Source organism: Serinus canaria, chromosome 3 (assembly GCF_022539315.1).
Source record: "Serinus canaria isolate serCan28SL12 chromosome 3, serCan2020, whole genome shotgun sequence".
Lineage (NCBI taxonomy): Eukaryota > Metazoa > Chordata > Aves > Passeriformes > Fringillidae > Serinus > Serinus canaria.
The window spans coordinates 7,391,974-7,536,152 of NC_066316.1; the positions used below are offsets into that span (position 1 = coordinate 7,391,974).

The window sequence follows — 144,179 nt, forward strand, 5'->3', positions numbered from 1 at the left end:
AACTCAGTGATCACCTACAGCAACCAGAGTGTGGTATGGAAGCAAACTGCAGCATTAAGGAATGATGGATTTCACAGAGCCTCAAGGGAGCAGGTGCTGAGCAAGTGAGATAAGCACAGCCTGGGACAGGGGCAGGTCGAGTGCTAAAGTACAGCACAAACACAAGGGTGAGGTGGGTTAGAGGCAGACAGCAGAGCCCGAACACAGCACTGAGTGACTCAGCTGCAGCTACACTGCCACAAATTAATTTTCCTAGCGAGGAAGTGAACTACTATGGAAGAAATCTACAATTAACAATCAAGAAATTAACATCCAAGTCAGTCATATAAGTGAAGTTAGGGAAACTAAGAACTATTCATTCCAGTTATTTATTGTTTATTGAATTGAAAGAAAGGGAATACAAACATTTCTGTTAAGTGCTGTGCACTGACATGGAAAAAGTGTATTTTTTTTTAAAAAAATCCTAATAAAAACAAATCAGAAGTTAATGTAGTTCCAATTGAACAATTTTTAAAGATATGTTTAAAATACTACACATTTATAAAATAAAAAAGTTAAAACGGTGTTCTGTAAATAATTAGTAAAACAAGTGAAAATAAATACGAGACCCAAAGTTCTTATGTTTTTAATGTAATATAGCAAAGAAATTTTTAACTACTTAATAATATCTGAGAGTAACAAAAATCCAGAAAGTTTAAGAACGCAATCCTTTGAAACATTTAATATCAGTCCATAGCAAATAGTCATTACATACCAAAAGCTCTAAGTGTTAACTAGTTCCACCACAACTCCATATAAATCTTGACAATTTAGAAATCTTGAGATCAACAATAAAGTTCTTTTCTTGATCTCTACAGCTTGGTTTGTAAGTACATACATGCTTTGAGGATCCATTTTGTCCCATATGTTTTCAAGGAGCCAATAACTTTTTCCATCTGTGCCTAAAAATGTTAAGTTTCAAATCTAGCACATATACCCTAAGAATGAAAAATGTTTATGAAAAAAGATGGGGCACAATGAATTTCAAATTTATAAAAATATACTGATATTAACCAAAACCTTCTGGTCAAAGGACACTTCACATACACACGACTTAAAGTATGCAATAAAACATGACAAGTACCTAGAACATTTGGTTCTCTGTCTGTTTGTGGAACACATGCACACACACACTCACACCAGATGGGAGGAACACTCTCACAGATGTTTGACTGAATCCAGATTATCTGGATGAATAGACAGAAAACTTGGCTACAGTTTATTTCAACTAGAGGCAGCTACTGCAGCAGTAGTTCAACACTGCACACTTCAATTAAGTCCACCCTGTTTAAAAAAAGTGTCATAGTTAATGATTTTGCTTTCTAGACATCGTTAAAAGTAGCAGTTTTCAAAAATCAAGTATGGCAGCTGAAAATGGACTCAAGCCAATGTGGAAAAGACAGGAGGAGGGCAAAAGGAGGATTAGCCATTTATGGGATGGGTGTTCCTCTTAATAGTCGTCTCAAAAAAAATTAGATACAAGTGGATTTTGTAGCTAAAAATACGGACAAACTATTGAAAGTGCATTTTTCCTCCTCCCCCTTGAGTTACAGTAGTTTGTTTGTTGGTCAGTAAATCCTGCTTCTTATGTCCATTATTTTTTCTCTACCTCCCTCCCCATTTGGATCTACAACATATCCCCTCGAGCTACAGCTAATTGTACGAGTCCTGGCTTCCTGCTAAGGAAGCCTCACAACTGATTTTGGGTGGGAGTATCACTTAGCAGTGTAAAAATACACAACTAGACACCAACTCCCAACAGCAGACAGTTTTATTAAACATTACCTGGTTGAAGCCAAGTTGAGAAGTAACTGGCAAGATCTGGGCAGATTTCTAGCTTGCATCTTTGCTCCAATCATAAAGAGAAGTTAACTTTAAAGTTGGAGAACTTCAGAAGAGACAGAGGGAATTTAAAAACAAAAGGTGTCATTTCCCCCACTTCCCTCCCCTCCAAAACATGAACAGAGCTACCATTTTCCCTTTTGTGTTCCATTGTGCCTTGAAAATTACTTACCTGAACAGCTAAAGAACATTCAGATAATAAAATGCTTCAGCATTTTTATTTTTGAGATCTGCCTTGATAATAACCTGGGGCTACTGTGAATATCTGAAGCCAACAGGTGACCAGAGAAAGTTACAAAATGAGTACACACTTAACAGTATTTTCTTCTCTAAAACCATGGGCCTGCTGACTGGAAATACAGTAATTTATTGTGGGTGTGTACTTGTTCCAGCCTTACACTCCAGCCTATGAACATTTTTAAGCACATGGAAATTAATGTGTTGCAAATGAGCAAACTAATTTGGGTTTTCCCCTCCCCCCACCCCACCCCAGTCTCATTTTATCGTCTGTGCACAAAAAGTATTGGTACTTTTCAATCCACATAGTGTTGGAAAGAATTTAGGTTGGTCTTTCATCTCCAGGTTGGGATGGCACTCATTGCTACATCTCTAATGGCAGCTGCTGTGGGACTGAGTAGTGTGACAAAATGCAGATGACTCTCACCTTTCTGTCCTGCCTGCTCAAGGCCCTGAGGTGCCAACAGGCTGGCACTGGGACACTCTGGAAGCAGTGCCACCTGCTTGGAGCTTGTCTTTACATGGCATGGCTGCACCAGGACACTAAGGGAGAGAGGTCCCACACGTGCTGCTCCCTAACTCAGCTTCTAAACACCTCAGAGAGACAAACCAAGGCCAGAAGAGAGGGGCAGTGGTTTTGCAGAGGTCCTACATTTAAATTCCTAACTGCACTGCTGTGGAAAGCAGGCATCAGCCCACACCTTCCCCCAGCTGCACCAGGGAAGGAGTCTCTGGTTACTTATGGCCACCACACTGGAAATGCCTGAAGTGCATACAACACTTTAAATCTACACTTGAGATTCGATCCAGCCTTCACCACCTGCCTCAAGTTCCCACTTTATTTCCATGAGTACATAGTGATAGATCACTGCATGGGACATTAAGAGACATCAAAAGATTCTTCTCCTTACTCTCCCTAAACAATGTTTGGCTTGAAAACCTAAGTTCCAGAGTAAGACAATACTAGAGTAACTTCCAAAGATTCACATGCTGGCATTGCTTATGAACTGTACCATGTTTTGAACATGTAAGACATTTTACAATTTACTGTTTACAATTTAGGTAATTCATTTCTCCTTAAACCCCAAGGTTTAGCTTACTCAAATGAGTACCAAAAAAGAGTGACCATGAGAACTTGTCTGTTTTCCTGCAACATTAAGGCCACAGGCCTGACTCATCTTGCACTTTCTGAACTAGGAAGGGAAATAAAAGCTTCCTCCAGAACTGACTAAAGGAAGAAGGAACTGATGTATTACCTTAAGTTTATACACGTATTCTCAGTGCTGTGAAACAGTAATTGCTATCAAAGCATTCACCTCAGTTTTAAGGCTGAACATTAAGTTCCTACCTGGTTTTGGAGGTATTAGAAGACTCACATGTCAGATTTGGGGCTGGTTTCAACCACAGTATCAGAATCTTAACTCATGCTTAACTTGGCACACAAGGCAAGACAAACACACACCACTGGATGGCTGGAATCTAAAACAAAACAAAGAAAAGTCTAACCTGCTAACCTTTGTTTTCCTGGGAAACAGCACACTCCCATTCAGAGTGGCTACGCCTCTCTTCCCAGGAATTCCAGCAAACCTTCCCCCACCCTTCTTCCACACGTGACTAATAAGGACACTAAATCATTATCTCATGAAAGGATGAAGTCCAAACTTCTGCTCACAGGACTCTGGTGGCATGCCCTTCCCTGCTCCTTCTTTACTTTGCAGCAGCACCAACACTACCTTTCCACCCAAGGTGGCAAAAGGGAATCCAGTGCCATCCCATAATGGATTTGTGTGTAGTGCAGAAGCACAGAGATGCCAGGCCATCTGTTTATGTCAAAAAGAATAAATATTTAAACTATAAATGTTTGCTTTTTCTTAATATGGGACATTAGTGGAACTACTCCTAGATGTGTCAAGATGTTCACAGCACCAGCTTGCAACAAGGTCTGGGAGAGGCATTTAAATCTGCAAACTTAAAAGTATATTCTCAAGAACAATATCTGTCCCCCCCTGTTTATCAAATAAAGAAAAAATTTCCATCATAATACAAGTGTTTAATTATGATTTGTACGTAAATTACTTATACAAAGTGTTGACTTTGTGAAGAAAGGACTCTTTCAACACATTCTTCCCTCAAAGTGTAGTCTACCTTTTACACCAGCATTGTTGCATATATTTCTGTAATTAAAAAAACCAAAAGACTTCTTCTTGTTTCAGCTCTTAGACTGGTGGTGCAGTCTGAATGCTTTTTTCTCCTAGCTAATACAGTTTAACTGTTAAGATGGACAGTGAATTCATCCATCTGAAACAAGCTTTACTGCCTACATCAATCTCATTCCAGCCACTGCTTCTGATTGGGTCTCAGGCCACTCCAGAAAAGCATCAGTGATACCATGTTTCACAACACTTCTTGCATTGTTTTAATTCCAAATGTATACAAATGAAGTCATTTTAATCCTATAAATAATTTATTTTTAAAAAATTGTGCTGTTAACCCCTTTGCAGGGCAACGAGCTATGTGAAAAGTACAAAACTTTTTGTCAAATGTGATACTGAGAGTGCTTTTGACATAGTTCATTGGTTTATCCTCTCAATTGATAGATATACTGCGCAACGGGCAAGGCTAGAATCCATGAACCAAGCTGCAAAGATCTCAAGCTAAGTAAGGCGGAGAGAGACTTGAGAAACAAGAGAAGGAAATACTTTCCTATCCAATGTATACTCTTCAGACTAAAGCACTCTTTCTATCAAGCCTTCTAAACTGTTAAATAAAGTGTTCCAAACAAGCATTTAAACTTCATTACACAGAAGAGCAACAAGAACAGTAGCCTGCCAGACAAAAAGGCAGGAGGGAAAAATATATATACTGAGTTCAATGGTTAGCCTGAATGTAGCACAGTTCTTCACAACCGATGGGGGGGTAATTTCAACACGGTGTCCAACAAAGTTCTAAAGACGTGCTTCATCTCGACTGGTTACTATGAAGCAAAGGTGGTAAATGTTTGGCCCCAATTGGGCTTCAGAAATGGTTCTTTTTTCATGACGAGCATGTCTGTCCAGCTATCAATCATGTTTGTTTGCACCAAATCCCAAGCCATTTAAAATACGACTAATTAAGTTAAACTGAAGTCGTCTGCTCCAAATTCGCCATCAACTATCCATGCTACTGCATTCCTCTGAGCAAAAACAAAAACACAGAGAGAGAAAGAAATCACAGCTTGAAGATCTTAGCAACAGTTCATATTTCTATCATAAGGTAATTAATACAGTCTATTTACATACATTTTAACTGAACATGCACTAGTTAATGGATCTTATACTGTAGCTAAATTCCATGCTTAAAATTACTTATTTTAGATAAAATTATTCAGAACAATCTAGAAATTATTTTAGCATGTTAGGTGTGGGTACTCAAAAAGCATCTGGCCCAGAAAGACATAACACACATTGACATACAAGTTCATGGGGAGTGTGCTAATGACAGAGCTGTCTTATCACCCATTTAGGATTCCTAAGTGGTTAGGTATTATTCGTGCACCTATACCTCTTGTGAAAGCACTGCTGTGAGAAATCCATTTGTGGTTGGTTCGGTTTTGATGGCACTTACTAAGAAAGAGTGAGCAAGCAGCTCACTGGAGAAAACCAAACAACAAAAGCCACGAGTAAAACCAGCTGGAGGACAGGCTCTGACTCCTTATGGGGGCATTCCAGGTCTTACAGATTAGCCAGGCTGGTCCACCTAGTCCAAGACTAGAAGCACATGTATCAAAGCACTGGAGCAGGGAGAAGAGGTAATTCTTCCTCCTAACATCCTTCCAACTTTCAGCCAAGGGACATTCTGAACTAGAGGTGTTTACTTATCTACCAGCACTTAATGGATTTCTCTTTGATTACTTTGCCCAGGTTCCCCTTGGCGTCACATCCATGAGGTTCTGTGGCAATAGGATATACCATATATCATTTTATTGTCTCCTGTAAATTCTTATTGCAAGGCTGAATACGTAATGACAGAAGCATAAAAAGCACATAACAACTCCCCAGCTGTCATCTCCTTAATAATCTGGGAGAGGCAAGAAGGGCTGGGAACACCTAGGTGCATTTTGGCAGCAAAAAAATGAGCATTCCCTCTCCCTCTCCCCCGGACACATGTGGTTACTGATGGTTAGTAAGGATACAATTTTGTACAGGTTCTCTAGGGTAAAACTTCACACTCACTCTAGACATTGGAAATTCCTTTTGTAGCCATCACAATACCATCACTCAATTTGCAGTGCGGTTAGAATGGACTGTTTAAATTTTAATAACATTGTACATTACTAAACCTAAGCAGTGAAAGCAAGGTTTTTATGGAGTCTGCATAAATAAGTTAATATAACCCTAAGGTCTTAGTGACACCACAGTTTTCTACAGGGCCATGTCAGAACAATGCTGGAAATACCATCTGTGTCTTTATCATTCCACAAAACGAGTAACTCAGATAAAACCACCAATCATACACTAGAAAAAAACAAACCAAAGCAGTGACTAATTTTTCAGTAAGGCCTTTTCTGTAGATTTTTTTTTTTACCTTCAATATCCTGGTTGTCTACGAAAGGTGCTGGTCCCCATATCCTAACGGTGCCATCGTCGGAGGCGCTGGCCATCATGGCCGGGAGCTGCGGGTTCCAGCTGACGCAGTTCACCGTGCGCGTGTGCCCCGTCAGCTCCGCGATGGGCAGCTCGCTGCGCTTGTGCCAGATGTACACCTTGTGATCTGAGCCAAACACAGGGAAAGCAGCCTGAGCAGCACTGCCCTGCACACATCCACCTGTGGGGCTGACAGCACTCTCACACCTGCTCCCATTAAAACTCGAGTCTCCAGTGGGGAACAGCACTAACAAAATTGTTCTTTTCAAAGCGATCAAAAGAACGCAGGCAAAGCTCTTCCATTAACACCTGCAAGTCTACTACACTTGGTGTTTGAAGAAAAATGTTTGACTGTAATGCAAATAAGTCAACACAAGGGTAAAAAGAGAAACTAAACTGCTCTTTAATTACAGGTATGGAGTTGTAATCTTATTCAAAAGGAGGACTTGCAGATATTTTTTTTCTCCCCCTCAAATAATTGTATTTGCAAATTAGTAAATGCATTATAAAGTCATGAGTACTAAGAATAATTATAACCACCTCCTTGTGATGAGTAGCAGATAAGATCACAGCTCTATAGTTTATGAAAAACATCTTAATACTAAAAACCTGTAACACTCCAGAGAAAGTGCCAACAGAGCAAATGAGGGAGGGCTAAAGCTTAATGGCTCCAACTGGGAGCTATTACTATCTTTGACAACCATTTACTGTGTGGTATTTAGAGATATCAATTTGTACATATTGAAGTAGATGCAAATAAACCCTGCACATCCTATTTTATGATGGGAAGCTTTTAATTACTTTTAGCAACATAGTAGAAATAGAATAGGCAACTGGTTAGACACTCTACTGCACTGTTTAGAGAAGAGTCATTCTTTATAACAAACCACATTTAAGACTAAATGGTTATTCTTAAATAACCACTTAAGAATAACCATTCTTAAAGAGGAGGGGGGGGGTTTCCCAGCTGTAGACCAGCAGCCTGTAACAAGTCTGTGGGTTTACCTGTCCAGGATTGTTTGTGGAATACTCCAAACAGAGTTACATAAACTGGATAAGTATGTACTGCTAGAATTACACAAAAGCCTAGTATTGGGGTCTAGCAACCAAATGAAAGGATTTTGATCTATTTGAAAAGCTTTCACATAGATGCCACTGAAGGCTCAGCAAACAAACCAATCTTCCTCTATTCCTCCTCCCAGCCCCTTTTAAAACAACCTTGCTCTCTGATCTTCCTGCTAGAAAAGCCTCAAAGTTTTTTCCTACGTGGTAACTCCCTTGCCCTGTGCTGAACCAGCTCATTTGAGGTACCACCTTCACAGGTGCTTGTGCTGATGCAAATGTCCTGGCTGTGCTTCCATTCCACTTAGGATGTCAAGGGCACTGCACATCCATGCCATTCACCAAACAACACAATTCACACACTAGACACACAAGCCTCTGCTCTGTCAGGTAACCAAAGCCTTAAGACAAACCAGTACTTTGGTCTGGAAAAAACAAGATAGCTACGTTAAGGCAGCAGTCAATTCCTCTCTGAGACAGAGAACTCTATTTTCTTCCTTTGGATGCAATTGCCAGGAACACCCCTACCTAGCCTGACAAGATGTTTTAAGAAGTTATGACAACGTTATCAACCACTTTTTAAAGCCAACTATGAGAATGTAACCTGTTATTATTGTTCGCTTTTCTTTTAAAAATAGTCTCAGTAGGCACACTTGCACAAAGGCAACAGCTTCAGACAGTTCAAACCTAAGAACCCCTTACCTCCAGTTTCAACTACAGTGGTTTTTAAACAAGGAAAGTCAATAAACTGGGGGGCAAAAATGACTGGTACACTACAGTATCTACACCTGCACACAGTTATGGCTAAATCCTGAACTTTCAGGCACTCAGGTCTCACACAAAGAAGCTTGTCCAGCCATGGAAAAAGGTTCATTCTCACTGGACTGGAGGAGCTGTCCTTCAGTCATCTTCCACTGGATATAGTCAGAGAGTGAAACTTGATTTTATGTTAGATCTGTTTCATATTTTCCAAAAGCAGAGTAGGAAATGCCTTGGCCAACCTTGTTTCCTAAGAACTGTGAGTTACACAGTGCTCACAGTAATTTGTTTACATATTAGAAGTGTAATTCTTAGCCCTGCATGAGCTTGAATTCAAAGTGACCTCCATGGCAGATGATGGCACTACACCAGTGACAAAACCAAACCAATTCAACACATAAGCTTTTAACAAATTTCTACTCTTGCCACAGACAACTGAATAAAAACATACTTCAAAGCCTTTAATCACCAAGAAACTCTATCAGACTACGTCAACAACTGCCTAATTTGAGACTACCCTCTCTGTATTTTAAATGATTCTATGGAAATTAAAATAACCTCACCACACCTGTACCTTCAACAGGCAAATGAAGCTGTTACTCCCCAGAAGTACATTTTATTCCAACCAGAAGTCTAAATACCACACCACAAAAAAAAATCCTCAAGAACACCCCACCCACTTCTAATTAAAACTGTGCAGATGCTTTTGCTGTAGAGGAGGAACACAAAAGAGTCATTAATGTGTTCTACCTCTGCCATCCTCTCAGAAGATTCTGTCTGCCAGCCCACAATTACTTCTTGAAGTATGCCACAATCTCAGCAAGCCTCAAATTTATTTCATGAGCTACTTGGTTTGCTTTTATAATGTTGTTGTTAGCAACTGTCATCTCTAAGATGAAGGTATAGGAAGGATACAGTGTTCCAGTTTTCTGCACAAAGGAGAATGGCGTTACCTTCACTGCCACTCGCAATGAAATCTTCATTATGACCTCCAAAACACGAGTGAATTGTGTAAAATCCTTGTGTAACACCTTGATACTTTCTCACTAAAACTCTGTCTTGTAAGTCCCATAAGTGAACTCCCTGGAAGTAAGAAATTTAAAGAATGTTACTTTATCATTAGGTATTATTAATGGCATTCTTCTGAACAATGGAAAAATTAGACATGGAAGTGCATCACTTTAGAGCCAACTTTGATACTGTTAGTGGGTGAAGAGAATAAAGATGTATCAAATTACTAAACTCAACTTTCACTGTAGGTCCCCTACCACTCTGAAAGCTTTATTTTTACCCAAGGTTTCAAAAGCATAAATAGATAAATAAAATCTGTGTCCCCAGATGTGTAAAGTGCCACAGTTCTTGCTGTATCTGCCTTCTCAATACAACAGCCAGAAAATAACATTTAATAGTACCTATTTCCCAATATGAAACTCTTGACTATAAATCAGTCAAAAAAAAAAAAAAAAAAACCAGGTCTCAAGAATAAGATTGCCTTCTTGTCAGAGAATTAATGCCATGCTGTATTTATGAACATTAAGGCCTTCATATTACACAATACACAACTAGTTAATATCAAGCATTCCAACTCACATCTAAATATTTAAAAACAGGTAGCACTTGCAAGCAGATTTATTTCCATTTCCTTTCAACATCCCCAACTCACCTGAGTTGCTACATTTAACAAAGCTAAACGGCCATTTTTTGAAATAGTAAACGACATAATAGGGTGATCCTCTTGTACTCTGAAATGATAACACATGAGAGTCAAGATAAGCAGATAATGATGCAACACCAAGACAACAGGCATGTCCTGTCTCTGCAGTATGATCAGGGAAAAACAGTTCCAAATCTGAAATAAGGTATGACTCTATAAACCAGCATAAGCCAGGTCTGCAATACTTCTTTATAGTTAGGCCAAACAGCAAGACCAAAAGGGACTTCAGAACTCAACTCCTAAATTCAAGGCAGAATCTACTAAAATAGGTCAGGAATTGAGAGGACAAGTACTTGTGATGACAGAAATGCCAAAACATCCACCAGAAAACTACTCCAGTGCTCAGGAAGTTATTTCTAATAGCTGATCTAATGCTGCTTGCTGAAACTTGCTCACTAATTCTTGTCCCATCTTTTAATATTCAGAACATTTAACAACCTGTTTCCTATCCTGCCCCCCACACCCTTCCTCAATTTTCCTCTGTCACTAGGAAGCAGGAATTCAGAAGCAAACAAAGAGGCAGTTACATGTTCCTGTCTGTGAGATCCTCGAAGTTATAACCCCGAATTCGCTGGTGTGTGTCCGATGCTAGAACAGTTTTCCCATCACTCAAGCACCAAAGGCATTGTACTCTCACCCCTTCCCAGGAGTCAAGGAGATTACCATCTAAATCCTGAGCAGAAGGAAAAAAACAACAAACATTCAACCATTAGTCTCAGGATTTTGAGGAGATGTGACACAAGTAAAAATGTTTTTCCCTTTCTATTCAGACAACTGCTACAGAAAGAAACCTTACCCTTTACAAGGTAGGACCTAATGAATTAGGAGTTGGTTGTCCTAACCAAGGGCTTTTGTAGGAATTCATTCTGGAGAGCAGAGAATCCCTTCTGTCACTTACTTTCTCATGCCACCTGCACCCCATCACTGGGCTGACCTTCACAGTGAGGTCTGCATACCACATTATTATTCTGGGAACCAGTTGAAAAAATAATCAAGAATGTGGTGAAACTGTGGACCACGACCCCAAACCAGCACTAGTCAAGTAATGAGGGTTTCACATTTGTTTTCACTAAGCAAAGACAGCATGCAAAAGCTAAGAAAGATGTAGTTAAAATTCTGTGGAATAAAAACACTTGTGGACAAAGTTACTGCTTCTTATTAGTGTTTTTTTTCTGAAGCAGCTAAGAAAAAAAATTCCAGACCACAAACCCTCATTGAGGCAGGTCAAAGATGCTCAAACCCTTCAAAGTGCTCCATACAGAAGTGCTGCTGAAATATCTGCAATAATGTATTGCTTCTTTGAATTGCAAAGGATCAGAAACTTTAGTGTACACATATACAAACCCCCAAAAAGCACCAACCAAGCTTTTCATTCCTTGCTTTGCTTTCAAAGGGGCAGATGCAGAGAACTTACACACTGGTAGAACTGTCCACGCTGCCCTCCCGTTACAAAGCGCTTCCCGTCAGGATTCCAGGCCACACTTGTTAAACTGTCTTCATGAGACTGGCTCATCTTTGTCCTCAGCTCCCCAGTCTGGAAAATAAACAAAGGCAGCAGGGCCTTACACCAGAATCCTTTCCTAAAAAGGCACTGGTAATTTTATCTGATATCAATAGTTTGGAGGAGCATATATTTCAACAGGTTTATTAAAAAGCAACAAGTATTTATGAATAATGCAATGAAAAGGCAGAACTACTGTAGCATAGCCACTCGACTTTATTTGGGACAGTTTCTTTTGTCTCTCAAATCAAGAGAGATAGAATAGTTGGTGTGTCAAACAACTAAAAGATTTTGAGTGGAATGAAATCACATGAACAAGCCAAGAGAGAGACCAGCAGTATCAAATGAAGAAAACTCAAAACACTGAAAGAAAGGAGGCAGGGAGAGACCAGAAGAAAAGAGGTGACAAAATATATTTTAGCAAGAAGTTAGGAATATCACAGTAGTTAGAATGTTTTCCTCCTTGAGCTGAAGCTCTCCATGCCAAAATTTAGCTTTCATGCCTAGTGTATAAAGTCACAGTTTCACAAGACAAAGCACCAATGAGTGGCATTGTCAGCAGTGCTCCTCACTGAGCCAATTTAGTCAATTAAACAGAAAAAAAGTGTTCCAAGGGAGAAGAAAGGAAACATTTTTGTTTTAGGAAACTACATCAGTTCAGAGTCCAAGGCAGCACAAGGAAGTCTATACAGCTCTCAGCTGAGGCAAGGGAAGCTTTTATATCAACTCAAGTGCCCATAAAATTCAACAGCAGAAAGTGATTTTCAAATTCATGGAGGGAATGGCAAAATGCCCAAGTGCCTGATGGAAAAATGAAGTTCTGAAATCATAAATTGAAGCCTCTTTCACTGACATCACTGGGAGGTTACGTGAAGCGGAACAGTTTGCATTTTTTACTTTCCCTACTTGTTAAAATCATCAATGAGCAACTGCTTCCTTTCAATGATACTTCTGCCCTCTGCTTCTCTTGATGCATTTGCTGTCCTTCTCTTCAAGAGCTCTGACATCCTATGCATTTATGCCATCCCTCCTCAGAAATGATAGCAACCACCCACACAAGAATTGCTGCACAATCCCAGACACTTAGACCTGAACTCCAATTTCAGTTCTGTCCAAAGTGCAAAGAGCATTTGCAGGCTGCCATAATTATTTTTTCAAACTGAGAGGAAGGCAGCGAGATCAGCATCTCTTCTTTACACTCCCACCTCGGCACAAGCCTGCAGCGATTCCTTCTTTCAGGAAAGAATTTAGATATTGAAACAAAAGCAGCAGGCTGACCACAAAGTTTTGTTTTTCACTCTTAGCAACCACTTACTTGTACATTCCAGAGCCAAAGCTCAGAACAATCATCTGGGCCACAGGCAACAAGGTAGTTGTCATCTGGACTCCAGGCAATGTAGGAGACCCCGTACGCGTGACCTTCTAACGTCTTAAGGAGTTTTAGCTGGTGAGTGTCCTGGAACAAGAGAGGTGTTCTTGAGACACTGCAAATGAACTCCCACCACATTTCACACTTCCACAGCATCCATCCACAGCATGAGAGCTTTGACAGTTTACAGGGCCAGAAAATGAAAGCTCCTGACTTCAACCTTCAAAACAAGAACACTCATAGGTATTTTTGTTCCAATGTCCTCTGATTCTGAACACAAAACTCAAGAAACACCACTGAGTACAAAGTTTTACATTACATTACACTTGCCTTAGTACAGAAGATTTCTGCAGCATCAAGTTTTTCTACCTCTACTGGAATAGGAAAGCACTATCATCTGTATTAAGTTCCTTTCTTAAAAGTAAAGACATGTTGGAAACCTGTTCTGGTTAAACAGAGAACCAAAATCTTCACAGCTGCTGACAAGGGAAAACCTTGAAGTGCCAATATTTTTATAAACTTGCATCTATCTTGTGTGTGCTGCTCAAGGAAGGAGATTTACAGAAAGATATTTTTAAAATCTTTCTTGAGAGGTGTTCTTATTTCAGAAGCATTGCCTACAGCAAGCTGTTTTCTGCCAGATTTAGTGAATGAAGCATACTTGGCACATGCAGCCTCTTGTATCATCTCTATATTACAACTGTTTCACTGCTGCCTCCTCAGAGGAACTTGACTTTTCAAGAAGCTTGTAAAAATAAATAGTACAGCTAGATACTGTGAAACAACCCCACACTGGTTTCCTAAATACAGAAACATGCTTCAGTACAGTATTAGCACTGATTCTTGGTAACAGCATATACACAAGTAGAACAGAGCTTGTTAAAATGCTGACAAAATTATTTTGAAGCCTCTTGGAGAGGGCAATCAAATGGTCCTCCCTCTACCCACCCTCCCCCATTTTTTTCCATGCATGGCAGATGCTTACATCTCCACTTTTTATTTTCAAAAAGCGTGACTAATTTGAAAATCTAGCTTGATTTCTCTAATTGTCCCTTCTTTCTTTTTTTCAGTATTAATCAAGAGAGCACTTCTTGATTCTGAAGAGAAAGACCAGAGGAAGAGTGACACACAGGATTGTTTCCTGGGATCAGCTGTGAGGGATTTGGTGACTCTCAGCCAGCCTGCAGCACTGGGGGTTCTGCTGGCTGGAAAAAGTAAATTCCTCAAAAGAAAGTGAACTAAGAATAATCTTCAGAGTGCAGAGAACAGGGACAAATGAATGGACCTCCTCAAGACCCCTTTTCCATTCTAATCATTATTCCTGGACTGCATTGGACACTGCTGTGTCTATAGCTAAAGTGATTCCCAAGGAAACTGAGTCATGTCAGACATCATCTCACATCCTGGAGCTTGTCTGGAACAGATATTTTTTTTTTTTACAGCAGGATTAAAGTAGCCTGTCACTTCAGCATATTTGAAACTCATGAGGAACAAGATACATAAGATACTCCTCTTCTAATGATAGCACTCTGGGGCTGTTACTATCTTCCATACTGCTCTCATACTTCCCCCCAAATACCATAAAGCTGCTATACCATGCTCTAAAACAGCAGACAGTGGTATTTCAGGCAAACATCCCCAAATGTAGTCAACCTGCCTCCCACCCACCACCAAAAGAAATCTCAGCACTTCTATCCCTTACATACAGCTTTCCAAATTTTTGTTGGGTATGACAAGCAACTATTCAGGCATCAACTCAAGTCTGCAGTAGCTGAGCTCCTTGGCTGAAACACTAAAAACCTGTCAACAGTTTTCAGAAAATGCAGAAGGGATTTTTTTTAAGGAGTCTGTTAAAGGAGAACTCTTAACAAAGAAGATGCATGTTAGACAAGGTGATGCACAGTGTGCTCATCCTTTGTGCTCCACAGGGATTCTGCCACACTTCCTGACAGTCAAATAATGCATCCCACACAAACCTAGACAACTCAAGACACTATTTAATGCTGCTGAGCCTTTCAGAACTTTGAAATTAGCACATGGAAATGACAACAGAAGCATAGGTTAAGACAGTCTAGACGTGGCTGGGTCTTAGAAAAGAGTAAGAAATTCAAGGTATGAAAGTAAGAAAACACATTGGAGCAGTGTCCTTAAACTTTAAGAGGGGCAATGAAGAAAGAAAGGGAGAAATGAAGGATTACCACCCATGTGAAGTGTGTGTGGAAAAATCAAACACTGGTCATTTAAAACAGGGCTCTCCCACCACTTGCCCAGACATTGCTGGATGTTTGTTTCCATGTAGTTTATGCAAACAGAGAAATTCTGTACATCTAAAGCCTTGAAAATCAGATTACATTTATGGGTCAAAAGACCTTGTCAACTGCTACAGGAACTGTGAAAAGCATGTTCTGGCAAAAATGAAAGTGAATCACTTGATGTGGCCTAATGCTATTTAAGTATCCACCTGCTTGAAAGCATTGCAATTTTTTTTAAAGCACTCAAAAAAGGAGACAATAAAACTCCACAAACCCACTTTCCCACTAACAATTTTTTAGAGATTTTTTATACTTTGGCAACCCTTGGTCAAAAGGCTTAGTATAAACACTCACAAAACATTTATGTGGCTTTACTAAGCAGCTATTAGCTAACAATTCACTTCAAGATGTACTAATCAAGACATCTGGTATTAAAAACCATCAATTAGAAGAAAGATGTGCATCTACAGTCAACTGACAAGTTAACAGCAAAAAATGTTTCAACCTTAATTCACCTAAATTACTCTGTTAAAAAAAATTACAAAACAAAAACAAAACCAACAAACAAACACAGATTATTTCCAAACTAAATACAGGAGCCAGCTTTGCTGCTATGCAGCTCTTGGCCCAGAGCACACAGTCAGACACAGGCCCAGTCAGACACAAACCACAACAGTGTTATGCCTGGAAAAGCCATGGTGCCTACTGTTACTTCTGGGGCTACATAATATTTATGCACATGGAACAGGGTTTTCAAGTCCTCCCATCGTTTTAACAGGAAAAAGGACTCAGATTATACGGCTTCCTAACCTGAAGTGAAAGACAAGAAACTCAGATTCAAACCCCACCAAACACCAGTATGGAACTGCAGAATCCTTTCATTTTCCATCTCACATATCAGCCTGCAGCAGTGTGGTTAAAAAACCTTAAGGATCTTATTTCTGATAGAGTTTCACAAGCACTAGCAACTTCAAATGCTGTGTGTATATGTTCAAGTTTATTCCCAGTCTTCAACTATTATGAAATATATGGACATACTTTCATAATCACTTCTACAAGTCAAAACAGGCTTAGATTCACCAATCAATCTCTTTATTTCTATACCAATAGATATGTGTAGGAAAGATGTATGAAATATCCTACTGCTACGAGATTTGCAAGACTTACATCCAAGGAACGGGATGTAACAGGGCTACAGTACATGTCAGCCTGTCCTACAAAAATCCCACCATCCTAGCAGGAGAAAGCTGAAAGGAAAGGGCAAGACAAGTTCATTCCATTTTCACACTTACTGGATCAACCTGCCATATAATAACAGTTGTGTCCTTAGATCCTGTTGCTAATTTAGTGCCGTCGTTGGAGAATTTACAGAACCACACTTCGTTACAGTGCTCCGTTAGGATCTGCTGGGTATAGCATGGGAACTGTTTCCTGGGAAAACAAAGAGATGCAGTCACACATTCAGAAAAATCTTACTGCTTTCTTATAAGTCAAGCTATTAAAAAAACCCACTCAAACAAAAACCTTATTTAAGTGCAAGGCCAGACAACTTAGAAACCCCCTCTATTAACAGCTGCTTCAAGTAAGTACAGAATGAAGTGTCTTACCTGGCAACAAGCTCACACCATTAAGTCATCATAATTAACCATAAGAACATAGAACTGCTCTTATTCACCTACATCATTTGTTATTCTTTCATGTAACTTGGAATTAAACTGACCTCATCAGGAGTGTAACAGTTTATTACAATATCATTTTCTACTGTATGGAAAATACTATAGTATAGGTCTCTTTGAACCATAGGTGCAAGGTTTTTACTCATGAGGTTTTTGTAGGTATCTAACTCACTTAGCTACATCTTGCTAAGAAATTATTCTTACATAGAACTTCCTTTTGCTGATTGTGACCTTGCAATAAACTAGATGTTTCTTTGCCTTTGTTTTGTCATTTTTCACCTTTGCAGGATACCACATACAATATCTAAGCATAACTAGCAAGATACCATTGAGCTCTCAGCTTGAACAGTTCTCCCTCACAAAATCTAAACTATTTCGTAAAATGCTGAGTTTATCAAACAAAATATTACATGATAAACTACTGAATAAGATCCAAACATTCCTCTAGAACCAATATTTAATATTCTAGTTACACACAAAAAAAAAGCTAACAGTCAAATTATTAAGTTAGGTGAGAACTGGAGACAAGTTTTATTTGATTTAAATCGTGCCTACAAGCTCTCAAATAGGAATTTCAGAGCTAAGATAAAATAAATGTAGGCTTTTACGGCAGATGTCTTCATTTTGAAATAATGCTGCAAGAGGTACAAGTTCATTGTTCAGATGCATTAAAAGATAATCTCTAACCACAGACACATTTTCAACTGCAGGGATGCTGAAGTAGTTTAGTCTTAAGCTGAGTTTTTACAGCACCCAGTGCAAGAGGGCAACACAACTCTGATGGGACACAGTGACACTATGGGAGTGATGGTGCCCTCGAATGTACAGTTGTATTTATCACTGCAGATTAATTGGCTAAAAAAAGCAATCAAAAAACAACAAAAACACATCACAATCCACCCACCAAAAGTCAAACAAGCCCCCCAATTAATTTACGCAGAAAACTTACTTCCTACACATTAATGTTTATAAATACAGTTTGGTAGCAGCCAGGCTGACAGACATTTAAAAACTACTTCTTCACTGAAGCTAGAAAAAGTTCTGCTTCACAAAATGTCTGTACCCTCCCAGTGCATTTCTTTTTATTAGAAGAGGCTTCCTAGCCTGTGCTTCAAGGCTTTCAAGCAGCACTGAACAACCATATAGTACATATATATATATATATATATATATATATATATATATTTGGCTTCCTTGGATATGTCAGTACTTGTTTACAGAGAAACACAAGTGTGTTCTGCTCCTGCTTTCAGCTGACCAGGAACTACCTGGTTGCCCCTGGAAGAACACTGAACCCAAGGTAAAAAAAGCCCCACCCATTAAAGAAGACTCTGTTTCCCTTTAAGTCTAGAGGGAAGCAGGCAAGCCCTTACACAGAGATGTGCACCTACAGGAGCAGTGTTTCATTATTATTTAGCCATATTGTTATAAATTAATGTTTTTGCTCTGAGCAGTAACTTGCCCTAGGAGGTAAGGCTGCATCCATAATTCACACGAAGTACAAGGGGCATGCTGTGTCCCAGGAAAGTCTTTTCATCTCATTTCATTTCAAAATAATTCTCTATGGAACAACAGCTCTTCCATCTTAAAGCTTAAGAAAAGCAGCCAAGGTTTTGTAGACACGAAAAGCAAGCAGGATAACGGTGGAGCACACCATTTTTACCTTCAGATCCTAGAAGGGGTGACACACAGCTATTAGGGCTGCTGCAGACACATCCCAATACTGAATTATGCTGCTCACAACCCAGTTGGATCAAAGTGCCCCCACAAAAAGTCCTCTTCACTTAACTAGTGAAACAGAACTCAGCAAGTTTGACTTCCCAGATAGCAAAGCCACATTAAATAGCCTGGCTGTGGAAGCAAATAGCAGCAGTCTTGAAACAAGAAACCAGAACCAGTTGTCTTAACAGCTTCTGGCAATTACAGCTTCTGGTTTTGGCAATTACATATTACTGAAGCTCAAAGCTTTTTCTTCATCTTTTTAAAAGAGTTTCATTACAAATTGTTCTGTTCAGCACAAAGCACCTGAATTATGTCATTCACTTACTGAGATAAAGCATCTAATAAAGTTTACTGTTGTTGTATTTACACAAGTTCAAAATTATAGAATAAAACACTAAATAGCTACCTTTTTATTCCCTGTACATACAATGAAAGACTTATTCCTCAACAAACAAAAAAAGCAAATGAACAAAAAAACCCCAACACACCCAACTAGGCTGAAGGTTCTCAAAACAAAAAGCCATCATCCCCAAGAGTACCAATTCTCTATATCAAAATCTATGGCACAATAACATGAAACCCTTCACTCCCAGTAGTGCCCTCACTCATATCTCCCACTCTTATCAAGAGAGTTTTATAGTTGAAAATCATTTTGCCTCTTAGTGCAATTCAAGCATGCTTAACCAAAACATAGCCACAAGTCCAAAAGGGATTAGTTCCAACTAAAAATGGGAAAGTTATCAGTGTTGCATCAATTAAGCAGCACAGGACTTGAACTAAGCTTTTAGACTACTGTTACTTCTGTCACCATCAAAATTTGGCTTCTGATGTCTAACTCTTCTCACTATGCCCAAGCATGGCAGCAGTACAGCACACCACAAACTGGAGCCAGACCCCTGCAACAGGCAGCTTCTAGAGGATGAGGACAGAATGGAAGCCTTTCTTTTAAATGGATTTTTTGGTACTTTTTTGGTTGGGGTTCTTGTTATTACAGTAGCCATGAGTATCTATGTATATACACAGCAAATATGCAAATTTAGGAAGTACTACTTTAGCCAAAAAAAAAAAAAAAAAGAACCTTACAAAACAAAAACCCAAACTATGGCCAAACTTATGTCAGCAAATAGATTCTGGTGGGGGAAATTCAAACTCAGATTTGTTGCATATAGTATCTTTTCTATCTGGCTCTCTGTAGCCTGGCTTCAGTAAATCAAGCTCTTCACATGATCTGGAACGCTCCTTGGGATTTGATTAGTAATATCAAACCTGTTGCACAACAGCCAATACTACTCAAGGACTTGCTTAAAGGTTAAATCTCTTCTAGCTAGCCTGATTTTAAGACTCACTTCTGAAGGAGGGAAACCACAATACCAGTACATGATCATTTCCAATAGCTCTTAAAATGGGCAACATTCAAATGTTTGCACAGACATATACAACTGCTGAAACAATGCAATGCAGCAAAATTGTAGGCTAAAAGACTACTTAAATATATTAAGTGCCAAAGACACTTAATTTTCAAACCTTAAGATGGCTACAGCAAAGTACTATGGAAGTCTGCATCTTTAAAAACTGACTCCAAGTAACCCAAGAATGCAAATCAAAGCATCTGAGTTCAGAAAATTTCTATAAGCAAGTTTATCATTAACTTCCTCAGATGAGCTAACCTTCACTGAAAACAATTCCCCTGAAAGCCCAAGTGTTAGCCTGTTACATGGACAAATATATAAGGATATCCCATACAGCCCTTATTCCCTTAATTCACCATGCACAGCACAGCAGTTTTCCATAAAAGCTACACTGAGTTTTAGGTCCTTAGCCAAGTTTTGCTGGATGAGGAAAAACTGCTCAAGTCAGCCATTTGTTAAAAACAAACATCTTCCTGTTTCATGTCTATTAAGAGTATTGCATTTTGAAGGTTCAGAAGCTGCCTCCATTTTGTCACCAAAAAAAAAAGTTATCCAGACAGTCTAAAGAGCCAATACAAAGGATACAAAGGTATAAGAGACACTCAATTCTTACTACCTTACAAATCTGAGAAAATAGTTCTTTTTAATATTCATGTTAATATATTATGTAACTCAAAAATCTACTGTACATTTCTCCTCTGTCTTAACCTTTGTGTCTAAAAGCACTTATGTCCACTCCTAAAGTTACAGCAGAAAGCTGAGTTGTTAGAAGTATGGTTCAGCAGGCTTCCTACAATCCAGTAACCTTGAAGACAGAGTCTGGGTAAGGAACACACCACTGAATTTCTCTGTGTGAAAAAACACAGCAATCCTGTGTTGATGAATAAATAGACTGGAAACAAGTGGCTATGGATTAGCATAGCAGTATCATCTTTTTACACCAATCTGATTAAAATTTTTAACCTTCAGTCTGATGCCATAGCCTCACATCCAGCTACCAAAATCTCCTCTACTGCTCACCTCCACTGCTCATTTAGCGAAACTGCTTTTTCCCAGTAAAATCCTGTTAAACCAGCTCAGAACATTTCTCATGTTTCTGACAATCAGATTATTTTAAAAGACCAAGAAAAGACTGTCCATCTCAGGAGTCTGGGAGGTTTCTTACCTACTACAAACGTGATCTATTAGCAGCGAGACAGAATCTAGATTGCTGTCTAGTTTGGTGTTGTGATATAGGCACCGGTCCCGTTGGAGTTCCACTGCCTGGCGCAGCAGGTTCTGTAAACGCCTCGGAGGAAGCATCACTGATGGGGGCAGGTAGGCTTCAGAGGAGTTAGGAAGAAAAAATAAATAAATGAAGTATAAAGGACTTCTCAAAAGCAAGTTATAAGTAAGAGCATACTTTGATTTGAGTGGTTTTGGAAGAAACCTTAGTAAATAACAGCATGCAGCTTGTTGAATTTGAATGTACAGCTATACACCTGGAATTAGAAGCATGAACTTCTGGGAAGCAGAGCTGTATGCAAGGTATTTGTTGTTGTAGAGTGCATTGTCCTGGCCAACAAGCACCATTTACAGAAGCTAACTCAAACCTCAGTATTTTACAAAATCTACAATGTTGTGTAACAACACCATCAGCTGGGTTCCTTTAAGGAATTCTCTATCAGCACTATGAAAATAAAGAATACCATGGGTTTATAACTTTGGTCCAGAGTATTACAACAGCAACAAGAGAGAGGAGAAACCACAATTCAGAGCAAAGTATGAGACCACTATCAACCAGTATCACTACAGGTTATAGGCCACACTTAGTTTCCACCACTCACTGTGGCAGGCATTTATAACACACACACCCCCCTCCCTAAACCACACATTTAATCACCAAGGTGTATCACTACTGCATGCAGCAGAGCTAAGAACAGTTCTTATTACAAACAGTTTATCAGAGACAGCAAAAGCTGAAGTACAGAAGATCAAAGGGTAAATAAACCTAAAGGTATCCCCGTGAACCAAGATATACAAAAAAAACAACCAACCAGCAAACACAGTCAATTCCCTGGGATGCGTAAGTTATACTGGATTTAACAGAGATGAGAAGAAATTCTAAACACTAGAACATCTTACTCTGGAGTTTGTCCAAAAGTTTAGATCTGGAAGCTGTTCCTTTCCCTTCCCACTCAGCTTTTGCACGCAAGTCTTCTGCATGGCTACACATCAGGTACCTGTTTCAAAAGGGCACATATACCAACAGACCAAGGCTTTTTGGAATCATTCTTTTCACTTTTAAGCATGATACAGATCATAACATTTTTAATGAACTGGGAACAGGTAAGTTAAGCTTGAGATCAACAGGGAAAAAGGCAGGGAACTATTTCACACAAACACACGTCTTCTGAACAAATGCCTGCAAACTGCCCATACAAAAACAAAACAAAACACAAACAATTTTAGGATGGTAGAAATGTCTTATTTTCATCTAATAACAAACCAGATTATACTCATTTAAATTTTAAGGTAACTGGCTAACAATTCTCAAGACAGAAAACTATACATATCTATTAATTTGGGTTCTAGTAGTATTAAAGTAAATCATCATCAGGTTGTTTTCAAGCATCTGAACAAAATACTGTCTACTGAACAGCATTCTTCACTCAGCATTTTATCACATCTCAGTACCGCTTCTTATCTACCAGGATAGTAGCTTTAATACAGCTTGAGTCTTCACAACATCAGCTATCAAAAGCTACAGAATTCCTTAAAAAACATCTCTGCAAGAGCTCTCAAAGTGCAAACACTTACCCACTGAGGACATGAATGCGTTCTGTGTTATATTTCAGAGGCGTCAGTTCACAGCGTAGAACCTGAAGTGCCTCCAGGACCTTGCCATCCTCCAGGTATTCCAGGTACTTCTGCTGCAGCAGCAAAAACTTCATCCTCTGACATGACAGAAAGCAGCAGTCAGGGGAAAAAGGTTGACTGAAGTTTCAGAAAACGTTTGAGCCTAAACAGAACAGTAGAAACCATTCTACTATGCCCTTCAGAAAGACAGCTCTAAGTAATGTTTCATTACTCAATTTCTTTTGCTGGCTTTTCAACAACATTGCAGCAATTAAGCTATCCATGAATTTCTTCCCTGCCTGATGGGGCTCCAAGTAGTTCCTATCTCATTCCTCAGATCTCCCCTGCAATTGTTCCCATTTTCAGCTGCTCTCTCTTTAGTCATCATCCTTCAAACCCTGCATTACTCAGGTTTTCCAGTGAAACATTCTATCAAGAAAAGGGCCCCAAATCAGCTATTCACATATTTAAGACTGCATGACAGCACAGAACACAACAGGGCAACTCATCAAGTTCTAACACTGCTTACATAGGTGTTGACATAAATTGTTTGCATAGATGCATAACATATAACAGCAACAAACTGACATTGCCTGAGGTTTTGGGGTTTTTCTGTAGTTCCATGTTTACTTGTTTTCCTTGGGTGTTGTTTTCAGGATGACAGAAAAAAACCCAGTTTCCTATATTTAGGAGTCACTTCAACACTCTAAATTAAGTGCTGTTATTGCATAGTGCTCCTTTCACTTTTACAGTTTTTGGTTGTTTTCTTAAAAAAAATAATCAAGCCTACTATTGTAACAAATATCTGTGGGTAAAAAAAACATAGGCATTAAGTTACTATATTAGAATTTTTAACAGTAACGTAGTACAAACACAGTTTGGTTGTTTCTGGATGAAATCAAGCATCTTGTGTTTGTATACATTCTTTACCGCTACCAGAAATTACAGGTTTAGTCCACAAAACTCACCAGGTTGAAAAGGAAAATGAGGAAAATGTTCATGCTTAGACAAACTAGTAAGACATAGACTGGAGATAAAGTGTAGTAAACTACATTTGCTTTCCTAATGAATACACCACCAGTTCAATCACCAGTTTCCTTTGCTTTCATCAGACCTTAGGCACCTCACTATTTTCATGCTCATATTTGGTCAATGTTTACTTAGTTTCAAACACACTGCCAGCCTCCTTAAGTAGAAGGATAATTGGGAAGTTTAACATGTTCCTGTCCTATTAAAGCTCACATGAAAGCTTAAGTCTCACTAGATGTTAAATTCAAAGTTAAAACAAAGCATTTTCATTTCCAGAGACACTCAGTTCTTCAAAAGAATGAAGTTTCCACATACAGTGCTATTAACTTACCACACAGCTTTGTGAAGCATAAAACATGACACAGTAAAGATGATTTATGTTCAAACTTGTCTGTAGTGCTCTGCTGTCCTGTATCTGACAGGCAAACCTGTATTGCACTCCCAATCCAGCTCTTTAGTTTATTTGAATTTGGAATTATTAGACCATTACTGTACAGTTCTTCCAGGTGAGACAACTTTTTTCGATGTTCTGACATGTGAAAAACCAAATGAAAGATATCCCAATTATTTACAAGCCCAGTGGCTGGCTCCATGCAGTAGGCCAGCAGACCCCACGCTGTTTGCTTATATACCAGCAGCAGGAGGGATAAGAACTTCCTCCACCAGCTGTGCACATGCTCTCCAGGATCCATGGAAATGCCCAGGTAGCAGACACACACTATATTTCACTGCTTTTGGTCACCTCACACTGATGATCACCACCAGATCAAAAACAGGCTGATATTTATTTGTAATAAAAACTGTAATTCCTCCCTATCTTCCTTCTCCATCCACTGTGTATAATACTGAATTTATATCATATTTCCATTAAATGTGATAACCTACCTTTTCACCCTCCTTACTTTCAGGACTTGGAACATAATTTTCATTTTGTTAGAGGAAAAAGTAAAAAGAACAGAAAAACCCTCTAATATGGGTTTTATAACATCAGTCTCAGCAATTCCATGGAAGCATTACAGGAATACTTCCACTCAGAATGCTGTAGCCAAAAAGGTGTAATTTCAGTTCTAGGCTAGAAAGTGTAGCTTAAAAAAAAACCAAAAACAAAAGAGGCCATCAGTGCTATATGTGACTTAGGCATATTAGGAATATAAAGGCCCCCAGAAAAACAAAGTATTATACATTTCATGCAGCAATCTAGTGTTCCCATAACGGAGAATCAGAATAAGAGATAAGCAACTTGGAACAGTAACTTATCAACAGCAGAGGGCAGGGACTAAAGTCTTGATGAGGAAATTAAATTGAATTACTAAGCTATTTTGGTAAATGCTCCAAAACTTGCCCTACAGCATACTCAAACAATGGCATGAATTTCCTTAAGGCAAGAGTCACACTCCAGTAATATTACATTGCAGGTCATCTTTTAATATTGGGACACTCACTGTCTCCTTCTTCTTATTTTTGTGCAATTAGCGACTTTGCTGGCAAATAAATCTCTCTCAACTCCTTTACACCCTCCTAATAGTACTTCTAATTTCTTGCAACACCACCTTCTACAAAATCCGAGACCATTTTGGGTACACCATCTCTTTTAGAGCCCAAACAACCTCTTCTAGAAGGAATGAGAACTGTTTAAAATATTGACAACTGGAAAGCAAAAGCACAAACTCTGCTGATTAAGTAGCTTATTCTTTCTTCACGTTTTTTAGCTGCTTTACAAAGAAGGGAAATCAAAATGACCATAATGAAAACATACCAAAGTAACACAAGTACCTGGGATTTGTTATCATCTCAGTGTTTGCAAAGGAAATTCAACTTCATTACACTCATGACTGCTGAACACTTTAAAATTCAGACACCACCACTGCTTAGCTTATAGCCAAGATTCCTCACCCTGATGAACCCCTGGAAAAGTCCACTCCAAGTGTCATCACTGCAGTCTGGCTGGTTTTTTTCAGTTATTATACCTCATCCTGTCTCTCACCTCTACAGAAAGGATGAGGATAAAGTGCATTACTTTGTTGTTTCTACAAGCTATTATTTAAGTGTAAATTGAACTCTGATTACCCTGGGGCAAAACTAAGAGTTAACAGATTTGCAGGGTTTTCTTTGTTTGTTTCAATGTATGCACTACTAGCATTTTTCTTTCTTCAAACCACAGCCTTGGGTTACTAACATGAATGCTTAGTACTGTACTCCTTCCTTGTCCTGTTAGTAGGAAAGCCCCTTCCAGAATCCTAAATTCTAGGAAGTCTGGCAGGTACCATAACTCCCCATCACTACATACCCAAAGGTGAAAACCTCAGCAAACAAAGCTGTGAAAGGAACAGGACAAACATACTGCCACGGGCAAGAAATTGGGCCATTCTGATCAGTAGCTGTAACCAGCAGTGAATCTTCAGAAAAAATGCAAAATAAACTAAGCTTATATCTAGATTTTGGTGTAATTTTCAACCTGTGTATCTTAACAAGCTCCACAACAGTTTTAGTAATGTACTAGGAGTCCAAAATAAGTAAACATTGCTGAAACAACTGCTCTTTGAAATTAAATAGGTAACTAAAATACATGGTGAAATTATCAGCAGATGTTTCAAAACAAACTCAACACAGTAGCTATCTACTTACAGCCTGCAGAACTAAGCCCTCAGTTTTCTTTATCCTGTAGTTTTTTACTGTGACAGTTTTGTAAAACACTGATGAAAGCATTTAAAAACAATCAAAAACTTAAATGCCCTGATACGTAAAAGGCAGAAAACATTGTGCTCTACAGAATTCAGCAAGGAATTTAATGAGGCTTCAACCATACCAAGTCCTACCAAACAGGGAGTAATTAACTCCAGTAGGGAACTGCCCTTGATGCTGGTAGCAAGAGGGACACCATGCAGGCAGGTGGAGCACTTTACTCAAATGATAATATTTAACTCACTTTTTAGATTGTATTGCTTGCTGCAGGCTGTATACCTCTGGAATAAATAAAAAGAACAATCTGAAGGTATTTTCTAGATGATTGTAGAGGAATAATCCCAAAGTTTCTTCCTAGGTGCAATTAAGTACCCAAGACAGATGCCATCACATGCTTGAGTAGCCCCAAAGTAAGCCAAACTGCAGGCTGGCTTGAAGTTGTTTTCTTACTGTTACTGAAGCAAAAACATCATGCTTGATTCAATTATAAAGTTTTCCTACAGATTTTCTAAGACAGCTGTATCTTACATACTGGAAAAGCAAACATGACTAATCACATACTGTACAGCACTCAGCTGTGTTAACACAAATAGAAATAGCAAACTGTCCTGTGTGCTGCCACACCCTCCTCCCCCCATAGCAACACACTGCATCAAAGCTTTAAAAATTGACATCAGCCCCTTCATATTTAGTGTTTTCACCTGTAGAACTTAAAGCACTTTGGAAAAATCAGGAAATTAAACACAAGTAGGATTTTTTGAACACATATCCATCTCCCTTCACTGACCAGGCATTTCAAGAGCAACTATGTATCCTGGTTATTTTGTCCAGGTCATATTAACTGTAAGGAAAAAAAAAAAAAAAAAAAAAAAACCAAAACCAAAACAAATCCACCCAAACCACAAACCAAAAACAAACCACAGAACACACACCCTACTTAGTTAAATACTCTCTGTGTCATCTAAATTTTTAGGTACCCATTCTTCTTGTATGCACACATTTTTAAAACCATCTAGTCACATAGTGTGAGTCACAAGTCAGGAAACTCAAAATCCAATTTTCTATTTTTAAAGAGCTACCTGCAGCAGCACCTTGCTTGGACTTGTCCTGATCAAGACATTTATCACCTTCATTAGCTCTGACTTTACTGCAGTGGGGAATACTTACAGAGAACAAAGTATCCCTCCTTACCTGTAATGACCTTTCTACCTTCCCAGCACTAATACCCACCCAGAACCACAACCATGTGTATAAAAGCTGGACAGGGAGGGAGGAGGAGACTTCATGCACACAAGTTCAACTTATCCTTGCAAATAATGCTGTCTTGCACATGTAAGATATTCAAAATTGTTACCTGTTTCAAATTATATCAAGTTAATATAAAGGAGATCAACTTTAAAAAGAAAACAGTTAATATTGGTTCAGGTAAAGTTCAGCCTAAACCAAGTGTTTTTACTGCACCAAGCTTTGTGGAACCAGTTAAGATATCAATATTGGAGAATGCTCTTGGAGCCCTTTAGAACAACAGAAGGAAAACATTCTTCTTTCTCAAATTGAGGTCTCCAAAGAGTACAATGTTGATAACTCAATTAAATCTCTTGACTCACTAACATGTAAAACATTTTAATACTACAGACAAACTTTGTAACTTCAGAAGTCAAAAACATGAGAAAATTTGTGTCAAATGACCACTCACATTCCAACATAGCAGTTCCATACTTTCAGCCTGCACAAACTGTTGAAAGCTGCACGCAAAATTCTCAACTCCTTCAGGTCTTTGACAAAAGAGAAAGTGAACTACTGGTCGGTCTAAATAAGAGGTGCTAAGCTTTGACCAGATTAATAGAACCAAATGTAAACTTCTGTCAAGTATCCTCTGATGTTTTGTTAAACATCTGTTTTCCCTACTTCATTTCCTGTTCTCTCTTTCTCTCCCTCCCCCACCAGACAGGAAATTGTCTTGACAACAAATGAATCAGCTAGAAGTGGAACTAAGCAGCCATCAGCTGATTCCTCATTGTTTACAGTCACAGACACTTCAAAAAGCCTTGATACTGTTTGCTTCCTAAGTGACCATAGCTGGTGTAACTTCATCTCATTAAAACAAACGTTTTACAACAAGAGAACAAACTCTTTGAAGAGCCAAGTGATGATTTATATCTTGAGATTCAAAAATCAAAACAAGAAACACTTTACCCAAAGCAACTGAAATCCATAACAACACATATTGTAGTGTCAAGTCACAGGATCCACCAACCTTCTATTTCTAGGTTTATCTTTTTTTTAAAAAAAAGCCACCCAGAGAGAAAAAGCTCTAAATAAAATCCCAAACAGCAATACAAATGCATTTGCTCTTTAAAAGCCATCTGGAAAAGCAATAGTATTGTTCATGGTCTATAGCAGCCTCTATATTCTTGTAACGTGCTATGACAATGCCAACTCCACATTAGTATTAGTGCATTTTATTTCTAAACTTCTCTTCCCTCAAGAAAACCTAACTCCTATAAACACAGAGATTGTGAGAAGTATTTCAAGGTTGAAATTAGTATTCAACATAGGCAGTTTCTACAGAAACTGACCTATTTTAGGACTGTGACAGGATTTATATTTTATCAGTTAGGTACATATAATAGAGTTTTAACATTCAGCACACCAAATCTTAGCCTCAATACTTTTGGGCTGCCTAACTCACATTCTACAACAGAATAAAAAAAAGTTCAGCTTAGTATGACGTTTGAGATAGCATGCAAGCAGCTTAAAGTAAACAAAAAAGAGAAAACAAGAACTATGGACAACCAACTCCATAGTGAAAGATTACACCACTACAATTAGCCCAACTACACAGCTCTGAAAGAGTTCAAGTGTGCCTCTTACCACAATTGCATGCGGAGAATGCACTAAGGCCTTAAGTTCATTCAGGTCGTTCTCAGCCTGCAGAAATCGGCATAAGAGAAAAAAAAGTATATAAGGAGGATGAATTTTGAATTCTCTCACAGATACTATAAATTTCAACAGTGGTTAATACAGTCCTATAAGCCCTACGTTACCTTATCCCATTCTCCTTCCATGACATGATTGCGGAATTTGGTAGCTGAAGGATGTTCTAAACGACATCCTGACTCTTGCATGAGGAGATCAACAGTCTGGCTGCAGGAGAGATACAGTGTAAAAAAACCCGACCAGTTTCACCCTCACAAATACACCGCCTGCTATGATAACAGTTTACCATAAAGTAACTTTAATTAAACAAGAATACGATGACCAGATTCAGATGCTTGTTCAAAAAGGTGATCTCAGTTGCCTGAGACATGTAAAAAGCTACCTCTACCTAAAGCAAGGTGTCAAGAAGCTTGAAAGCTTTGCTGAAGTACCATAAAGTATGTGACTTACCAGCCACCACAAACAGCCAGCCCTGCACAGAAGATAAACTTCATGAAGGAAGATACAGTCTAGAAAGCTGTTAGCTACTGGCTGCCATCCCCTGCCCCCTCCCTACCTCCCCCCTAAAAGAACAAGGAGAGCAACAACATCTGTACAGGCCTAATTTTTTCTTCTTCATCACTTCTTAAAAGACTGGCTCCTTAAAAAAAAATAAACAAACTCAGGAACCTGTAGCCCTCCCCCTTTTATACTAAAAATAGCTTATTTACTGTGGTGTCATCTATGAATAGTCACGAGTTGTCTGCTGCTGTAAACTTGCCTCTTGTGTCAGAGGCAATTTATTTTATGGAATATGTTCTTTATAGCTGACCCATTCTGCAGTGTTTTGAAGACTTCTTTTGTAGCTACATAAGCACTTCGTAGGACTTCTCTACCCTCCTTCCAAAAATGATGACATACTGGCTAGCTTTAGCTTTACTCACAAAGCACTATGATTAAACACTTAAGACTTCCCCTATTCCACTGGGAAATATTTTCTCTATTCTGATTTTAAGGAAGGGCCAACATTCTCATTTCTTGTTTACAAGTAAGATTATTAGCAAAAACACGTGTCCAGCACAAATCTAGAGAGGCCTTCACCATTTAGAGGGCCAAAGGTTTCCAGAGTGAAACCAATCGGCCTGCTCAAGTGGCAGTTTACTTTGTGTCGCTTCCTCCGAGCTGACAAGCCAAATCTTGGAGCTCATCTGCGAAAAGCCGCCCCCCCCACGCCCAGCTGCGGGCTCCATTATGTTTACCAAATAACTTCTCCCCCACTAACACATTTGTATTGATCTACCCTTATCGGTGTGCAACCCGACTTCCATATTGCCATCCCTGGCAGGGGAAGCTCCTGTCCTGTCCCTTCGCTAGACACCGGCTCGGGCTTGGAAAACACAGCTCCGGCTCCATTTTTCCGGGAGCGGGCCTGCCCCACCGCCGGACACTGCTCTCCCCTCGCCGGAGACCACCGGGCTGCGACGGGGCAGTTTTGCCCTTCAAACCCCCCCACCCCGAGCCGGGGGTCCCTTCCTCTCCCCTCCTCCCCGCTTCGGGCTGCCCATCCTCCACGGGGACCCCACGCCGGACCCTCCCCGCGGTCGGAGCGGAGGGCGGCGGGGCGCGTGTGCGGGGCTACCCCGGCCCCGGGGGGGACCCTCCAGTCAGGGCGCCGCAGGAAACGAAGGAAGGAAGGAGCCCGTCCCCCGCCTCAGCCGCGCTGCCCGTCGCCCACCGCGGCCACTTACTTGAGCCCCAGCCCGTGGAGATGCTGCCCGATCAGCCGGATCACGTCCTCGTCGGACTGCGAGAGCCGCTTCTTCTTCTTCAGGGCGCTGCCGCCGCCGCCCCCCAGTTCGGCGGCGGCCGGGCCGGGCCCCCCGGCGGCGGGCACCCCGTTGTTGACGCCGAGCCCACCGGGGCTGCCGCCGCCGGGGCCGCCGCTGTTGGCCGAGGGCAGCAGCCCGTTGGCGTGGGCCAGCTGGTCACCGGCGGCCGTGCCCGCCGAGGCCTCGCCGTTCTGGGCGCCCAGGCAGCCCAGCTCGGGGCCCTGCGGCGGCGGCTGCTGCTGCTGCTGGCCCCCTCCCGCCCCGTTGGCCTGCATGGCGCTGCTGGCGATGCCGCCGCTGCTGCTACTGCCTCTGAGCGGGGCGGCGGCGGGGGCGAGCCCGGCGGGCACCGAGGGGGACTGGGACGAGGTGAGGCCTGCTCTGCCCGCGGAAGCCCCGGGCTCTCCTGCTCCCTCCGCCGCCGCCGGGGAGGCCCGGGCTTTCTTCCGCGGGGGCGGGGAGGCTCCGCCGGTGTCCGAGTCGGAGGAGGAGGAAGCGGAGGCCAGAGTTTCCTCGCCGAGAGCGGCCGTGGTGGGAAGCCGGGGGGGCGAGGAGGGGGAGGCGGCGGGGGCGAGGGGAGGCGGAGCGGGGCCCTACGCCCGCCGGGGGTCCCGGAGGCAGCGCCGCCGCCCGCTCGGGGCTCCCTCTGGCGATGGCGGCCGCCGCTGCCCTGAGCCCCCGCCCGGCAGCCCCAGGCGCCCGGCCCGCTCCGCTCGCTGCCCGCCGGGTTTGTCTCCTCTCAGCCCAGCTGCACCTAATGGAGTCCGGGCCGGGACGTCACAGGAAATTCCTGCACTGCCCCCTACACACACTTCCGCCGCCCGGGGCCGCGGTGGGCACGGCCCCACGGCTGCCGGGGGGCGGCGGCGGGGCGGCCCCCGGCGGGGACGGGGACGCCCCAACGGCACCGCCCGGGTCGCCGCCCGCCCGCGCGGGGTCCCGCGGCGCCTCGGGGGCCGTGGGCGTCGTGCCCGAGGGGCTGCCGGGGGTCCCGGGCATGTGCCCGGTGTGTGCCCTGGGAGAGGGGCGAGGGTGGTCCCGCATGAGGTGCGGTGGGCCGCCCCGACGTGTCCCGGTGGGACCGGCCGTCCCTGTGACACCGTGGAGGTGACCGGGTAATTTCCGGCCTCAGGTGGTTTCCTGATGTAATTTGTTTAGGGAGAAATGGGTGCAAACTGAAAGAGGGGGAAATTAGGTTGGGTGCGTGGAAGAAATGCTTTTATGTGAGAGTGTTGAGACACTGGGACGGGTTGCCCAGGGAGGTTTGGATGCCCCAGCCCTGGTGGTGTTCAAAGGCAGGTTGGATGGGACTTTGAGCAAGCTGGTCTAGTGGAAGGTGTCCCAGCCCAAAGGGATGGTCTTTAAGGTCACTTCCAACCTTGATCCTATGATTCTGCATTTGGGGGTTTGTAAAAAAGAAAAATACTTCATCGCATCCTGGTGTTGCTCAGGTTGGTGAAACCTACTGGAAGGTTTCAGACCTGCTGACGGTCTTGTCACTGCATGTGTTGGCGCGGAAAAAGGGGGGAAATGGCAGTTTTGCTGGATCTTGCAGGAATGTTGACAGTTGGGGCACGTTTGTCAGGACAGGCTGTCAGAAGACAGTGGGAATTTTAAGGGTATCCATCTCTGCCCTGTGGTCTCTCTCTCTGCTAACACTCCTGTGTGGTGGAAGGCAAACACAAATCCTGAGCCAGGCCACTGGTCAAAAGTCATGAGATGAGTGAAATCTTGGTCTTTAAAAATAGCATCTTGAAATAATATGTTTTATGTTATTTGGTTTAGAGCCTAGAATTTTTATCTTTGGTATGCTTGAACTTCTCTCCAAAACCCAAAGGGAAATAACAAAACTCTTTTTTCCTTATTGAAAGCTGAGGTTAATATCTAAATATCTTCCCCTTCAGAAGCTGAGGTTTTAGGAGTACTGGCTTGGTTAAACTAGTGAGTTTGAGCAACAGTGCTTTGTTTTGAGTGGAACTTTGAAAAAGTCCAGCTGGGGGAAACCAAAGGCTCAAGACCAGTGGAGAACTCCATGGAGGGACAAAATGCATGAAAGGAAGGAGATGAGACTCCATGAAGTCTCATCTCCAGAGAAGGAGATGAGACCTCATAAAGGCCTGGCCAGCTGAAGTAGATACCTTGGCCCTGTTTAGAGGCAGCAGAAGATATTTGGCTGATAACAGCTAAAACACACTTACATCAGAGGGAGGGGTTGGAAAGGGCTTTGTCCCTGATCTCTGCCCAGGTGTGGCTATAGGGTTAAATTCAACATCAGTCTTCCAGAGAGGGGAATGTTGATTTTGTGTTTTTAGCTCACCAACCATTGCTGGAGAACACAAGGCTTGTGTTTTAGTCACTTCACTGCTGTATATACTCTCATTTCCATTGTTGTGTGTTTTCAGCATTCTTGAGTTCTTTCTTGGTCTTCTCCAGATGCCATCACTGCATCCATAATTCAAAGACTTAGGTAAAGATGGCAGGAACAATTGCAGAGAGCAGCACAGACCCTGTGAAGGCACCTAAAAGTGAACTTTAAAGATCAAGACTAGGTTTTCAGTAAGGCAAAGTTGCTCATCATTCTTTCCTGCCCTGTGCCTCACTGTCCAGGGGAAGTGGATGGTAAAAACCCTTCCCCACTGTCTGCTCCTGTTGTCCTTTGTCATGCTTTATCAGTTTTTCATCAGCTAAGCCCTGATTTGGATCTGATTCTATTCTGCAGCCAGATGAGAGAGGGCAGATTTAATAATCCAAATAAGTGTGCAGCTTTTTGAGCAATTAGAGAATCAACTGTTAAATACAAAACACATCTGTCTCACTTGTGACAGATGACTCTATTACAATAACAGAAGTATGAGTTCATCCTATTCAGGCATCTTTAAAGTTTCCCAAAAGTAGAGAATTAATGCGCCGATTCAACTATAAAAAATGACAAACCTATAAACAGCCAGAAGATGAATTTTGAAGAGAAATTTTGGCAACCTTAAATACAGTTGTAGTACCAGCCACGTTATTGAAGCAGAGTTGCAATACGTAACTGTGCAGAATATGTACAATTCTGACTATATTGTAATTCAGACAACTTCAGACAAGTTCCACATCTTTAATAGAGAAAATGTTGCAGAAATACTTCTTATGTATTGTGATACTTAGATACTAGAGAGCAATCATTCCCTGTCAAAAACTGCAAATGAAATTACCAATGTAGAATATTTTGAACTAGTGTTACTGTTAAGTGTAAGAAACCCATATTGGGACATTCTAGACTAAATACAGATGCTTGAGAAGCAAGAAACACTTCCATTTTCTGGATCTGAAAAGTCAGAAAAAACAATCCTTGAATTTATTGTTTATGAGCTGGCTAGAACTAATAAACTTTGGCTAATTTAGGTCTTTTCTTTTTTAACTTTTTTTTTCCCCACCATTTTGTTTTAGAGGAGGATGGAGCACATAATCCAGATCTGAATAATAGGAAGGAACTCTCATTAAGGGCCTGGGTTATTTGATAATAACCATGTGAGGCTGCTTGGGCAGAGCTGTAATACTACAAAATATTAGAGAAAATCCTCGAGAGATGGATCAGCAGTCAAAGCTGAATGCTGAAGGTAATTAATTGTTCGATTCCCTATCAGGTGTGTATACTTTCCCTTTTCCTCTGCATCAAATTTGTGGTTGCTGGAAACAAACCAACTAACACAAAGAACAAAGGAAGAAAGAATAATTTAGAACAATCACATTTTCCACAGTACCAGCTAAATAAATGCTCGAACAGGCACCTGGATGTGCTTGCCACTTCCAAAAAATGAGATAAGGATGAAAGATAAGCACTTTCCTTAAACAGCATTTTTAGAAATCACTCAGCAGATAGTAAGCAAATTACACTGGTGTGAGATTCTTCATCACTTCATGCAGAGGAGGATGGTCAGTATTTTAGTAGAAGAGTGGAATATGGAAAGCCAAAACCTGGCTGGAGTTGCAACTGAAGGATGTGAAGGGCAATAGAAAGAGCTTCTACAGGTGATTTGGCAGCAAAAGGAAGACAAGGAAATATGTGGGCCTGCTGCAGGACTGGGTGATTAAACTGGCCATAAAGGTCAAGGAAAAAGAAGGGACCTCTTTCATCTTGGACTTTGCTGGGAAAAAACCCATTCCTATCTCCCAAGCTCCTGTGGCTGGTAGCAGGGTTTGGGCAGAGGAGGGAAACTCCCCACAGAAAGTCCACTCTGTCAAAGTGGGCATATACAAGTCCACTGGGCCACATGACACTTACTTGAGTGTTGAGGGAGCTCACCAGTTTTATTTTGTGCTCACAACCTGTGACATTGGAAAGTCCATGGCATTTAAAGACTGCGGGTGACTGAACAAAGGCTAAAGTTACACATTTAAGTTCAGTTGTGTCTGACCCAGTGTCACTGACTTTGGGCTTAGTGAGCACAGGGAAAGCAGAGGATGTCATTCAAGCTTGTTTTTATGAGGGCTTTTGGTGGATTTCCTCAATAACCTTATAACTGGGGAGATGTGGGTGAGGTGGGCAGACCCTGTGTGTGAAAAACTGGCTGTAGCCCCAGGCTTGAAGGTTGTGTGTCAATGGTTTGAATGTCTTGTCTGCTGCCCCATTAGGAGGGGTCAGGGATCAGTGCTGGAGCGAGTCTTGTTTGACAAGGTCACCACGCAGGGGGTGGTACAGAGTGCACCCTCAGCAAGTTTTCAGCTGCTCCCCTTGCCAAGCTGGGGAGATCAGCTGGTACACAGGAGGCCATCAGTCAGAGCAGGCTTGCCAAGCTGCAGGAGTGGGCCAGTAAGAACCTCTTGTTGGTCAACAGAGACAAGGGCAAAGTCCTGAATGTGGGACAGGCTATAGGATGCTACAGCTGGCTTGGAAGTAGCCCAACAGAAAAGGGCCTGGCCATCCTGGTGGACAAAAGAAGTTCCTTGTGGGATTCCAACACCTGCAGAGCTGCATTCTCCTTATAGCCAGCAGGTTTGAGCTCTGAGTCCAGCACTGGTGAGGCCACACTGGGTACACACTCGTTTGGGAGCAGCCAGTTCAGCAGAGGCTGCTGAGGCTGTAAGGGGCTGAAGCACATGCTGTGTGAGGAAGTGGGTTTGGCCACAGCAGGATCTAATTACAATGTGCACCTTCCCAAAGAGAATTATAAGGAAGATGGCACAAGGCTTTTCTCTGAGATAGTCGCCAACAGGATGAGAGATAAAAGTGAGAAGCTGCACCCAGAGATATTCCAATTGTGTGTAAGAAAACGAAAGTTCAAAGTGAGAATGGTCAAGTAGCAGAGCATTTTCCCTGAGTGGCTGTGGATTTTCCATCCTTGGAAACAAAACGAGACAGGAAAAGACTTTGAGCAACCTAGTTTATCTTTGAAGATAGCCGTGGAGAGAGCAGAAGGTTGAACCAGTGACCTTCAAAATATCTTGCCCAACTTTCATTTTGCTGTGATTATAAATATACTTTCTACAAGACTATCCTTGTGTTGGTGGGGAACAGTATTGGTGACTGGATAATTGTCATGTCTCAGTGGTTACTGATATTATATCCCAAAGCTTCAGTACAGCCATCCTGTTGCTTTGTAGCTGAGCTTGCATAGTGAGGATAAAGGCAGTAGTGCTATCGTTGCAACCTAATTAAATATTAGGTAATCACACAGTGTCTTCTGTCCACCAAATTCATGTGCATACACTGATGTTGACCTCTGCACTCTCCTGGGTAAGCACAGCGTGCTGTGGCCACAAAAATAAATGTCAGAAAGTGCCAGGGATCCCATGTGGTACAGAACGTTCTGTTTAATACAGGGTGTGTCGTATCTTTACATGGTCAGTGCAATTTCTCGTAGGAAGAGCATACCTGGCATGGATTCCCCTGTATTTCCATTGCCACCGGTGTCTTTTCTGGATGTGCAGGATGCATTGGGAGAGCTCAGACTTCTCTGTAAGGACAGATAAAATGTGTATGTGCAAGGGGTGTGCTGCCAGGTTGGTACTTACTGTGCAACTTCTCTGAGCAAGACAATATTGCATATGCTGTGAATCTGACATGTCAGACTTGCTTTGCATGGATTTATCTGTCTGGGACTATTCTAGATATCACCTGCAAAATCTGTCTATGTATCCTGTGATGTATCAGGCATTTTCAGATCTATTTAGAAGTCAGGTGTGGCCAGGATTTGAAAAGACAGTAGGCCACTGTGTCAGTGCTGCAGTGGATTGCACTGGACAGAATAACAGCGTGCTTGGATTTTTCTTTTTTTTCCCTCCACATCTTGATAGATGCAAATGCTCGCTCTAACACTTATGAAACCCCCTTCTGACCACTGTCTACAGCAGGAGCTGGCAGATATTCCACAGAAAAGCTAATCACTGATTTTATTCCATGGAGGATTCCAAGCTTCTTGTTTCTTGTGATCTGTGTTCCTTATTATCAGTGTGTTGATTTCATGTCCAGGTCTCAAATAGGTTTTTAGTGTTTTTATGTGAGATTAGATTTGTCCTGCTGTTGTTGCAGTTATTTTACTTTTCCTACTTGAGGGCTGCTCCCCTGCCTTTTATTTTGTGCTGGCTCTCAAGGCAATTGTTATTTCAGGTTTGTTAATTGTGTCTGCCAACTCCCACATAGCTCCTAGAGCCTAACCCTGAGTGGGGTGGCACACCACCTTCTATTGCCTATCCTTGGAATTAGGACCTGTCTCTCCCAGAATGACATGTACACTTGGCCTTTCACTAGGCAGCTGCAATGAGCTCTCACACCTGGAACCAAACATTCAAGACCAGGCATGTAGGCTGTAGTATCTCATATCCACTCTGGAATGGGCAGAGGGGAAACTCTTACGTAATCACCAGAAGATTACATCTTAACATTAGGCTTGTGAATAGCTCCTTGGAGCCCGGGGATTAGTTACTGATTTTTTCCCCTTCTTAATCAGAAATATATGGTGTTCCAAGTCTGAGTTTAAAAAAGCAAGTGAACCAGACCCTCCTTACCCTGGGCAACAGATTAAAGGCAAGTGTCACAAGAATGTCATTTAAGTGCCCCATATTTTAAGGGAAATCATTACTTTTTCTTGTAACTGTACCTTTACCTAAAATACAACTTCCTGTACAAGCTCCTCCTCCCTTGTTGGTGCATAGTATTTACATCAGAAATAAAGAGCCACAAAATTAGAGAAAAGATTCATTTGTGTGGCTCCACACATTTATGTAGTAAAAAATCTTTACCACTTCATCTAATGTTTTCTGGTACATCAGCTCTGGCTCTTACTCTCAGACTTAGGACCTCAGAAAGTTTCAAATACCTACTCTGATAAAGAACCCAAGGCACCAACACTAGTCCAGCACAAAAATACTTTTTCTGCATTCTTGAAAGAGGGTGTTGTTCCAGAACTAGGCTGGCCTGAGATGAAGGAGTGGGCAAGAGCATTGCATGGTACTGAGGACTGATCCCTCAGGCTTTCAGGAGGATGCTCATGCAAGACACAAGTTCTGTGTGAGGCTAACACCAGGCAGTAAGAGGTTAAACACATTTGAACCAATAACTTTTAAACATTACATTTTAATTTCCAGAAGAGTTTCTTCAGATCCTTTTCCAAAGGCTCTTAGGATCAGAGAGTTCAGGATTTTTGTCTTTGACTAATGTATTTGGGTCTTTTGTACTAAACCAACCTGATTTCTCCAGTTGAAAGTGTAACATTCACCAATTTTTCTATATCACTTGGGGTTTTTCTGAAGAGGGTACAATCTGTGGAATGTAGGCAGAGATGGTTTTTTACTGAGACGTATTTGGAGCAACTAATATACCTTATTTGAATCTTTGCCTCATAAATGATATAATAATTTCAAATACATGCAGATTAAACCTTTATGCTTTTGTGGCTTCTCTCTTAAAGAAGAGTGCCAAGAGGGTTTCTGAAGCATGGTGTGGTAGGTAGGATTTACTGACATGCATTTGGCTGCATTACTCATCATCAGTTGGACTAATGGGCAGGACACCCTAGATATTGTCATTCCTATTTTTATCCAGCAGGACATGTTGACACAATAGACACAATTCCATCTGTAGAATTTCTGAGGCAGTTCCTCATTTTCTATAAATACCAACACCTTTTTTGTCAGTAACTCTGATTTAATAGCGCTTCTTCGGAGCACCATGTCTGAGAGAGGAGTGTGTCCTGCTGGATACTGCCAGTGCTGGGAGGCATGGATGGTGGGAAGGAGTTCCAGCTGGAAGGAGGAAAGGGGAGTTTTGTAAAATTAGCATCAAAGGCTGGGTCTTTTAAATATTTCAGTGCATGCATAGACATACTTCTGTGGGCAGCACTGTTTACTGCGTTTTCACAGTTGGAACCTAGTTTTATAGATTATAACAAATCTGTCACCTCAGAGCAACTAATTATATTGCACACCATGGCCTTTCAAAACCTCACAAATGCATCCTGAAATGAGCTCAAGCTTTCTGTCCTGAAAGACAAAGCCTCCTCTCCCTGAAGCTAAAAGAATACCCATGTGTTGTTAGGAGTCCCCTGCCAAGGATGTGCAGTGCCAAAGACACAGCTGAACAGAACTAATTTCATTTTGCCAGGAGCATTGACACAAATGCAAAGTAGGTAGCTTGATAAATCTGCTTTGCTGTTATTGTAACAACAGTGTTAGCAGGGAAACCTTGATAGAACTTTCTTTTTGAAAAACATAGTTCATGGCATTAATCTAGCCTGACTTTGTACATCTCTAAGTTAAGCAGTTGGCCAGCTATTTTCCTAGGCTTCCTCTGGAGAGCTGGAGGCAGCCACAAAGGTGATTCATCCCAGCTCCTTATCATAGGATGGGATGTGTGGCTTTCTGGTGTTTTGCAGTGACACTGTAGGAGCCTAGCCCAGCCACGTTAGAGCACATCTCTCACTTGTAGGTGAGTAGAGTTAAAAGAGGTGAATTCTGGCCTATATTCTACCACTGTGGTTGTAAGTTTGGAAATTCAAACAGTGTCACACTGGCTGTGAGATGTCAGTGTGCCACTGACAGCCTCAGTGAGCTGAGGCAGTGGAGCACTTACTCCTGTGTTACTGGGAGGCCAGCCTGTGGCTCGTGGATTTTGGAGCTGTGCCATCACATCCCTTCTTGGTGATCTGTCATCATCTGTTCTCAAGGTCATAATGGCTCCTAAGACCCAGCTGTGGGAGGAAACCAGCCAGCCAGGGATGTTCAGGCCAGTATTGACAGGTCACCTGAAGGAGCAGAAGGACTCCAGGGATGTAGGCAGGAAGGATCCAGGTTGACCTTTGGGGATCTCTGAGGGTCTAGACCTACCACATCTTATCTTGAAGCTGCTCCCAGGGCTCTCCATCCTCCTGATTCTTCAGGGCATGTGTCCTGTGACCCTTGGGCCTGACTAGAGCCTGTGTGCAGATCATTAGATAGTAAAGGGTAGTCACTGATGCTTAGTTTTGTTATTTTACAAATATGCACACTATAAAAATTATTATGGAAGTAATAATCAGATGAACAAAAAGCAAGGTAAAAGCTTAAAAACCTTTTCTGATTAAGTGCAGTAAGCATTCTGTGTATACAGAACTGCCAGCAGTTTCTTTCCCCACCATATCTCATCCTTTGTAAAAATAAAGAAGAAATACAAGTAATCCATCTTGAAAATAAAGCCTTTTCAACAAAGCTCTAAAATAGGCACTTTTGTTCACTAAGCACATTCATTTTTCATATTAATTTTTATATTTTATAAAGTCAGTTATCCCATAACACATACTTGTATGCCTCCTTCAACAATATTGTGATAACATTATTTCAACACTAGAAAGAGACTTAGGATCATCTACTTCATTGTTAAAAAAGTTTTACCATGCAGATATCCTAAAATATCTTGTATAAACACATTATGACTTCCCTGAAATCTTATGAGTTATTTGATGCTAAAACACCCTTAATCTGTCTTCTACACAGAACTAATATATTACTCTACATCTTACTTTTATAATATATTGAATACTTTTGTTTTATCAATATTAACAAAATATTGATAATGAAATACATGGCAAATATGTGGATAATAAGACTATGCTACTTCACATATGATCAAAAGTTTGTCATAGGAATAGCAATTTTACCTATGTCTTTCAACACCTTTAATGGTTTTTATCATTTTACTTATATAACACAAATACCTATAAACATTAATTTAAATTGTAAATAATTTAATATACGGAACAAACCCTGTGGATATTCAGTCTGGATTTTTTTTTACTAGAAGACAGTAAATTGAGGCAGCTTCGGATTGTCAACAACTGCTTCCATGACTTGGCTTTTGAAACAAGCCTTGATGAATAATATTGCATAGTTATTGCACTATCAAGCATTTTCAAAAAATAATTAAAATAGCAATTTCTTTTTAATGAAACTGTCTAGAATGCTCAACCTGCTGAATTTTACATTGGACCTTTGTATTCCTTAGGGAATAACACTAGCAATGTTTCAAAAGGGAGCATTTTCAGGGGCAAGGCAATATAAAACCTCTGAGAAGAGGAATTTTTGCTGCTTGGATAAACATAACCAAAAATAGAGTAGTAGAAATCATGTTTCTCTGGTGTTCAACCTGTGCTGATTTATGCTTTTTGTTTCTTTATCACTGGATATCAGACTGATATCAGTCTTCTCATTTCTAAAGTTGTTTTTAAGAGTTTTCAAGTTCACCTATCATTTTCATTTGTCATTACATTGCCTTTCTCTTTGTCCAGATCAGGCTGAAAATTTTTCTTTCAGTTTTCTTTCAAGGTTTTCATAGGGAGGGAAGAGGATTGTTCTGAGTGACACTGGCATGCAAATAAATAACACTGAAACTTGGAAGAGTGTTAATTAAAAATTATTATAACCTGACTGACCTGACTTGGCATCATGGTATCTCGCCAAACTGGCTCTTTCTTCTTACACGTGTCTGATTTGTGTTTGTGGTGTGAAGCTAATGAGCTCATGGAATTGTTTGGCCTAATCCTGCTCTCTTTACACTGCAGAAGTTTTCTGTGAGGAAGAACAAGGAATAGCAAAATGAGGTTCACTGGGTATGACTCGTGGTGATCAGCCCAAGTAATATTTGGTATAAACTGCTATTTTAATGAATTCAGGTGGATGACATATTGGGGCTGTTGTTTGTTTACCTAAATGAGATTTACGTTGTTTTAAGACTGGCTTACACTTGTGTGTAAGCTCTGTTGGCTTCAGTGCACATTTTTTGTGATTCTTACCTGTGTGGGACCACACAGGGTCCACTGAAACAAATTACTATGTGTTTAATGATGTAATTAATCAATAACAATGTAACACTCGATTTGCTGTGACTTCTGATCATGCTGCCATCATTTTAGCTTTGCAGAGGAAGAGCAATTTGGGTGCTTGTGAACAAGAAGGACTGGAATCTTAGAGAGGTCTCTCAGTTAAAAGAGAAGCAGATCTTATCTTTATAGCCATTTGTGCTACCCAGACATCAGAAGGCTGTTTCTTAGAGTCTTTAAAGTGAGATGGATCTAACAATTGTCCTGTTCCTCATTCCCCTTCCCAAAGGGACACTGGGCTGTGGGCTGGGGCTCTGGAAGATGCAGGTCTCCCAGCTCAGCCCTCCTTCCCAGCTGCTGCTGTGCTCATTACCGGGGTGGAGCAGTGACACACCTCTGCAACATCTTGTTTTGGAGTTACTTGGTAGGAGTGCTGTGCTGAGCTGTGCAGCCATATCCTGCATTTAACTATAGGGTTACATGAGTAATAATTCAGGTAGTTCAACCAAAGTTATTGAGAATATGTAGCACAGGTGATGCAATTACCAAACACATGCTGTGGGACCCCACTCCGTGGCCAGTTCTGTATTCAGGAATTGTCAGTGTGGTTTGACATGTGACCAGCACATTCTCAGTATGTTTTATCACACTGTTCTTTTTTTGCATCTCCTTTTTTCCATAATTTTTTGTAATGTTTCAAGAAGAATGCCTCAATTATTCCCTCTGTTTCCCGAGGAATGCTGTAGTAGCCTCAGTCTGACATTACATTACATTGCATTATTTACAGTACATAAATGCAATGTTTTAATGTCCATGTACCAGTGATCCCAGCAGGCCCAGGCAAAGTGAGCCATACTTTTGTAGGTATTTACTTTGAATTTAAGTCTGTCCATGACCCCTGCAAGCTTACAGTTTAGAAAGAGGAGACAAAATGGAAAGGTAACATGGACAGAACAGGTTGAATAGGGGGGACTTCCCTCCCCCTGTAGGTTTATTCTTAACATTGGCATCAGGCTTTCAAACTATTGGAAGGGAAGTTATTGCTGAGAAGTGATGGGAATGGGAAAGGAAAGACAAATAGTGGCACAGCAGTGTGAAGAGAAAGCAGAAAGAATGAATTTGACTCAGAGAAGCTTTTGGTGACTGACTTCATAGAAATAATACAATAGAAAGTGGAGAAAAAGTCCATGGTCAAATCACATGAGGAGTCAGTCCAAAATTTCCAAATAGGTCGCTAATGTTTGCTGGCAGCTTTTAACTTCAGCTGGAAGAAAAGAGCCTCTTTTCTCCACAAACCAGAATTAATCTGTAATGCTTTTCTCCTCCAACTCAAGTGACTTGTGTTAAGAGGGCAGCTTTGGGACAAGGACCTTGGACCGAGTCCTGTTTGGGTACAGTGGAAAATTTCCAGCTGTATTTTAAAGCACCATTCACCTCTTGTGTCTGAACTGTTAATTTGCAGTGGGGTCACTCCCAGCTTCCACTACTGCTAGGACATTAATGGTCTAAATAACTGCACCTGCTATGTTAATGAAAGTGTGCAGAAAAGCACAAGTAATTTAGAAAATTATGTATTGTGTTGGGGTGCCAAGAAGGACAGAAAGGTACAAGTGGCAAGAAGTTGGTCAAAAGAAATGGGGATTTCAGATCACTTGCTGTATTATTGCCACAGTGTTAGCAGTGCTGCTAATGCTTTCAGTATTTTACTGACTCTATTCAGCTTTGTAGTTGAATGTGTTGCAGAGTGGGAGGGCTTTTTGACTAAGAGAAGGCATTGAATTAATGTTTATTTTTTAAGAAGTCCTTCTTATTATTTTGCTGGCAGGTTTTTAAGATTGTGAGATTTGTTTAAGACCAATCTCTAGCAAAAAAAAATAAGTCATTAGGCATCTTTGGATCAAAAAATCACAGGAGAACAGAACTTTAAACGATCCATTCCTTGCTCCACTCTGCAAACATGAATCATACCAATATGATTCCTGACAAATGTTTGTCTAACCTGTTTTTGAAGTCTTTTTCAGCCTCCTCAAGCAATCTATTCAAGTCCTTATTATGCCTACTGGTAAAAGAAGCCATTTCTAATGTCTAGGCTAAAACTCCCACCTGCAGTTCACACCCATTACTTCTTATCGTGCCATGCTGGGCATGAAGAACAGCTTAATTCTCTTCCTCTCTGCATCCATCTTTTATGTATTAGATAATGCTTGCATTCTCCTGCATGTGCCTTTTTCTGTGCAGCTGGACTTGGATGAATATAGATTAAAAGGAAAAGAAAAAAGAGGGAAAAAAAAAAAATCACATTTCTGGCTGAGACAGTCATTTTAGCTGCTCAGGCAGCAAGTGGCTGAAATGGAGGAGTTGGAAAATACTGGGCAGGGCAGGGTGATTTATTAGAGAGAGAAAAGGAGAGAGAGGCTGGTGCCTGCCATGTGTTGCACATCTCTCATGACAGTGCCTGTTTGGCATTTCTGTCTCACCTGCCCATGTCCCAGCCTGCATCTCTCCCCCGTCACCTGAACGGTGGCCAGAACTGTAGGTGCTTCTGTGGAGCCTGATTCTCAGGGATTAGGTCAGTTCTCTGCTTCCCCTTTTAGTTGTCTCCATTTTTGAAGATGGAGAAGAAAACGTAGGGAATGAGAAATGTGGCAGCTGGTAACTGACCCACACTCCTTAATTCAGCCCTCAAATGTCCTACTCCAAGATACAGGAGATATCCATGAAATACCTTCCTCCTTCTTTCCTCACATCTTACAGGTCCTAGCAAAGATCCCCAAAACTCTGCTGTCCAGAATTATCCCAAATATGAATCCCTGACTGCTCTTAGCATCTGCTCCAGAGCAGTATCCCTTAGATGGGTATGACAGAGGCTTCCCAAGTATCCTACAGACATTCCAAGGCACTCAGGAGCACCAATCCTTTGGCTGTCCACCCTGTCTTCTCCCAGGTGTCCCAGCCATGCCAGCCTTTCCTCATGGATCATTTGGATCACCTATATGGTGACACAGTCTCTAAAATTACAAGTTCACTTGGTGCTTGGTTGCTTGGTGCTGCCCAAGCTTTGGGTGCACGGAGCAGCTCTCCAGTTCTCCAGGTGTGAGGCACACACGTGGGTGGGTGAAATCCTCATCTCATGGGGATTTTGGGAGGTGAGCAGCACTTTGTTCCTTTGGGGCTGACAGCTGAACAAAGACACAGAGCAGCTTGCATGATTTAAAGCTGTTATTTGCAAATCTGAATAGTCACTGGGGTCACATTTTCTTTTCTGTGGTGAAGACCATACACTTACTTTTAAATTAAGAAAACTCACCTTCTTCTGCTAATTGTGTGATTCTGAGAGCTGGGACCTGAAGCATAAGGCTATAATGCTATTTATAATGCCAAAATATTTAGAGTGAATGGGATTCTTATGAAGTAGAGAGGAAATAATTGTTTCTTATGTCACTTAATTTTTGAAAGAGAAAGCCTATGGAAATTTTTCCTCAAGTCCATGAAATCTAGAATTGCCTCATTCCATTCTAGTCGTGAACTTCACAAATGTGCAGTATGACAAAATCTTATCTATAGGCTAAATTTGAAAGAGAGGTCTCCATTTTGCTACATTTTCTAAAAGAACACAGTTTGTACTAACTCTGATTTTTTTTAAATTTATTTTTAATTTTTTTTTAATTGAGGAAGCCATTTTCTTATCTTGGAATGGGAGTGGGTATTAACATTACAGGTATAGGGATTGTTATTACCTCTGATGATATGAATCCCAATTGAAATGAACGGAAAAGTCCCCCAAGCATTTTCTGTTGATAACTGTGACACCCAGTGGTTATTTAAAGAAGTATAAAAATGTAGTACAGTAGGATTGCAGTGAACCCAAAGGCTGCACAAAATACTGAGGTTTCTACAATAAATGTGTGCTTTTAGAGCAGTACTCTTTTCTTTGGTAATGTGTTCAGACACTAAAATTAAGCTACTTTAGGAGTTGTGAGGCTTTAATCCATTAGGTTTATGTTTTGTCATATTTAAAAATACACACAAACATATAAATATATTTATGTATTTACTTATACAAAGCTTTTTAATACCTTGTGAGGCTGAGTTTATAACTCTGGTGAAACACTGACAAAAAGTAGCTATGTAGTATGAAATGGCTTTTCATTCTTGTTGGAGAGAAGGTGGCTCAGAAGTCTGGCAGATAAAGGAACCTTGTTTCCTCTCCTTTGTTTGCCACTGGCTCATTGTGTGGCTTAGAACAAATTGCTTGTGTGCATGGCTGATAAGTTCTTCAGTCTGTTCATAAAGGTGCAAGGTGTAATTAGTAATAATCTAGGTGGCATTCACCTCCAACCATTTATGCCAGAGTCAAGAATAATTAAGTTACCTGCTGTGTATAATGCCTCATATTTATATTCCAATGCATAATATTACTTTATGAGCTGTGTTTTATTACAGGGCACTGAATACAGATTTACTCCCATATCCCTGGTAAATGAGAAATTAAACCCTATTGTTTAGGGATCACTGCCCATTAAATATTTACTCTTGGTGGCGTGTTTAAAATAAAGGAATGCTGTTAAAATTCAGAATATCAGTGCAGTGGACCAAGCAGCAGGTGCCCATTATAAACAGACTACTGTATCTATTGTTGGGGAATGTCTCAGGGAGCTGCTGAAGCTTTTTCTTACAGGTAGGAAGAGTTACACAGCAAAAGGGGCAATGTCAGAAGGCATCCCCTTATAAGCCTGGAGATTAGACAGAGCTGCAAAGTCAGTTGCTGCCTAAGGCCTTGTCTTGGCTGCATTAGCTGTGGTTTTACTGCATGCCTCAGCAGTGTTCTTCAGCTCCCCAGGTGTGTGCCTTGTCTTCATCCAGAACTGGGGTGACATCTGTATTGCCATCCTTTATTCTGCTCTACCCTACCCAGTTTTCATGCAGGGAAACTGCAGCCAGAAGGGGAGAATTGAGACATTCTGGCAAGTCCAGCCATATCAGGATGAGGAGAGAACCAAGACACACACACACACACAGAAACACAAGCTGAATGCTGTGCTACAGCATCACTTTGTAAAAACATCAATATTATCTACTTCACACTATTTATTTATTTTTATGATCATCAGTGTTTCATATTTAACAGGATCACATGAAATATCGAATTGTCATAAGATCCTTAAATGCTGAATTTAGGATAAAAATACCTTAAAGGAACTGCACATGTTGGAGCTAAACTTGTTTATCATTAAAAAAAGCAGGGTTTGGATGTTATTACTTGGAATTCTGTAACATTTAGTAGTCCTTGTTTCACACCTGCTGCCCAGTCTTCACAAGGACACAAAGAGATGGAAACAGAAGAGTGAAAATGAAGTAATGCTTGATAAAGTGCAGTGTTTACACTGTTGCTAACAGATTGCCACCCGTTGTTGTTAACTGCAGGGTGAAGAGTGCTTTTGTCTTCCAGCTTCTGATAAGAACAAATGTATGTGATAAAATGTTGTTCTAACAGAAGAATATATCCTGGTGCTTACTGATATGCTGGCATATATCCTGGTTTGGTCTCCAGAAGGAGATGGTGAACAGACCTTTTGCTCTTTAACCTAATCCTGAAATATGGATATGCAGGAATTTGGTTTTGCTTGGTGTTCCTCCACTGTTTATTCTATACTCAAATGACTTGAATTCTTGAATTCTGGCTCTGGTTCATGGATGCCTACTCTTGGTTTGGTTTTTTTTGAACTATACATAGTTCATTTCAATCCTTCCAGTAGTTTGGCTGGTTGATTGTGTTAGGTTTTAGTGTTAAAAAGTTTGGATTTATTCCTCAATGACTGGACAAGTCATGTTGAAAACCAATTTGTCTTTTGCTTTGTTTATGGCATATTTTTCTAGCCAGCATAAACAAAGCCTAGGACAATTTGCCATCCTATTCTAGACAGGATGTCCAACAAGTGGAGTAAGTGCAAAGTCTTCTGTTTACACTGTGAACTGAATTTGGAGTTTTTTGCTTCCCTGTTCTGGGTTCCTTATCCCAAAAGTGCTTTCTGATCCTGTGAGGAGAAAACTACAACTCACAATGCACAAATCTGCATTTTTAGGTAAAAGATACGTAGTAGGTGGAAGAAATGTGTCCCAATACTTGGATTACAGGAGAAAGAGTATGCTTAGAGAGGAAATAAGTCTGCCATGTATGTTGATATTCACCTTAGTTTCTGTTGGGAAGTTGGGAAGAGCATGCTTGAAAGACATGAGGAGTGATGTGTTTTATCCCTTCCCACATGCTGGGGCTTGGCATGCCCTGGAAGAGAGTCTCCCAGTAATTGTTATTTATGGCTGTGGTGCAGCACTCCAGTGGCTCATGAAGTGTCTCTGGTGTCTCACTGAAATGGAATGTTTCAGATACAGACATGAATATCATAAAAGACACTTTTCCCAATAAAGTTACACCCCTGCTGATTAGCCAGTGCCCTGAGGTCTTGTGATAATAAGATCTGACTTCAACCTCCACACTCATCCCTCTGCACGCCTCCCTTCTGTGTCAAGAAGAAGGGAGCTCTTCCAGCTCTTCCAGCACTCAAGTTCATTTCAACAGTTAAAATTGGCTCCTTACTCTCAGGAACATCTTGGTCTGCCTCTTTGCAAGTGGTGACTGCTAGACATGCACATTAATTTATTAATTTCAGGGAGAAAATAAGAAAAGGGGAGAAAGAAGAGAGCTTAGGAGTGGAAAAGGAGCAAGAAGGTGGCTGCAGGAGCAGCCCCACAGCCTGGTGGTAGCAGGGTGAGCCACAGTGCTCTGTCAGGAGATCAAAACAAGTGGATCCACCCTCATAATCTTCTTCTTGCACAACCCCTGACATGGCTGTTTGTGGCTGTGTTTCACACTGAAAAGAGGTGAATAGAGGACAGACTGCTGACTTAGACAACATTTAGAGGAGATAGAAGTGAATTTTTAGGCAGTCTCTGCAGCCAGTTCACTGAATAAACTGACAAGTATATAGGATGTAGTAAGCAAGTTGGTTTTGTATCAGGATACAACTAATTTAATAGTTACCAGACCAAACTCCTGCCTTCTGGTGTTTTGAATTCTGAGGTATGAAAATAAAATGTGTGAAGTACAAAACAGGATTTCTAGATGGTGGGAGTGAGCAAGATTTTATTAAGGATGTTAGTTTAAATAGTGCTACAGCAGATGTAATACAGATCATAACATTTCACTAAGTCACAGGAGTTCAAGAGTTGAAAATGGCCATTTAAAACTTGTGTGTATAAATAAGTGTCAGAGAAACTGAATAAATTCTTTTCTCTTGAAGTTGAAAAACCTTCTTAGACACCATAAATGACAGAAATTTCATCTTATTCACCAGTAACCCTTTCCAGAGCAGTCAGTGACTCACAGATTCAATGTCAGTCCTAAAAGCCTTCCAACCTGAGGAGAATATGAAATGATGAAGCATCATCTGCTGCACATCTGCTTGAAGAACAGCATCATGCTGTTTTGGCAGCCATGATTTCAGGAACACAGGCAACAGTCTTAAGTCACTGAACACTCCTGTTGTGGCAAGACAAGATTGTCCATTTCTGTGGAGTTTTTTGTTTAGATTTGGGTTTTTGGGGTTTTTTTGGTTTTTTTTTCCATCTTCAAGCACAGATAGCCAAGGGAGGAAGTAACTGACTGATTGATTACTTGTGACTGCTGAACGAGAGCTCCTTTAAAGAAATGTCTTTGAGCTTAAGCAGACAAAGTCATCACTTGATAGCCTGTTGATTTGCAGTAGGAAATCACTTAAATAGATATTCTCCCTGGAAAAGTCCTGCCTGCTGCTTTGCAGAAGTTCAGATGAGCACTGTGCTTTGCTTCATCATCACTTACATTCTGTAGTAGGAGTGCAAAGAATGGGCAGGAGACCAACAGAGAAATTTTCAAAAGTTAGTGATATAACATCTTGGCCATTGATTATAGCAGGATTCAACCCAGCTGTGCTGGAAATGTTCTCTGTTAGTTTGGACAAGCAATTGCACCCATTGGCACCTCGTGGCCTTATTTGATTAGGACAGAAGTTTCATGATTAGTTTAAGCCAATCTGAGACTGTGCTGCTGCCAAAGGGACATTCCTCCCCCTCTTACATCAGACCAGCCCATACAATAAACTGATCCTTCTGAAAACCAGCCTGGGGTGGGGGGAAAGAGGGAGAGATGACCTTTTAAAGTCAGAAAGTCAAGGAAGAAGGCAGAAGGTTGCTGAGGCTTATGAAATGGGTGGACTGGCAACAAGGATCACAGGGCATGGAGAGGTGAGACCCCCACCTCTGAGGCAGTGGGATTCAGCAGGTGAGTCTCATGTGAAGTCCCTTTAGCATGCAGTGTGGCAAACCAAGAGGGTTTGCTCTGGAGAGAGAAGCATGTTGTGCTGCCACAGCAGCAGCTGTGCTGAGTGTATTGGAGAGGGTGTGCTTCAGATTAGCTCTGGGTTTGTCCCTGTGGGAGCCTGCTGTGCTAGATGTGCTCCTGGAGTGTGTGTCTTCCACTTTAGTTGATAACACAAACTTGTGTAGCTGGGGACACCACTGGTACTCATATTTGTTGAGATGTCGAGATGCTCCCATCATATGGAAGCATTTCCAGTCTGTTTAAAATCTCCTGTTTGGGGGTGAGAGGCAGGAATATAGCAGAGCTGGTGTTGAGCAAGAAAAGAGAGACTACAGGGATTTCATCTGGTTTTATCCCCACAAGAAACTGAATATTTTCTGTGCTTCTGGTTTGAGGCAATGGAGGTGTGCCAAGGCTGAAGCTCAGCTCTGTCTGGCTCCTGCTGGCCATGGTGCACTCTGTTTTGCCTCTTTATGGTCATTACCAACTGAGACCTCTGCTCTTCTCAGGTCCTGGGTGCTTCACCAAAGCAGTCTGTGAACCCACACTCTAGTTTAAATGTGCCTTTTTGAAAAGCATCCTTAATTTGCCCTTTGGGGCTGTTTTGTGCAGTTCAGTGTGTTCAATCACCAACTCATATTTTTCATGGGTCATTCTGGTAGTAAAAGACAGCAGGGGGCACCAAATCTGCATAATTCTGTTAAAATTGCAACATCTAGGTCCATGCTCATAAAATTTAAGTTATTAGGCGTACTTTCAGTTTAACAGTTATTAAGCATACCTTCAATTTAACATCTGTAATTTCATTCTAGCACTGATATTTTCTAAGATACCTCCTTGCTTCTCAAGAATTGCAGTGCTAGAATTTGGGGTTGAATTTCCACAAAAGTATATATTTGGGCCAGTAGCAGATTTTCTCCTGCCTGTTGTCATCCCATTTCCTTCCCTACTTAGTGCTGTAGGCTCCAGAGTTCATGCCCAGGAAGATACTCTCTCTAATACTTAATTGAGGAAGCTCTTTGTATTTGCAGAATTGGATTAACTGAAGGCTTTGCTTTTCAGCTCCAAAGTATTCTGATATTTGCACTGTGAAAAGATTTTGTGCTGAAATCAGTGTTGGACTAGCTAAAGGACTTCTCAATGGCCATGCAAAATGTTTTCAAGCCTAGAATAACCAATGTAGCTGCCTCTGTTCTTTTGGAGAAGCTGGATATCAACTGTCTTATAGGTTTTTTAAGAAAAAACCCTCTGCAAAATAAAAATGAAATGCAAAATATATTCTCTAATGATTCTTTGAGTATTGACTTAAACGTAATCTGTGAGCATGGATCTGATTCAAAAGCCTTCCTAAACTGAGTGGTTCACACTCATGAGACAGCTGTGGGTACACTCAAAGAAGTAAACCCTATTATTTGTGTATATAACACCAAAATATTATTTGTACTTTGGAAGCGCTTCAGGGTTGGATCCTCATTTGATAACATACAAAGAAATGTCACATTGCAGTTTGACAGACACTTCTAGAAATCTATTAATTGATTAATCTATAAATTGTGGGCTACTGGTAGTGTATTTCTGTAATGTACTCAAGCCTTGCTGAGATGGTCATCCCATGATATTTTTTTTTCCTGCCCTGCATGCCCAGTCTTGGATTTCTATTCTCCTAAATTTAAAATCCTTCTTTGAAAAATCAGACCATAAAGAGAGAGAAAGAGTCATGCAACTAAGGAGAGAACCTAGGTTTGAGATATGGCTGCTCATCTGTAGCTTCTGGTAAATCATTTTAGTGTCAGATTCTTAAAATAATTTGGTTATTTGAATTGTAAGTTCAGGGTAATGCATTCCTAAATAAATAGCATCTCCAGGCTTATTTTTCTACTTTAAGTGTAATCACTCATTGGGTAAAACAGACAAACAACAGATTTGCTCAGCTTTCCAGAACAGCATGTTCTTACAGGCAGTTGCTATTGTTTCAGTCAGCAGGAAGAGAACATCTTGTCAGATGACCAAGACTCAGGTGAGAGCAAATAATGTTCATATTAACAGCTTGGTAAGTGTCTAACAGCACCTGTCCTGCTCTGTGCTGAGCTGATGGCACACACTCCACTGATCTGTGTGTGTACAGTCCACCCAGTTTTTTTTGGAATTCAGTGATTTGGGCAGATCTGAAATGTTTAAAATGGGAGCTAGAACTGTGATTTCCTCCAGGAAATCCAGGAGATACAACTGGATTACTCTTCATGATTGGTTTACTGAGCATTTTCTCTTTGGGTTGGCAAATCTTGTATTTTGGATTGTGTGGTCTCACAGACTTGCTGACCTTACAGCATTATTGTGAAGAGAAGTACATTAAATATTGGGAAGAGTACTAATACTGCCATAATGGGGATTGCATAAATATCTTGTGTAGGTAGACTCTGCATTACCATTGATTTATTTGGAGAAAATTTACCCCTGAACTTTTGGCTTCTCACAATAGCAGGTTAAAATAATGATTTCAAACCTCTATTTTACAGTCACCTGTCAAAAATTGTGTAAGACTATAAATAATAGATTTGGATGGTTCCTTAATCATCTGTAGGATTGCTGTGGTTTTTGTGTCTCCATAGTTCTTAACCCTGGTCAGCTGGAACATCTCTGGAAGCATCCAAGGTCAGACTGGATGGGCCTTTGAACAACCTGATGAGGAAGAAGATATCCCTGGATTCATGTGCATGACAGTTTTGAAGGTGGGTTATGGAAGTATGGTTTGGTTGGTATTTTTGCATTACCATTAATGTCATTTAGGGAACGTGCAAGTTTAGTGATGTATTCTCACTTTAATTTCTTTGTAATTTTTTTAACTCCTAATTTAAATCACTTTTTGTAGTTTCAGACTATTACATTTTATCCTGTCTATTGTGGATAGAGAATATTGTATTTCCACACTTACTACCACTTTACATTTATGTTTCCATGTGTGTCTGCAGAGTTTTCTTTTGGTGGAATGAGCTCCAAGGCCAATGGCTCTAATATCTCCTGAATTATCTCAAATATGTGCATGCAGCTTTCAAAAGTGTAATGTCCTGAAATGTCACTTCTTCACATCTTCAGTGCTACTTTTTGGCTTATGCATCCCAGTACAATGTTTTCTGTTTTCATTCTGGATTGATGTCATTCTGTTTGCTCCATTTGTGATAAAACATGCAGCTATTTTTCTGAGTACTGCTGCAGCATGTTGGGAAAATGCAGCTGGTTTTACTAACCATGATTCATCATCAAAATGAAAGGATTCTGCACATGGGATTTGCAGGATGCTACCTCAGGTCTAGCACAAGTCAAGACTTCCATTAATATTTTGGATAACATGGTAGAGAGGATTATTAAATAGCATCCAGCCATCAGCTGCAGAGGATCCTTAACTGCCCCTGAAGGGGGAGGATGTAAATTGAGAATCATCATGAGAGCTCAAGAAATCAGTGTGAAAAGTATACACAACTTAACAAATAAAATGAGACCTACTTCATTTAGGTAGGAATAATTAAATACACAATAGTAAGAGTGGGAACAATCAGCACTGTGAAACATTTCAGGGCTAGCATATTTGGCTTTAATTGCTCATTCTTTTTCCCAAGACCTATTACTTTGTCATAGAATTTTGTTTAGTTTCACACAATTTCTCTTTGATTAAACATTGGTCCTTGCTATTTTTTTATTGCTCTCTTCTGGATACTTGTTTAATTTAAATCAAGAGAAAAATAATAAAATAAGCAATTAAACATGCCAAAATGTTGACTGTTCCACAACTATTCCTTTTTCTTAAGATAGTTTTTATCTTTACCAGGCTTCTCATCTGTCTTTCAGGATTTCTCAAATATGCAGTCAGTCTGAGATTACAGCAACTTCTGAAATATAAACCAGACTGGAAATGTGTGCCATTCTTAAATAAACTCACTTTCCTGGAGGGACATTTCATGCATATCTCAGACTGCCTCACTATGTTCTATAGCATGTGAGAAATATTTTTATTGCTGTCAAAGATAGTAAAATATTACTTTGTGTGGAGAAGCACATTTTCACAGTATATAGAGATGCCATAAAACTTGCATATTGAAGCAGAATCCCATTGAAGAAGTTGTATGGACAGAAGGGAGAATATCTGCTGCACTTGTGAATTTGAGAAATATTCAGATATAAGGTTGTGTGGCATTCCATTTTCACAACATAATATGACAGTAAATTCAGATAGCTCAGATTTGCAGGGTTTGGAAGGCACGTATGATGTTCAGAGACAGAAGACGCTAAAGTTAACAAAGGAGACATAAAAGGCATGAAATGAGTTTATACAACTATGATCTGTGCAGCTTTGGACTGAAATACAGTCAGGGAATTGTTCTTGGTTCATCTGGAGACTCTCCCCAGTTTGGTTTCACACCTTGCCTAGGAATTCAAACAAGCTGAATGTATCTTTGCCTTGCAGCACTTCCTACAACTGGGAGTTCTAAACTCAAAGTTATCTTTTTAAAGAAGACCCTGGCTATGTAGTGGGGAACAATGGAAGATTTCATGCAGTTTCCATGTGCTTTTGTAGTTAAGAGCATATTCTTATTGATTTAAAATAAAGTCCTACACCTCACAACAAAGAATACTGATAAATACAATCAAAGAACTGCAAACACTCTAATGTGTTTGGGTTCAATTCAGGCCTGACAACCCTGCAGGATGAAATAATCCATGTAGGATAATTCTGGAATGGGCAAAGGCATAGACAGTTCCCAGTGCAGTCTCTGGATTTTAGTGTGGAGGTACCATTTTTTAGAACAGGAGGATAATTAAGTTTTTTGTTCCTCTTTGCTTGTACCAAGATGATTAGCAGGGAAATCTCAGCTTCTGAGTTTTGCAAGGCAGACACTTTTCTGATAAGAATTGAATTTGCTCATTTCTGTCAGTCTGATAATCAACCATCAGGGGACAGCTTCTCCCAGCCCTGTGTCAGGAACACCTTGCCATGCTCAGCTCTCTTGGCTCCTCAGCTGAGCACTTAGGTAGCAAGCACATCAAGCTCTTTGCTCAGCTACTTAGGGTCATTTGCAGTAATTCTGCCTTCCTTGGGATGCATTTCTTCCTCCTCTTCAAGGTGAGAGGAGTTCAGTAACACCATTTGTGGACATAGCTCATCTTAATTCATTTTCCAAGTGACTTGTGCTACTTTTGTGATCTAATTTTTTTTTTCTTTCTGGGCATCTATTACCCTGTCAGTCTGCTCCAGCCACCTGCCCTATTTATGGGCATTTTAACAGAAGGAATTTAATAGAAACTCTTATTGGGTGTGAATTTCCATTTCACTAATTCACACTATTCTTGCTGGGGACACTTCAGTGTTAAAGGAAAAATAGCTTACAGTACTTTCAAAGGCAGATTGCTTTCTCCCAGCAAGTCAAAGTGGCCTTAGTGGGAACTAGGGCAGCTAAGCTGCAGTGCTTGGAAATTTACACCCTAATTATCACAAATTAGCTTCTCGGTCTAGGCCAGAACAAATATGTGTAGAAACTCAGAAGGCTGTGCAGTGTGTTACCTTTTCCTGCAGGATGATCTCCACTGAGTGCACATGGGTCACACTGAGAGCATCACAGTGGAAAACCCTTTTGCAGTTCAAATTAGCAAAAGTGCTTTCTGATTTTCAGCTCCCTGAAAGTTCAAAGTACCTCTCAGAAGGCAGCATGCATGTAAATTACAGCAGTAACTGATGGATTGGAAACACCTGTGCTGCTAAAATGTCTTATTTGCTCCCATTTCAAGCCTAAGTCCCTCAGCTTGGCTAGCTTGGCTTAACTCAATAGCTTTGCTTATGTTAATTGCCTCAATGGACACAGAATTATTACCACTAAAATGAGTGCTTCAGAAGCCAAAATAACCCCTCACTGGAGTAATTGTTGAAAAAGATTTTTCTTTTAGAACGCTATGTCCTCAAAGAAAACCTACCTGGAGTTCATTTGATTTTGAGAGTTGCTTTACTTGCAATCCAAAGCAAACTCTTACAAAATCTCTTTGTAAGAGAAGAATAAAAAGTTAATTTCTGTTATGTGTTGTTTCACAGAAGTTTATAGGTCAACAATTTATGTAGCCTAGTCAGCAAGAAACACACATATAGCATCTACTTCTTTGAATCAGAGAGCTGGTTGATGTCAAGGTAATTACATTGATATAAGCCTGTTGTAGATTCAAGGAGATGAGAGCTGAGTTTCTCTATAGAAGAACTAAATGCCTTGAACAGAGAAGAAGACTCTGCATGTATGAGTGCCTGTGTGCCGTGCTTGTGAGTCATGATAGTTTCCAAAAGGCTGTTTTACTTTCTGAAGTTGATGTGAGTCATAGTTCTCTTCCCAGGTAATGACTAGTTAAGAACCCATTTAGCTCTTATTTTTCTAGTAATCTCTGAGACCTGTGTTTCATTGATCTTCCAGTGAACAGCAGCTTCAGAGCTCTGAGTGACAGGTGAAAGCTTTAGGAAACAACACAGATCCTTCCATTTGGAGAGCACAGATGACTAGAGCTGGAACCTGCCACTGCTCAGCCACTTTTGTCACATTAAAGTGACAATTGGTTTAACAAAAGAAAGCTTGTACTAACTGTTTAATGTAGGTACAAAACATACAGGATTGGGAAAAAGGTGACTTTGATTGACACAGAATAAAAATAGGCAGAAGGGCAGGTTTTTTACTTATGACATCACAAATTATTTTTCTCCTAACTATTGCTAAAGTTCAACTGAGTATTTCAGAGGGCATACAGAATATCTTAAAGATCTAGACCCAAACTTACCTTGTGGTATAGGGAAGTTTATCTAGACATTTCAAGATTACAGAAAGAAAAAGAATCACAGAGTGGGTCAGGTTGGAAAGGACAACAGAGGGTCATCTGGTTCAACCTCCCAAGGGTCATCCTAGAGCAGGTGGATTGTGTCCAGATGGTTTTTGAATATTTCCAGGGAAGGAGACTCCACAATCTCCCTGGTGACCTGTTCCAGTGCTCTGCCACTTGCACAGTAAGGAAGTTCCTCCTCATTTGCAGGGGGGAGCCTTCCTGTGTTCCAGCTTCTGCCTCTTGCCTCTTGTCCTGTTGCTTGGCACCAGTAGAAGGCAGAACAGAAACTGAAATACTTACAATACAAAAATACAAAATGCACTGGAACCTTTCACCAGGATTTCAATCCTTCTCTTCTCTTCTCTATAAGAGATAGCTAAATTGCAGAGAATCACCTTGTCTTGGTGTTCTTCTTCAGACCGGCAATAAAAATATATTAGGATGTTAAAGCCAGGATGTATTAAATGTATTAAAGATTTATATTTAGAATAAAAATGATCTTTCAGTACAGTGTTCTCATGAGATTTCTTGCTAAACATGTTCCCAACTCCTCCATTGCCACCTCCAACCTTTTCTTCTGGTATATTTCCAATTTACAATATGAATTCTTCAGTACTTGTTGTCAAATGCTTAAATAGTTTTTATAAGGGATTTTAGCTAAAGTGACTAGAAATTCTAAGTGATACAGAGTGCTATAATCATTAGTTTTGCTCCTACAGTTAAAAATATCCCTATTTGTGGGTTTTTTATTTTCTCTGGTTTAACATGAGGAATATGTTCCGAAGTTACAGAAGCTTAGGAGATCAGTTTGGAGGGGGTTTAAATTCAGTGCTTGATAAACAGTTGCATTGCTGATGTGCTAATAATATAAGTAATGTTTTTATGGCAGCTGATTTATTTATTATTTTTAAATAGAGATCAGTCAAACCTGATCCTAATTTAATGAGTTACAGGACAAGGAGACAGGGCTACAGGAGTCCTGAGCTGATGGCAACCAGATAATCCCTACTGTTACTGCAGCACATGCTGCTGTACACCTGCATGGCCTCTCCTTCCTTTTGTACCATAGATGAGCCCACCTCTCATGGAACTGCATCAAAAACAACTTTTCTGAATTAGTAAAGCCATAATTGAATGTTTATATATTCATTAGTGAACACTGTTAGTTATGCAGACCATATTGTAGCTATTCATTTATGCCTGCAAGTTAAAAATGACTAAGACCATTAATTCACTGAGAACACATATGTCAGTTTGGTGAAATACTGAATTTTTCCTAAATTATAGCAAAGACACCAGGTCTAGGTTTTCTGCAACAGATTGTTATTTTTGGGACAGCAGGGATGAGCATTCAGTATCAGTCTCAGTACAGAAAGACAAAGAGCATTTGGTTTAATTGGAGATAATTTAATCATCCTCTGAGAAGGAGAACTTTTGAAGGGCATTGCATATTTGACTTTGTTCTGGCATCTCTGTTCAGAGTCATGGAGCCATGGGCTGTGATCTGATACAGCCTGCAGTGGGTGGGAGCACCAGCAGTTCTTGGGGATTAGCAGAGTATTACAGGGTGGGAAAAAATGAAACATTGTCAAAACCAGAGGAATCTGGCCCAGAATGTTATTTCAGTGTTTGGACAAATGCATATCTTATGCAAATTTTCTTATTAGAGGTCTGCAGGGTCTTCAGTGACTAATGAAGGATTTCTTATGAGAAAGCTTATTCAGAAAATTTGTCATTCCTTTTTCATTTCTTTGATGGAATTCAGTTATTCAGAATTTATGAAGTTGTAACCCACTCTCTCCCCAGCACAGACACAAATTAAATTCCTTCTTGGCAGGATTAAGCAATGTTAGCATGAATTACTTCTGTATGCTTTCCATGTATTGATTTGAAGCAAAATAGGTAGTGTCAAAGGCAATTAAGATGGTTTCAGATATTCCATGTTAAAATCTTACTTTCTATTCCCTTCATGGGCTCCCATTTTTATGTTTGGCTTCCCCTCCAGACTAAAGGTCTTGACCAGTTCAGAAAAATCTCCTTGGGAAAAACACACAGATGCTATTTTGCCAATGCTGAAAATCTCATTACTAATTTATGGAAGGTTCCTGCCTTCCATGTATTGGAAGGATTTCACATCTGGAAGGAGGTAACTTTTGTACAATGAGGATGACTTCTACTGTTGCCATGAATAATTATGTTTTTTTCTAATTCTAATCCTTCTGAAAATTCCACACATAGACATTAGAGGTGTGTTGTAATTAAACAAATCCTTTCCCCAGTCCATTTCACTTTAAAGCAGGACCTCCCCTGCAATTGTTTTTTTCACTTGCTTTTTCTCCTCTGTCTTGGAACCAAGGCCAGAGATCCTGTCCTTCTGGGGGGATTAATATCCAGTCAGAAATTCCATCACTGGTGAGGAGGTAGTCTTGATGAGCTCCCAAGAGATAAAAGCTGGATTTGGACGAGGTATGGAAGTGAGAGGCAGTAGATGGACCAGGCTGAGACTAAGAGCTAACAAGAAGATAAGGGAAAAGCAGGCTAATGGGAAAGAACTGTGCAGCAGAGGGACAGAGGAGGCTGGAGCAATAGAGGAGAAAAGAATATCTTAAGAATTAAGAGGTGGAGTGGCATCTATGCTCACAAAGTTGCTCCACTAACCCTGCAGGTAATGGAAAAAGTCACAAACACTCTTCTATTTGCTAGAAAATCACTGGTGACATGAAGAATCAGCATGAGTGCCCTGCCTCTGTGGTGCTGGTTATCAGAGCATGGCACAGAACAGTGCTGAGATCTCTTTGTTTTCAGCTGGGGGATCTGAGCTGCAAACCTGAAGCCCCAGTTTTGCCAGTGGCCATTATGGATATGAGTGGGATTCTGTGTGATTCTGATACAGGCTGGCAAGGGAACAGTGGAAGCAAAGCCACTACAGTGTCATGCTCTGAACAGTCTTGTTTGGCTCTTTAGGAATATTTCTGTATCACATATTAATGCATGCTTTTAAAAGTGGATTTCTATAATATGGAGTTTATAGCCTAACAGGAACCTTACAAACTTCACCAGGGACAAATGTAAAGTTGTGTACTAAGCAGGGAATAAGCCCTGGCAATGAAACAGGCTGGGACCTGACAATTCTGCTGGAGATGGCCTGAGACAGACAGTGGAACATGTTGCCCAGAGAAGCTGGACTGTCTGTGTCCATGGAGGCTTTCCAGACTGGTCCAGATTAGCTTGAGCAATAAATCTGACCTTGCCTTTGTCACTGCTTTGCACAGGAGGTCAGACTAGAGACAGCCTGAAGTCCCTTCTGACATAAACTTTCCCGTAATCTTATGATAATATACTTTAAATTTATTCATCCAGGTCCTACAAAGAAAGGTGGGAACAGCTGGCAGTAAAATGAGATTATTGTCAGTGGGTTTGTGAACTATCTTATTCTTGGAAATCTGAAAATGAGACTTCATTAACAAAATGTCACTTGCCTTTATTATTGCAAAGGTAACCTTTTGAAAATGAACTGACCATGAAATAACAGAGCAGTTTCATCTAGAATCTGAAGATAATCTGAAATAATAATGCACAAGGGTATGAAGTGCTTCTATTAATCTCTGTGGGATATTAGCAGTAAAGCCCAATGATGGTAATTTGTATATAAGCATTGTTAATAATTTAGTATTACTTAAGGTTCACAAAAGAGAGAGTCACATGTATTATTAAAAATAATCTGTGAATGAGAGTTCTCTACTGTAATTAATATAATGGCTTTACTCTGACAGGCATTCAGTAACATGTTACACTTAAACAAGAATGTAACAATAATATATAAATCTTAAAACTATGAACTGCTTTGGCTGAGGGTGTATCACCTTGTGGATGGATTTATGGTGATTTTAGCCTCCCACTTCAGGGACTGCAAGCCTTATAAAGACTTGTCCTTTAAGTTTATCCAGTTGTGGTAATTATTTGGGAGTTGAAAGGACTCATTAGCAGTCCCTTCTTATCTCCAACACTGTTCTGTAAATTAGCCACTGGAAATTTCTTGAAGTACCTTGGAATTCTTTCATTATCTAGCACAAAAGGTCATTTCACATAAAATCAAGTGCTCTGAGACCTGCTAATGTAAGGACATGCTGAACTCCTGAATCTATTAAATCTGTTTTCACAATTAGGTGTTGTTTGTTTTTGAGGGCTGTCTACTGCTTACCAGATGTTCTCTGTTATTCTTTACCTAGTGACTGAATTTTTATGGCCCCTTCATAGAGGTCCTCAGAAAGTAAAAAACCATCCTTAATTAAAAATTCCCTGATCCTGTTTGTGCTTTGAGCTATGGTCATGTTTGCAGAGTGATATCTTTGAAAATCAGCATCTCAGTACTATTTGTACAAATGCAGCACCACCATCTATCTGCTTGTGATGACTCTGTGTGAAATTGGGATCAGACTGTACTGCAATCATATCTTTCAACAAATATGCAAAATAAAGAGAAATTCTTTCTGTTTACAAGCACCAGATCCAAAGAGGGATAACTAGCATTTCAAAATTTAATCTCCTACAGGAAAGCAAGGGCCCTCACAATCTTTTGTAAAAGCCTTTTCTCCACAGGGTTTACATATGCACTGTCACGATCTGTTTGTGGGTACTGTGGGACAAAGCCAGCTCATGTAAAAACTTGTGCTAGGAACTGTTGTCAAGCTTGAAATGCCTTGTCTACCCATCATCAAATATATTTAAAAGAAAGAGCCTCTGGTTAAAGATGAAACCCTTTTTTAATCAGTCTGAACAGAATTTACTTTCCATTTCTTACCAACACTTTACTTGGTCTGCAATTCATCTCATGGTTCAGCTTTCTGACTATTTTTTCTGTTGCATTCCTGAGTTACAAGTGTGAGCCACAGGGAGAGAGAGAGCAGCAATCCCTACTGAAAATGGCTTGGGAATACCATGGAGGAAGCAGGAGCATTGGTGAGATTTTGAGGACGGAAGAGTGAAAGATGAAGTGCTAAATTTGATACTGTGGCTGCTAAAATGAGCTGCTGAACATCGGAGAGCAGGAATTACTGCATTTCCTGAGTGCTGCAGAACCTCTGAGCCTTTTATTTCTAGTAGTAGAAATCCACATGGGTCTCAAGAAGTGTTAAAATAACAGGTTTTGAAAGCAACAGTTTTTCATCAAGGCAAAAATATATTTTATATATATAAAACAGGTATCTGTGTTTATCTGTTTTTCCCATTCCAGGTCCCCTGAGCAGATAACGCTGCAGTCTCAGCTCCCACAGCCTCCACCCTCAGCTCCCTCTCCCTCCATCCTGGCTGCTGTGCTGTACATCATTTCAAAGGAGCACAGCTGGGTGCTGGACTGTAATTTCTCATGCAGCTCAGATCAAGTCCATTAGTTTATTTGAAGGTTAGGACCAAGACCATGGAAGTGCACGAGGAGCTAATAGACAGAGCGGTGTTCCCGCTGTGCTCACGGGGGCTTAAACCAGGGAGAAAATAGTCAGGCACATCCATATTATTTTCACCTTTTGCTTCACGATTTGCAGTACTCTCATTCATAAATGACAAAGAAACAGCTCCCTGCTGTGAGGTCCTCATACCACAGAGAGCTGTAATGAGTTTGTAACGAGATGGAGACAAGGAAGATTTTTTGTGATTACTCAGACAAATCTCTGAGTGCAAATCAGAGATGTGCTGAGTGAGGGGTATGTCTTTCCATCACTCTCCATGGCTTAAACATCTGAGGATACTTAAGGTATTCTCATGGTATTATGTAAGAAGAACTCAGTAAGACAAAAATGTTCTAAATGCATCTTTATGGGTTTCTTGCCTTCAGTGTATGTCAGAATCTTTTGTAATTTGACAGCCACTAGCAGTGATTAATGGCTAGCAATATGGCTGGGGGCAATGTGTGTTTCAAAGTCAGTATCAGGGAAGCCTCTGTGATCTGGGGAGTCTTTGGTTGTGGAACTGTCTCCTTGCAAAATCAGAAACAAGTGTTTTGCCTGTGTGCTCCTTGAAGAGCTCCAAATAAATAGCTGGAATATTAATGAAGATGAGGGTAAAAAACAGGGGAATATTCACCTTGGAGTGTGGTGCTAAACTGAGATTTGAGGGTTGTTTCTGTTTCAGTCTTTTATGATAGCTATAGTAAATTTATGTTTTTCATATGTATTCATATATATTTGTGGAGGTGTACAGATATAAATGCTCCAGAAATAAATGTTTTATTTTCATTTTTTTAGAAGCATCAGGTGTTTTCTGTGATGAATCTTAGCATGGGTAATATATATCCAGATATTAAAGTAACCATGGCAAAATAAATAAATAAATATTTCCCAGGATGACTCCTGCACCTCCTTCACTGTTCTTTTCAAAAGGTATGGTTATACACAAACCATTTACATCCACAAGTACATGCTCTACAGGATTTCAGGTACAAAAAAATTAAAAGATTAGAGAATTACAATAAATAGGTTTACTGCACCCCTGTGTAACATAAATCTCATTTCTATTTGCCATGTCCTGTCCTTCTTAATTAAAACATCAGACCCCATGTAGAGTCTGGAGCAGCTCAATTATGAAAGGTTGGATCCATCAGTTTATTCCTGATTGGTTTATTAATTACTGGCCTTGACTCTTGATTCAAATCAACACTCTTTCCTCAGGATAAAAGTGGCTATTATGCTACAAATAATATACTGTACTTTTAAACAAAAATATATTGGAAACATTTACAAAGAAAGCTTCCACTGGACTTGGCTTTGATGGAATTATGTTCTCTTGTGCCATGAAGTCTGACTTTCACAGGTGACCACTGGCAAATTTCTAAACAGGGTTGTTGCTGAATCCCTTTAATCCATAAAATGAATGGAAAAAAAAAAGTTCAGTTTTGTAAGGATACAAATACATAACTTTCATCCATGGTTTTCAAGATATTTTTAAATGGGATTTCTGATGCTTCTCTGGTATTTTCTCATGAAAACCTTTTGCTAGCAAACCTGCTCTATTGTCCCAGCTGATGTGCTCCAAAGAAGTGGAAGAACTTTAGAGGGTAAATCTAAACCAGATCTGCAGAAACAGCTAAGTTGTGTCTGGAGACACTGTGGATGCTGTTAAAGACAAGGTACTAATGGATCCATCCATTAAAAATAAGAGAAGGCAGGAGCTTGCTCTTCCTTTGTTATTTTACATATGTACTTCAGCAATTTGGGTATTGCAAATATCTGGATATACCTGAAAGCAGTGGTACTTAAGAAAGCCTTTATTTATTTACTCCAACAGTAAATGCCTTTTTAAGCTGATGGGAAAGGGCAGACTGATCCTGCTTTTCTCAGCTACTCTGCTTTGGTTCATGAGCTCTTGGGCTGGGTTCCTGCCCCCTCTGCCTCAGAGCACGGACTCTCCACCGCTGGTCCACCCACTGAGGTGGGTATGCTCCACCCGCTTTAGCTGTCCCTGAAAAGAAAAAAACCCCAAAAAATTTTAAAAACCCCCTCAAAGCACTTCAAGTTTAGGCGCATAATTATCTCCTCAAGATTTGGCCCGAACTGATCCCAGCCTACGCTCCTTCCTCTCACGCTGTCGTGACAGGATTTCAGTCAGGAACACGCGGCTCTCTCTGCCTGCAGACGCTGGAGAGGCACAGGAGCCCCCGGCCGGCCGCGCTCCGCCGAGCCCCGGACCCCCAACGCATCCCGCCGGTGGGACCCGCCCCGGGTGGAGCCTCGCCGGGGAGCGGATCGCGGCCGAGGGGCCGGGCCGGGGGCGTTGCGGGGGTCGGGGCGGGCCCGGGCTCGGCTACGGGGGGCGGCGGCCGCCCGGCCCCGGCTGCGTGAGGCGCTTCCCGCTCCGCTCGCCGCGCCGCCGCTCCGGGGGTCGCCGCTCGCCCGCCGGCACCTCCCGCCCGGCGGAGGGGGGCGCGGAGGGCTTTCCCCGCCATGGCCTTCACCTTCGCCGCCTTCTGCTACATGCTGTCGCTGGTCCTGTGCGCCGCCCTCATCTTCTTCGCCATCTGGCATGTGAGTACCCCAGCCCCGCAGCCCCCGCGCTGGAGGCGGCTCCAGCCGCGGTGTGAAGGGTCCCGGTGCCGTGAGGGAGCGGGGCGGCGGGGCGGGCTGAGGCGGGGGCGAGCAGCCCCTGGCCCGGGCAGCCGGGGCGCAGCGTCCCGCGGTGGGGCCAGGGCGGACGGAGCTTGCCGTGAGACCTCTGAGCGGGGGACGGTGTTTATTACACTGCTGTGAGCGCACGGAGCCGCGGCCACGGGGCTGTGGCAGCTCGGGGTCTGTCTGTGGCAGCCCGGGCTCTGTGGGAGCCGGGGCTCCCACCTCGGGGGCTGTGGCAGCCCTGGCTCTGTCTGTGGCACCTCGGGGGCTGTGGCAGCCCTGGCTCTGTCTGTGGCACCTCGGGGGCTGTGGCAGCCCGGGCTCTGTCTGTGGCAGCTCCGGGGCTGTGGCAGCTCGGTCCCCGCTGCCGGGAGCGCTGTCCCGGCCCCGCGCTGCTGGCGGAGTTCGGCGCTCTCCAGGTAGCATCATCTGCTTCTCTTGCCTGCGAACAGAGCGCTGTGACGGGGAAAACGCCCCGTGTCTGATGAAGCAGATAGGGCACTTTCCCTTAATAACTTCCTAAAAAGTTGGATGAGAAACTCTCTCGTCCTTCTGATACCTGACCCGCATATTGTGGTCCACCTTTGTCAATTTAACTCCACAGGGCTGGTGCTCGTTCCGTACTGTTCGCTGGGTGTCTGTGGTAGGCGTAAATGTGTAACTCAGAAGATGTGAGATCATTCTAATGCATAACTTGCAATTCTTTTGAACTGTTACATATTTTAGAATTAATTACACTTCGTGTGTGCTACACGATAACTCCTTGCTTGTAAGCGTTCAGGATGGACCAGGGTAAGTTGGAATATTGAGTGAGTCTCATGGATGCTTCTACAGCTACCTGATAGAGTATGACTAAAAGAAAAACCCTCTTTTGACTAACAAGCAAGGGAGCTGCAGAATTAATTTTTATTGAAATGGAAGTAAAGCTGCTAGCTTAGTTATATTTGCACTCTGAAAGAAATCCTTCTGTTGCAAGAATGCTTTGAAATTTAATTATTTTGTACTCTTTGTGGGATTATTACAGGTTTTTTTTTATTATTCTTTTATTAAGGAAACCACAAAGGTGTGATGGTAGTGCCAAGTGCTGTTGTGATGTCAAGTACTGCAGGGCTGGAAAGGATCTCTAGCAGCCAGCTACTGCACTACTCTGAAAAAAGGAGTAGTAAAATTTAGATTATTACTCATGTTTTCTCTCCTCCTCTTCTGCAAACCTTTAGGTCTCCAAAAGTGAGAATTCCACAGCTTCCTCAAGGGGCTTGGAGTTAGAAGTGTGCTCTCCTTTGAATCTCTAGCTACAAATTAAACTGCAGCAATTTTAATGGTTGTTTTATCTGTTTGAAGTCTGTCACTGGGCCCTCTTTTTTTGAGTCTGGCGTTTTTGTCCTGTGAATTCATAAAGGACTTGTAGCAAATTTTGCAAATAATTCTCCCACAAATGGGTGCAGTTACTGCAAATTTACTCTTAGTGAAACATTTTTTTAACTTTCAGTCTATAAACTCATGAAGAGCAATACCTCAGTACAAGAGCTCTGTAAAGGCAACTAGGAAAGAAAACCTTTTCTTGATACACTTGTGTTTATGCTGCATGTTTCTTACATCTGTTAAAAAATTGTTGAGGGATTGAAATGGAAAATGGCTGGAAATGCTCTTCTGTTGTAAGAGAGAAAGAATAGGCACTATCTTTTCCAGTAAATAGAAAAATCCTATTAAAATGCACAGTTTGTGAAGGAAAGTCATAGAATAACAGATTTAACATCCTGCTAAAATAAACTTTTAGGTGTCCATATTATCAATGTACACAGAACACAAGCATTTTTGTTATCCTTTCTATAAGAACTGGTACATTCTGGTTTCTTCTCTAAGTTATGTATTGAGTCATAGGAGTTTCTTTCACCTTAAACATCTCAGTAGTGAAAAATCTTCCCAAGAAACAAAACTCCTACTCCCTCCCTGTGACCTGATTTTTCTTCCACTATAATATACTGGTAAGGGACAGTAAATATATTGCACATAAGTTCTAATAATGACAGAGGAATGTTCCAATAATTATTTTGTTCTGTTTATTTTTTTAAGACATTCTGCTGCTAAGAACAAGTTGATGAATAATCTGAGAGTCCTATCACTTTGAAAGATTTTTGAGAATAAGAATTTATATTTTGTAAGTTTTTTTAAAGGATAAGAAAAAACTGTAGCATTTGGACTTGATATTGTTCTAACCTGAAGCTGAATGAGGTTTGGGCATATATCTGGAATGATTTAACAACAGATCAAATGAAACTTCCTTTTCTTCCTGCTGGCAAGTCAGATGAATTATGAGTTTCATTCATATTGATCTAATAAGTATAATAAAAACTGTACAACCAAAACAAGAGAGTAAGATGAGGATTTTTATTTTTGGACGCTGTGCTTTTCTGGTACCTTTCCTCTAAGAAGTTGGACTGCACATTCCTGTGCTCCTTACTCTTTGGAAGTAGATAGGAAAGCTGGTCAGAGCATTATAAAGGAATTGTGAACAAAATGCACACAGTCCTCCAGATACCTGCAATATATTGTAATATTTTTCCTGCCTCTGAGTGATTTTCTTGTATAGGTAGCCAGAGGTGTCTGTCATAAAAAACCTTCCAACAAAACCAAATTAGACATTATCAGAAGCATTTATTTAAGCCCTGCGCAAGAATTATCCTAATGTATTACTGCTATGATTTCACTCATATATATTAAATGGAAGAACAAGACATGAGAATCTTCATGTACTGCATTAAACCAATGTGACACTCTGTGGTACAGGAATTTTTCCAGCATTTTAGGTTGTTCAGTGACCACATCACCTCTAGGTGTAATGTCACAGTATTAGAAACACCCTATAGGAGTGTGTGATACAACTAACAGCAGAACTTGCTCTACTAACTACATAATTTGATATTCTCATCTGATCTTGTTGTAAGCTCAAGAACAGTGTTAGTCTTCCTACTAACTATCATGGGCACTTTGTTTTGCTGTCCTCAGCTCTTTTTCTTCTTTATATACAGCTTTTTACTGACCAGTTTAATTCCATTCCTAAATCATCTTGAACAGAGATTTTAGCTTCTTGTTAACATTGAACTGAGCCGTATCAATCTGTTTGAGCTCCCAACAAGACTTGACGCACCACATTCATTTCTAGTGTAGCTGCACTGAGTTGTGCCTCAAGAGAAGTTAACTGAAGTTGACCAAGTTGTGCCTTATTTCTCCTCAGTTAAAAAGGGATATGCTTGTGTTGAGTCCTGCAGCACTTTATTCTCTTAAACCATATTGGTTTTGAGTAATTCTGAGTCTTTCCCTTCTGGTGATATTTTAAGATGGAAAGACTTGCTTTGAGATTTGTTATTTAAAGGAAAGCTTTAAGAATAGAGCTTTTCAAAGTGGTCCATCTTATAATACCATGGCAAAACAATTCATAAGTACCAAGAATGTTACAGTTGAAAAGAAAAGAATTTCTGTGGTGGGCCATCTCTTTTTCAAGTTGTCCAAGCAGATCTTTGCATGTGACTGCTTCACAACCTAAGAATTGCCAGAAAGTATCAGGGGTATCATGCCAGTGAAAAAATTGGCAGTGCCAGTCTGAGAGGTTGTGCCACACTGGATGCTTTTTGGAGTGTTTTTATATAGGTGAGAATGCAGATGAATCCAGGAACAGCCCTTTGGCACAACAAGAGCAGCGTGTGTTCAAAGTGATGGCAGCTACTTGAGCCAAGCATAAGGAGAATAAAGCAGCAGATGATGGAGCTTTTCTGGTTTATGCCCCCCCACACCACCTTATTTTTCTTTTGGATAGTATTAATCGTAATAAACTCCCTTAATATAACCTTGGCTTCACTTAACATTTTCAAGTTCACAAGTATAATTAAAAGCAGTGGTAGACTGACTGAACAGAGTAATGTAGGCTAAGATTGACTTCTAGTTTTAATCAAAACATCTTTTTTTTTTTTTTTTTTTTTTTTTTTTTTTTTTTGCAAACACCAGGGAATTAAGCCCTGGTGATCTCTATTCAGTGTTGTTATCTATGCCTTGTTTTCTCATTTGCTAAGTGTGAGAACTGAACTGCAAGTACTGTCTGTCACTTTATTTAAGACTATTATTAAAATGTCTTTGCTTTCTGACAGAAGGTGCTATACACATGTAAGATGTTGCCACTTCTGGTTTTTGTCACTGTAGCATCCTGGTGATGTGGACTGTGTTTTATTAGCCTCAAGTTTCAATAGCTCAGATAAAAAAATCCAAAAGCTCTCAAAGAGTTACGGATGTAGAATTTGGTGAGTATTTGGTTTCTGACTTAGGCTTCCTCATAAAATTCCTAGCCTAATTTTTGATAAATTGTACAGCCTTAATTTTGAAGATACATAAAAAGCACATAAGCTTGGTTTGATAGCAAATTCAGCTGAGCAAAACACTTTGGTCACAAACTGTGTGCTGATCTATCAATGTTCTCTGTGTAATCTGTGTCTTATTGTTTCTGTAGCTTAGGTTTGGAGGAGAGCTCTGTCCTACCTGAAACCTGTAAGGAGATCTGTGATCTGACTTGAACCTGTGCTTCTCTCTGGTGAAGGCTGTCAGTCATCTCAATTTAACCTCTCTGCAATGCTTTAGAGCCTGTCTTGAAAAGAAAGTAATTTCCTTACAGACTTTTGGTCAAGCCTGAATTCTTTTCAGACATTGAAGTTCAGTACTGTTCTCTAATGAGTCATTAATGCATTTCTCTGAGAATGTTGGATAATTATGTGCTTAAAAATAAAATCAGATTAAGGCTTGATGAAGGGGAGCACAAATGCTGTTGCTGTGTGTTATACGTATTTCTTGAAAATGTCTTTTCTTGCCTAAGCAGCAAAGCACATTGTCCCTCAAGGATTTATAGTCAGGACAGTTTAAGGAATGAGTCTGATATTTCCACTCTTTTTAAACACTGAGCACAGCCAGATTGCCCTGGCTATAACATGGCTTGACAGTTCCCTTACAACTTTTCTTTCAGAAGTTTGTCACATTAATGCTGATAGACAGATATTAGGCCAGGCAGCACAGGCTGGGGAGCAAACTGTATCTTTTATATTGGGAAAGAGGTATATCTCAGTTTAGTAACCTTGCCATGCTTAAATAATAATTAAAAATATCATAGAAGTCAGTCTATGGGCTCCAGCACAGACTTAAACAGGATCTCTGAGTATGCTTGACCTGTCATGATGAGATTTATCTGGAGAAAGATTTTAAATTGTGTGTGTTTGCCACTGGCTGTAATTCTGGATGCCTCACAAGTCACAAGGACTCCATTATCTGTGTAAAATAAATTACTCTGTGGAGTCTCGTGCCTCCCACAATATGTGCAGAGAGCTATTTAAATGTTATTTGGTTGTCACATATCTGAGGGGTTTTTGGTCTTAGGATTAGTTGTAAAATCTACTTACAAGAGGGATTTATATCCAAATTGGTAAAGAATGTATTTCTAGTGCTTTTAAGTAACTGCTATGCCTGTTAATAAGCAAGGCAATATAGCTGTCATATTTTATTAGACCATGAGTAAAACTCTTAGACTGAGTCGGAGGCATGAGTTTATAGCTCATTACATGTGTTTGTTTATTCAGCCACCACATACTACATTAAATCAAATTTAAAACATTGAATTCAGCCTTCAGACCTCTGGCTTAGTGGATTACCCTCACCCCGACATAAATATCCTTTTAGCAAAGTATTTTTCAGGAGGAGGAGGAAGCTCAGCAGAGAATGTTCTCCATACAGATAACAGACATCTCTTTGACCAGTTCCTCTTTGTCAGTGCCTCTGACATGCCTCTCATTTATAACCAGTGTGGCTGCTGACAGCTGGAGGTGACTCTACCAGGCAGTGGAACTAGGTCTCATTTAAGTTGTAAACTGGGGGTACTGGGAGGCTTACTCTTCTGGTGATGATAGTTTGGAATACACTTCCACTTTCTTTGGAAACAAAGCATCTCTCCCACGTGAAACAGGTAAGAATTATTATTATTTCCACTCTGAAAAGAGTTTCTTAAAGTCACAGGGCAGAGTCAGCTGATGGGGTAAAGTCAGAAGAATGTCAAATACTGTTTGATTTACTAGGTCACCTTCTGGGGTTTCACAGTTGGAAGTTCCCTGTTAAAAATTCAATCTGTGACCGTGATGGTGTGCAGAGAGCAAGAAGCAGTTTTATTAACACAATGGTTCCTGTGTTCCTTGATAGTAATTACAACTTCAGGAATGTCTTGTTCCTGTTAAAAGAAATGGTAAAAGGTTCATAGAATAATTTTGATTGGAGGGAATCTAGGAAATCATCCAGTCAAATCTCTTCTTCAAGGCAGGCCTGATTTCAAAGTTAGGCCAGGCTGCTGAAGGTCCAGTCCAGATCACTTATGAATTCTCCATGGGTGGAGAGATGAAACACTGCCTGGATGGATGAAGGGAGAGCTGTGGATATTGTCCACCTGGACTTCAGCAAGACTTTCCTCACTGTCTCTCACAACATCCTTGGAGGCACACTCAGGAAGTGTGGAGTGAATGAGTGGATGGTGGGGTGGATTTGGAGCTGGCTGAATGGCAGATCTTGGAGGGCTGTAATCCATGGCACAGGAGAGGCCTGTCACTAGTGATGTCCCCTAAGGGTTGATACTGAGCCCAGTGTTGTTTAGCTTACCCATCCATGACTTGGATGAAGGGGCGGATGCATCCTCAGCAAGTTCACTGGTGTCACCAGGCTGGGAGGAGTGGCTGATACCCCAGAGGGCTCTGCAGCCTTCAGAAGGACCTTGGCAGGATGGAGAGATGGGCAGAGAAGAACTGCCTGAAGTTCACCAAAGGCAAATTCAGGGTCCTGCACCTGTATAGGCTGGGGGCCAACCTGCTGGAGAGCAGCTCTGTGGAGAGGGACCTGGGGGTCTGGTTGGGCAGCAAGCTGTCCCTGAGCCAGCAATTTGTCCTTGTGGCCAAGAAGATGAATGGTATCCAGGGATGCATTAGGAAAACTGTTGCCAGCAGGTCAAGGTCCTTGATCCTGCCCCTCTGCTCAGCCCTGGTGAGGCACATCTGGAGAGCTGTGTCCAGTTCTGGGCTCCTCAGTACAGGAGAGATGTGGAGCTGCTGGAGCAGGTCCAGTAGAGGGCTATGAAGAAGATCAAGGTCCTGGAGCTTCTCCCTTCTGAGGAAAGGCAGAGGGAGCTGGGCCTGTTCTGCCTTGAGAGAGAACCTCATCAATTTCAGTATCTGAAGGAAGGCTGTGAAGAGGATGGACCAGGCTCTTCTAGAGTGGTGCCACTCAACAGGAGAAGAGGCAATGGGCAGAAGCTGATGCAGAGGAAGTTCCACCTGAAGATGAAGGAGAATTTCTTTACTTGCAGGTAACTAAGCACTGGGACAGATTGCATAGAGAAGTTGTGGAGTGTCCCTCACTGGAGATATTCAGAACCATGTGGACACAATCCTGTGCCGTGTGCTCTGGGGTGACCTTGCTTTAGAAGGAGGTTGAACCAGGAAACCCACTGTGGTCTCTTCCAACCTGATCCACTCTGTTATTCTGCCAGTCTGAGAACTTGTTCCAGTACTTTACTCATTGCACTGTGAACATTGTTTTCTTAGACATGGCTGGAATTTCTGTGGTGCAGCTTCGGACTTTTGCATCATCCTCATGGTGCATTCCCCTGAGAGAAGTTTTGTGCTAGCTTCTGTGGAACCCACCCCAGGAAACTGAATGCAAGATCATGGAGCAAATCCTCCTAGATGCCATGCTAAGGCATATGGAAAAGAAAGAAATGGTTGGTGACTGCCAGCATGGCCTCACTAAGGGCAAATAACACTGAGAAATTTGGAGACCTTTTGCAGCAGGGTTACTGTGTTGATGGATGAGGGAGGAGGTGTCATCTGCCTGGACTTGTGCAAAGCATTTGACACTGTCCTGAGTGACATCCTTGCCTCTAAACTGGAGAGACATGGATTGGACAGATGGAGAGCTCAGTGGATAAGGAATCAGCTGGACAGTTGCACTCTCAGAGTTGTGGTCAGCAGCTCGATTGTTGAGACCAGGGACAAGTGGTGTTCCTTGGGGGTCGGAATTGGAACCAGTGCTGTCAGACCTCTCTGGTGACATAACAAGGTCACCCTTGGCAGGTTTAATGACACCAGGCCATGGGGTGTGGTCAGCACGTGAGAAGGAAGGGATGCCATCCAGAGGACCTTGACAGCTGGAGAGGTGTGTCACAATACGACATGAAATGAGCGACACTCACACGCTGAGATGTCCAAGGCAAAAAAGGGCTGGTTTGTTTCTGGACCTCAGTATTTATTGAATTCTAAAAGTGACCATGGATTGGAGGGTGAAATTGCCACTTCTCCAACCACACTGGTCAAACTAACAGTTCATCAGTTCTCTCTTCCTCCAGAAAGGAATACAAAGCAATCATTATTTAATGAAAGTGTGTGAGAAACTCCATTACAGAAATGTAAACATCAGAAGGCTTTGAAGAACTTTAGAAGAACAGGATGACAGAGGTGGGCCTGTGTGAGCCTCGTGACATTCAGCAAGGCCAAGGACCAGATCCTGCACCTGGGTCAGGATAACCCCAAGCACAAGTACAGCCAGGGTGGAGAATGGATGGAGAACAGCCCTGAGCAGGACTGGGGGATGTTGGTTGATGAGAAGCTCAGCATGACCTGGCAATGTGTGCTCACAGCCCAGAAAGCCAGCCATGTCCTGGGCTGCATCAAAGAAGGTGTGACCAGCAGGTCAAGGGAGGGAATTCTCCCCCTCCACTCTGCTCTCCTGACATCCCACCTGGAGTGCTGTGCCCAGCTCTGGAATCCCTAACGTAAGAAGAATGTGGCTGTTGGAGTGGGTCCAGAGTAGTTCCACAAAAATGCTCAGTGGTTTGGAGCACCCTGAGAAGGCTGAAAGAATTGGAATTGTTCAGCCTGGAGAAGAGAAGGCTCCAGGGAGACCTTATAGCACCTTTCAGTACTGGAATGGGGCCTACAAGAGAGCTGGAGAGGGACTTTTTACAAGGAACAGAACAAGAAGGAATAGCTTTGAACAGAGGGTAGGTTTAAATTCAGAGAGCCATCATTGCACTTTTGAAGGGAGGACAAAAGTCTTTACGTTTTTCTCAGCTTCCCATTGAAAAGGTATTGCTATAAAGCAAAGATTTATTTTAGGATTGTCATTGTGGAAAGTTACATTAAAATCACAAGACATTTACAATGGAAGTAGGTTTTCTCAGCAGGATACTGCAGGAATGCTGAACTTGTGGCTCCAGTTTTGATAATGTGAGCACATGAAGCAGAACAAAAGGGAGATGAAGAGGTAGTGCCATCACTGAGTTCTCCCATTGTACATGGCTTGCAACTCCCTCACCAGTGTAACAGGTCATGAAAAATCTGAGTTTGTCTTGGGTCCTTTTGTATTTCTATGCTTTTGCAGGTCATGTCATATTCTAGCTGTCAAATATAGGTTGGGATTTTTTAAATACATCCAGAAGTCTAAGCACATTGCTGGACAAACCAAAGCTTAAAGAATCAAGGAAACTGACAGTAAAAAGGTAATAATTAGTAACTTATAGCCCTTGCAATTATCTCATACCAGATAGTGTGCAAGTGCCAGGCATTGTTGATACAAGCACCATTTTTTTAATAGAATGACATTTGATTTTTTAAATGCATTTAAATGCCAACCATCTTCACGCTGTGTGTGAGTCACGGTTTCAAGAGTGTAATTGTTTAGTCAATCTTCAGTTGCATTATTATTTTATCACGCTACGAGTTTGGGCTAAATCGTTCACATTGTATCACCACCTAACTAGAAATTTCTTTATGCATTCACAGAATGGGCATTTATAAGCAAACATAATGAAGGCTCCACTGAAATCAATTTGATTGCATGTGCTTCAGAGTTGTTCTTCCCTCAGTATTATATAAACACTATTAGCAGATCCTTTAGAAAATTGATTTGCTGATCATCCAAGTGACAGGCCTGTTTGGAGCTATGCTGAAATGTATCTTTATCCTTAATCATGCTCCTGTAATTAAGCTAAGGAGTTTTATGAGAACATGGCTGAACAGATGAGGATGTTTTTGGGTGTTGCTCTTTTAATCTCAATTTTTGATCACTTTTACATGTTGTTGTGTCCCTTCCCCTTGCCTCTTTCCTGCAGCCACAGCTCCAGTGCTGCTTTATTGCTTCCCCTTGCTTTAGCCCTGTAAACACAGCTGTGTGGCTGAAGGCTGTTTCACATATGTCTGTGTGTGTGCCTTGGCCTTGGAGTTATTTCCTCCAAGTTCTGCCTGGCCTCTTTTTGGCCAAGAAAGAAAACTTGGGGAGGTCTTTAATGTGATCATCCCTGCCTGATGCTGCCTGCATTAGAAGAGCCCTTGTTCCATTGTCCTGCCTCTTGCTGGTCCAGCTGGGCTCCTGCTGTGCCCCTGAAAGTCAGGAAGCACAGAGCCAGCAGAATTTATGCCTCCCACAGGCTTCTTTCTGAGACAGCTTTAGTAAAACCCCACTGCTGAGTGGGTAATGGGGAATAGAAATGACGTGGGAAGGGGGAAAATGGAACTGTGGGAGGGAGGACTTCAGGGAGAAAGATGTGAAGGAAAGAGGAAATGAGAGGAAGAAAATCCATGTATGAGCAAGGGGACTAACAAGAGGGAAGATTGCTCCCAAATAATTTGGGAGGCAATTATTTGGGCAGAAGAGGCTGCCAGAAGCCTGAAGGTGTGGTTAGTTCAGGTAGTGGATTTTTTTGGACAGCCTATGTCATGAGTCTTCTGTGTGGGTATGGTGTAATGTGTGACATGCTTGGACAGATTTTTTAGTGACAGAACCCAGATGCCTTGTTGTGACTCCTGGGTTTTGGTGAATGTGCATAAATTGGTACTTGTAGGAATGAAGAACACAGGAGAGGGAAGAAAAAGTATCAGCAGCAATGAGAGAGGAAAACTAAGGAGTATGTGGGGGAAAGGAAGGTAATGCTTCTCCCAAGCATGTATCAGCATAGCAGAACTTTAAGATATCAAAATAATAACTTGCAGCAATATGTAGGAGTCTTTGGAAGCTCAAGAAAAGAACAAATTGTGTTGTGGTGGTAAGACTGGATACTTGCTTAGAGACAGCCCCAGCCAGCTGTCCAGTCTCTCACCCATGACTTTTATCTACTGATACTGGAAAGAATATTTTCTTTTCATCTCATTCTCCTACCGTCTTCTTTGGGACAAATATTTTTTTCTAGCTGATACCTATTTTGGTACATTTTCCCATCTGTTTACTACCCTTTCCCTGAATTTATTCTGCAGAAACAGTCTGTTTATTCCTAGCTTTGGATTATCAGCTTTGAGCTGTTAAGTAATAGAAAAAGTGCTTCAGTTCGTTTTGAGAATAATTTATGAAGATGGAGCTTTGTGGCTGTAATGCATCTGTGTGTTTCTCCTTGCACATACTATAATTCTGATGAGAACTAAAAGATAAGTAGAAACATTGCATGGGAGCACACTGAATTTAAGGTGAGATAGATTAGAGGTTATTTGTAATTTTGGGGAAAACCAAGGGCAGAAGAATAAACCCTCTCACCTCCATGGGTAGGCAGTTATCTTGCTTCCATACAGAATAAACCAGCTATTAGACCACTGTAACCAGACCACCTTTCCTCCTCCCTTCTGCACCTGGCCAGCCTCCTGTTCAGGTGTTTCACCAACTCATGTCTAGCCTGTCCCCACTTTGGTGTGGAAAAAACTGGATGATGAAGAATTTGGCCTTTGCAAGTAGCAGATGTACAAATCTGTAGTGATGCATCTGTGATGTAGAGGCTGTGAGAAAGACATCAGAATTCTTTAATTTCTTACTGTGTTTTCTTAGTTGTTGTAGAGTTTAGTATAAAGAGAAGCAAGGGCAAAGCAATGCTATCTCTTGTGCTGAAAGCAGAGTTCTGCAGCCTCTCCTGGACATGGACAGAAAATCACACTGCTTTCATCTCCCCCTGCTTGGCTGGATCTGGGATCTGCAAACCAGTTCATCTGCACTAGATATTCCCTGAATCAGAGCCACAGATCTGAGTTTGACACCTCAGCTGTAAACCATGGATCCAAACTCCCATCATTTCCTCTTGCCCTATTGAAGAGATCAAGAGTAGGGGTGAAGTCTTGCCCTAAATTTATACATATGCTTGTTCAGTTCATCTGCAGATGTGGTCCTTGTTTACATCCTTTCCAGGACAGAAGAAAAAGCTGGTGCAAGAATCTGTGTGACTTTGTTACGATGACCTTTGCTTTGATCAAGGTACTGGAGCACCTCCCATACAAGGGAAGACTGAGGGAGCTGGGCCTGTTCAGCCTCAAGAAGGGACAGCTGAGGGAAGACCTCATCAAATGTCTGTCAGTATCTGAGGGAGGGTGCCAAGAGGACAGAGCCAAGCTCTTCTCAGTGGTGCCAGTCAATAGGACAAGTGGCAAAGGGCAGAAAGTAATGCACAGGAAGTTCAGCCAGACTATGAGGAAGAACTTCTTTCCTGTGCAGTGACCAAGCACTGGCACGGAATGGCCGGAGGAGGTGTGGAATGTCCCTCACTGGAGATATTCCAGAACCCCATGGACACAGTCCTGTGCCATGTGTTCTCTGGGATGGCCCTGCTTGAGCAGGGAGGTTGGACACACTGTGCTCCCTTCCATCCTGACCCATTCTGTGACGCTGTGATGCCTTTTCTTGATTTGCTGAATGTGTGGCTGTGACTGGGAATCCTTGTTGTAGCAGATTGTTTGCTTTTCAAGTCCTGACCATCACATCAAGTTAATACCTAACTAAGAAGTGACAGCATTCCCAGTAATGACATGTCAGTTTGATGTCACTGGTACTCTGTGAATAACTGATCTCAGGGTTTTGGTGCTGAACTGAAGAGATCAGAAGCACTTAGAAACTGAAGTGTTTAAAAGGTTTTGATCTTGTAATCTAAATTGAAAAACCTGTTTGTTTTATAAGGAATCCACATTAAATACTCCAGTGCATGTAGGAGTAGGAGACCATATGCATGAAGAGAATATTGGCGGCATACTTGTGTCAAAAGCACAAGGAGTGTGGGAGATTTATACTGTTCCCTATTGCTGCAGAGATTCCACCTGTATTTCCCCCAGCCTACAATGATGCATAGATTTTGTGCCTTCGGGGCTGATGGGAAACACTGTCAAATCCTCTGTAAGACTTCACTGGAAAAAAGAGAAGAGCACACATACAAGTGCTTGGGAATGCCAACCATGCCTGCTGCCTTTGGTTCAGACCCTGACATTACTTCACCACTGACCCATGGAGTCTTCAGCCAGCTGAGGTAGAAGAATAGTTTCTATCACACTGAATGTAATTAAATGGAAGTATTGCAGCTCTACATCCAAAAAAGCTTCCATTCTGTTCAGAACAATGTGGTGTATTCACCAGTTTAGGTGCTAATTGAAAATGTGGGGTTTTTTTACTTCTTATTGGTAGCAAGTGTTTGTGTTCCACTGAGGGGTGAATTGTGGGGCGTGTTTGATTCACAGAACACTGCTGGTTTCTGAACTGGTTCCCTGCAGTGAATGCACTAAAGTAAGGTGTAAAAAAAAGGAAAAAAAAAAAAAAAAAGAAGAATTGTGACAACAAAATGATGAAATCCTTTGGGAGGGAAAGAAGGATGGCAGTCTGGACACACCTTAAAAATTCCTGCTCTGCTTGAGGTCTGTTTGGAAATGTGTTCTAGCTGCAGGGAGCAAAACTATTAACCTATTTAGAAGCAGGCTCTGTACAACTATATTAGCATCATCCCTCCTGCACAGCTTGCTGCTTGTCTTCCTTCTCTTAACAAAATGCACTTTTTATGTGCACAGCTGAATTTTGTCTGGCTGCATTTCAGCTGCTGTAGACTGGAAGACAGCGAGTGGGTATAAAGTTGTGATAAAAGCCCAGGTCATCTCTGTCTGTGGTGAATCAGTGGGACATTTGTTTCTCTGCTGCAGGAGGGGGTTGTCATCTCAGTTTCAGGATGGCTGGGGAGGATATTTTAGTATCTGTGGTGAGTGAATGAAATCTGTGACCAGAGTCCTGTTGTTAGCCAGTAAAAGCTGTTTCACCTTGCAGTTAGATTAAATTTTTTTGAAAAGCCCATTTTATACGAGTTGTAGATATCTGTCAATAGATGCTTGTCAAATCATCCTTCTGGAAACATTGTGTGCACAACAGAATTTTGCAGTTGTTGAGGGATTTTTAGTGGTTTTGTCAAAATTAATAACATGAATTCTGTGCATTTAGGAATCAGGTTGCTTTTCCAAACTGTGATCTGCAGTGTTGCAATAACAACTGGTACCATGGACACAGTAACTTTCCAATCAAGGCACTCAAAGCTTTGTACAGTGTGGTTGTATTCCTGAAGATTAATTTCTGTATTTTTTCCCAATGTGGATGGAGATGTTCGTGCTTGTGCTAATAGGTGTGGACTGGTTTGGGTGACTGCCAAACAGTCATTCTTAATTCTTAGTGGTTTCCCCTGCAGCCCACAACAGGCTTGGAAATCTGATTTCGTGTAGCTGATGCAGTAATATTGCTTTTGAACATCTGTATAGAGTTGGGGTGTTTTTTAATTTTGCTACTTTTTCACTTGCATGGTTTTTATCAATACAGGGAATAACAGAGGTGTAAATATAGCAGTGCAGGCTGGCATGTTTGTGCACACATGCTGTCAGCAAAAGAGCCTTCCTCTGTGGATTTTAATCAGTATTTACTTACAGCAGTACAATTATACCTCTATATTTCCATTGGTAGGTAGGAAATAATTTTGTATTGTATTTACAGAATGGAGATTATGCATTTTTAAATTTGTATACTGGACTTTCTATTGGAAAAGCTTTAGGACCTGGCTTAACTACTGAAGAAATTACACTAAGATTTTCATTACTTTAATTAGCTCAAGCTTCAGTTAGAGCCTTAAAAGTTTAAAATCATGTCCTAAATGCAGCATCCTTTTCCAGACAAAAGAACTTGAGTGAAGGGATATAAACTGGGTGCTCAGCTGCTTGTGCAGTACTGGATAGAGCCACATTTTGGATTTCTGTGTGGAGGGTTGTTTGATGGTGGCAGCGTGTGAAATTCAAGCTAAGTAGAGCAAGGAAATGCCATACAGTTGTTAGTGTGAAATCTGACAAATAGAACAATTTTCTACCCTTGAGTGACTTAAAACCATTTGCAACCTTAATCCAAAAAGGCTCTGCTTAAAGCAGTGTTCTGCTCTAGAGATGAGCAACAGCACAATAATCAGGCAGAAGTGCCTGGTTTCACTTCTCATGTTATTAGTGTGCTGACAGTATTCTCTCCTTCTCTTAAACTTTATATGGTGCAACAATCCAGAGGCTTTGGTTCTTCTGCCACTGATTCTGTAAATAATTTAATTTATTTGAGCTTCATTTTTTCCCTTGTATAAAAAATGGAAATTATATTTTCCTTTGTTAAGACCTTCATTGCCTTGGAGGCAGATTTATAACTGCAAAGCATTGTTATTTATTATTGTTTACTTTTATTAATATGTGGTGAATTAATAACTCAGAAAATGAAAGAGAAGAGAAGAAAGGAATACTTTCCATCTCACTTTTTTCTTTGCCCTTGATTTGGCTCAGTTGCTAAGGTTCTCATCAACACCAGCATGTCGGATCCACTGGTCTGGGAAGCTACTGTGTTGCATAGAGAGGTATGATGAAAACCAAGACTGGAGACTTCTTTCCCTTTTTAATAGGAGATGCTTAACAAGTGGATATAGACAGGAAATACAACATGATAAAAAGCATAACATTCACTGGAATTTGGGGCAGGTCACCCCTCCATTCATATAATTTTGAAATGTCTTTCATGCTTGGTAGCATTAAGCAGGTCAATTCAACCAGAGAGAAAAGAGGGATGAAGAACAGCTCACAGATAAATTTCTTGTTCAGGTTCATTTCATATCATGATAAGAATTGGGTAGCAAAACTAAAGTTCTCTCAATCTGTCACTTTGCTGTTGTCCCTGTTCTCTGTAGCTCTTTGTGGGGTCCCTCACATTAAGGCAGGGAGTTATCTTCCCTTCCAGGACCTTTTTCATTCCTCCCTGACTGACTCTTACCTGACTGACTTTTTTTCAGTTGCTGCTCCTGCCCAACAAAATCCAACCAAGTACCTCAGCCAATTTGCTCGCGGTTCAGACACTTTTTCTCAACACAGTTAATATCTCTGTGCATCCATTGCTGGGCAGGTATGAAGTTCAGGAGTACAGCCTGCTCCTAATCCTGCCTCCCTTCTGTCCATGTGCTGACTTGCAGTCAGTCTGTGAGCTGCAGGCCTGGGTGCTGTGAAAGCTGCCTGGGAGAGTGGAGGGGAGACAGATTGTCTAAAAGAACCATTAAAGACAGTTCCTTCAATATGGGATGGTGGTGCATTGACAGGGTGGTGGCAAGGAAGCATATGTTAGGTGTTACTGTTCTGTTCTGTGGTTGGTGTGATTGTCATCAAGTTCTGTTTTATCTTAACTTTCCTGAGAAGCCAGTAGGCAATAATATCCAACTTCTTTGCTGTCACTGCATTCACACCTACACCAACTTCACTGCCACCCTAAACCACCACATTCTCAATTAAAATATGTTTCTGTAAGAGCTTGGCAATTAAAAAAAAAAAAAAAGTATCTTCCCTAAAAATGAGATATAGCTAATTTCTAACATGAAGTGAAATTTTAATTTTGGTGGGTACATAAGCATAAAAAGAAAGCAAAATTCATGTTTGGTCTTGTGTGAATACTTCCTTATTCGAAGCTGTTATGGTCTCTCTGATAAGCAGAGAGAGTGCAGGCAATTAAAACAAATTTTATAATTATACTTGCAATTGAAACATGTATTGTCATCAAAATCTCATTGATGCATTATATGTGTAAATTGGGGCAAACTCCTTGCTGGCTTGTACTGGGAGTTTTGAGATTTGCAGATGGTGTGAATCACTAGAGACTGCAAGCAGTATTTTTATAGAACTTCAGTTTTATTAGGTGGAAAACATACACAAGTACACTTCTCTCACCAGGAAAAAGCATGGCTAGGGCAGAGGCAGAACAAACTTCCTGCAGTGATTTGCAATGTGAATTCACAGGGAAAATTCCCCAAGACAGAAGGTAATGCAATTTCCATTGTCCATTCAATCCCTGGCCTGTTTCTGCAGTAATTATAAAAAATATTGCTAAACATGATGCACTTTTTCTTTTCCCCATTGGGCTTTGCAAGTCAACAGATAACTTGGTGTTTTGGTTTTTTTTTATTTTCTTCTAGTTCCTAAATAAATGTCAGCTGGTCCTTATTCTCTGTTTATGAAGCTGTGTACAATATTAATGTTTACTAATAGAAATAAATCTGTCCATTTTGAGAGAGACAGTCCCTAGTTTTCATGTTTCCATTTGGAAACAGGTTTCCAAATTCTGTTCAGCTTTGTGACCAGGGGCTGGTCATTTTTCTTTGGAACAGTGTGTTTATTGTGTGGCCTTTGCAGAGACTGGATTGCTGATGTCCAGGCATGTGCATGATTTGTAGTCTTGATTAGCACCCTCCATCAAATTAGATTGGATAGCTGAAAGATAATGAATGCTTTATAAAATACATTCATTTACAGGGGTGAAACGATGTCATTTCTTATGAAGTGCCCTGCCAGGGATGTATTTCATTGTCTCAAGGTGACATGAGATGAGATGAGCTGCTCAGCTCAAGATGCTGTGAGTGTGGCAGGTTCTGAGGTGAAAGAGCCCCTGGGTTTGTCCAGGTGCTGTCTCAGAGCACTCAGCAGCTCTGCTCAGCTGATGTGTGGGAATCAGGATTATTGGATTTGTGGGGTGCCCCAATGAAGGAAGGAATGATGAATCTGACTCCATGTTCTCAGAAGGATAATTTATTATTTTATGCCACTATATTGTATTAAAGAATACCAACCTAAACCATACTAAAGAATACAGAAAGGATGCTTACAGAAGGCTAAAAAGATAATAATGAAAACTTGAGACTTCTTCCAGAGTATTGGCACAGCTTGGCATGGATTGACTAATGAGTCAAAACAATTCACAGAAAACCAATGAAACAATCACCTGTAGGTAAACCATCTCAAAACACATTCCAAAGGAGCAAAACACAGGAGAAGCAAATCAGATTATTATTACTTTCCTTTTTCTCTGAGGCTTCTCAGTTTCCCAGGAGAAAAATCCTGGGCAAAGGCGTTTTTCAGAAAATATGACAGCGACACAGGATGAACTGCATCCAGCTCAAAAGGGAGCAGGCATGAGGTTGTTCCTCTGGCTGTGGTCAGAGCACTGCAGCTCCCCTGAGAGCACTGTGAAATACTTCATGGAGACAAGTACTTGGTTATTTGGGGTTTGGATGGAAAAATGGCAGCTCCGGCCACTCAAAGCCCCAGGCCATTAAACTGCCACAGAATGAGAGTTATAATTGAAAGAGGAAAATGTTTCCTAATTAATTATGCAAACCCTGCTGCAGCACAGCCCAGCTGTATTTTCAGTAATATAATATAATATAATTTGTTGCACAGTTACTCAGTGTGTTGTGAGCAACTTCTAATCTTAAGAAACTATGGTTTTACTCAGTTGTGGCTTTAGATTTAGGACAAACCACATTGTAAGATCTAAAAATAACAAAAAAAAACCCCAACACACCCCACTCCCAACAACAAAACAGAAGAAAACCATGCTCCCAAAATGCTATGGGAGTTTCTTTGTATTTCTCTAATTCTGAGTCTGCCCGTGCTTTATAATTTTTCACTGTAACTGAGAAATAGGAAACAGGAATGTGCTTTTTCATAAATTAAAATAGGTATTTTCATGTCATCACTAGACTTCTATTTCTGGAGATTTAGCAATATACAAAAATACTATGGAACTTTTTTTGAAATAAATTGAGGAGGATTTTTTTGTCAGCCTCCTTCCAGAGATACACTCAAACTTTAAAGAAACTTTCCACCAGTCATGTGTGCTTGAAACCAGACCTCAGTCTCTTTCAGGTGTAGCAGGAATGTCTCTTAACATTGTTGTAACTTGCAGGCATCTCAAAAGGTTTGTCTGTGAGACTGTTGCATTTACACTTGCTGGTTCTGTGAAAACCATGTGTTTAAATACCTGTCAGATGTGTTTCAGTGCACTTACATATAATGCAAGCATAACATAAATTGTGTGCCAGCAAATGAAGAGTGGGGGTTTGGCTACAGAGCTGGGAATGTTGGTGAAGTTTAAAAAAAGGAGGAAAAAAATGAAAAATATAAGGAAACATAAATGTGCAGTATATTTGAGGCTAGCCCTTTTCCATCCTTTCCCCTTTCTGCCAATGCTGATGCTGATATCCAGCTGCAAAGAGACCCCCAGTTCTGTGTGTGTCTGAATCAGCTGCTCACATGTCACCCTCTTAGCTGTTGGTCCAGCTGGAGGATATGAAGACCTGTCCAAGAAATATTAAATACAGAGGTGTCATGAGCCTTATTCTTCACAAATATACTGCAAGCCCCTCACAGCTTCTCTTAGTTTCTCTTTTACCATTGCAGAGCTAATTCCTGACTTGGAAAGATGCTGCATCCATAGGGAGAAATGCTTCACTTGTAATCACATTTTATAGTTCCCTTTGTGGTTTATTCTGCCACTTTGACTTGTCATAGTTGAATAAATTGAATTCTGTGGAGTGCTCTTGTAAAATGCCACACTTTTGATTTTTAAATGTGTTTCAGTGGGATGAATGCAGCATTAGAGCAGGATGTGGAGTGGTGCTGAAATTCATGGATTGTAGCTCTGGGTTTTATTCTCGAGTCTCTCACCATATTGTTGTGACTCAAGAACAGGCCATTTTCAGGTTTTCTTCTCCTGCCTTCCATCTCTGTTAAATGAATGTGTTTTGGCTATGTAGCAGGTCTGTGCTGACACCCAGTTGGTTCCTTTCTGAACAGCCAGGCTGCAGGCACGCTGTTACACATCAAGGAATGGCTGTTGCACTCATCTGCTAATTACCAGACCTGCTGCCTTGTACTTCCATCATCTTTTATTAAGAACAGGCACTTCAGGCTGTAAAGTGTCTAAAAAGGAATCACTGTTTTATCATCTGTCTGTGTGGTGCCTGTCAAGGAGCTTTCCTTCCTTGGGTGAAGCAAGACAAAAGCAGCAGAAAAAGTATTACTAGAATGCAAGCACCGAGTTAAGAATCTGCTTTGAGATCTTTGAATGAAGTGTGCTGAGGATTAGTACAGCTGTTTTCTTTCCAAGAAAAGAGTCTTCCAAGAAAATGCTAGCTCTTCAGTAGATCTAACACAAGATCTTCCAAGAAAATGCTGTCAAACACTTTTATTTTTATAGACAAATTGTCTGCTGTACTTTAAAAGCACCAATGATTACCAGGATGTCTCAATCCATCTGTTAATGGAGGAAACCAAAGGACCTGAGCAAAAGACATCTCTCCATTAATGAGGTCTGAAGTAAAGTTCTAAAAGCTGCCAGAATTTAGGAAGGGCATGTTTGCTCTAGAGTGCTTTGCTTTTGGGGAGTGTGCTTGTTAATGAATAGCAGCTTAATGGTGAAGCTGATACTAATTCAGAATTCATACCTGAGGTATATTTAACAACTAATAAAACCAGGCTGTTTATGTACTAAACCTGGAACATCATATCAGATGCATCTCTGTGTTTTAGGCAGCTGATGACTTTTTCCATCAAATTTAGAGATGTATTCGTTTGTGAAGTAGTTTTGTGTCATGTGGAAATCTGAAAAGAGAAATCTTGCTGATATGAGGGAAGAAATATGGAAAGTAGCAGCAGTGAAAAGGCTATAGATATGATTTTGCAGAGTGACAGATTAATGAGTTCTAGGTGTCATACGTAGGAGTATCCCATGTTTTGTTTTAACTACTTACTTCCAAAGGGAGTGTGTCAGGGAAGCTATTTTCCCATATTTTCCCTGTAGAGTGAGGAAGGCAGGCCATGCATCTGATTAGTCCTTTAAGGAAAATAAGTGTTTGAAGGAGCATTCATTACAGGACTTGAAAATTTTGTTTTTCAGATAATTGCCTTCGATGAGCTTCGGACAGACTTCAAGAGCCCCATCGACCAGTGCAACCCAGCCCATGCAGTGAGTACAGCCAGGGCCTGGGGGCTGGGGCTGCTCCAGAAACAGAGAGCACCGAGCTGATGGTGAAGGATCCGTGTGGAAATGAATAGGAAGTCTCTTATGAAGTCAGCTGTGGTTTGGAAAATTGATTTATTGGGCCAGTCTGAGGAAGCCAGATGGCGATTTTTATGTTAATGGCTTTCCTCTTGGCTGAAGGAGGCAGGAGAGTAATTTGGAAATTCAAAAGCTGAAGGATGTCATGTGATGCTAATGCTTTCTTTTCACCTTTTCATTCTGTGGCACAGGTTTTCCTTTTTGAAACACCTTGCTTTCTATGTGTTCGAGCATGGGATGACCACTTTCTCCCATACTGTTTGTATCAGTGAGCCAAAATCTTGAAAGAGTTTGTTAAGAGCTGCATGCCTGGATCTCTCTGTCCCATGGCAGGCCTCTGGATTCTCCTGTGCTTTAGGAGTAAATATCATTTTCTGCTATAGGAGAGCATTAAATACCTTGGACTGTAAACTCAGTTTTAACTAATGAACCAGAAATGCAGCCTAGATTTAGGCATATCCAAATTTCTTTGTCAATTAAAGCTGTAATCTAGGGTGATTTAGCTGACTGCAGTTACACGTGCCAGTTTGTACCACCAGAACTGAGAGCAGAGCTTGGCTCCCCATCACCTCACTGGGAATGACAATGATTCTGACAGGTGCTGAATTTGATCTCTACAGAGTTGAGATCAAACTCTTCAAGTTGTTGAATTGCCTACAGCTGATAACCAGATGCTAACATTTTGCCATTTAACCTCGTTTCATCACTCAGCTGAGGACATGTACTGCTTAGACCATTGACGATTTCAAGCATAAACTTTATAATCCTTGAATTTTTATTTTTTTTTGTTCACTAACACATAAGCAAAGTACGAGAAGAAAAGAAAGAATTTATATGAAGAAATCCTATAGAGGATATCAGTGGATGTAATCTGGTTTTGAATTTACTGGAAGTAATCTGATTTTCAATCCACTTTATCTGTTTTTACTTCCTATCTGAGAACTGCACACTGAATTTATATGTTCCAAATTCCGGTAAATTGTTCACTTCCTAAAAGTTGAGATGCTCTATGGAGATAATCTCATTTTATTTTAAAATGGTAATGGAATTGGTCTCCACAATAAAAAAAATGAACAAGTCCCATTTTCAGTCATCTGAGTGGAGGAAACAAAAAGTAAATCATGAAGAAAAGCACAGCAGAGTGTTCTGTGTTTGGTTCACATACTGGACTTCCATGAAACCTTCTGGGATAATTCAAGCAATAATCTCAGATTGCTTTTTTTCTGCTCAGTACACATGTAGCTGCCTTTTATTTTGTCATAAAAGGAAGATTTTGAGCAGGGATTTCTTATCTCTTTGGTCAAGTGTATTTTCTTTTTTCCCTCTGCACCATTGGTTGTGCCCATATTCCATTTATTTGGTGGGGTAGTTTTCTCTTATTGCACTGTAAGAGTGTCTGAAATTTACCCATGTGTCCTCCACAATGTTTTCATGACAGAGGGTAGAGCCTTTTTGACAAGAGGAGACTGAATTAAAGAGAAATCAGAGACAAAAACAATGTCAGTACTGAGAATTTAATTCAAATTTCCTGGTTTGCTCTCTATTACCTTTGGAGACAGAGTTCCCACTTCTCCAAGGCCAGCTGCAGTTGGCATCTGTCTTTCCCTCTCCACTTTGGAAGGCAAGGGAGCTTTCTGCAGCTCCTCAGGCACATCCACACACATCCCAACTCATGTTTGCAACTGTGAGTCTAAAATTTCTGACTCTCTTTTAGCTCAGAGACTCCAGAAAGAGGCACAGTATTTTTCTGGGGCCTATCAAGTTGCCACTGCCTTATTGTGTTTCCAAAATAATACTTTTTTTAAAAAAATGGCTTAAACTTGGGAACAGAAAAGCAAAAAAAAGACATTTATTTGGAGACTAGAATTAAATTTGCCACAACCTTGAGTTTTAAAATATTTGAAAAGCAAAAAGCTTAGGGAAAGTTGGCTTCTCAAATTGTTATAATACATTACCTGTTTAAAAACATTGATTGTTTGGAATATTTTTGCCATATCTAAATAAAAATATCAGGTAGCTTTCTGAGGACACCAAACCCACTCTGCCTTTTGCAGTGCAACTGACACTAAGTAGAATCATTCATAGTAACTCCAGTCAAGGGGCTCTGCAGTGAAACTTGATTTTGCTGGTGAGCTTCTCATAATGAGCCATTGAAAACAAAGCCTGGCTTTGATTTGTCTTCTTTCTCTGAGTTGAGTTTTTAGAACATCTTTTGAGTCACAATGCCTAATTACAGTGATTCTCAGTATTTATGAATGCATCTGTTGTTTAAAGTGGCATTTCTAGGCCATTTCAGATATTTTTTACTAATGTGTATTGTATTTGTGGGGTGCCCTGATGAAGGCAGGAATGATGAATCTGACTCCATGTTCTCAGAGGGCTAATTAATTATTTTAGGGTACTGTATTATATTAAAGAATACTAAACTGTACTATACTAAAGAATACAGAAAAGATACTTACAGAAGGCTAAAAAGATAATAATGAAAAACTCGTGACTCTCTCCAGAGTCTCAACACAGCTTGGCACTGGTTGGCCATTGAGTCAAAACAATACACATGAAACCAGTGAAACAATCACCTGTGGGTAAACAACCTCCAAACACATTCCACATGTGAGCACAACACAGGAAAAGCAAATGAGATAAGAATTTGTTTTATTTTTCTCTGAGGCTTCTCAGCTTCCCAGGAGAAAAATCCTGGACAAAGGAATTTTTCAGAAAATATGACTGTGACAAATGTGCTAAATTCTAGTATCACGTGTTCAGGCACCATCTTAGTGACAGAGGAAGAGCTGCCAGGCAAACTTCATTGTTTTTCCCACTCTGGTTTATCTTGAAGCCAGAGGTTGGGTACCTGAAAATGTAAGAACGGGTCTCTGTGGTATCAACTGGCACAATTGGATAGAGCCCCAAATGATGACTTAAAAGAGTTGAAGGCTAACACAGACTTGAATCCCCAGTTGATATTTTTACACCCAGTAACAAAGGAGAAATAACTTACTGGGACTAGAAATGGGAACTCATTGGGTTTGCAAGCAGTGTGTAAGAAGTGAATGCTGTCAGTCCAGATTAATAACATGTGCTGCTTCACTGCAGCCATTAATTAAAACATTGACCCCTTGTAATTGTGATGTATTGTCTTCATTTGTGACACCAGCTAATCTCCTGCCTTTCCCCCACTTTCTCTTGACAGAGGGAGAGGCTGAGGAATATTGAGCGGATTTGCTTCCTCCTGCGAAAGGTGAGTGTGAGCCAGCCAAGGATTTGGGAAGTTTATGAGAATTAAAGCCATCCAATGGCAATGTACATTTATTTTCTCTTGGATCCTCACACTCTGTTGATGGAAAGCTGGATTCAGCTGAGAAGTGAACGTTAGGGTGGCCTTGTAAGGACAGAGCAAGACAAATTGTAAAAGGTTTACAGAAGAGAGGGTGTCTGGATAAAAACTGAACTTCAGAACATCAGCCCATTTATTTTGGAACGAGCTTTTCCAAGGTGGCAAGTCCTTTAACAGTTGCAGCTGGAGGTTCTTTTATAGTCCCATTAAACTGCTGTTATGTTGTAGTACAGGCTTTAAAAATACCCTTTCTTTTTGAACAGTGGCTCAGAATTTGACATGCTGAACATTTTTATTAGTTACATATCTAATGTTCAAGGTTTCTGGTTGATGGAACAGAAAAGTTGGTAACAGTATGTATTTCAGCTTGACACAGGTGAGATGCTGAGTGCCTCAGCTTCTGAGACATTTGAAGGAGCTGATAGATTGTGGGCTACTTATTTGTGGCTTCAAGTAGGATTTTCATAAGCAATCTTTATTTTTCCTGACTGTGTCCCATTGAAGTAAAAATAATCACAGTTCCAAGGTATTTTATTCTGTGTTCAAGTTTCTATACATTGTGTTTTGCAGAGTGGTAACAAAACCACCTAAATCCTGCATTTTTCCTTAAAAATGTCATCACTGCAGTGGGGACTGCTGAACACACCCTAATCAAGCCAAGACCTAAATTCAGATAGGGTTTTATGGAGCATCATCCTCAGAGATTTTGGGAAAGCCAGTGTTGGGGATTATCACTTTGGGCTGATCCAAAGGCATAACTGTGACTCCGTGCAGAACCTATGGGCTGCCATCCTCTGCTCAGAGCCTGAGTCCTGTCTGTTTGGCACCCCTGTGAGCATGTGGCTGCTGGGAGCCCCTTTTGAGTACTTCCTGAGCCTGGCTATGCCACTTGGGATACAAAAATAAGGGAAAATACTTATTACCAATAGCTTTCCATTTTATCAAATAGGCAGCCAGCCAGTCTCAAGCTGTGTCCCAGTTTCTTGGACATAAAGCAACTGTTGAGTGGTAATGGTTTAATATATGTGAGCCCCATGGGAATGCCTTGCCTGCATCAATGTTCAATTTTTATTGCACATTGGCCTTGTTGTGAATGGCAAAATGGAGCGTTTTGGCTAATTGCAGGCTCTGTATTCATAAGGGATTGGCTTGCTTCTGTTTCATTTAAATGGTTTGTTAATTCAGCCTCTTCTTCAAAGTTCTTTGGGGAGACATTTGTTTTAATTGAGAGATTATATGCAAGAAGAGGAGGGTGCAATAACTACAGAGATTTGTAGCCTTCAAATCTGACAACTGCTAAAAATAGCTGTGTTTCATGTAGCATGGAGGAAAATTGAGGAAAAAAAGTAAAGAATTGAATGCCAGCTATATTGATACAGGAAAATAGCTGTTAGGATTCTTCCAGCAAGTACTAAATATATCCTTCAATATTCTGTGGCTTTAGGGTCTGTTTCTATTTTTATGAAACAACAGCATACCTGTTTTGAAGTCAGGAAGTTCTTTTATAGGGCATTGAAAACAGTGGTATCTTGCTATTTATGACATTAGAACTTAATTCTTAAGAGCTGATGTAAATTTGTTGTTTTAAAGACGTTAGAGCTGGGCTATAAAAGTAAGTTCAATTTCATTTTACACTGGTTTTAGAAGGGAATTGGGAATTTTTAAATATGTCATAGAAATCTGATTCCAGTGAGCAAAGACTTTTTTGGGTTTATATCCAAAATACTTGGAGAAGTTTGTTGAGAAACTGTGACCAGGTGTGTGATATTTCACCAGATATTAAATACACTTATGTAACTTATGTACATTTTCCAAAATAAAGTGGAGGATCCAACTGTTCTGCAGCCAGGCATTTTCTGATGTTTGATTTGGGGAAAATGTTTCTGTATCATTTAAACAAGCAGGGTTTGTGTGAAGCTGGTGTGTATGGTGCTGGCATGTAGACATGCAGGAACACATGGCTCCTTCTTTCTACAGTGCTGTAGGATTAAATAAACCTAAATTTTCTGGTTGCTGAAGAATGATTGATTCAGCATAAAGAAGCTATGAACATTTTATAGCCACAGTCAGATCTCTCCTGCCCTGAAAAAAATGAGGAGAAGGCTTCTTTTCTGAACCCAGCACCATGTGAGGTCCTGTCAGGCTACAGGTGCCTCATTTTATTCAGTGCTGTGGGGTTTTGTGGGATAGATCTGTGTTCCTGTGCTGTGGAATATCCCATCATTGGTTCCATACAAGTGTTGGGTGATTCACACAGGACACACCAGGATGAGCAAATGCTGTGGGGGATTTTTTCCCTCTAAAGTGCCTTTGTTTCCTTAAGGATGTGATTCCATGGCTCCCTGCAGTGCTGTCCAGAGGACACAAGCTAGTGGTGGGTGGCAGCAGAGCAGTACAGAGCAGCTCAGGCTTCTTGGGCTTCTCAGCCCTGCTGAGGGGTGCCTGTGATGTGCCAAGATGTGCCTGTGAGGTCTACCATGATTTTTACAGTCAAATATTTTGGTGGGGCTGTTAAAATATGTTCAGTTACTGATGACAGCAATATTATTTCATTGTAATTGCAGTTGTATTTCAAGAAATCTAGCTAAGCCATTGATGTCTTATTTTTTAATTCCTAATTGATACTTACGTTAACGCTAAGGACAATTAGGAGTTTCCTAGATTAAAATACAGTCAAATTCATTAATCAAGCACTGCAATATTATTACTTTACCTTGGAGGAAATTTAAATTAAAGTTTGATTAGGTTATGCATCATAATTTTGGAATTAATTCAATAAATCCTCACTAAGGAGGAGAGTTGATTGAACTTGCTCAGTGAACACATTTCAGGTTTCAGTTTGCTCATGCCAGACACTGCTCAACAATTTAAGTAACTCTTCTCCAATTATCAGCAAATACTTGTTTTTAAAGCCCATTAAGCTAAAGTAAGAATGATTTCTGAACATCAGAACTGGAACTTAATGGGGAGGGAGTTGAGGTTGACAAAGACAGACTTCTACTCATTTTTCTGATGAAGTGCAGCATTTTAGTTTACTTATGCCTAAAATTCCTAAAACTGCAAGTGTAAGAAAATACTGTACCAGAGCTCAATCCTTTTTCTTGATTTTATATGGGGTTTTTTTGGCTTTTACAAATTCTGAAAGGATGATGGGAATTCAGAGTAAATTCAGCAAGAATTCTAACTGCAGGCAAGGTGACATTAATCTCAAAGATGTTCCAGATGAACTTGAACTGTCTTGAAGAATACCAACACACAGACAAAAACCCCTGCAGGGACTGTTTGAATAACCAAACTCAGCCAGTTCAGCACTCCAGTACCAGCAGTAGTATAGTAGATAGTGAATCAGGAACTGGGGTGTTTAAAACAAAACAAACCTAAAAACCAATTCAACTAACATTTTTGAAGCAAGTTTTAATGTTTTAGTTAGGTGGCTGGGCAGTGCCAGTGCTTGGTCTGGTCTTGTACCTCTGTCACTGTGGTTTCTACCAGTGGAGGTAGATCTGCTGTGGTAGTGCTGGAAATTTATTCTGTATTCAGTAGTTCTGGTGCTTACAAGGTTCAATTCTGGTTTTTACCACTTTGCAAAAGTAAAATAAATGTCTATTTTGAATTTATATTTCATTTTATATGGCCTAATACCTGTTATAGTAATGTTTTACTATATTTACAGGTTTTGGTAAATAACCAAAACCCATAGTGCCTCAAAGAGTGATTGTAGAATTGCCATTCCATTCACACTGAGACAGTGTAAATAAAATGTAAAACCTAGTGTATTACAGAATTCCAGACACAGACTGTCTGCACAGATTTGTTTCAGTAAATTTCAACATTTATATATTCTGTAAAAGAAGTTAAAATTACTCACATATGTGCAAGTTACAGTAATCCAGAGACATGAGCAAACAGGAGCTTGAAGGGTTTTGGGTTAACACCATAGGTTCAGCTGTGGACAGAGCATTCTGAGGATGAAGATCAGGCTAGGTCCTATGTCTGTGTCATGCCTCTTTGTCAGCAGTGAAAGCAGACTCCCAAAGTTTGGAGAAAACCCCCCAGTATGTTCAGTGAAACATTACTGAGCTCCTTGGATCACCTAACAGGGAAAGTTAGCTTTTAGACTTTTCCTTAACATCAGAAGAGGATTCTTTGAGTGTAGAGGGTCTTTTCCTTTATAGGTCTCTAAATATTATGTGATATCAACCTTGTTAAAAAGTTCTATCTTTACTTTTTTACCCTTATCCAGCTGACTTTTTTTTTTCTCCCATATTTTGGCTGGAGGAGACTGACCAATATGAACTGGAGTAATTGCCATATGAAATATTTTTTTTTTTTTACTTGGACCTTGACAGGCTCCAGACCTGCACCTTCCAGTGGCTCCAGGCATTCCCTGCTTGCAGCAGCTAGAGTGGCCACTCTCCTTTGAGGAGTGTCAGGTGTCCCAGCAGCTCATTTGAACTGACTGATCACATCCTTTTCTTCTTGATAAATTTACTGGTTATTGCCAGGATCACTCTCTCTGTTGTTCTGCCTCATGGTCACTGGCAAGCCTGAGATAATGTGATGGGTTTTAAAGGTGTGGATTTTAAAGGTCTGTCTGTTGATTGCTTCATCATGCATTTAGGGATTTATGGATGTGTAACATTCTTTTACCCAGTCTGCAGGCTGATGGTCATTAGCAGAGCCCTTCTGTAAGCCTATAGCATGGCTCATTAAAATGCTTAATGTGAGCTTATATAAGCAAATTTAGCAAATGTGATGCATAATCACAAGGAATTTTGAAAGTGGTGTATAACCAACCATCCATATTGTAAGAAGGAATCACACTTTCTCCCTGGGGCTGAGAAATCTCCTAAGTGGAACCTCCAGCAGCAAGACAATTATTTTGTTGTGAAACTGGGAATAGCAGCAATGTTTTTACCTTGGTCGTGCTGTACATTGTTTACAACCTCAATAAAAGTGTTTTAATTCCTCATTAGGTTGGACTTTACAGAAAAAGAAAATGTTGCAGCATAGCCACACTTAGAGGGATAAGTCTGCAGGGATAATATATCCCAGGTTTTCTCTTACCTGGTAGTGGACTAGTCTTTGAAGCTTAGGGGCTTGTGTTATCTAAGAGGAAAACAGAGTTTTCAGTCTAATCATTAGGCATTTTGGGGCTGTGGAAATGGCAGTGATATTCTGCCTTGCAGGAAAAAGAGGGTGATGTTTCCAGAGTTCTGATCAACTGCTGCTCAAACAAAGATCACAAAAGGGAACAAAAAATGGCAGCGTGTGACATTTTTCCTGTTAGCAGCAATTGTTACAATGATGGAGCACATGAACTTTGTCCACTCTCATTACAGACCAAAGAGTTCATCATTGTTGCTGGCTTCTCTGTACATGTCATGTTTCTTGATGTATCTAATGCTCTCCCTTTTCACACCTCATCAATGTGATGAAGCTGCTGAGTTTTGAGTAATCTTCTGGGCAGCAGGAAAACTGTCAGGAGACCCTTCCCACAGGGTGACTGGGAACATAAACCCCAATCAAGAGACGAGGTGGATATCGTCAGAAGAGTAAATATAAAATTCTGTGGGTAGAAAAAATACTGCAGATATCCAGGTTGTTATTCAGTGCCTCCCTGTGACTCAGGGCAGCACAGAAGGTTATACCCAGGCACTATATAAAACTATATATGTAAATATTATGTATTTTAAAGACTGTTTTTATCATCTCAAATGCCTTTGTTTTTTTTCCTCCCCAGTCTTTGCACTGCAATTTCAGTGGTTCAGAACAGAGCTGAATGCTTTTGATTGGATCACATTAGATAGTTTTGTCAGGATCTGAACTTGCTATTAACTGGCCTGATAAGCAATGTGAATCTGAAACAGAGGTTCATTAATCCTTTTTTTACAGATTTAAACATATGATCTATTATTAGGACTACAGTGATATTATAAATTAACATTATCAGATGAAAACTTCACGTTTTAAAACTGTCTTAAGTCAAAAGAGTAGTTTTAGGCTGTTACACATTTGCCTTTCTAGAAGAAAATATAACACAGCTCTGCTTTTGTTGTCTTTAGGTGAATGTTCTGTTGTTACATTTCGCCACTTTTTGAATTTTGCATTCTCTTCTCTTAGTTGGATACTTTGATCTTTTAAAGGTTGTGTTGAGAGATGAGTGTTCAGCAAGACTTGGCTCTCCTTTTCCATAATGTTTGTTGGTGTTTGTGTTACAGCAGTGCTTTTGGTCTCAGGTAAAGAGTAAAGCCTGGTTGTGTCAGATGCTACAAAAACCACATGGTAATAAATATGAAGAACATTTGTTAACACTCACCAGACATGTACACAACAGGAAAGGAAAGGTTGCACAGTTGTTCTGATGATAGAAATCTTGTTGTTGGAGACCTACTAAGTTTTCTTGTTTGCAGGTAGAGCTTGAATCTTTTATTTTTAACCAAAGGTAAAAATATGCTTGCTGTTTTTGAGGGATCTGATGTTTTGTTGGTTCAATAATTGCATGAGGTCTTGGATCTCTACATGAGCTTCAAGTCCAGCCCAGTTTGGAATCAGACTCAAACTGCTGTGGTCACATTGATATCAGATTGCTGGGAGTGAAATTATCTGGTGTTGTATGCTCAGAGGCTTGGGATGCTTGCTCTACAGAAATACTAATGAACAGAGGCAATAAGATGAGCTAGATCTCTGTCAATGTCATACTGAGTATGAGCTACACAAAATTAGCTTCCAGACTGCCTCAGAAGAAATTCCAGAGTTTGCATGTAGCCACTGGAATAAAGGATATTGCTGTTTCCAAGGCATTAATTATACCTGCAGATTTTGTATGGTGTCAGCTTGCCATGCTCTGCATATTCTCTCCATTAGGATTTGGATTGCATCATGCTTCATAAAACTAAATTCATTGAAGTTCTTCTTTGTTTGAAGTGCCCCAAAACTTTTTAAAATACATTAAACTCTGAACATGTGTGAGAAACCCAAAACTGGTCTGTATTTCAGTATTCCATTCTTACTTGAAAGGTACTGCTAAATTTCTATTGCATCATAAAGCCAACTTTATTCTGGCCTTCAGAGTGGCTCTGACAAGATATTTTTGCATTAGGAGAGAGTATTTTTTTCACTTCAAGGGTAAAATTAGCTAAAAATGTATTAGTACACGATTTTGAGTTTATGAAAATCATTACTTATGGTGGAGTTCTTTTTAGACAACTTTCACACAGCATCCCTCATTAGTCAAAAGAGGCAGGAGATGAATTCTAAATTTTCTATTCTTATAAACAGTGAGGCTGTCCTTAGGTTGTACAAGGGAAAGAAAGAAAGAAGAATGATGACAGGAGAAGTGGAGATACAAGAAAAGCAAGTAAAACATTTGTAGCTGAAATATGACACACTTTCACTAGCTCTGTGTTGGATTAATTGTTTTCTGCAGCTTGCCTAAATGAGGAGGGAGTTAATATATTCACAGTGATTCACACTTGGTAGAGGTTTTGTTTGCACCAGAAGGATGAAGGACATAATGATTTTCCCTGAATCTTGTAATAGATTTCCAGGCCTTCAGTACCTTTGTTACCAAGCTGCCTTTTTCAATTCTGCACTCTGACAGAAAATTCAGTACAGATAATCTAAAAGCTTCCCTCTCTTAAGTCTTTTCTCCTACTTTTTTGTTGCATTTGTTATCTATGAAGTGTGGAATGGGATAAAATTGGACATTCCCTTTTCAGTTAGTCTTTTGGGCACCCACATAGTTTGAATTTCATCAGAAAGAATGGAACTTGGCACAGAAGCTATTTGGCAGAACTGATAATAGAATTGGGATCAAAGAGCTGGCAGTATTTATACTTTGTACACAAATTATCACATAAATGTTCCTGGACTAGAGATAATGCATCTCTTCTTCACACTTGCTGTTTTATTTTAAGGAGGTTGCATTCATATTTACTAAAAAAAGTATTACTATTGCAGTAAAAATACTGAATATAATCCCTTTTGTCCTTTCTTTGGATACAGTATCATATCTGGAAAGAAAGTCCTTAAAATAGGACTAAAGAACTGAGAGGAAGTGTAGTATTTCTGGCAGGCAATTCATTCACTACTGACACTCATTGATTAAGTGAATTGTGCCAACACTATTTTTAGTCAATTTTACAAGTTCCTGAATTCAGCACTTTTGAAAAGTTAGAACATAACAATTGTTATTTTTAGCAATAATTGCCTAAGGATGTCTGTGTGCTTACCTAGGGATAATGAGAAGATAGATCCTGCTGTGTCTGCCAGGTGCTCATAGCAGGGGGAGCTTGTAATGGGAGAAGTTAGGAAAACTATTGCAAGAGTGAAGAGTTCAAACTTGTGACTCAGCCACAGCTTGGTCCTTATTCTTCTTCTACTCAGGGTGGGAAGCAGGATTTGCCAGAGTGATGCCTGATGAAAACTGGAGTATCTTTTAAAGGGAGATATTCACAGTGTTATTACTCATGAAAATATTTCTGTATGAAACTATTGCAGCTTAACTGACTATATTTTGCTGCTAATCTCATCTCTAAGTGTTTAGTCAATAATCAAAGTGCCAAACAAAGTGTCACTGTGTAACTGATGACCTCTTGCTCTACAATTCAACTTCTCCCAGTCCTCTTCTGGAGAGTTTGTAAACATAAGTCCTTGCAGTGGGAGAACATCACAAGTAACAGTGGAATAAGCTGAAGATGCAGCAAAAATTTGGATGAGTAATGTTGTCTGTACTGTGCTCCTGAGAGCAGTGTACTTCTCAGCCACTTGGGGTGATGCGATTTATGCATCTGTTCCTCAGAGCCGTGTTGAAATATTGGCAGAATTTGACTTGCTAATGGCCTGTATTTGCTCTAATTCAGTATGCAATAAAGTATTTGCATATTAATAAAAAGAAGGAAGTTAAACCAGAGGTCACTGTTATGTTTGGCAGAATGTTCAGTGTGGCTTTAAGTTGGGATCAAACCCTATTAAGCTACTATGCAATTACAAAAAGCAGTATAATTCCTAAATGCCGAGCACAATGATTTCACCCCATACCTGTTTATGGATGCAGTTTTTTTCTGCTGAGAGTTAAATGTCCTGCCTTGCATCTCGTTGCTGGTGTTTTCTATGAAGCTGTTGTAGTGCCAGGGAGGGAAATGTCTTTGCCATGTCTGCACTGCACCAAATCTGCTTCCTCAGACTGCCGCTCTTCACACACCCGACACGAAACAGCCCTTTGGCAAACACTTCGTTTTCAGCATTTATGGAAGTGTCAATCTTGGGCAGACCCCCAGGAGAAGGCCTGAGGGCCCTTCCTGAGCCCTGCAGATGGCTGAACTTCATTTTGATCATCCCTGAGGTTTGTGCATTCACAGCCCTGCCTGTGAGCTGGGGGTTGGTTTTGTAGCTCCTAGCGAGCAGCTGCCGCGCTAATTGCCGTTCTCCCCAGTTTTGGGGGAGCAGACAAAGGCGGCAGGAGCTCTTGGAGCAGCCCAGCTGCAGGGTGTCCTGGCTGCTTGTGCCTGAAATACCAAAGTGAGGTAGGGCAAGGAGAGGTTTATTACTCTGCTTTCTGCCAGCGCTGTGGAAATTAGAGGAGTTGGCACTCCGGGGTTGCTAACCCAGCTTCTGTTGCTGGTTCGGAATTAGCGTTAGAAAAAGGAAGGTCATAAAGATGTCTCCTGATCCCTGCTGAGTGGAAAAGAACAGTTTGCAGAGGAGATGCACTTGTAAGATCACAGCACATCTGCCCTAATGACATGCCTGCCAAGGAGGGGGCACTTCTTGGATTGTGTTGGTGCCCTGCAGACCTTTCAGTCTTTTTTTAAATCCGTTTCATAACCTTTTTACCTGTTGGCTGCTATGACCTTCCACGGGCTCTGCAAAACCAAAATATTTATGGATACTCCTGATGAGTGTCCTGTAAAGACCTGATTCTCCTCTCTCACTCCTGTTAAAGTTATTACTGGTCTTAAGAAAAAGCTTAAATATTCCAGTCATAAACTAGCTCCAGTGGAATATATAGAATTGAATATAATTATCCCCATGTTGCAGAAGAGAGAAAGAGACAATGAGAAGTGAAATGATAGGCCTAAATATAAATGTGTTTAGTAGCTGAGATGGAAAGAGCATCCAGAAATCCTGTATTTTAATATTAGATCTTGTACTGTGTCACAGATGGATATGGAGTGAGAATAGTAATTAGGCTCTTTGTGTTACTCATTTCATTGTCTGATATTTATGCTGTGGAGTGACTTATGTTCACATTCACTTAAGAGAAATGTTTAAAGAAATTCCAATAGCTCTTTAGAATAATTAAATTACCTTCACAAAGCACTGGCTTTTTGCTGCTTTGTTTCATTGTGATCCCAAGCAGTGAGTGGAGGGGTGAAAACACAGATGTTATATCCCTCTCTTTTTTAAATTTGTGCTCTGCATTTTGTTTGTAACATTAAGTCTTGCACGTGTGTGCTGCTCCTCTCCCCCAGATAAAATATAAAGCTGCATATATGAATTTAATAGGTTCAACTGCATGTTGTCCTTTTGATAATCTGGAATCCATTTCCCAGGCATTTTCTTCTGAACTCCATGCACAAATCTACCTATCAAACTGCTAAATACTTCTAGAGGTTTGCATAACGTGGTTTTGAATTACTTAAAATGGTTTTGTTACATGTTTGTGTTATAACAATTTGATGCTACTGAATTAGCAGCTAGCAAACAGTCTGTAGAGACACAAGCAAGTGTGGATTTTAACAGGAGAATTGAAATAAATTGGACCTGAATATTTGGACAGAAAACCTTAGTATATTTACTGTGACAGCATTGTATTGGGCTCTAGGGCAGCCTTTCAGAAGAGGTTTTGGAAGTCAAGTAACCCAAATATTTAAAGTAGATTAGAAAGATACACTAGAAAAGTGGGAAGACTTCTTGTATTTCAAGAGTAAAATTTAGTGTTTCATCTGTTTGATCAGAGCAAACAGTATGTTTAAAACTGTTGGAATTATTAAGATGTATGGTTTGTGTATTTAAATTACACATAGTTGACCCTTCTTCTTTGGTTTGTGCACCAGCAGGAGGAAACAGATGATTTGTTTCAGACTATGTACGTTCCACATACACACACAGTCTGGGCTAAGGCACATGCTGCTACTATTTTTTGTGTGGTTTTGCTTTCTTTTTTTCCCTTTCTTACACTCCACTTCTGATTTTTCCGTTCTGTGCTGTTCAGTTAGGAGAATTTCGGAGTCATTAAATAATCTCCCTTTGATCTCACAGTGTCTTTAACTCAGCTGACACTCCCCAGTAACCCAGGTTAGCTCTGGCAGGCTCTGTAGGAATGGGCTTTAAAGTGCTATTGAAATAACTCCTGTGTCCTGAAAACCTTGGGTACACCTCCACCCCCTCTTTCCCCTGCTATTGATGAGGACTGATTCTGTCAGCTTTTTTGAGGGATGAGGTGGAAAAGGCAGCAAATGAACCCCATAGTGACAGGCTGCAGCCATCCTCTAGTGCCGGCAGATGCAGTAAAGCAGTGTGCACTTAGATCACACCTCATCTGGGGCCTGTGATTCCACACATGATGATGCTTTCAGCTGGATGGAAGGGGGCTTGTGTGATTTTAAGGTGAACAACTTGTTTGCTCTGGGGTAACCCCCAGAAAGAGATTCAACCCCCACTTCTCTGTAGGATTTTCCTGCCATGGAGGAGGGGAAGGCAGGCATTAAGAGGGGAAGTTGTTTCAGCCTCTAACAGTGTAATGAAGACTCTCAGAAGCTCTGGTAGGGTAGAGTGTGTAATGGCTGGCCATTTCTGGGTACAGTGTGAAATCTGTGGTTGCAGTGTGGAGGTTGACAGGCACAGATGGAGACTGATGGAGACTCTTGGGTGTTTGGGGAAGGAACAGCAATTCTGTGAGAATTATTAGTATGTAGCATTCAGGAACACTGGTCTAAACAAAGTGCTGCAAAGAAGAATCTTGACATGTCAGTGGCTTAAGAGTGGGAAAACTGAGATTTGTGAGAATTTAATAGCATTGATGAAGGGATATTATTATTCCTGCTATAATATCTTCCCAGTTCTGTTTTCTGTGAGGTATTTTATGGGCCCTGTTCACTGATGAGACAAACTGTAAGAGTCATTCCATGTAAAAATGATACAGTGTCCTGTAAAATCAAAATTACATTTAAGAAGGAGGCATCCATCTGTAATAAACAGAATAAAGAGGAAAAATACAGACAAAAAAAGACAGTTTATCTTTTGTATAAGAACAACAGAACAGATTTAGAAAATGGGAAACAGAATAACTTTATTTGGGACTGAGCTTCTCTAAAGAGGTCTTTGTATTCCTATAAACAGAAAGAAGCTGCTAGTAGGTGCTTAAATTCAGTGTTTGTTTTCCTGCTCTTTAGTTCAGCCAAACCTAGGTGTCTATCCATAGCAAAGCCTGCTTTATTTTCTATGGAATTAGAGAAGGATCAATCTGCATGTGCAGTGTGTGTGTACTATTTCATATGAGAATGAATTATTGTGGTGAGATGGTAATGGGCATGATACCCACATATGATTTTACATTTTAAATGTAAATGATAAATTGTCAATAAGGGTTTACTGATGTGGACATTTACTTAACCATACAGTTATCTCAGAACAAAACTAACAAAATTACAGTGGTTTCTTCTTCCCTTGCTTGTGTTGTAGCAGAAGACATTTCTGGTTAGCAGCATTTTTTTTTTAATCTAGAAGCTGGCTTCCTTTTCAGGCTTTCCTGTGGTTTTCCACAGGGAAATATCAGCCAGCTGAATTTCTGGTGGTGAATTTGTTGTGCCATTAGAGCTTGGGACTCAAAGTGACCAAGTTGCCTCTCTTTAGAGTTTTGCTGCTATGCCAGTTTCTCCTTCTCCTCCATGTTTCATAACCATCACAAGCTTTATCTTGAGCTGTGTCAGAAAGCAGAGGTCGTTATTTGAATCAGGATGTTCCTGGTTCAAAATAGAAGTGTACTATTTATATCCTAACATGTTTACCATCTGACAGCTTCCTATGCTCTCACAGGAATGAATTAAAGACATTGGTTTAGTTCCTGTTGCAGTTATCTGTATCACTGAAGTTGCTTTTCAGTTGAGTGCCTCAGCAGGAACTACAAGGATTGCCTGCTGCTTGTTTCTCAGCCAGCTTTCTTCTCTCCAGGAGCTCAATCCCATGTTTGCTAAAGCTGATTTCAAGTTCTCATTGTTTTCAGAGGATATAGTGTCAAATTGCAGGTTGATTCTTACAGCCAAGAACGGAGGCAGTGTTTTATTTTAGTTACTTACTTGACCTCATAAGCTTTGGTGTTAGTTAGTGCCTTTCTATACTTTATGCTTCCAAGTCTCTCACCTCCTTTTAGATTTGGTCTCTGAAGTACATCAGCTGATGTACTTCAGTTGGAGGAACTTAGCTACCTGGCTTTGCAGGCTGAGCTTTGTTTGCTTCTTTGCACAAATTCTCTCCAGAAACAGTGATTAGCAATGATCCTTTCTTATTTATGTCTACAGGAAAATACCACTCCAAGAAAAGGTTGAAGAGACATTCATGACCCATTTGCTGTTCTACCAAAAGTATAGATTTAATTTACACCAGAAATTGTGATGGAAAGTGAGCCTACTTCTGAGAGTCCTCTGCTTCCTTTGTTTCCTTTCTAATTTCACTGCAGATTTTTGGTTTGTTTTTCAAGCTCTGCATAAGTATTCATTGTGGGTTTCCTTCCCTGTTATTACCAGCCAGCCCACTGATCAGGGTTGCAGTCTAGCTAAGTTTGTGTATTGTGTTGGAATCAGCAATCAAATATGTGAAAATGAATATAATACACTTTTGAGTGCTGTGATGTTCAGTGGGCAGATGTACATCATGAAGACCTTTCTTGTCTACAATTTGTTATGAAGATGAATCATTCTTTGGGGAAAGGTTATAGTCATGTTGTAAATCACATTCTCAAGCTGAAAAAAAAAAAAATAAAGGAGATCCAGCAGTGATAAATAAGTACCATCTGGGATCTGAAGTATATAGTTGTATTATGATTTCTCCTCTACATAAAATAAGCCCTTGAGAATGTTTAAGTTGAAGGCACAGTCACAGAGACACCCAAATCTGTTAACTTCTTCAAGTGCTGAAGTGAAATCCATTAAAACAGTATGTTCCATGTGAGGTGGAAAGACTCCTAGAGCCAAGATGATGGAATTCCTTGCAGCACAGCTCTATGGGAGTAGGTATTTGGAGAAGCTGTGTAGTAAATTTTACCTTGTTTAAAAAAAATAGAGGTCACTTTAATTATATGTCATATGATAATGAATTGTCATCAAAAAAAGCCCCCAAATGCCTTTTGTGATTTAATTTTGGTTGATGTATCTCCAAGATGAAGTAGTGGATGCAGATGAGTTGTGTATGAGTTTGTCAAGCTTTGAGAAATATGCAATGCTGGAAATTAATCTTTTCTGTGACTTGAAGAAAAGAAACGGGGATTTCTGAGAAAAGACATGGGAAGAAAACAAGAGAAGAAAGACAGCTAAGAAATGAGAAAGCAGTGAAGAAAGCAAAGTGCCTTTTGAAATAACTACTGTGAATCAACATCACATACATTTCTGCTTCTGCCAGCTGCCCACTCATTTTCTCTTTTAATAGAAAGAATCGTCATGGTTCTGAAACAACAAGTGTAGGGAGCCATGGATTTTCTTAGGAAGTGAGTTTCCTGTCTCAGTGGGTTTGTGCTTGCAAGACTGACTTAGTAATGGCTTTGATCTCTTTATGGTGTATATAACATATCAAAATGGTAGAAGCAGTGCTTTGTTTTTCCAAAGACACTCCTCCAATGTAGGAGCAAAACTTCAGAAATAACTTTGTTTCCTTTCTGAATGCTTCAGTAATAAAACTTTGTTCTTTGAAAACTCTTTTACTGGCATTCATTTAGTCTCAAAGTGCTTTTGTGAGGGAAGCATTAATATCATGTATGTTTTGTAGACATGGATCTGGAGCACCAGATGAGACAGTAAGTGATTTGTCCCATGTGTCTCAACAAGGCCTTGGAGTACAAACTTGGGTAGAACCTTAACAAACCTGGCCCTGGGTCCTGTGCTCCTTGCTCAAAGCCACGCTGTCTGCCAGTTGAGGTGTGTTAGGGACAGACACACAGGAGACTTGCAAGACTTGCAGAGTTGATTTGTTCTCTGAAAAACTACCTAGGTGACTAGAATCAAGGAGATGTTTGTTTTACTGACTTCTGTTCTTTCTGTTCCTTTCCTTTTAGCTGGTGCTGCCGGAGTACTCCATCCACAGTCTTTTCTGCATAATGTTTTTATGTGCTCAGGAGTGGCTCACACTGGGGTTAAATGTTCCTTTGCTTTTTTATCACCTCTGGAGGTAAGCCCTTCTTTTACATGCTGACTGCTTGCTAGCCTTGCTTTTCAGCTCAGCACGCATGCAGGTTGTGTGAACAATGAAGGACAGTGATAGGAGTGGAGATGAGCATCTCTTGCCTAAGGTTCTCACCTATAAGCCACTGAAACTTCTATTTCCAGAGAAAAAGGAAATTTTTTCATGATTTAGAATGGCTAAGGAAAACATATGATAATACAATGTGGCTTTCAGTTACTTGGATGAATATTCTGAAGGGTGTCAGGATGCACTCATCTCAAGTGAAAACATGGAAGTGAAATAGGCTGGAATCTGAATGTTGAACTTGGTGAGGCTCTAAATACTTCACAGATGGGGAGTTGCAAGACAGTTCATATCTGAAAGAGCTTGGACTTCTTCATTCAGCCCTAGCAAGGAAACCTTTCCATTGTAGCTGTGAAACAGACTGGGAAGGTTGACAGATTTTTGTGTCTCATCTTCTTTGGCAGCTTTTTGATTTATTTTTTTCCCCCCCAGTATAAAGTAAGTTGTTTCTTTCTGTACAGTAGGGAATTTCTGTTCTTCAAGAGAATCCTCTTTCAGAGACTCATGGAGTAGGGATTGGATTTCTTCACACTGCTCATATGAAAAGGGGGGAGTGTTCCCACTCTGGACCTCTGAATTGTGTTTATATTCACCAAGGGCCTTCCAGAGTTGATCACATAAGACTTGCTGTTGAGTGCAGCTGCTGCTGCTGCATCTCCCTAGTTGAGGATCAGCCTTCTAGTTGAGGATCAGCCTTCTGTTGCTTCTGAAAATAACCAAGAGAGATCAGTTTTTGTGGTTGTCAGTCTGGAGACTTCCCTAGTTCTGCATTTTCACAATGCTTGTAAAAGCACAGATGATTTTTGTCTGTCAGGGTCTCTTTGTGTTACAAAGGTACATATGGTAGCAGAAGAATAATTCTGTAAAGAAGAGTTATTATCATCATCTCAACCAGGAAGTAAAAAGCAGTAGCTTTTTTACTTTTTTTTTTCCTGCAAAAGCTCAGTGCTAATGCAGAGTCATATGATAAGGTGTATTATTCAGAAATTAGAGTGCCAGTATAGTTCTCAGAAAGCTAAATGAAATGAGCTACAAGTGCTTTTCTACCTATTGTTCTGCTGCAATAAAAGTGATAATGTTTTATGCTGCTATTTTGCTAAGGGTTAACAACCCTTAGTGTGACAATGAGACCCATTAAAAAATTTTCTAAAACCAATTTTTTTTTTCCAAGGGGAAAATGGTCAGATTCTAAGTAATGATATTAACCTTTGGAGGAAATTTCTTTTTTTTTTTTATTTTTCTATGATTTTTTTATATGGCTTGCTATGGATTCTCCATAATTACTCCTGCTTTAATCACAGGCAGGTTTGGATTCATTGTGTAAAGTTCTGCACAGAACCATGGGAAGACACTGTAATATCTTCATCCAAATGAAGAGAATTAAGCAAGATTCCACCTGTGGTTCCCCATAAAAGAACTTGCAATCTTATTAGAGATTGTAAGTGAATGAGACTAACATTGGAAGAGAGAAAGGCAAAGTTATTTTGAGAACATCTCCTTTCAAAGTTTGCTGCTGGTGGCTTGCTTGGTGTTTTTATATCTTCCTGTCTATCTGTCTATCCATCTGTAAGAAATCAGCAGTCTTCTGCTTTCTTTGTCAAAGCAGCAGAAATAACAATATTTCCTCTGATTCGTGCTGATCTTAGAGCAGTTCATTAATTTTGCTGAGGACTTCTTTTTTTGTTGTTTTGCTTTTGCTTTTTACTGCAAACTAACTGAGACAAAAGCTCCTTTGCCATAGAAGTTCTTCTGTCACGATTTTCTCAAACACTCAATCATTGCTGAGAATAATTATAAATGTGTCCTATGTAAAAAGAAAAATATTTTTTTAAGAAAATTATTTAGATGATAAATTCTTGAGCAGTGCCACATGCGGAAAATATTGGTCAGCCACTTCTTGCATTACTCCATATTGGCTTTTTTCCTTTTCAGAGTTGGAGGAACTTAGCTACCAGTTGGTTGGGACTGTCACCTTTCATCATGTCTGAAATCAGTTGTGTAGGTGCAGTAAAAGCCCTGTAATCCTTCCTCTTCTCTGTGATCACAAACCACCATATATTGTCACTCACAATGTGTAAGTTATGAGTGGATAAGCCAGAAATAACTCTGTAGGAAGGGGAAATGTTTTGATCTGAAGAATTAATAGACCACAGAAAATCCACATTCATTAATTGCTTGGTTCTGTAAGGAAGGAGTGCTTAGACTAGCATCCTGATTTTTACAATGTCTGGAAATAGAGACTTGGGAAAGAAAGGGGAATTCCTGCTATATCATGGAAGATGGTAGTCAGGTGTGTGTCTGCACATACTTAATACAGATTACTACAGAGTCATTCCAGGTGTCTTCTCCTGCTCTTTCAGGTATTTTCGTTGCCCAGCAGACAGCTCAGAGCTGGCCTACGATCCGCCTGCAGTCATGAACGCAGATACCTTGAGTTACTGCCAGAAAGAGGCCTGGTGTAAGCTGGCCTTCTACCTCCTTTCCTTCTTCTACTATCTCTACTGGTAAGTCTGGCCATTTCACTAAGCTGCTTTTCATTTCACTTGTGGAATTGCATTTAGGAATGACTGGAACCCATTGGACAATTTCCTTAGTCTCATAAAAGGTTGCTTCTGCTGTTGATTCAGTGAAGCGCTCCTGCTGACTGCTGGCACTTCAGTACAGAATATTCAGTGTTTACCTAAGGCTTGAGCCAGGCCCCAGCACCAACCAAAGGAAATAACTTTTGCTTCTCTGTATGATCTTTTAGGATGGTAAAATAGTGAATGTTGTGCTAATGGCATTACATCAAATAAAAAACTATAATTTCTTATGATTCAAGAGGATTATAAGAAAAATACTATACCTTTGGTACAGTGATACTCAAGATGGTAAATAAATGGGTAGGTAGATGTTGGGTGGGAGCGTGGGATGCACCATGCCCCTAGTCATTCCTACAGGCTCCCCCTCATGACAGGGCAAATCCTGTACATGATCCAAACCCCTAATTAAAGTAAATTCATGGAGAAATGCACATCAGTTGCATATCACATGTCTTCTGTGCACAGGCACAAATGCCCAGTGCAAAAATATGTCAGGATCATTTAAGGTAAGGCCTTGCCAGGATCTCAGTGTAATCACACAATTAAAACTACTGAACAACAAAATCTAACAGACTTTAAATGGAGGTGGTGCTGTAGCTGTCTTTCTTGTACTCCTTCTTCCATGAGATATGTGCTTAGAGTTTCCTCTTCAAGCCAGTCTTGCATGTATTCATCCCCCTGCAAGGCAGGTTTGTGTGCTGGTGGAAGAAAAGTGGTTTTCTTCTCTGATTATTGGTGTCTGACCTTTTCTGCTGTTCACCACATCTTCAGGAGTCACTGCTGCACGTTGCTGTTTCTCAATATTCCTTTTAAATGCTATTGAGGTTTGTGGAAAAAAAAGCATTTTTTAACTCCCCGTTTTTGCGTAGGGATCAAAGTCAGCTCAGCAGTGTGGTGTAGCATCTCTCCTGAGACTTTACTGCTGTGCAGCTTCCTCTGAGCCCTTCAATCTAAAACATGGCCACCATCCAAAATTCACTGCCTGGTGCTAGATAAAATAGTATAAATTACAGACTTTTTTTCAATGCTTTCCTGGGTATTGGCAGAATTAGAATTGCAGCAGAAATGGAGCTGTGGCAATATATACTGTTTTCTCTGCTTTTCAGAGTTGCATTTAATATGTCTGGATTCAGTCCAGCTGGTGGCTGCATTTTATGTTTCTTCTAGTGCACAGAGTTTTTTTCCAAAGGAATCAAAACAATGCAATTTCATGGAAAGCCTTGCCTGCCCTGCCGAGAGCTTGCTGGTTGAAGTTTGAAAGATCAAACACGCTAAAGCAAAATGGTTTTGTTTCTTTGCTGTTCAAATCCAGACATCAGACTGAGCTTTAAAAAGCTCAAACACAGCTTGTGGTGCAGTAGGATGTCGATAATGAATTTGTTATTTCTTGAGTGCCTTTTGATACCCATCTTGAATACACCATAATTAAGATGCTTTAGAGAGATAGAAGGAATGCAAAGGAAAGCACAGGCCATTACAGCCAGACCTGAGGAACAGACAGCAAAGGGTTATAAAAATCAAAGTGCTCTGCATGCTTCAAAGGGATACTTTCATATTGTGTCTTTCTTTTACATTCAGCATGATCTACACTCTGGTGAGCTCTTAACTGAAAGATCATCACTAAGGACTGAAAACAACAAAGGCTGGAGGTGCAAGGACGAGCGAACCAAGGGATGCATGATTAAAAAAAGCAAAAAGGAACACTTTGAACCCAAGCAGTAAATATGGTACATGAAAGAGAGATCCAGCAAAGAGAAGCAAAATACCATGGGAGAATGCCTGAGTTAATTCTGTTTGTCTCCTGTTTCTCAATGTATTGCAGCAAATGATTTTCAAAACCCAAGCAAACAAAAAAATTGCAACAACGTGGGCCAAATTATACTACTGTTCACCTTTCCAGGGATAATGCTGCTTGGTTTAGTGGATTCATTAAAACTTTAATGCCTGAAGTCCCTGCTGTCTTCCAGGAAGCAACATTTCTGTTCTTAAGGACCATTCTGGACTGAAGAAGCACAGGACAAGATGATCTTACACAGAAAGAAGGAGCTGTACAACATTCTGAAAACAAGCAGTGAGCGGACTTCGGGTGGGATGTGTGACTGAACTGCAGGGCTGTTCTCATGACACTAGTCAAACAGGGATGTCAAGTCTCATGGAACTGCTTCAGTGGTTTTGGTTTATTGGTTTTTTTTCCCCCACCAAAACAACAATACCAAAAGAACTTGCAGTTTCAATGTTCTGTATTCTAACTATATGCTATTCCTGCAGGTGAACATCCAGTATATTTCTGTACTTCATTTGTGATGCACCAACACCAGTGAGATGGTGAGATGCAGTGAGATGTAGAAATACATTGGGTTTAACCTAATCAGGCCAAGCACTTATAAGAATAGAGTTCCTCTGACTGAAAAAAAAAACCCAAACCAGGTAAAAGCTGCATATATTTAAAGAGAATTGTAACATAGCTATTATATTCATCACAATGCTGGATAGCAAATACTGGACCAGCTAATTGTGGTCTGTAATTCTGTTTTGTAGTTTTACTTCTGCTGTAAAATTTAAGCTGGAACAAATACATAAAATGTCTTTGTCTTGTATGAGGTTCCTATTGAAAGATGTTCTGTTTTTTATAATTTAAAGGTTTTAAAATTTTTGTCATAGAATTCTCATTCTAATTCATTTATATGGGCTGCATATCTTTATACTTATATATGTATATACAAATACATATCTACATAAATACTCTATATTTAAATACTACAATCTATTTAAATTTTAGGTCCATCTGTTTGACAGGTCAAAGGCATCAAGTGTCCAGAACTGCTGCTAAATATATTTCAGTGCTGATCCAGGTGAACCCAGACTCATTCCCTCAAAGTCACTGGTGCTGTGGGTAGTAGCAAGGCTGTAAACTCAAGACTAACAGCAGAGCCTTCACGGACACTGCTTAGCTCTTGCATTGGGAATGAGCTGATAAGGTGGGTTTCTACCAGAGACTGGCAGAGAACAGTGTGGAGAGGCCAATCTGTCCCCTGGCTTGGTCACAGCTGGTTCTGTTAGCAGGAGCTCACTGATCACCCTCTTTGGTCTGGCTGTTGAGGGCCAGAAGACTGATCCTGTACCAAGCTCTGAGGTGTTCTTAGGCTGGGCACAGCAGTTCAGCTGGAGAGATGCAATCTCACCATGGCTGCTGAGTCATCCCATGTCTGGCATGTTCCCTGTGGAGCTGGAGTTACTGTGTGCCTGCAGTGCCAGGACTCACTGTGCCTGCAGTGCCAGGACTCACTCTGGTTTGGTCTGTGCAATAACAAAATTAAATCCTGTTAACCAACAAAGCACAGTGGCTGCATGCTAACTCTGCTCCTGGACCATGCCAGCTCCCAAATCCTGCCTGGGCATTGCTTGGAATGGGGCTAGCTGGCCTGTGCAAGCATTATACCATGCAAGCATTCTAACAATATTTAAATGAACTTGTCCCAAGGGCTGATGTTCTTTAATTTACAGTAGTTTTTGTTGGATGCATTTCATCCTCATACAATGTAGTATACCCAGTTCTAGAAGCATAAGGCTGCCAAATCAGATGTTGGGAAGCTGATTTGGACTCTGATGGTTCATAGGTTTGGATTGTACCCACCACAGAGGTGGCTGAACTGACCCTGCTGGCAATACAGAAATGCTCTCTTGGAGTGAGCCTGAGCTAAGGAACTTCACTGCACCAATACAGAGCTAACTGATGGAGTTCTGCTGCGGTGGAATAATTAATGCACAACCCATGAAAAGCTGATGTTTGTCTGTAACTGAATTTCTTCTGGGCATCCTGACTAAAGCATCTAGTTCTACAGCAGTATAGGAACTAGATTCACAGGAACAAGTCACAGTGAATAACTTCTAGATGTCTTGCTACCTCATAAAACTTTCATCTCTGAGCAGGTGACTGAATCTTTCCATACATCTTCTAGTATTTCATAGGAGATGAAAAGAAATTGCTTCAGGTTCCCTATATTCCAAATACACACTTTCAAGTCAGTTTCATTGAAAGACTTGGAATTTTGTGAGGTTGGATGGGTGAAAGTATGATGGCTTCTTGCCTGAAAACACATAGTTTTCAAATCCTGAGGTTCAGGGATGAGCTGGACTGTAGGAGGTCAATTATTTGCCTGCAGGGCTGAGTTTTTGTAACTGGCATTGGGCTGTAATTCTTGACTTTGCACAAAAAGCATTTGTTCATGTGGGTCTGTGGAATGTAACCTCAGGGGACTTCAAGGACTGGTGTGGATATGCTTGATCATTTGAAAGAGGTTCTCTGTTTCAGGCAACTTCATCAATACACTTACCAAGCTCCACTGGAAAGCAGAACACTTCATTTGGTCCTACTACTGCTTTGAGTGAGTGTTTCCAGGATTTCACTGCTCTGGTACTTGAATTTTGGTTTTTTTGTTTTGTTTTGTTTTTTGTTTTTTGTTTTTTTTTTTGTGTGTGTTTCCAGAATAAATTTATTCTTAGATAATTTATTCCACTTGCTTTTGAAACATTAGCCTAAGTACACTTTCTCTAATGCTGCTTAAGATTTCAATATATAGAGAAATAAGTCCTTTTCACCCTCCATTCTGTTAAAAGTGATCTGCCTCCTGTCCTTCCATAGAAAACTATTCTCCATTTCTTCTTTAAAGGGTTTCTCTGTTGTCTTTCCAGTCAAATTAATCTTTCTTAAGTGTGAATAATCACAGCTGTTCAGAGTATTCTGGAGAGTGTCTTACTCTAATTAGTCCTTGCTGTGAGTGGACAATTAAAGTTAGGATGTCTCAGTTCTTTCCAATAATACTTATTCAAAAAAGTAATCACACAGTTCTCAATAGCATTTTGTTTCTCTTTGATATAGATCTTGAAGCTGATGGAAAAACTGATTAATATTACGTTCCCTTTCATTGAATTTAATCTGCAGAGCCAGGAGTTAGACTTGATGATCCTTGTGGGTCTCTTCCAGCTCAGGAGATTTTGTGATTCTGCTTCAACCAAAGCAAGGGAAGAATAGAAAAGAATACTGTGATCTTTGGTCAAAAAGGAAGTGTCTTCCCCATTATACACTTTTGACTGACAAATAATCTGTGCTATCCTTTTTGTCTCCAGTTCCTCCTCGTTGGTTAGTGGAGGCTGGAGGTTTCCTCTGCAAGCCTGCTTTCTTCCTGTCTCTTTTCCCAGAAGGCTGAATGTTATTATTTAGGAGCAGAGTTCTCTTCTCTCACAGAGAGAAGAATTTTCTGGGATTTATTTGATGATAAATCCCAGAAGACACAAGAAAACACATCATCACTCTTAGCTCCTTCAGGAGCAGATGTGAAATGAACGCGTTCTTAAATGAGTATTCATTTTCCTCAGCTGCACTGTCTGTGAAGTGAAGGAGGTGATAGTTACCTTGTGAACTCTTCCCATACATGTTGTACTCTTTTTTTTTTTTTCCTTTTTCCAGTGACTGTTGAATCTGCTTAAAAGGAAAAGGTAAGAGGTGGAAAAAAATTGGGAGAGGATGAGACCTGGGTGAGCTGCTTACCAAAGAGGCATCTACACAGTGTGCTGGCCTTTAGCTGCTTGTTCCTGGAAGGGATGAAAGGCAAGGTCTCCTATTTATAGTCAGGTAATTGCAGTGATGCTGAATAAAATTGTTGCTGCTCTGACTGTTTCAGTTTCAAGTACAGCAAATCAGTGCTGATAGCAGAATGCTTCGCCTACAAATAATTAACTGTACTTAAGCTGTCAGAAATGTTTTTCCATCTGCTTCCTTGAGCCATATTCTTCCTTTTGCACTAAGCCCCCTTGAAGAGAAAGAAAAAGTTCTCCAACCTACACCTTACAGAAACTGCTCCGAGGTTGTTATGATCTGGCAATGCTGTTGGGGTCATGAGTAATCCTACATTGTTAGCAAGGGTATTAGCAATCTATTGCTTTTCCTTTCTCCACACAGGTATTTTTGCCAAAAAAATTGAAAAATCACTGTGCATGATCCAAAATCCTTGAATTTACTGGAGGTTATTTGTTGTTTCCATTTAATGCCCATTCCCTCTACGTGGGGAATAGGTTCACACTGGAAAGTCTCTAGGCTTTTGTTGGGAGGATCCTTCAGATCTTGATTCTTAAACTGAATTATGTTAATGGAAAGGGAACCTGCATTTTTGAGGGATAAGGGTAAAATTTCAGTGCTCATGTTAAGCTACCACAGGAAGTTATACCAACTTGGTCAAAATCTGGCTGCATGGAAGTTGATGGTAATCATGCCTTCTGTTTCATGTGAGCCCCACTTAACACTGCACAATTTCTACCCAGAGGTTGGTGGAAATTAAAAATAGAAAAAAATCCCAAACAAATACAATAAGTTTAGTTCATCAAAAATGTGGTTGGATGTTAGATAAAGCTCGAGTTGCTACAAATAGAACAGGAGATGAAAAGGTCAAAAGAAATCAAGAGTTGAGGTTTTTATTCTTTGGGAAGCAGCAAATGCTAGGCTGCCATCCATGCTCCACTGAACTTTACATTGATGATCTCAGTCCAGATTCCTGCTCTGGTGAGTTTTTCCATCATCCATTGCTCATGAACACATTGTTCTGATTTATTTTTGTTCTGCTCAGTAACACAGGAAGGAGGGAAAATTCTTCCATGAAATACAATATTCCCCTTCTTTTCTCCCAGAAAACATGTGAACATGCTGTAACAAAATTCTGATGATGTGTTTCAGTGGTACACCTCACCAAAGAATGAAGTTCTTTGCTGCAGACAATATTCTGATGCAATTTAATAAACCACAGGTCTAGAAATATTTTTTAGTGCTTGCACGCTTGAAGTAGTTATTTTATTACCTCTAATTGCTGGCCAACTTCCCATGTAAGAGAAAATATGCTTCTGTGGCCCAACTCCATGAATTTCTGTAAAGTCAAACTCTCAGTAAAACTCTGAGGAATGTAAAGTGCTTTAAAATTTTATTTTATTTTCTAATAATGAAACCCCATATTTGAGTACTATGTTATGGCAACAGAATAAAGCATTAAAAGCCATAATATCTTTAGTCTAAATCTCAAAGAGATGTTGCTCCTTCTTTCCTATAAATTATCCCTCATATCACCATTCTCCTGACAGACCTGAAGAAATTTGCCTGTCCCACTGTTCTGACAGTTTCAGTCTTTTTAAACAGATTTGCAGCCACTGAGCATCACTCTGAAGTGCTGACTGGAAAGAACAACTTTTACAGAGCACCCCAAGATTTATGGAAACATTTCAAATAGCACAGAAGTCATCCAGTCTTATGAATGGCTCTCACCTGTGCATAGCAATGTAAAGTACCAAGCACTTAATAGTACAAGTAATAGATAGTACAAGTCTTGTAGAACAAGCAAAGCAGGATTTCTCTCAGTGTTCTGTGAGCTCTTGGGAGATGGAGGCATTTCTCTCTCTGAGTAGTGCCTGGTACTGCACAGCTGAAATCAGGAATTACACATCTAGATGGTATTATAACCCTAAATAATGAATACTTTTTCTCATGGGAGGAAACAATGAAATTCAGTGGAATTAGTCAAAATGCATTTGTTCCACTGCCACCAAGATGGGTACCTGACCTGGGCTGGTGCTGTGCCTCAGGGCCTGCTGACAAACTGAAGTGTGCTTCAGCCTCTGAAGTCATGTGTGCTGTAATAGGAGGCTGCCAGAAAGCACTAAAATGCAAAGAATAGTGACCAAAACTGCTCCTCATGTCAGTATTTTGCACCCTTCTAATTCATTTTGGCTTTACCCATTTATCCTCTTTCTTTATCACACACTGGATCCTGTTTCATGCATCTTTCAGTGCTGCATTTAAAACAAACCCAGTGCAAGCTCAGACTAAAAAACAATGGCACTGGTTCTAGTCCAAATCCTTCATATGCTTGTAGACATTTATTTGAGAATAAAATTATTCTAGTTTGGTTGTAACTAGGTACAAATGGAAATTAGCTATTTTGATAGACATCCTTTCATCCTGGAAAATGAATAAAGCCTCATTCCTACAGGAGTTTGGTGTTTAAATGTGCAATAGCACAAGTTCATTATTAGCCTAGATCAGCAGCATAGAAGTTGCCTCAATCTGGCAAAGGATGATAATTTTTGTAGGCAGAGCAGAGCAGCAGAGCTGTGTTCACAGGTGAGAACATGTCCCATTTACAGGCACTGGTGTCACCTTCCATAGTGTGGAGTTGTGCAGGTTTCTGGGGGGCATTTGGCCTGTTTTAACCCTTGTTTCATCCACTACAGATCCTATCACCCTTGAATTTTGCCACCTAACATTTTGGTTCTAGATCCTCTAGTTCAGCCCTGAAGCAGGCTTTTTTTAATACATGTTGATACATGATTATATTGTCTAGGACATTGCATGAGATGAACTCTAAAGGAATAGAAAGTGGGTTTTATATCCCCTTTATTGTCTGTTTAGAGGCTTTTAAATACTTTAGTATTTAATTACGTGCTCCTTGATATGCACTTACCCACACAGGCCATCTAAAAGCTGAATAAATTCTTGTCTGTTAATACAATGAACAAAGGAAGTGCTCTTCTGTTATCTTTGTGTTTTATCTGCCTCATAAAGCAGGTCCAAACACTAACATCACTTATGGGGTTATACTAAACAAGAAGAGGAAGCTGTATTTCTAACATGTTAATTTAGAATACATTTTTGACAAGTGCTGTTGGCAGGTTCAGAGTTGCTGCTGTGGGGTCCTTGTAAGCCATGCCACCTCAGGTCATTTGAGAGCCTTTTCTCAAGGGATGTCAGAGATATTCCCTGAATGTGCTCCTTCTCTGACTCTTTGGCCTTGAAAACCTAGATGCAGTTAGCAAGGTCTGCAGGAGAAAACAAAAGCTGATCAGTCCTGCCTGTCACCCAGAGCACTGCCATAATCCCAGCAGCATGGAATGCTTTGGCTTTGAATATCTGTTGGAGGAATCTGTTGTATTTTCTAGCAGGTGTTTGCCTTATGAGAGCAGCCAGTGCCCCTTTATGTTAATTATTAAACAAGATTGTTAAGTTGTATTGGAAAATGTGACTCATTCTTTCAAAACCTGTTGCCTTTAAGTAGAAGCAGTATTTATCCTCCAAAAGCTTCCTGAAGTGCTGGTGGCAGCAGCAGAATTTTAATGTACCCTCTCTCATTCATCATTTGAAGTCTACAACAACAAGCAATGAATCTTTGATGAACCTTGTCACGCTTCCTTTGGATTGTAATAGCAGTTTTATAGGCTTCAAAGAAGTTCAGAAGTAATTTGCTATGACTGTATCTACTTTTTTTTTAATCTATAAGCACTCAGCCCAGCACTGATACATCACTGGATTAGAAAGTCTTGCCCCTGTGTTTCTGGTGTAAATGAAAACCTATGTACCATATATTACAAGTATATTTTCCAGAGAAATCCCAATAAAAGCTGCCAGACCACAGAGATCCCTTTAAATATATATTTATATATAATAAATCTATTAGTATCTAGAGACAATCTCTTATCCTGGAGCACTGGGAGCAATTATGAATTGATGATGCTTCTTTTCATTGGATTGTAGGGCTCTGTTTTCTCTCTGCAGCATGTTTTGACACCCATGAAACACACTTCTATGTCCAGCAGAAAAGGGTGCAGATTTTATCAGAGATAAAGAGTGTGTTCTCAAATGAGGACGTTACTTTTGTCATTTCTTGTTTTGTCATCCTGTTTTTGTGCCTTGCTGTGCTAGAGGCTAGAGTCAGAACTACCAAGCAAAGAGCTGGAAATTTGTTTACTGTTGAAACAACCTTTGCAGTCACCAGCATTGTTGGCTACAAAAATAACTCATCCTTCCTTTAAAAGAAGTTTGCCCTGAGACTTTATGACTTGCAGAAACTCTGGATATAGTTTCTGTCTGGAATTAAGGCACATCAGCACAGCTGTTTCAAGCCTTTCAAAAAGACAGAGCAACCGATCTACAAAAGATTCCTGGTGCTCTGCAAAGCCCAAGTGGAGCAGAGCTGCTTTGCCATGTCCTTGCCAATGACTGAGAGCCATGTGCTCTTGGTTGGACTCCATCCTGCCTTGCTGATTCTGGCTGCTGGAATGGTTCCCAAGGGGGAGCTGCTGGCCAGGCTAAGATCAGCTCTCTTACCCTGTTAAATGATGAGCTACTCAGCCAGTTCCAGCTGTGTTTCTCCAGTGGCTCAGTTCAGCAACACATCAAAGGGCTAGAGCAGCACTGGAGAGGTGCAGCAAAAAACCTCATGTTGTTTAGTGGGTTTCTGCTGGGTGGTGGTGAGGCTACAGACCCCTTAAATCCTGTCAGGGCAGGCAGGTATTTATCAATTCTACCCAAATATGAATATTTCAGTTTCAGTCACTGATGACTTAAGACTTTATGTGCAGAGGTGAATATATCAGGGAAACTTAATAGTGGGTGAAAGAGGTGACCAAATGATACTGGAAGTGTTATGTTCTCTTCTAAGCCTGACTTTGAGTGTGCAGTTTCTCCAGAATGTTCAGAAAACTCTCACAGGTCAGTCTTTGTAATCTGGCAGTGAGATTGGCAAGACAGAAGACACTGATGTATCACCTTTACAATATTCATTATCAAATTCTGTACAACATCTTTTGTAAGTGAGCAATATCAGAATTCTGTGTGCTTCTACACCTATTTTTTTATGCCTCATCTCTTTCTGTGATGCCATAGCTGCATATATTTTTAGCTGGGGTGATATGAACAACATTTTCATATTCTCTGTGTTATTCATTGTTCTACTTCACATGCAACTGTGTGTGGTTTTCTTTTTTTTTATGTTTAAATTGCAGCTGTCATGCAGGAGTCTTCCCTGAGCTCTCCAACTCTGATAGCCAATTGGGCAGATACCCAGCTGGGCAGATTGAGCTGAGATTGGTCCAGCTGGACCAATTCCTTACTTGGATTTGGAATCCAAAACAGCTACTTTTAAAACTGAAATACCTTGCAAGCTCTGCTCTGGCCTCTGATTCTGCAGAAGCAGACAAGTACACCCCCAAATGGAAATATTGCTCATCCCAATTTCTTAAGCCAGGAGATGCAGATTTGTAAGAGGGAGAGGAGGGGAGAGAGGGAACATAGAAGTGGATGAAGAAAATGAATCTGGGAGGGAAGCAGAACAGTATGACAAAAGCAAAACATCTGTTCTTCCCAAATAGCCAGTTCTGTTCCTCCAATCTGAGGATGCTGCTTTGTTTTAATAATCAATGTTATGGGTAGGTGGTCATCTGAACAGGCCCACCAAACCTTTTTTGGGGTAGATTTTTTGTGTCATTGCTGCAAATGTGAGGAGCAGATGAGCTATTGTACTCTGACACAGGCTCAGTGTGTGATGATGGCCAACTGGCCTAAAATGTCTATGCTGCTGTTATTTCATCCCTGCCATGGAGATTAAAATGCAGTGTCTCCACACCACATTGTCAGGTTTATCTATAGCTTGTGAAAGAATTTGAATGCATCAAGTGTGGCACATTTCACTAATGAAAGAAATCCTTTTCTAATGAAGAGAGGCAGCATATTTTAATATTTCAAATACTTGACAGGGGAGCCTCGGTTTATTTCTGATTACCCTAGTGACTTATTGTCAATGAGGCATCACTTCATTTTTAAGAACACTGATTTTCCCCTCTCTCCAAATTTGGTTGAGTGTTGAAACATCCTGCTTTGTAATGCATAAGGAAATTTCCAGATGGAGAATACCAGAGAGGAAAGCACATTATCACAGCTCACAAGTGCTGCATACCCTTCAGAGGATTTTGAATGGTTAACAAATTGCATGTCTTCTTAGGAAAACTGCCTTGGCAGCAGAAGTCTTAAAAATGGCACTGTGAAAATGATGGCATTGTTTTTAAGAAATTGTAAGTCCTTGTTTGCATAATAGCCCAGCAAGTTCATCTGCTCAGATCCTGCTTGCAGGAAAACCAGTGCATTTTGTTGGTGCTCTGAGCAGTCCACAGCCACAGGGCATAGAAGTTTTCCAGGTCTGACTGCAGGATGGCTCCCAGGGTTATAATACTTGGCTGGCTCTTCTCAGAGCTACCTTGTTTTATTCACATTCATCCAGCAAAGGGGGAGAGGAAGACCCTCTGTAAAACAGTGCTCCTGTAGTCCTGTCATTCAGGTTGGGGAAATCAATGCCCTGGAGGATTTGAGAATGAAAACTCACATAACCAATATTGGTGCCTAACAAGTGATCAGTCATCTCAATTACCAAAGTGCACTTTTTGCTCTCAGCAGCGCAGCAGGTTGAGTTCTGACTTACAGAAACAATTTCTTATAGTGGATCAAAAATCCATTAATTTTCATTTGGAGTATTTAATTTATTAGACAAGTTAGGCTTGCACAGTGGTGTAGCAATTCCATTATATTTCTAGCTAAAAAAATTGCAGTTAGAAACAAAAACCCCATGAAATACTGGCTATTTATTATGCTATCAGAAAGTTTGGCTTAACTCCTGACAAGTCCATAAGGAGATGGTCTAGTTCTGTTCTCTGAATTTTGAACTGCAGCTCCCAGGGTGGTTCTGGGTGATTCTCACCAGTGGTGTGCTAAAGCATGAATTTCCAATGCTCTTTAAAATCCTAGGGTAAAGAACATAATTGAGTTAAAGTTGATTTGGTTTGGATTTCGTTTATTGTAGGAATTGCAAGTCCCTTCCTATCTCCATAGCAGCAAATATTTCAAAGGCAATATCTATAAACTTTTACCATCTTATCTTGTTCTCTGAAAGAGTTGTAAGAGTATAATTACTCTTCATTTTCTACATTAAATTTACTGTCTGAGCCCAAGCTGTGATGGATCCCAAACAACTCAATTTTATATCTCTGTTCTCAGACAACACAATTTTGGTTTCTCAATGAGATTGAACTCTTCATTGGGTTATTTGTAATTTGACAATATTCTGCCTAGGTCCTAATTTGGCTTTCTTGTTTCCAAGTTCCTTCCACATAGGAGTTAATTGATGATTAGCCTGATGTAGCCAGAGGACAGTTTCACTTCCCTGCTGTTTTTATTGCCTCTAAAAAGCTTGGGAAAGGCAAAAGGAAGAAGCTGTACTGCTAAAACCCCTGAAAAAATGGGAAAAAAACATAAAAAGCATACATGAAAGAACCCCCAAACACAAAAAAAGCTATAAATGCTCTGATAAACCTGAGAAAACATGCTAAAACCCACTAAAACATCAAAAATGGCTTGAAACACCAGAACCCACCATGTGCTGTATGTGACTTCATAGAATCTCAGGGCCTTCCAGCTGGTGTTGGTGTTGAACCAGAGGTGGGACACACAGGAGCAATGCTGGTCTCTGCCACACCACACTTTGAGTCTTATCCCTGCTTCATGATGGACATTCAAGAAGTCAGAGGGGTGAAGGACAAACTCTGAACTTCAAAATATGTCCCTCCAACTTCTTTGAAAATTCCACCTTACTGCTGAGATATTTGCTGCCTGCTTGAGGACTGTGATGATCCAGGTCCCTCATCCCAAGAAGTGCAGACATTTGGCACACTGGGCACTGAACAGCATAGTGGAGGAACTGAACAAAGCCATCAGCTACCCCCTGAGCTATCACTATCACTCTTACCACTATCAGCTATCCACTAAGCACATCAAACATTCTCAGGGAGATTTAAAGAATAATGACACCATTTGCTTAATTACTTGCATAGCTAACTGATTGTTTTGACAGTAAAATTACTTTAATTTAGATGTCTGATCACATAGGACATGATTTATTTTTAACCTTTTTTAATTCATCACTTCTTGCCTTGCCACTATTCCATTCAATGTTCCCATGGAGTTTAATCCTCATGTCTCTGAAATATTAAAACCACTTGAGGCACAAGGTCAATGTTACCATGCACACAGTGAATACTAATGCAGATGCTGTGCTTCATATTCCAGACTGAGGCTTCCAGGAGGAGGAGGGATCAAGAAGCCTTTTAAGTGCTACACTAACATTGACAGCTTTATTATAATGTAAATGAAATAAGAGGAAACATGTTTAACAAAACATCAGAGTTTTCTGTTTTGTTTTTTTTTTTTTTTTAATTTAGGAAATAACACATATGAAATGGAATTAAAGTTTGTGGGCTGTATTAAGTGGATGCCTAAATGCAGCTGTACAGTGGTGTATACAGGGAGTTAACTGTTAGATAAAACACTTGTGTGAATGGCAAAATCTGTACACAAACCAATGTGTGCAACAGACTGTGACTTATTTCTTGGCATGTAAAGCTGCCTAAGTGGAATTCAGAGTTGCCTGGCAAGGGTCAGCAGTTGCTGCTTCCAAGAGCTGCTCTCTCACTTATGTATGGCCACAACAGCTGAGTAGAACTCATAAATATTTGGTGGGTCTTCATATTGTCTCACTGAACTAGAAGGACCTGGTGATAAAGGCATCTATTCAGCATCTGTGCTCTGGAATCAGGAGGGAAGAGTAAAGGTGGGGAGAGAAGCAGGCAGGTAATCAGGCAAAATTAATTGATGGAAGAGAGGCAAAAATCCACTTGACAATGGAGAAGGGCAGACAGGTAGCAAGGGGAATTGAGAATGATAAATAAATCTGTTCTGGCTGTCCATTATATGTTTCTCACTGCTCATCTGAGTTCCAAGAAAACACAATTCCAAGTGTGGAGACTGGGAAGATTGCAATTATTCAGAGCACAGGAGCGAAATAATCGTGCCTAGTGCTGAACTGGAGCTTGCTCATTTCAATTTCTAATCAGACCTGTGCGTGGCACAGAATAAATGATAATTATAAGCACTGCAGGAGCTTGTTGCCGTCATGACTGAAGTCTGATCATTCTGTATCTGTTATTTAATTAAATTTGCTTATAAATCCCACATTATGTGACATCAAAGATAAGACCCAAAGTTATTCTTTTAATCCATCAAAAATTCTAGGCCCAAACTGCTCTGTCATGGTTTCTTCCCTGGAAAAACCAGCTAGTAGCTAAATCTGTTATTTTTTATTGTAACAGCCTGCTCCTTTCAAACTCATTCATGCATTGAAACCAAGGGCTGGGTATTCCACGGTGACTTAAACTTTGACTTGTTTTTATTAAGTGTAAAGGGTCTGATTAGCTATTTATGGAGGCAGTCATCCAGCCACTGGTGCAGGGCATCTGAATACCTGCAACAGGACCAAAATTATCAGGATTTCCAGCCTTAGGGGATTGTGTTTCTGATTTCATGTTTAACAGCTCAGAGGCTGTACAGAAATCATGCAGGCACAAGCTCCTCACAAGTTCTTTGCTTGCTTGAGAAAGATCTGTAGATGGAAGTTTAGGGCAGAAGAAGAGTTCAGAGAACCAAAGGAGGCTCAGCTCTGCCACTGCTCAGATTTGAGCCCCTGGGGTTTTTTTTGACTCTTCTTTTTCCTCCCTTTGTTTTTGTGTTCATTAACTTCAACACAGCCTGAATTTTACATGAAGAATTAAAGGGACTCAGCAGTGAAAGTGGTCACTTCTTTGAGGGGTTTGTGCTTTTGTGCATCAGTGACTATTAGATGCTACTATTTCTTACCTTCTTGAGGAGAAAGCCTTAACATTCTAGATTTCCCTTTTGTTAAAAATCCAGAATTATATCCCTGGAGTAGTGTTGAGCCAGCATTTTTCTTTAAAAGAATGAATTCACCTTTTGCATATTGTTGTTCTTTTTCTCCAGACTGACTTAGAATTGTTTTATTCTTTTGCAGTTTTGATATCTTTTTCCCCAACACAAAATGCAATCAACTGATGAAGTTTATATGGCTTGATAAAACTTCCTATTTTTCTTTTACCAGCAAAATATATCCTGACACATAAAACTAGTTGAAATTAGCTTTACAGAAGGGTCATTTGTCATAAAAACTATTTCCTAATATTAATCACAGGATGGTTTCTATTGGAATGGACCTTTAGGATCATTCAGTTCCAGCCCCTCTGCCATGGGCAGGAGCACTTTTTCATAGACCAGGTTGCTCAGAGCCCCATCCAGCCTGGCCTTGAACACTTCCAGGGATGGGGCATCCAGAGGTTCTCTAGGAAACCTGTTTCAGTGCCTCACCTCCCTCCCAGCAAAGAATTTCATCCTAATATCTCACCTGACCTTACCTTCTTTCAGTTTAGAAACATTCCCCCTTGTCCTGTTCCTAAGTCCAGGCCTGCAGTTCCTTACTCTGCACTTAGTGCTGTTTGTTATCAAAAGGTGTTTGATGGGAAAAGGGCTGATAAGGATTTGTGATGGTCTGTGAGAAATACAGTGGTTTCACCATGGCCTGGCATATTATGGGCTCCATATGATACATTCTCTCTTAAGTACAAAGGGTCCTTCAAGTAAAAATAACCTTTGTTCTTAGAATTCATTAACACAGAGGCTGTCACACCCCTGCTATGGCTCTGCATGTTCATGTTCATATTTTAATTGGCACTGGACTGCACTGAGATACCAATTTCAGTTGGCTAAAACCAATTTATATATGAGATGTGAGTACAGGCCTCTGCATTGGTTTAATTAATGTGGTCTCTGTCTAACTAGTGTTCATAAAACAAATAATTTGTTATAGCTTGCACTCAACTTTCTTGTTTTTCAAAGAAAAACATGCTATTGAACCATGTTAATAATCTTTAATGAAGATTAATTGCATATTTGCAGTTATATTTTGTCCTCTTTGTGAGCAAAATCACAATAAAAGAAGGGTGAGATTTTGGATGAGGAACCTATGGTTTGCACTGAATCACAACAGTAAATGACAAAATTAGGTACAACTTCAGTTTCATCACTTTCAGCTTGACCACATCTCCTGTACTCTTCTCCAGTTAGCACTGTATCTTTGTTAAATGTGTCCAGGTCAGCCTAGAAAATTTACTTTTCTATTTCTAATGCCAGAAAGACCCTTATGCTTTTCCGCTTAACTTAACCTAGAGGCAGTTTTTCATACCCAATTTATTTTTTAAATTTTTTTCCCCAGCATTATAGTTCATAAATTTCCTCATACATTTTGCTTTTTCTGGTGTATGTTACTGGAGGCTGACAAGACAGCCCTTAGTCATTGGAGAAATTTGTACTTGCAGGGTGCTGTGATGCAGCCAGAGCAAAGAATTCCCATATTCCCAGGACTGCAGGGAGATGAGAGTTGTTATTTTGCTGAAGGAGGGGAAGAGGGCAGGTCCTGCTGTGTTTGATATCACGTGTGTGTGTGTGTCTGTGTGTGTGAAGCTGTGCAGTGGGTGAGGAACAAAGCACTCCCACCTCACAAAGCTGCTCTCCTGCTGCCTCCTAGGAATGGGAATGAGATTCTGCAAAGCACTTTGGTGTATTTTTTTTTTTTCTGGTCTAGGCAAACTTGCTAGGAAATCAATGCCTTTTGCACTCAGGAACTAGTGATCATTGTAATGAATTGTCTAAAAAGCACAGCTACCAAGGAAAGATTTTCTAGCTGCTTTATTTTTGAGCATGAACATACACACACACACACACACTGCCCAGTTACTCCATGATTAATTAATGTTTTGTGAGTCTGAAGCTCCTTAATTAGACCAACAGTTTGAAATTGCATTCAACGATTCAGGATGTAATTTATATTAGAAATGCCCATAGTAATTATCAAGACTGGAAAAGAGGCACCCCAGACAGGATTTAACTAAAAAATTGTCAGCAAAAGAAATTAAATAAACACTCAGTTTTCCTGGGAGATGAGAAAATTAAGTCCCTGATCACTCTCTTGCTGGGTGATTTTATGCAACACTGGTCTGTTTTGCTAATTCAGGGATTACTTCCTGATATTAAAACCCCCCTTTCCTTGTCTTTTATATGGTTTCAAATGGTGACATCCTTTAAGAATATACCTGTAATATCAGTGAGAACCTGTCAGATTTCTACATGAAAATAACTGTATCTCAGAAAGTGACCTTTATATACATCTTCTAGAGGAAGCAGCTATAAATCATTAACTACCTAATAAGAATTTACTCAATACATTGATCATCATTAACTTCTGGTGTTTTTAAACAGATTGACTTGGGTTATGTGATCCAAGGCTCATGTCTATGGCACAACAAAGCTCAGAAGCACCATGGCAGATGGGGGAAGCCCAAATGTGGTATTTTCGGGGTCCCCAGGATGAAGGAGGAATTGATGAATCTGACTCCATGTTCTTAGAAGGCTAATTTATTCTTTTATGTAATTATATTATATTAAAGAGTGCTGTACTAAAACTATACTAAAGAATAGAGAAAGGATACAGACAGAAGGTTACAAAGAATGATCATGAAAACTCATGACTGCTTCCAGAGTCCCAACACAGCTGGATGGTGATTGGTCATTAAGTGAAAACAATTCACATGAAACTAATCAAACAACCACCTGTTGGATAAACAATCTCCAACCACATTCCAAAGCAGCAAAACACAGGAGAAACAATCAGCTAATTATTGCTTTCATTCTTCTCTGAGGCTTCTCAGCTTCCCAGGAGAAGAAATCCTGGGCAAAGGGATTTTTCAGAAAATATGACAGTGACACCCAAATAACTCAGAGGTTATTTCCTGGGAGGGTTGTGACACATTACAGACACTAAACTCCATCTCTGACTATGTCCTGAGGGAGGGCATTCTGTTCTGTGTTTGTGTGTGTGCATTTCAGTGTCAGCAGCTGAGGTGGGGACCATGGGTCACAAGAGGGATCATTGTGTCCAGTGGAAGGGATGGGGATCCATAGCTGCTGCCTGTGTGCACATGCCAGCTGTGATCACCAGCAGCCATGGAGCAGGACCAGGACAAGGGGCTTGGGAGCCAGGCAATATGTGGTATTTACCTGAAGTGATTTGTCAGTTGGATTCTGTTGAGGATTGTTTTGTTTCTTTGGCCAATCACTCAAAGCTGTGTCCTGGCTGTCTGGAGACAATCACAAGTGTTCTTCAGTATTCTTTAGTATTCTTTAGTATTCTTTAGTATTCTTTGTAGTATGATATAGTATAATGTAATATAATATAGTTTTAATACAGGGAGAATTCAGCATTCTGAAGCCTTAGAGCCAGGTGCCAATCACTCCCAGCCATCGGGGGCTCCCTGATTTTACCACAGCAATGAGGTAGCTGTGAGTCTGAGTCATGTACTACAGAGATCAGCATCACAAAGTGGCTGCTGCAGCCACCAGGAGGTCCAAGCCAGCTTCCAGTGAGAGCCCAGGCTCTGGGGATAACTGGCACCAGTTTGTTGTCTGTTTCTGTTTCTCTGTGTGGGGGGAAATGGAGCTGGAAGAATCCAAGGGCCAGCTGCTGGGGCCATGATGAACATGCATGTTTGTATTTTCCACTAATGGAGCTTCCTCCTGATGGGAGGAAGAGAGGGGAGCAGGATGAGGCTGTTGGTGCTGCCCTGCGCCTGCACAAGTGTTTCTGTCTGAGGGAATGCGTGGGAGTGTTTATTTATCATCACCTTGCATGAGAAACGTTGCTGGTGTCTCCTGGTTACTCTTAAGGGGAACTTTCCTGTCCATCAGCTCCACTGAGTACTGTGGGGGAGAGGGAGCAGAGCTGAGGCAAACGTGTGGACAATAAAAGCAAGATACCCTTGGATCCTTCCCTTTCCCTGTGGATGATCTATGCCAACAGCAGCAACCTTTTACTGGATTACAAATACACAGTTTGCTCTATGAATATAAAAATTATTCATGATGCTGCTTTCAGCTCGAGTCTTCCAGCCCAGAGAAATGAGGACATTGATGGGCATGAATAATCAATCAGTGGTATATGTCTTTGTCAGCTCAATATTCTTTCAGAGATCTGGAAATGAAAATGAGAAAAAAAATTCTATGGGCGTGTTTGTATTGATGCATTAATGGCTGACAGTTTTAATTATTATTTGATATTTCTATTCAAGGCACCAGGCATTTAGTCATCTGATTGCCCAGATTCTTCCTCAGCATTGCATCAGGTTTATGAATAACCTGCAATGACAGATGGCAAAGGGCATTTTCTGACAGCTATTGATTTCCCTGGAGTTGCTGAGAGATAGAGGCAAATAGCTCCATAACCATCCATGAGAGGATTGCAATACTGTCTTCTCAATACAAAATCCTGGGATAACACTTACTAAATTCTCCTCTTTCATGAATATTTTTCCTAGTTTTGCTCTTTCAGAGCCTCTTGAACTTCTGTGGAATGAAAGCTGTCTGTTTTTATTTGCTGTTTTAAACATGTTTCAGTAATAAAGAAAGTTATAGTCAGCTGTGGCTGACTATGGACCAACAACATTTTCCCAATATGTTGGCAAAATACTTTCCTGTGAAGAATTTCAGCGTGTTACATGGAACACATTCATTTTCTGAAACAAAAAATCCCTAGAGCTGGACCAGGGACCTGACTGCAGATTTGTGGCCAATATGTGCTTCTTCCTTCTGGCTTTTTCAAAAATTGCAACACAGAACATTTTAGTGGAGTCCAGCATTAGTAGTTTGTCTAGCAAAGAATTTGAAATCCATGCTTTTAAAGAAAATCAAACTCATCTTTCTTCTTTGTTAATACTGAGTGAAGTATATCCTGAGACTTCCCTTTGTGTGTTCTAGACCTGCACATCACTAGAAATTAGGTTTCAGCTCTGCAGAGCTGATGCACATCAGCATTTGTGGGTACACCTTAAACAAAACTCAGAAGACAAAATGAATCCTGCACAAGGCAAGGCCATCAACAGCCATAAGAGTTTATTTTAAAAGAATTGGGATTTTCTGCCCTTTAGGGCAAAAGCTCAGCTGTCATAAAATGGAAAATGTTCACATAGATTTTTAAGATCACTAAGTGGTGCTTATTTGAAAATCACAGTCTACATGACTTTCCCCCCCGCCCTCTTTTTTTTTTTAGTAAGAGTTACCATATTATGTGCTAATTGTTGCTAATCTCTGTATAATGTTTAGGCAGCCTTCCAATTGCCAGCAGGAAATGGTTTGCCAGCTGAGCTAACCACAAGGTTGACAAGGTTGTCCAATTCTGAGGGCATTTTCTGTGCTGCTGGTACCTGCAAACTGAGAAAGAAATTAATTTATATGAATTTCACACTGACACTCTGAAATTTGACTAAAGCTTGAATAAAGGAATGATAATGCCATTTAGTTAAAATGAAAAAGAGTGCAGAAAGTAGTGCCAAACTTCCATAATAAGGACAAATATTTTGATCAGGGAACATTTTGAGCTGCTGTCTTGTGAGTTCTGATGCAGCATGCTTGGAGTTTTGTTCACAAGTCTCTGCATCTCTGCCACCCTCTTTTTGCTATAGCAGCAGACTCAGGCTATAAATGCACTTCCTAGAGGAGCAGGAAAGATCAATACACAATTCAGGAAGTTTCTCTTCCAGGCCAGAATTCCATTGCACAAAACAAAGGACAGGGGGAGCACTGGTTATATAAAAAATACATAGCAAAAAAAGAAGTCACTCTATTTCTTATCTTCTTTCTTCTCCTGGTATTTATTTGTCATAATTTCTTGCTCCTGGTACATGCACATCTAGCAGCCTGTTCTTTTAAAGGGTGATTTCAGGTCTTTGACCAAAAAAAAGCAGGTTTCCTGACATTCCCAGCAGTCTGAGCCAGATGTCACAGCTACTCAGCATTCTCAGTGTGGCTTTTTCAGAGACCTTCAGCCTCAAAGCTGTCCAGGAACTTCCCATGCTTTTATTCAGGGACTAATCAGAAAGAACAGGACCAGCAGCCACTTTTTAGGAAGATGGGAGAAAGTGAGAGAGGAGCTGATAACAGAGCAGTGATTACCTACTGCCCAGATAACAGTGTGCAATTATTTTCTATATATCAGAAAATTTACTGATTATCTGGCAGAGACCACAGTCACATAATTGGGACAAATTTGTCCCATAGAAGTTCATAAAAGCAGGAAACAACATGGCCCAGAATAGACAAGCAAGTCCTCATCTCCATCATGAGACTGTCACATTGAGAAACTCAGAGCTGGAATTCTTGGAGGAAGGATAAATTGGCCAAATGTTAATGTGGTCCTACAAATTACATTTTCTGCACTAGAATAAAGCTTGGTGTTTGCATGTTTACCCTTCCCTGGGTCAAAACTGGACAGCTTTTTTTTTTTTTTAAAGCATTTTATTCTTGACCTAGCACTGCACCTCTGGTCTGCTGTCATCTTTTTTAGCCCAATAGGTCAGTAGAATCTTCCTCAGTAACAGCCCTCATTCATTATAAATTATATTTTCTGTATGATAACATGTCATCCAATATGAAAAATTATTCCAAAATATAAGACACCTGCAGACCTGTCTGGAAAGAAGGATTGTGGTATTTAACAATTATCTTGTATTTCAGTCTATGAATGGAGACTTTATCTTCAAAGTTGGTTTTGGGAGTAGGACCTAACTGTTCCATAAACCCTTTCTTCACAGTCTCACAGTTAGAGTGGAGTTCTTACAGAAACTTGTCAGAAAAATCTAAAAAAAGAAGGGGAGAAGGAGCCTGTAGAAGTGGATGGCACAGTTCTGTGCTAAAAAGAGCTTTGCTTTCCAAGAAGAGGTGAGAGAGCAAAATACACAAACACTAAGTGTATTTGAAACTAATGAAGACTGTCAGTTTCCTAAACTGTGCTTTAATACTGCCTAATCACTCCCCAGAAATACTTCCATCTTCAATTTCCATGCTTGGGTTCCTGCTCTCAGCTTCCTCTCAAGTCACCTATTATTAATTGAACCAGACTATTAGCAGTAAGCATTGTGATGCAAGCCAGAATGCAAGTCCTGACTGATCAAATATTTTATGAGGTATGGGATGCAGTCCCTTCTCATGGCTCAGAACAGATAAAAATCGAGGTTCCATCCCACAAAACCTCATTTTTCACAAGCTGAGAAGTTCATATCTACAGCTTTCGTAGAATTTTAGATGCAAAGGTTTAATTAGTTCAAAATTCATTACATGGAAACTTCAAATGTTAAAATAGAGAATTTGCACTAAAATACCCTACATCTGGTTTTAACCCAATCTAAAAAATTCAGGACTTGAGGTGCTCTGTAAGAAAGCACCAACAATGGCAGGTCTGTAGTTGGCTTTTAAGCAAAACCACTTTTCTTCTAAATTCCCATCTTTTGTTACTGAGTATTCTTGTTCCTGCAGTAAAAGGCCTGACAATAAAAGGCAGCAGCCTTTGAAGTTTTCCTTACAAGGTTCCTAGGAGGATGACTTCCACTCCCACCACTGTACAAGCATTAAATATGTCATGAAAATTTACTCTTATAACAACTTTCCAGGCAGAAGCCAGCCTAAAAAAAAAAAAATTAAAATGCCCTATGTAAAAATACTGCAAATCTAGGATTATCCTGTGGATACCAAAGTCATCCAATCAAAGGGCAAAAAAGAAAGTTATGCAAAAAACAACTTTAACATTTGTGGAGAGTCTCTACAGGCTCCTATACTCTACTACAATATTTTGGGTTTGGACCACTCCTGCATCACCTCTAACTTGTCTGAGGTGCTGCATTGCCCAGGCCCAGAGATCTGCCCAGAACTTCACAAGCAGCAGCACTTTCTTTTTTTTTTTTAATTTATTTTAAAAAAATTAATAATTTAATTATTAATTAATTTTTTTAAATTTATTCCTTTCATTTATGAGTGCAGGAGATAACCTGGCCCCCCAGAATTTGCAGAATTCTGGCCACAAGTTTTAATGGTCTGATTTTGGATTTCTGGGCACCTGGATTTAGCAGGGGTTCAGGAACACACTTTTGTGTTTAACTTTACTTGCACAGTGTATTTTGTAACAGTAAACTCTCAGTCAGACTTTTAGTGTAATGGAACTACAGCTAGGAGGATATCCTTCATCCTGACAGTAAAAAAAAACAATTATTGAATTAAATCTGCAGCAATGTCTTGCCACCATGCCCTCAGTGTGAACTGCATCCTTGAGATCAGCATGCCTCATTAGAAATCAGGTGTTGTTTGGATATTTGCTTCTGCAGCGTTGCAAATTAAAAGTAGTTGACAAATTAAAAACAGTTAATTGTGCACTAAGTGGCAAATTAAGCATTTATCTGCTTTGAAAAAATTAATCATGGGAAACTATAAAGGCAAGGCACTTACTGCAATAAGCACAACTTAGATAAAAGAACACACATTTTTGTAAGGAGGTCAACAAGAAAAACCAAGAATTTCTGAGCATTTAAATGCTTATATTTTATATACACTATCTATAGAAAATATAAAGGACCCTGAAAAGATATTTTGAGGATTTTTTAAAAATCCTAAATCCAGACAGAAATAGTAATCTAAATAATCCAATTCAGCAAGAACATTGTATTTTTTAACCACCAAATATTAATGCAGAGGGAAAAAAGCATTGAAAACCATGAAAGAACAGAGGTTTTCAATCCTGATTTGCAACTTTTCCAGTTTAGGTCTCCCTTTTCCATTTCCTAAACATGCTTCAAAATCACAGCATCATCAAAGCCCACCCAGCCATGATAACAGATAATCTGGTAAAACTGTCATGTGTTATAAACTTCATTATGAACTGCAAATATATATAATATTAAAAAATAGATCGAAATAGATTACAGCAAATCAGCATCTGTAAAAGTGGGGGTAGGATCTGGCTCAGTGTGTGCTGCCTCAGTGCAAACCCCAGCCTGTTCTGAATCCACCTCTTGCAAATGCTGCTCTCTGCTGACATCTGGTTAAAAGTGTCAAGGAAGAGCTGCTCCCTCCTTCCTCTGGTTTGGTTTTCCTGGTGGACAAGAGACAGATGTGCAGTAGGAGAAAGTGGTTTGATTTTCCAGGATTTCCATCTCCATCATCATCATTTCACACATTGCCAGCTCCAACCCATATCTCACAAAATTAAATACTCCCACTTCCCACTAAAAAAGGACTGACGTCCCAATAGATTCTCTCTAGGGAAAAAAAAAAAATTTGCATTCTATTCTAAATCTTAGGAACTATGAAGGCAAAAACTTGAATTCAGAATGGTCCATATGACATTTTCAGTGTTGTTAACACAGTACACAGAAGAATAAATCTGCATGAAGTGTCAGTTGCTATTGTATATTATGTGAAAAGAAAGTAAGTGAAGTAGAGAAAATAGAGGTGAAGGTCTTGCCTTGCTTCACATTCAAATTGCAAGAAGCTTAATCATTGGCTACAGTGTCTTTTGTCTGGGATTTGAAATTCAGTGTACTAAGTCAAGGAGCCAGGTTTGCTCATTCCTGTGGGAGTTAAGGAAACAACAGCAGAATATAATTTCATGAGGCTGCAAACTTAGCTGAACCCCTGAGCTCAGTTTCCTTATCCTATTTCTCCAGGATCCACAATTAGGGCACTTGAAATTAGGAAATTGAAGGAGAGAGGACTTGTCTTCTGGGAGATCTTCCAAACCCACAGAGTCTTCTTTAGATCTGGGTATATCCACAGTGGCAGCAGGTCCCTGGATTAAAGATGAAGTGCAAGATATGCAAGCACAACCATATCTTAAATTTCACCCTGTCCCGAAGAGGTTTGCTAAATCCTGATGTGGCATTAATGTGGAATTTTAGCTTTGCTGGATCCTGATGTGGCATTAATGTGGAATTTTAGCCTGTTTTGGAAGGGTTGGTAACATTTCCTTTTTTGACACCGTGAGAACATCCTGTTTTGAGAAGTGGCACGTTCCCTTCCTGTAGTATTACTTCATAGACTGGGTTTCTAACAGTCTGAAGCAGTTTCTGCAGGGAAGTGCTTTGAGAATTGGCTGCTGAAACAGCTGAAAGCAATGCTGACCCTTCAAACCTCTCCTCCTTGATCCCCTCACTTCCTGAGAGACCAATGTGCTGCTCTTTCCTCACCACTTCTTGCCACTCAAACAGGAGCTCATACTCCCACAATCAACACCCTTTCAGACATCACCTGCATGTTCCTCACTCTGTTTAGTGCAGAACAGATGGTTCAAAGCAATCCAACAACCAACTGTGCCCCAGAATTGATCAGGGCAGAGTTAGCTCATCTGTGGAAGTGTCAAGCTCCACATGAGAAGTAATGAACTCTTTTGTCACACCAGCCAGATCCAAAAATACTTCAGTCATGCCTTGAGGGGGCATACACACCAATAATTCTATCCAGTTAAAACATTTTCCTGGAGCAGAAGCAGCTCTAGTGGCAGTAGCCATGCAGAAGTAATTAATACCTCTAGCAGTGATATCTCACACCTCTGCTAAGAATCAGCTCTTGCAGATCTGGACAGACTTCTGCCAGCTACACCCAAGCTCATTCTGCTAAAGCCTGAGGTGTAACATCATTGGGAAATACAGAGGGGATGACTCTGCCTCACTCATTTCCTTAACTTGTAGAGCATAGCAAGATGGGAGAGCTAAAATAGGAAGTCTGAGACACCATTCATTTTTCTTGCCTAGAAACATCATTAAAAACTGCCTATTGTTTAGGCACAAGGATCAAAACTGACTGGTCAAAGTGAAAAAAAAAAAAAAATCAATAATTTATTAAAAGCTGAACTGACCAAATATTATAAGGAATCACTGTAAGAAATCCAGCCAATGGTCAATTGAAATGCTTTAGGTTTTCAATTGCCAGCAACAAAAAAAAAAAAAAAAAAAAAGGAGAAACTAATAAAATGCATGTCTGCTTGAAATGTGCATGACTTTTTAGTCTCTGTCTGCATTGTAAATATGTGCAGGTCAAAATTTAAAAATAAGCATGATCAAACATGCACATTTGGTGCTGTATTGAAGCAGGACATGACACAAAAGACATCAAATTCTTGTTATCTCCTGGGTTCATGAGGCATCAAAATCTGACTGGAGGGCAGTCACTGCAGCATTGAAACCTTGCAGCTGAGATGAACATTAATTTTTGGTGAAAACTGTTCCATAGCAATGCTGAGTAAAGCCAGCAGTACATGAGTTCATGAACTTCTTTCAGAAATGTCTGTGGTTTGTCTCTCCCTTGTGGAGAGACACTTCCAGCCACAGGAAGTTCAAGATGCCATTAATAAAGCAAAAACTGAGTTGAAATAATCTGATGTCACTAATCCCCCACCTAAGTGATGATCCGCTGAAGTGGATTTTTTAAAGGTAAAATTGTTTGGTACTTCAGTATCTTGAAGTCAATCTGTTGGTAAGTTTTCTTGAGTCCCCAGTGTGCATAGTTTATAGCCTTCAACTTGTTTCTTATTAATTCTCATATTTTTTATAATTAAAATAATATAACATTCTTTAAGAAATGAAGGGCTATTTTATCAGAACTGCCAGACTGTCAGAAATCTGAAGAGGAAAATAAAACTTTGCTCAGGACTAACTCATCCATCCTTGATTTGATCATGCATGGCTTTCCCTGAAGATGCAAATGTGACTGAGCCTTTATTTGTTAATCTGAAATTCTTACACTCAAATAAAATCTGATTTCTTCAAACACATTAATGTGAATAAATCTGGCTTGGTGGATCAGTTGCAAGTGCCATACTAAGAAAATGGGATTTTAAGAGACATAACAAATAATTAAGTCCTTGCAGGAAACTCATCTGTTTTCCCACTTACCCACAGGAGATTTACATGCAAAGCTTGCATTGAAGCTACTTGTAATTAACATTAAGCACTTAAAAGAACACAGAAAATTGGAATGCTAGGGGGAAAAAAAAGCAGTATTTTCCAGCCATTAAGAGCTATGTCTTTATTTAGATCTGCAGATTTTTATGCTTATGAAAGTTTTGGGTTTGTGAAACGTGTACAAAGGATGGCTCCTGAGAACTGAGACTTTTGGTATTATCCTATTATTCTAGGACAGGTTCAACTGAAAAATGTCCCACTTTAATCTAAGAATAAAAATTCTGTGGTAAGTACTATTACAAATCTGGATGCAATTAATTGGAGGAGCAGTTCTTGTAAAGTTTGTTGGCTTAAATAGTTAAATGAATCTGGTTTAGATCTGTAACCAGGCTTTGAAATTACCTTCCAGTGTTTCACCTCTTTTTGTTACATGTGACTGTATAGATGCAATGTTTTGTAGATTTATGCAGGGTAATTTCCCTCTGTGTGGGAAATTTTTGCTGAGATAAATCACATTTCTGCAAACCTGATTGAAGGATCACATGCTCCCATCCAAGTAAAGCCAACAAACTCCAAATGAGCACATGCACAGCTTCCTAAAGCAATGTATTGCATTAGGGGGTATGAAGTAATGTCTCTAAAAGAATTTTGACCCTAGAACATTGCAAATCTAATCTGAGAGCGCTCTGCACTGGCTGGGGGATGTCAAGAGGAATGACAGCTTTCCAGTATGACACATAAGTTCAAATAGATTTGCATAAAACTCTTTAAAACTTTAAATAGTGCATTCAGTGTATATAACAAAAGAAAACCTAGAACACACATAACAGCAAAGCTGTTAGATCCACCTGAATCCAACAGATTTTCACTGAATTTTTTGTATTGTTCTCATGTGAAGGAATATCTGTAACTCATGAACAACCCACTGTGTTGGCAATCCCAAGAATAACACAGATAAATATCCATGAATTCCATGAATTATGAGCCAGCTGTTATAGGAACTGATGGAGCAAAGTTTTCCACACCATTAGAATACAAAGTAATTTCTAAAATCCTGTGTATTTTTACATCAAAACCAGTACCCCTCCAAAGAAAAACTGTGTTTTGCCCTATCAAAGTGGTGATGAAGTACCAAAGTATGAATCTGAACCACAAAGGCTGTGCAAGCACAGGCTGACTTCTGAGGCCAAAACATTCTGAAACTCATGCTCCAGTGCTTTTCTGCTCCAGTGAAGAGATTTCTTGAAGAAGCCTTTGTGAGTGCTTTTTGCAGAGGTATTGGCAAGAAGAAGTGCACACTGGTTTTTCAATCATTGAGTTGACAATGATTTAGCTAGCTAATTTAGCTGAAAATGAATTAAAATACTTCATGTGTGTATTTATCTCCTTGCCAGTTTAATTTTCAGTCAGAATAGAGAGCTAAGGCATCTCACCAGAAGCTCAGAGTAGTGATAACCCTAAAAGAAGCACTAAAAATAATACCTGTTAAGAACATGAGCACCACATTCCATGATGTTTCATCAGATCTTGCACGTCTTTGAAGACAACTCAACTTTGAAGTCCTTTTTGTCTTTAGCATCAGTACATTTTGGAATTAGTATGACACTAAACTTGCATGGATTAAGTGAAAATTTCATCATTTACCCAACTGTATTGCTGTGTAATACTGAATGCTAAACTTCTTGTTCTATGTACCAGATACTTCACTTGAAAGTCAGAAAATCACATGTATAGCTCAGAAATCTCTGCAATTACTGTTGTTAGAATCGGGAAAATGTATTTTCTACCAATGGAGACACCAAACTTTTATAAAACTAGATGGGTAGGAAAGAAAAAATGTTGGGAATACGAATGGGGGAAAAAAGGCTCCAGCCTTGTTCCTTTGCCCTGAGGATGCTTACTGTAGTACAGGAATTTTAGGTACAGCCTTGATTTAAGTACAAAGGGATGTGTTCCAAAACGTCTGCAATAAAGTATCTACTGTTTGTTTTGGCCAAGCAACAGAATAGTTCATTAAAAATAATTAATTAGTGCTTAGTATCCAGTCTCCTCTCATTCTGCCATGAAAGATAAGAGAGATTTCTACAAAAGTACCTCTACCCATTGCCACTTTACTGTATTCTTGCCAGTCAGGCTTCAGTCCATAATTTCAAAATTGTCCTGCTTTAATTTGTCATTTTAATCTCCTTTCACACAGGTGTGAACATTCTCTTTGGATAATTGAGCTCTATTTGCTTACCCTGTTATTGGTTTTGTTCTCATATGCTGTTTGCAAGATCTGGCAGAGGTTCAAGAAAAGGTTTTTTGGAGTTTGCTGCCAGAAGGTGTTAAGGTGACCATCCTGTGGGTGTAGCAGCTGTAAGCTTGTTCAACATTAAACAAAAACTGCATTGGTAGACAAAATAAAACAGTGATTTTTTTTGCCTCCACTGAGGCCATCTGTATTCATACTTTTAGTAGTTGATTATGAAGGTTTGGAAATGCTTGACAAATTCTTTTCAAAAGTGATTGCTATTTTTTTCTTGATTCTTTCACTGGTTTTCTGCAGGCCATAATTTAGGAGAAATGGAATTAACACTGGTGCCAAAATTGCTATGTGAAAAACAGCTGCCTTATAAGTTACTCAATTTTGATTTATTTTCCAATTTCATATAAGGGAATGAGAAATAAATTGAAATTAACCAATTACAGTAATAATTTTTCACTACCTCTATGTGATGAAAAGCCATTTTAATACTGTGTTGACTCCTGCACAGACATTCAAGAATTTAAAGAATTAGAGAATCTAAAGATTACTTCAAAGTTTTTTTTGTTCTTATGTCTAAATTACTAAAGGAACTAAACATCTTGGTTTTTTCTTTGGATTTTTTTTTTGTTTCTTCTTGTTTATTCAACCTTAGAAAAAGTAATCCTATCTCTGGTAATATCTTCCTACTATCTTCCCATGCACTGAATTTTAGGAGGCAAGTTAATTCTTCCATTTTTTCTCTTTCTTGCTATAAAGCCTGCATGAAGTAGCTAGTACTGCTCAAATTACATAGAATGCATTCCAGAAAATTATGTAGTGATAAACAGAAGGAAATATTTAGTGGTGAATTTATCACATTCTCTTGGCTGTTGTGGAACATCAGCAACAACTTGGTAGCTGAAGCTTAACCTCTTGCTTAGATAAATATACAACATTATTCTCCTACACATTCATTTCCATGTTTTTTCATTACTTTTTAGAGGGAGATGCTTCCTTCTGGCTGAATCTGGTTTGAATTTCACACATATTTGAAACTGTACTTTATGTTTGCCAGTTCCACGTTATAAAAAAACAACTGAAGAAATCATGATCTTGTTCCATTACATTACTCCACAAAGTTCTGGGAACATTTGCTGTCCCTGAATAAGTGTGTGTATGTGTCAGTTAGAGAATTAATGGTTGCTGTGATGGGAATGTTTGGGAGACAGATAAGTATGGCATTCACATTCTCTGAAAAAATTCCTTCACCAAGGATTTTTCTCCTGGGAAACTGAGGCGCCTCAGAGAAAAAGGAAAACAATTCTTATCTCATTTGCTTCCCCTGTGTTGTGCTCATGTGGAATGTGTTTGGAGATTGTTTACCCACAGGTGATTGTTCCATTGGATTCTGGTGTGGGTTGTTTTCACTCTTTGGCCAATTGGGGCCAAGCTGTGTCAGGACTCTGGAGAAAGTCATGAGTTTTCATTATTATCTCTTTAGCCTTCTGTAAGTATCCTTTCTGTATTCTTTAGTAGAATTTAGTATAGTATTCTTTAATATAATATAGTATCACAAAGTAATAAATTAGCCTTCTGAGAACATGGAGTCAGATGCATCATTCCTGCCTTCATCAGGGCATTCCCTGCAAATACAATAGATAAGCCAATTTTAAACTTTTGAACAAAATTTTATGTGACTCTCATTCTTTAACTACACACTTGGTGCTGATGCTTGGGTCATATCCACCCCAGTCAAGCCACTGCCCTCTGGATGTGGCTATCCAAGAAATACCTCTTCCACCTACCAGCCCACCCATCAAATCCATCCCTCTGCAACTTAAAGAAAAGGATGCTGTGGGGGACTGAGCCAAAGGCCTTGCAGAAATGCTAAGATGACATTCACAGTCCTTCTCTTGCCCACTGATGTGGCCAGCACAGGGATGTTTGTGGCTACAATATGTCTCTGCCTAAGCTTCCTTTTTCATGCATCTGTGCAGTGGAGGGAGTGGTTGGGAGCAGGTTCAGATAGCAGGAACTGGCCAAGTAGACCTGCACCTGTCTCCCAACAGCCCAAGTGCTGCTGTTGTGACAGCAGGTGGGACAACCTGCAACATCCACATGCCTAAAGGATTGTTTCTGCTACTCCTGGGGTGAAAAAAAAAATTTCTGGTCTGGAAAACCAAAGTTGGAGGAAGCTAGATGAATAAGACCAAGACTGTTTGAATGACAATTTGACAGTTTGCTGTTTCCTGGGAAAAGAATTAAAGATTGCTTGGTCTTCTGCTGTTCACCAATTTTTGTCTTGTTTCCTTTATAAATCAACAAAGACCATCATACAAATGTCATAGTACCTGTTGATAACAGCATGGGAGACTTACTGTGATAAATTTTTAAGGTCCTGTCATCTTGCTGTGTAGGAGCCTTGAATTTTAATCTGGGGGAACCTGAGCTTTATTTTGATGTTTGTCTATGTAGATTCTGCTTTATGACTAAGAAGTTTTGCTGTAAATAAGATGAAAATATTAATTAATACAGTGTTCCATTGTAAAATGAGAGTGGTTGCACTAAATCCAGGATGAATGTGGGCTGAATGAGAAGATGGAACAAAATCTTTATGTTAAGATGAGTTGACAAAATCCCATCACACTTCAGCTATTCATTCTCCTTAGGACCATCCTTTATCAGCATGTAAGTAACATTTATATTGTGTAATAAAGATAAAAAAGACATTGTTAACTTTTCACAAGAGATTGCTTTCCCCTTTAGTGGAAATGATTCCTGTAGTTGAGATCATTCTGATAGGTTTTTAATTAGTCCTTGTGTTAGAAAGAGATTCCTCTCTGTGGGTTTGGGTTGTGCTGAAAGCATGTGGGTTAGATCCTTCCCTTGCATCTAGGGATGAAGGACAGGGAAAGGCTGCTGGGCTTCTTCTTTCACTTCAGCTAACAAGAGGAAAAGGTATAAACTGCCAGACTCTGCCTGCCTTATATCAAAGTTACTGAAATAGGAAAAGTATTTGAGTAAACAGAGGTTTTAATTGCAAGTCTTTAATCTGACACTTACGGAATGTATCATTAAATGCAATAGATGATGCGTCAGCTTCTGAGAAATATATTTTCTTGTCTTTGCTTGGCATTAGTCAGAGCCAATTTTATTAATTCATGCATTAATGCTTAGCAGGTACAGAGTGTTTTCCCTAATAACAGATTTTTTGTAGGTGGCAAGTTCATCAAAATTTAGTTGGGGCACTTTAAATGATCTGACTGCAGAATATTTTTAGTATGTTCAATCAAAATCAGATTTGTCTTTTGAAATGTTTTAATGTCCTAAAATCATATGCCCTTAGATGTTAAACCTTCTATAAACTATCTCTATGCTTTAAGGAAATAAATTTTAAAGGTTTTTTTGTTGGACTTGTTCAAATTCTTTATATTTCTTAAATGTCATGCTGAGGCAAGCTCTTTGAAGTTAATTCATGCCATAAATAACATTTGGCTGTGCCAATCCTCATTTTAAAGTCATTAAAAAGAATACTTCAAACCCAGGTAATGAAAGGCAAATGCATTTGAGTTGGATGTTGCTGTTCCCTGTCTTCTCTCTCCTTCACCAAAGTGCACAGACAAATCACAACCCCAAAAAGAGTGTTTTGATTTGGAGGCCATGTAAAGGCTTTGTTATAAAAAACAAGAGGCTGTGGTCTCAGCCCACTTAGATTTTTATGGTGTGTATTCCCCCACAGAACCTGAGCTGAAGATTTTGTGACCAGAGCATCTCCCAAGGAGAAAACTTCCCTCTGGATACCCCCTTGCTACTGCCAAAGGCAGAAACCCAGAGTTGCTACTTGTCATCTTAGTCCCTCCTGCTACTTAAAGTGACAACTTTTAATGGTGTTATTTTAAAGTAATTATCTGTAAAACACAGGAATTTCTGGTATTGTTTCAGTTGTCCTAAATTCTCAGCTTTTGGATTACTCATGGCTGCAGTTATTTATGCCAATGAACGAGTGGTTATATTAATACAGACAAAATTGTCTGAGATTTACATAAATTATTTTCAAAGAGCAGAGAGAGTTTAATGGAATCTTATGTAAATTAAAAAGAAAACAAATGTTGCAGGAAAGACCAAGCACTTAGCAGCTAACTGGACTTGCTAGGGTAGAACATAAGACTGTGCCTCTTGGAAAAAGTTCTATATTAATTTTCATAAATGTTAAGAAACTGTCCTTCACTTAAAAAAAAAATTAAAACCTTTAGACAACAAAGTAAATCAGGGATGTCAAAAGCAAAGCATCACTGGTGTTCCAGCCTCTCCTTTGCTGCTTTTTCTATTCAAGGTGTGTAAATCTTGTCTGGCCTGACTGATGTGAAGGGCAGCAGCACAGCCAGTATCCTGAAGGTTGCTCCAGACCAAAATGTTCTTTTTATATGGAGAAGATGCACAAAAAGAGAATAGGAGATTATGTAAGGGAAAAGATACTTACTGCAGAGTAACTGCAATTCCTTGACAAAACTCCACAAGAGGCCAGGCTGGAGATTTTGCTGTGTGAACCTTCTCCATCTGGTTTGAGGAGCTCTACAGGAACCCATGTCATGGTTCTTTACTATGGAGGCTGAAATTTAAAAGGGTGAAAACAGTGTCTGAACCCATGGCCAGATTGGGAGGTACTGTAGGAACAGACTTATTCTACCAAAACATTGCATGTGTCACAAGATTAAGAAATGCATCTCAAGTGATGATGAACTGCAGAAGCTAATTTCAGAAATTTTACATTTCAGTCCCAGAAGCCTGTGTGCAGCTGCAGAAAGTGAAGCAATATCAGTCCTGAGAAGTTAACATTATAACAACAAAACATCAAGGGAGACCCCAAGAGGGAAGCAATACTGAAATGTTGATATCATAAACCAAGCATTTTCAGGCAGGCTTTGAAATAGTTTAAAATGATTGCACAGAATAACAAGTGGGAAAAAATGTAAGAAAACTCATTTGTGTGCTCTTGATAGGATTTTTTTCCTCTCTGACAACTCTGCTTCTCAGAGCTGAAGCAGTTTAGAGGGTGTTAAAACAATTACTGGAAATTGTGCTTATTGTATCTCATCTTATACACTTCAAGAACACTGTAGAATACATTAATGTGGTCCTTACACAGGAAAGATCTTAAAAATTCTCAGTAGATGATTGGTTGCAGTTGAGTTAGACATTTTTAATGTACAGAATAAAACTTACAGCTTTTTCTACTTGCAGATGTTAAATCTGCAGATGGCAGCTCCTCTGTCTCTTCGAGTTGAATGGCACAAGCAGAATCCTCCAGCAGGGAGTCAATATTATCATCTCAGCATGGTGAACAATTGCAAGCATCAAAATCAGCACTACAAAAGGAAGTGACTTCAGAAGATTTCAAGAACATTCCAGGTAAGTATTTAAATGCTCTGCTGTAAGTTGTAGGAATGGCTACTGAAGAGCACATCCACAAGATCAAAGTCAAAATCTTTAACTATCTGAAGGCTGCCTTCTGTGTCTTGACAGTCTTCCATTTGTCTGTGAATAATAAAGTTGATGAAATTATTTCACATCTCTTTCAGCTGAGTGGATTTATATCTGATAAGATACGAACACTGATGGAGATAAATGAGAATATGTTATGTGATTGCATTTCATATTTAAAATTCAGTGATACTTTGAAATCAAATGCTGCTTCTTGACAGCAGTGGCATTAGACATTTTTAATGTGTGCTTG

At 40.2% G+C, this 144,179-nt stretch overlaps 2 protein-coding genes and 1 long non-coding RNA gene across 5 annotated transcripts; 2 read left to right on the forward strand and 1 right to left on the reverse strand.

Moving 5' to 3' along the window:
- Nucleotides 1-354: 354 nt before the first annotated feature.
- On the reverse strand, nucleotides 355-32,030 carry WDR26 (WD repeat domain 26). 2 transcript variants are annotated; one of them, XM_030235869.2, is made up of 14 exons: nucleotides 31,421-32,030; nucleotides 29,801-29,900; nucleotides 29,628-29,684; nucleotides 23,004-23,140; nucleotides 22,329-22,426; nucleotides 21,370-21,526; nucleotides 16,690-16,828; nucleotides 13,092-13,232; nucleotides 11,690-11,809; nucleotides 10,803-10,948; nucleotides 10,225-10,303; nucleotides 9,515-9,644; nucleotides 6,682-6,867; nucleotides 355-5,290 (listed from the first exon to the last, which is right to left on the reverse strand). In XM_030235869.2, the coding sequence occupies exons 1-14, from the start codon at nucleotides 31,774-31,776 to the stop codon at nucleotides 5,265-5,267; spliced, it is 1,872 nt and encodes a 623-aa protein (XP_030091729.1). In that variant the 5' UTR covers nucleotides 31,777-32,030; the 3' UTR covers nucleotides 355-5,264. The 2 variants fall into 2 exon arrangements, with proteins under 2 accessions (XP_030091729.1, XP_009092008.2); XM_009093760.4 differs by lacking the exon at nucleotides 31,421-32,030 and adding an exon at nucleotides 30,144-30,202.
- A 15,364-nt stretch (nucleotides 32,031-47,394) lies between these two features.
- CNIH3 (cornichon family AMPA receptor auxiliary protein 3) lies at nucleotides 47,395-111,381 on the forward strand. 2 transcript variants are annotated; one of them, XM_050972311.1, is made up of 7 exons: nucleotides 47,395-51,054; nucleotides 53,740-53,859; nucleotides 87,145-87,213; nucleotides 90,500-90,547; nucleotides 105,912-106,024; nucleotides 108,463-108,606; nucleotides 110,263-111,381. In XM_050972311.1, exons 1-7 carry the CDS (start codon nucleotides 51,016-51,018, stop codon nucleotides 110,288-110,290), a joined length of 561 nt encoding a protein of 186 aa, XP_050828268.1. In that variant the 5' UTR covers nucleotides 47,395-51,015; the 3' UTR covers nucleotides 110,291-111,381. The 2 variants fall into 2 exon arrangements, with proteins under 2 accessions (XP_050828268.1, XP_009092009.1); XM_009093761.4 differs by lacking the exons at nucleotides 47,395-51,054; nucleotides 53,740-53,859 and adding an exon at nucleotides 65,908-65,988.
- Nucleotides 111,382-111,538: 157 nt separating this feature from the next.
- On the forward strand, nucleotides 111,539-114,310 carry LOC127059475 (uncharacterized). Its single transcript, XR_007777372.1, has 3 exons — nucleotides 111,539-111,662; nucleotides 112,997-113,069; nucleotides 114,152-114,310. It is a non-coding gene; the product is annotated as an uncharacterized LOC127059475 (long non-coding RNA).
- The last annotated feature ends 29,869 nt before the right edge of the window (nucleotides 114,311-144,179 follow it).

What these genes read in the sequence shown, in the direction of transcription:
- CNIH3 (XM_050972311.1), top strand. Translation starts at nt 51,016, where the DNA reads ATGGGTGGACTGGCAACAAGGATCACAGGGCATGGAGAG. An exon ending in TTTGCTTCCTCCTGCGAAAG is followed by an intron (nt 90,548 to 105,911) that starts GTGAGTGTGAGC and finishes CTTTCCTTTTAG; the next exon opens with CTGGTGCTGCCGGAGTACTC. An exon ending in CTTTTTTATCACCTCTGGAG is followed by an intron (nt 106,025 to 108,462) that starts GTAAGCCCTTCT and finishes CTGCTCTTTCAG; the next exon opens with GTATTTTCGTTGCCCAGCAG.
- WDR26 (XM_030235869.2), bottom strand. Translation starts at nt 31,776, where the DNA reads ATGCAGGCCAACGGGGCGGGAGGGGGCCAGCAGCAGCAGCAGCCGCCG. An exon ending in ATTCTCCGCATGCAATTGTG is followed by an intron (nt 23,141 to 29,627) that starts GTAAGAGGCACA and finishes CTGTCATGTCAG; the next exon opens with AGGATGAAGTTTTTGCTGCT. An exon ending in TTTGGCTCTGGAATGTACAA is followed by an intron (nt 11,810 to 13,091) that starts GTAAGTGGTTGC and finishes TTTATTTTCCAG; the next exon opens with ACTGGGGAGCTGAGGACAAA.